The sequence below is a fragment of the Aphidius gifuensis genome, linkage group LG1, assembly GCF_014905175.1.
Source record: "Aphidius gifuensis isolate YNYX2018 linkage group LG1, ASM1490517v1, whole genome shotgun sequence".
NCBI lineage: Eukaryota > Metazoa > Arthropoda > Insecta > Hymenoptera > Braconidae > Aphidius > Aphidius gifuensis.
Window position 1 is genome coordinate 10,806,057 of NC_057788.1, and position 144,179 is coordinate 10,950,235.

Genomic DNA, 144,179 nt, shown 5'->3' on the forward strand with positions numbered 1-144,179 from the left:
TCAGATCGCGCATGCGCGTGTATACTACATGTATAGTATACTAATTTTTTTTTCTTTATTCGTTTTTCATTATTTTTTTTTTTATTTGAGTTTTAAGTGTAATCATAAAAGATTACAGGAAATTTTTGTGATAACCAAAAAAAAAAGTAATCTTGTGAAACCATTAGGAATATTGCATAATTACAGGTAATCTGTAATATGGCGTACACTAAATTTTGGAATGACTTCCCTCTCTCTTAAATATCAATATTGTGTGGTCGTTAGTAATCTTACGTAATCTTCAATAATCTCGTGTAATCTATTGAAATATCCGATGAAAAATATAGTTTAATGGTACATTCATTCCAAAGAAAATTAGAAGCATTTATTCGAAAACAAGTACGAATTAATAGTAAATTTGTCCACTAACGAGCCATCTGCAGAAGTATTTGAAAAATTCAAACGATGATGAATCTGATCTTGACACAGAAAATCCAACAATAATAAGTTACATTAGTGAAAATGTTATTTTAAAATGCATTAATACAAAAACTTCAATTTCAATAATTAATCGCTGGAACCATAATGATGTTGAGGTGAAAAAAAAAAAAATTAACGAAATCGTTATTGGCACCGATACGGAGAAATTTACCGGAAATACGGGGGCATTTACGGGTTTCACACACAATGTAATGCGAGTCCTATACACACACAATGGTGGCTGTACTTACCGTAAATCTTTCCGTAACCTGTATAAATATCCCCGTAAATTCTCCCGTATTCGGTGCCATTAGCGTTACCGAAAAATGAAACACGTTTCTTTTGCATAAATTAATTGAATAATTTACAATTTAGGTTGACGTATTAGATTTAACCACATATAAATTACAAAAACCGTTGTCATTCAACTGATAATCATATTAAAAAAAAGGATTTTCTACGATTTGTTTGTTCAACATGGTAATTATTATAAATAAATACGTTAATAAATTTCGATAAATAATTTCTAAAGAATTAATCTATTTATTTATTTGATTTATTTGATTTGTTGTGCAAATATTTCTTTTTTTTTTTACTAGTTTACAAGTGGACTTATCCTAATTCAGTTGACTCTGAAAATCCAGTATACATGAAAGTCAATACTAATAAATATAATTCTGTTAGTCGAGCTGAATACGATTCACATTTGTTACCTGGTACAGCTTATTGTGGTTACGGCAATAGAATATACATATTTTGCAATTAATGATCATGTTCATGAAGCCTAAAACTTTGAGGTGAAATAAATTTTTCAAGTATTGTCCAACAGTATTTTTTTGTCGATATAAATGTAATTTTTAAATCATTATTTTAAGATTTTGATGATAAATAAAGACATCAATTATTTATGGATCGAACCGAGTGATGGTATGGTGCCCAAAAATTCATTAATCATTGGAAGGTGGTTATACAGCTGATGGGGAAATACTTTATATTGGACGTCATTATGTAGGAAATGACCTTTTGTCTGGAATGGTAAATTGAATTAAAATATATATTTGCTATCAATAAATGAAAAAACTAATAACAACAAATAAATTTATGAAATATTTGCTAACGATTATCATTACAAGTTTAAATTACTTCATTTTATTTTGTTTCATATAGATTCAACCAAGTGCTAAATGTCTCTAAAATTGCAAAGGCTGGAAAAGAATATCGTTTTCCAGAATATGAAGTTTTAGTAATATTAAATTTGAATCAGTAAAAAACTTGCAAAATAATTTGTTAAATTAAATGGATTAAATATATATTAATTTTTTAATTAAATAGGAATAATTCAAGTGTGTAGAAATAAAATGATAATGGTAAATTCTCAATAATATTGTAGTTTGTGCCAAATGGAAAGAGGCAGCTCCATCTGTTTTGAAAGAGTTATCAAAATTACAATATCTCGAACATCGAAGCTTAGATGATACAGTTAATATTGAAGATAATACAATTATTGCTACTGCTAATAATTGTAAAAACCTAAAAAGTTTATGTTCACGCGAGCTCCTCTAATGTGTGTCGTCACAGAGATGACCAGTAACCACTGCGCATCTCTGTTATTCACTGCCCAATCAGCGCACACTAGAGAAACTCTCATGTCGTCACAACAACGCTCGGCTTACACCGTACGTTGCCGTAACTATTCGAGTCTCTCGTTCATCATCGAGGATCTCCGGCCAACTTCGAGTTCAACATCAAGCAAGTCTCCAAGCAGCGTTCTGGAGTCACTTGCGTTTTGGTTATTCTACATTACACACCACATTATTTTTCATCCATTTATACCTGGTGATACACACCAAGTATAATTACTTTTGAGTTATTTTCACGTTGGGCAAAAGGTATACAACCTTTTGCAGAGTATATTTATTGAGTAATATCACCCTTTTGTATATATTTTTCCCTATTAAATAAACGCTATTATTTAACCACAAGTTCATCATTTCCTGTCACATTTATTTCATCCCTTTATACAGTCCACATCCTGGCGCAAACAGTTTACATATCTGTAAGGACAGTGATAATATTACTGAAACAGCTCTCATTGCTTTAACAAAGTTGAAAAATTTAGAAATTCTAAAAGTAGGCTTTCGTAATATTTTTGACAGCTTCATTATCAGGTTAAAAGGATTAAAAGTATTTGATTGTGCTAGTTGTAAGAATCTTACTGATACTGGTATTATTCAATTTATAAAAAATAACCCAGATCTTGAAAATATATTTTATATAGATATATTCTATATTTTATATAGATATATCTATATGCCAACGGTATAAATAATATTACAATTTGCTTGGTTATTGGTGCTGATGAGGCAACTAAAAATCGTACAAATGCCATAATTTTATGCTTACGACTATCTAATCCGTCAATAATTGAAGCTTCTAAGTCAATAATTAAATCTCAATGGTTGGTTGTTACTAGTTGAAGCATAGATTTATCCTTCAAATTAAATTAAATTTATCGTATATCTTTCTCTAATTTATACGCTAAATATTCTTCTACAATGTATTCTTAAAAACATACAAAATACGTATTACCAATGGTCAAAGACATTGTAAAAGAAGATTACTATCATTATTTATTTATTTATTTATTTATTTATTTATTTATATTCCCAACAGATTACTCCATTAACAGGGAACAGAGTTACAAAATTTATAACAATATTTTTACATTATAATATAAGATTTAGAAAATTTAAAATATACATATAAATAGTTTGAGATATATTGTTTAGACGAAGTAAATAAGTAACTAAGACTAGAAGGTGCAGTGATATTAGCGCTATAAAACAATATAAAGCAATAATGACTTAAAAGTCTTTTATATTAATAAGGTAATTATCCTTTAATCCATCAGTAGCCAAAACACATTGGGTTAAAAATGCATTAGATATGCCATTAGACGTATCAATTATCCTACTAAAAAGACAGGTTGAACGACAAACCTTGTTGACAATATCAACCATAATAGATGTTGGTGACATTTTTGATTGTATATATCTATCAGTCTTAATTATGAATGGGGAGAACTTACGTAACTTTTTATTTTTTTCAATATCGATAATAACAACATTACTTAACAAGTAATTGCAATCAATCGTACCCCTTAGTATTTTAATAAAATATGATATAACTGACACACATCTACGTACATGTAATGGTACCAAATTGCGATCACCAAATAATACATCATCAGAAACCCCACGAATTGGATAATCACCAGTACTGAACCATGTTAAATTTTTTAGAAATCGTCTCTGAATTTTATTTATTAATTTAGCTTGCTTTTTATTATTTATGGTCCAGACTGGGGATGCATATTCAATTTTAGGTCTAACATAAGCATTATACAATAATACCAATGTTTCTTCTTTAGTAAATATTTTTGATAATCGCATTATAAAACCAAGAGATGTGACAGCCTCTTTGTATATATTATTAATATGTAAATCATATTTAAGATGCTTATCAAAAATTACTCCTAAGTCACGAATAGAATCAACTTTTTCTAGATTTAATTTATTAATTGTATACGAAGATGATATTGTATTTTTACTCTTATTGAAAGATAAAACTTTGCATTTTTTTTCATTAATTATTAATTTGTTTGTGCTGCACCAACTAACAAATGCATCAATATTACATTGTAGTACACTGCAATCGTTAGCAGACAATATTGGTAAAAATAATTTAACATCATCAGCATACATCAATACCTGACAGCTAAGATAATTCGGTAAATCATTTATAAATATATTAAACAGAAGTGGCCCAAGATTAGAGCCTTGGGGCACTCCAGAAGTAGGTACATATGCAGTAGAAGGCTGTCCATTAACATATACAAAACATTGTCTATCAGTTAGATAAGATTTCAATAGTTTAATAATACATGTAGGTAAACCAATAGACGTTAATTTAGTTAGGAGAATTAACCAATCAAGCTTGTCGAAGGCTTTAGACAAATCAGTATATATTGTATCGACTTGATGTTTGTTAGCCAAATGCATACTAATAAAGTCTGACAAAACTAATAGGTTAGTAGTAGTTGAACGGCCTGGTAAAAAACCATGTTGACAATTAGAAACAAATGGTGCAAAATAAGAATAAATTAAATCATATAAACACATCTCAAATACTTTAGAAAGTGCCGGTAATATTGATATTGGACGATAGTTAGATACAATCGATTTGTCACCACTTTTAAACGTAGGGCATACTCTTGAAGATTTCATATAGCTAGGATATGTACCACTAACAATTGAAGTATTAAAAATAATATATAGAGGATGTAATAGTGCATCAGGGCAGTATTTAATTACCGTTGCAGGTATATTATCCATCCCCATAGTACGCTTATTAGGTAATTTCAAAAGTGCTTTAGAGATACTCATATGGCTAACATTAACAATATGATTATTTAACCACTTAGAGTTGCTTTTAACAATTAACTTCTCAAAGCACTTTTCAAAAGTATCTCTATCAACATTAGAAGTATACGTTTTTTTAAATTCATTAGCAAAAGCGTTGGCAATATCAATTTGATTATTTATTAGTTTGCCATCAATGACTAGGTCAGTAATTGTATACCTACTTGTTTTAATAGACTTTATATAATCCCAAATGTGCTTTGGCTGTTTTTTTATATTATTTTCTAGATTTAAATTAAAAGACTTATAATCAGACTCAATATTTTTTTTAACTAATTCACGAGTTTGCTTAAAATGTAACCTAAGTTCATCAGTGTTGTACAACTTAAGTTTATTTCTAATATTATTTTTTTGTTTAATTAATTTTTTAGTATCATAAGAGTACCATACAGGATATAATTGCTTTTTATTTTTATCACTTAACTTACAATTATTTGATATAGCCAAGTTTAATAAATAATATAATTTTTTGCAGATAATGTTAACATCAATTATGTTGTTAATATGAGGTAAAAATTCGTTGTATAAATTCCAATTAATTAACCTAACCTGATTTTTAAAGTTAGCTATATCTAGTGTTTTAAAATCAAATAAGCAGTCACGAACTGAGCATGTAACAACAGTATTTTTACACTTGAAATCCAGCATAGGAAATGAAATAAGTATCGGTGGATGATATTTATCAATCGGTATAATTGGAGTACATGATTGAGTGGTAGCTGAGTCAAAATTCACAAATACTAAGTCTAGCAGGCGTTGATTACAATTATATATTGAGTTAATTTGTTTAAATTGTAAACTTGCTACAAAATTATTGATCGACGACACATTAATATTGACATCTTGATTACTGTTAATATGATATTGCGGTACATTAAAGTCACCAACTATAACCACATGACCTTTACAATTCAATAAAAATATTTCTAAACAATGTAGAAAATATGCAAACAATTTATGATTATTATTAGTAACTGATGGTGGTGAGTAAACAACAAATATTTTTAATGTTGAATTATTAGTGGTAATTGAGACACCAATAGTATCAATTTCTACAATGTTATTAACATTGTCTGGTAGAAGTATCTGGCTTGATGTAAAACACTTTTTTAAAGCACATAGTGTACCACCACCACGTGACTTATTGGGGTCACTCCTATCAGCACGATATACATCATAAAGATCAGGATCAAAGAAGTGGGCCGATGATGTATTTTTATTTAACCAAGTTTCAACTAGTGTGATGCAATCAAAGTCACTTGTAGATGTTGAAGAGAAAAGTTGTAACTGTTTGCTGTTGTTAATGCTTCGTGCATTTTGAAAATAGATATTAAAAATATCACTGGCTGGATTACATTGTGCTGGTTTTAAAGTTGGAGAAGAGATTATTGTTGACGACTGGATGGACGTTTTGGTACTATTTTGAACCGCCCTTGTATAAATTTTACCACCTTTGTCTTGTCTTGTGATGCATGTAGTTGTTGGACAAGTTCTTTTCTTTGTTGCTGTTGAAGTTTCGTTAGATTATTATTATTAATTATTATTAATTAATTATTATTATATTAATTATTATTAATTATTAATTAATAATTATTAATTATTATTATTATTATTATTATTATTATTATTATTATTATTATTATTATTATTTCATTTGAGGTTTTAAAGCTCAATTATCAAGTAACATTAGTTAATTTAATTTATAATATATTTTTATTAATATAATTACATAAAAATACAAATAAATAATTTAAACAGGTATATTTATTTATTTAAAAAAAAAAAAAAATTAATTAATTTTAATTATTATATTTATAATTTTATTATTCCTTTGCAACGTCAATACACTCATCATTTAAATATATTTTTTTTTTCTAGTAATTATCATTGTTTTTTTTTTTTTTTTTTTTCATTTCTAAAAATAATGAATTTTTTAAAATGTATAAAAATTGATCAAACAAATATCGCAAACAGCTGGGGTAGACTCTGGCTACTCATATCAATTTAGATTTTATAAAGTACAAAACTGTACTTTATGTAGACCTTGTTATCAACTTTATCGATGATAAAGTGGTGGTTAATTTGCGTTGCTATGCATATTTCTTGAGACGCTTTATTTATAATTTTAATAAAAATAATTCGTTTTTTATTGTAATACATAAAAATATAAAATATATTATAAAAACAAGAGCCATCTCATTAATTGCAAGTGTTATATATAGTAATAATAAATAATTTTTAAATTTTTTGTTGCAATAATCATGTTGATAGTTCCATCATAACTAAGTATTTTTGATGAACAATCAAGTGGTGTATCACAACGAGATAAAAAAAGGTAATAATCCTCATCCTGGAATATTGATGATTAAAATATTAATATTAATAAATCTTATCAATAAAAAATACTATCATTTATGTTTAATAAACATTGTATATTTAATTGTCTCTAGAAGACTCAAGTTGAATGTTTTGGTGGAGTTGAAGAATCATCATCAATCATCATCATCTCAGCATCACAAACAGAACGTCATCCAGGCTTGAGACTACAATACCGATTACCATTATCAAAACCATGCTGGTAACGTAGACATCTCGCTGCGATCACGTGATCATGTGATCGTGTTTTTTTTTTTTTTTTCGTGTCAATTCTGATCAATGCCATGGTACCGTTAAGCTTGCCATTTGCCAATGTTAATTTCGGGGTTTCGGGGTTAAGACAAACACATATAAACATGAAGCGTCCGTGAAACTTGAAAAACCGAATTCGAACCGAACGCAAAGAAACGAGCCTTCATGTTTATATGTGTTAGTCTTAATCCCGAAATTAACATTGGCAAGCTCAACTGTAAAAATATTTCTACCATGGTCAATGTATATTTCATTTATCAACTTGATATATTAATTATCAAGGTTATTCAGGATAACAATAGCAAAATTAACATTTAACGGTCAAACATACAAAATTGTCTAATTGAAATTCATCATTAAATTAATACATTTATTTAAAAATAAAAAAAATCAAAGGATCATTTGAGGTAAATCAAAATTCATATAATTTTTAACAATAATTAAGTTCATTCATAAAATAAAAATACGTGTTTCAATTCTTGCATGACATTCAATATTATTTGACATTAAATATAATTTTATTGATGTTAATTTTACTGGTAAATCATAAATCTTTATGTGATGTACATCTTGGAACATGCAGTTTTTGTTTATTTTATTATGGTGGTTGTATACATTCAAATTTATCATTAGTTTTTTAAATATACCTATATTTTTTTAGAATTTACTTAAAATGAGGCCAAAAAAAAGATGTGTTGCGAAAAACCAACAAATCTCTGATGATAGTGACAATAATAAAAAAAAACTTGTCATCAATTCACTGGATCATGACTCGTTAGCAAAAATCATCATGTTGCTGCCAATACCAGAAAGGATAGACATGGAAAGAGGTAAATATTATTATCAAAATAAAGTTTCTTTTTTTTCTTTGAATAAAATATCAATATGTTTCTATTATTAAATTTGATATGTTTTATTCTAGTTTGTACCAAATGGAAAGAGGCATGTCAGCTAGCTTGGTATGACATTAAAAAATACAAATGTGAATCATCAATTGGACGTTGTTATGATAATCGTTTGTTGACACAATCATACGTCAAAGAAATATTATTAAGATGTGGTAAATATCTGAAAGAATTATCTCTCTCAAATGTTTGCAATTCAAAGATGATGCCATTTATTGGTGATCACTGTAAAAATTTAACAACCTTGGAATGTGAATTTGATTATACCTTCTTAAGGTATTATAAAGATCACTTTGTTCAAGCATTTACACAGTTGGATAAATTAAAATGCATTAAAATGTTACTGGAATATACCACCGAAAATAAAACAATAAATCTATTTGAAATAATTAATAGTCTTCCAGAAGAAATTAATGAAATTCACATACCTAATAAACGTTGGTGGGACAGTAATCGAGCAGTTCTTATCGTAAGTTTTTATTGAATACCAACTACTTGTTTATTAACAGTGACAAACATTACTATCAATCAAATATTTGATATTATATAGGTAAATACAAATTATTTCAATAAATTTTTATTATTTTCAGACTTTAAAAAAATTTAAAAATCTTCAAAAAATAACTTTACATAGTCTCTGTTTAGACGAGTTAATTCTTCAAGAAATAGCAGAAGCAACAACATTGGTTCATCTTAACATCCAATTATATTATAATACACACATAGAGTTTCCTCTATTCGATCAACTCGTTAATTTGGAATATATTCAAATAAAAATTAAAGGAAAAAATGACGACAAGAAAGTCTCTACAAAAGTACTCGACACTATTTTTTGTAAATGCAAAAATCTAAAACATCTTGATATTCCAAATGACTTTTATGATCTTGCTAAAATTCCATTGGCAAAATGGAAAAACTTGAAAAATTTAGAATATCTTCGTTTATCTTGTTATGAAATATTACCTGACTTAGCAGATACAATTGTTAAATATTGTAAGAATTTAAAACATTTGTGCATGAACCCTATATGCCCTGATATAAAGTTAAATGTTGTAAAAAAGTTAACAATATTGGAAAATCTTGAAAGTTTAGAGATGTATAAAAAACGCCTCAGTAAGGAAGCAATAATCGCAATTTCAAACAATTGTAAAAAAATTAAACGTTTAGAACTTGATGAATGCACAGTAATATCAACAGGTATTGGTGGTGACGAACTTTTTTCTCCATCTGTTTTCAATGAGTTATCAAAACTACAATATCTTGAACATCTAAGCTTGAATAATGCAGAATATATTGAAGATAATACAATTATTGCTATTGCTAATAATTGTAAAAACCTAAAATATTTAGATATCTGTGGTATCAGGGATGATATTGCTGAAACAGCTCTCGTTGCTTTAACAAAGTTGGAAAATTTAGAAATACTAAGTGTAGACTTTCGTAATATTTCCGACAGTTTCATTATCAGGTTAAAAGGATTAAAAAAATTTTTTTGTGAATATTGTCAGGATCTTACTGATACTGGTATTATTCAATTTATAAAAAATAACCCAGATCTTGAAGAGATCTATGCCATGGAAATGAAAAATATCACAGATGACTTGGTTATTGGTGCTGATCAGGCAACTAAAAATCGTACAAATGGCATAATTTTACGCTTACGAATATCTGAAGCGCAAATAGCGATACAAGCTTATAACTCAATAATTAAATCTCAATGGTTTGTTATTACTGGTTAGAGCAGATTTATCCTTCAAATTAATTTAAAATATCTTTCTTTCTTATTTATACGCTTGATATTCTTCCATAATGTATATTCTTAAAAACACATACAAAATACGTTACCAAGTCAAAGACATTGTAAAAGATTATCATTATTATTATAACTTGTTTTCTATATTACTTTAAATCATAAAAATTTAAATGTCAATGTTAATATTTTTGTCACACAACAGTTTTAGTTTTAGTTTCAACAAAACAAACTTCAATAATAAATATACTTTCTTAAATATTTTTTTGTATGGAACTAATTAATTAATTTCTTTTGTATTTTTTATTTATCCTGAAATTTATAAATAAATATTAAAACAACAACCTCAATAATTATTTAACAAATTATCATTGTTTTTTTATTTGTTGTACAAATGATTTTTCAATAATTGAAGCTTCTAAGGCAATAATTAAATCTCAATGGTTGGTTGTTAGATCAAGATTTTATCCTCAAAATTAATTTAAATTTATCGTATATCTTTCTTTCTTATTTTATATTCTTGTAAAACAAAGTCCAATAATAAATATACTTTCTTGAATAATTTTTAGTATGGAACAATTATTTTTACCCTTAATTGTACGTATATGTCATACAGGTTTATATAACTGTTGAAATGTTCTTTATTTTTTTTCCTATAGAAAGTAGATTCGTTTGAAAAATAACAAACAACAAAAAAAAAAAAAAAAAAAAAACAATTAGTTTCAATTATTAAATTTATAATTTTTATTACTTTGCAACGTCAATACTTATCATTAAATTGATGAATAAATTAATTAATTTAATGACGGCTGATTTTTTTTTTCTCATAATTGTCATTGTTTTTTTTTTTTTTTTTCATTTATAAAAATAAACTTTTTAAAATGTATGAAAATTGACCAAACAAATATTAAACAGCTAGAGATGAATGGCCACTCATATGGCATTCCCACTTTTTATATTTCCAATACCAATTCGGTTTTTGTAAAATAAAAATGATCATCCTTATGTAAGTAGACCTCGTTATAATTCATAATTTTAATAAATATAATTCATTTTTCATTGTAATACATAAAAATATAAAATATATTATACAAAAAAGAGCCATCAAATTAATTACAAGTGTTATGTATAGTAATAATAATTAATTTTCAAATTTTTTGTTGCAGTAATCATTGATAGTTCCATCATAACTAAGTACTCTTGATGAACAATCAACTGGTACATCATAATGTAACAAGAAGAAATGGTAATCCTCATCCTGGAATATTAGTGATTGAAATAATAATATTAATAAATCTTATTAATAAAAAATACTATCAATTATGTTTAATAAACATTGTATATTAAATTGTCTCTAGGAGACTCAAGTTAAATGTTTGGTGGAGTTGAAGAATCATCATCATCTCATCATCACAAACAAAACGTCATCCAGGCTTGAGACTAAAATACCGATTACCATTATCAAAACCATGCTGGTAACGTAGACAATTAGACATCTAACTGCGATCACGTTAATACCGTTAATATGTGATGGTGTTTTTTTTTTTTTTTTTTTTTTCATGTCAAACTTGATTGAACATGATATCACTTGATACACTTGATATCACGGTTATCAAGGATAACAATATCAAAATTAACGGTCAAACATACAAAATTGTCTAATTAAAATTCATCATTGAATTAATACATTTATTTAAAAAAAAAAAAAAAATCAAATAGGATCAATTGAGGTAAATTGAAATTCATAATTATATAAGTACATTTATAAAATAAAAATACGTGTTTCAATTGTCGCATGACATTCAATATTATTCGACATTAAATTTTATTGATGTTAATTTTACTGGTAATTACTGGTAAATCGTCTTTATTTGATCTACATTTTGGAACATGTTTTTGTTTATTTGATTATTCTGGTAATATATTTTTTAGAATTCTATTAAAATGAGACCAAAAAGAAAATGTGTTGCAATAAACCAACAAATCTCTGATGATGGTGACGAGAATAAAAAAAAAGTTGTCATCAATTCACTGGATCATGACTCATTAGCTAAAATCATCATGTTGTTGCCAATACCAGAAAGGGTAGACATAGAAAGAGGTAAATATTATTATCAAAATAAAATTTCTTTTTTTTTTAAACGAAATATCTATTAAATTTTAAATTTGATACTTTTAATCGTAGTTTGTACCAAATGGAAAGAGGCATCACAACTAGCTTGGTATGACATTAAAGAATACAGATGTGAATCATCAATTGGGCGTTGTTATAACTGTTTGCTAACACAATCATACCTTGTGAAAATATTATTAAGATGCGGTAAATATCTAAGCAAATTGTCTCTCTCAGATATTTTCGATTCAAGGATCATGCCATTTGTTGGTGATCACTGTAAAAATTTAACAACCTTGGAATGCAAATTTGATGATAATGCCTTAACTGATAATGCTGATCACTTTGTTCAAGCATTTACACAATTGGATAAATTAAAATGCATTAAAATATTACTGAACTCTACAACAGAAAAAAAAGTAATTAATCTATTTGAAATAATTAATAGTCTTCCAGAAGAAATTAATGAAATTCATATATTTAATGAATGTTGGTCTAATTACGGTAACCAAGCAGTTCTTTTCGTAAGTTAATATTGAATACCAGCTAGTTGTTTATCACCAGTGACAAACAATACTGTCAATCAAATAAACACAAATTATTTTAATAAATTTCTATTTTTTCAGACTTTAAAAAAATTTAAAAATCTTCAAAAACTGACTTCACGTAGCCTCTATTTAGACGAGCTAACTCTTCAAGAAATAGCAGAAGCAACAACACTCGCTCATCTTGATATTGAATTACATGAGAAACACGTAGAGTTTCCTCTTCTTGATAAACTCGTTAATTTGGAGTATATACAAATAGGGATTGAAGGAGAAAATGAAGACAAGAAAGACTGTACAAACGTACTCAACACTATTTTTTGTAAATGCAAAAATCTAAAACATCTTGATATTCCAAAAGACTTTTATGATCTTGCTAAAATTCCTTTGGCAAAATGGAAAAACTTGAAAAATTTAGAATATCTTAGTTTATCTTGTTATGAAGTATTACCTGATTTAGCAGATACAATTGTTAAATATTGCGAGAATTTAAAACACTTGTGCATACAACCTACATACGATATTGTAGAGGCAAATGTTGTAAATAAGTTAACAGAATTGGAAAATCTTGAAATTTTAGATATTAGCTATGTATACCTCAGTGACGAAGCAATAATCGCAATTTCAAACAATTGTAAAAAACTTAAACGTTTAGAACTTAATGGATGCACAGTAATATCAACAGATATTGATGATGACGGACTTTCTTCTCCATTGGTTTTAAATGAGTTATCAAAATTACAATATCTTGAACATCTAAACTTGGATGAAACAGATAATATTGAAGATAATACAATTATTGCTGTTGCTAATAATTGTAAAAACCTAAAAAGTTTAGATATCGGTGATGATGACCATGTTAACAGTAATGATATTAGTGAAACAGCTCTCTTAGCTTTAACAAAGTTGAAAAATTTAGAAATACTAAAAGTAGGCCCTCGTAATATTTCCGACAGCTTCATTATCAGGTTAAAAGGATTAAAAGAGTTTGATTGTTATGATTGTAAGAACCTTACTGATACTGGTATTATTAAATTTATAAAGAATAACCCAGATCTTGAAGAGATCGTTGCGACGGGAATAGATAATATTACAATTGACTTGGTTATTGCTGCTGACCAGGCAACTAAAAATCGTACAAATGGCATAATTTTACGCTTACGAATATCTAGTATGTCAATAATTAAAGCTTCTAAGTCAATAATTAAATCTCAATGGTTGGTTGTTACTCGTTAGAGCATAGATTATCCTTCAAATCAATTTAAATTTATCGTATATTTTTCTCTCTTTTTCATACGCTTAATATTCTTCTATAATGTATTCCTTAAAACACATACAAAATGTGTGACTAAGTCAAAGACATTGTAAAAGATTATTATTATTATTATTATTATTATAACAACTTTTTCTCTATATTACTTCAAACCATAAAAATTCAAATGTCAATGTTAATATTTTTGTAAAACAAAGTTCAATAATAAATATACCTATTTCTTGAATAATTTTTTGTATGGAACAATTATTTTTACCCTCAATAGTACATTATATGTCATAATTACAGATTTATATAACTGTTGAAATGTTTTCCTATAGTAGATTCGGTTGAAGAATAACAAACAGTGATATAATTTTATCAACAGATTTTAAATCTCAATATTATCAAGTAACATTAGTTAATTTAATTTATAAAATATTTTCATTAATATATAATTACATAAAAATACAAATAAATAATTTAAACAGGTATATTTATTTATTTAAAAAAAAAAAAACAATTGATTAGTTTTAATTATTATATTTATATAATTTTTATTACTTTGCAACGTCAATACACTTATCATTGAATTGATTAATAAATTAATTAATTTAATGACAGCTGATTTTTTTTTTTCTAGTAATTGTCATTGTTTTTTTCTTTTCATTTATAAAAATAACAAACTTATTAAAATGTATGAAAATTGATCAAATATCAAACAGCTGGGGCAGACTCTGGCCACTCATATGGCATTCCCACTCTTTATATTTTTTCAATATCTCAATATAAAATAAAAATATTCATCCTTATGTAAGTAGACCTTGTATTGTTAACTTTATCGATGATTAATTTGCGTTGCTATGCCTTTTTTTTTATAGACGCTTATAACTCATAATAATTTTTTTTATTGTAATACATAAAAATATAAAATATATATTATAAAAAAAAATAAAAGCTATCTAATTTAATTACAAGTGTTATTTATTTATTTATTTTTTTTATTTATGTATAGTAATAATAAATAATTTTCAAATTTTTTGTTCCAATAATCATTGGTAGTTCCATCAGAACTATAAGTACTCTTAATTTACAATCAAGTGGTACATCACAACGAGAAAAAAAATGGTAATTCACATCCTGAAATACTAGTGATTGAAATATTAATATAAATAAAATCTTATTGATGAAAAATACTATCAATTGTGTTTATTTAATTGTCTCTAGAAGACTCGAGTTGAATGTTTTGGTGGGGTTGAAGAATCATCATCATCTCATCATCACAAACAAAACGTCATCCAGGCTAAGGACTAAAATACCGATTACCGTTATCAAAACCATGCTGGTAACGTAGACTTCCAGCTGCGATCACGTTAATATGTGATGGTGTTTTTTTTTTTCATATCATTTGCTATATCAACTTGATATTATCACGGTTATCAAGCATAATAGCACAATAGCAAAATTAACATTAAACGGTCAAACATACAATATTGTCTAATTGAAATTCATCATTAAATTAATACATTCATTTAAAAATAGAAAAAATCAAAGGATCAATTGAGGTAAATCAACATTCATAATTTTAACAATAATTATATAAGTACATTGATAAAATAATTAAAAATACGTGTTTCAATTGTCGCATGACATTCAATATTATTTAACATTAAATATAATTTTACTGGTAATTAATGGTAAATCATCAATCTTTATTTGATCTACATTTTGGAACATGTTTTTGTTTATTTTATTATTCTGGTTATACATTAAAATTTATCATTAGTTTTTTAAATATATATTTTTCTAGAATTTACTTAAAATGAGGCCAAAAAGAAGATGTGCTGCAAAAAACCAACAAATCTTTGATGATGGTGACAATAATAAACAAAGGCCAAAAAGAAGATGTGTTGTGAAAGACCAACAAATCTCTGATAATAGTGGCAAGAATAAGAAAAAAGTTGTCATCAATTCACTGAATTATGACTCGTTAGCAAAAATCATCATGTTGTTGCCCATACCAGAAAGAATAGACATGGAAGAAGGTATACAATATTATTATTAGAATAAAGTTTCTTTTTTGTTGATAAAATATCAACGTTTTTATTATTAATTTTTAAATTTGATATTGTTTTATTGTAGTTTGTACCAAATGGAAAGAGGCATGTCAACTAGCCTGGTATGACATTAAAAAATACAAATGTAAATCATCAATTGGACGTTGTTATGATAACCGTTTGTTGACACAATCATACCTCGAAGAAATATTATTAAGATGTGGTAAATATTTAAGAGAATTGTCTCTCTCAGATATTTTCGATTCGAGGATCATGCCGTTTGTTGGTGATCACTGTAGAAATTTAACAATCTTGGAATGTAAATTTAATGATACCTTCTTAATTAAAAATGCTGATCACTTTGTTCAAGCATTTACACAATTGGATAAATTAAAATGCATTAAAATTTTACTGAATTATACGACAAAAAAAATAACAGTAAATCTATTTGAAATAATTAATAGTCTTCCAGAAGAAATTAATGAAATTCATATACTCAATAAATGTTGGTGGGATCAGTGCGGTAAACGAGCAGTTCTTTGCGTAAGTTGTTATTGAATACCAACTAGTCGTTTATCATCATTGACAAACAATACACTATCATAACAAATTATATAAATAAATTTTTATTATTTTCAGACTTTAAAAAAATTTAAAAATCTTCAAAAACTGACTGTACATGGTCTCTGTTTAGACGAGCTGATTCTTCAAGAAATAGCAGAAGCAAAAACACTTGTTCATCTTGATATCCAATTATATAATACACACACAGAGTTTCCTCTATTCGATAAACTCGTTAATTTGGAATATATACAAATAATGGTTGAAAGAAAAGAAGATAAAGATAGTGATAAAATAAAGAAAGTCTCTACACAAGTACTCAACACTATTTTTTGTAAATGCAGAAATCTAAAACATCTTGATATTCCAAATGACTTTTATGATCTTGCTAAAATTCCTTTGGCAAAATGGAAAAACATGAAAAATTCAGAATATCTTCGTTTATCTTGTTATGAAATATTACCTGACTTAGTAGATACAATTGTTAAATATTGCAAGAATTTAAAAGACTTGTGCATGGACCCTATATGCAATCTTATAGAGGCAAATGTTTTTAAAAAGTTAAAAAAATTAGAAAATCTTGAAATTTTACAGATGATTAATAATGCCCTCAGTGAGGAAGCAATAATCGCAATTTCAAACAATTGTAAAAAACTTAAACGTTTGGAACTTGATGAATGCATTGTAGTATCAACAGATATCGATGATAACGAACTTTCTTCTCCATCTGTTTTAAATGAGTTATCAAAATTACAATATCTTGAACATCTAAGCTTGAGTTTTACAGATATTGAAGATAGTACAATTATTGCTATTGCTGATAATTGTAAAAATCTAAAAAGTTTAGATATCAGTGATTGCGATGATATTACTGAAACAGCTCTTGTTGCTTTAACAAAGTTGGAAAATTTAAAAATACTAAAAGTAGCTGGCTATCATAATATTTCAGACAACTTTATTATCAGGTTAAAAGGATTAAAAGAATTGGATTGTGATAGCTGTGGAAATCTTACTGATACTGGTATTATTCAATTTATAAAAAATAACCCAGATCTTGAAAATATATATGCCAACGATATAAATAATATTACAATTGCCTTGGTTATTGGTGCTGATCAGGCAACTAAAAATCGTACAAATGGCATAATTTTACGCTTACGAATATCTAATAAGTCAATAGTTGAAGCTTCTAAATCAATAATTAAATCTCAATGGTTGGTTGTTACTACTTAGAGCATAGATTAATCCTTCAAATTAAATTAAATATATCATATCATTCTCTCTTATTTAATACGCTTAATATTTTCCTATAATGTATTCTTAAAAACACATTCAAAATACGTTACCAAGTCAAAGACATTGTAAAAGAAGATTATTATTATTATAATTTATATTTGTTTTCTATATTACTTTAAATCATAAAAATTTGAATGTCAATGTTAGTATTTTTGTAAAACAACAGTTTTAGTTTTAGTTTTAACAAAAAAAACTTTCTTGAATATTTTTTTTGTATGGAACTAATTAATTAATTCCTTTTGTATTTTTTATTTATCCTGAAAATTATAAATAAATATTAAAACAACAACCTCAATAATTATTTGACAAATTGTCATTGTTTTTTTTTTTTATTTTTATAAAAATAACAAACATTCTAAAATGTATGGAAATTGATCAAACGAATATCAAACAGCTAGGGCAGACTCTGGCTACTCATATGACATTCCCTGCAGTCCTTATATTTTTAATATCAATTCGGTCTTTATATAAAATAAAAATAATCATCCTTATCATCATTATATAGTATAGTAATAATAAATAATTTTCAAATTTTTTGTTTTTGAACAATCAACTGGTACATCACAACAAGAAAAAATGATAATCCTCATCCTGGAATGCTAGTGAGTAAAATATTAATAATAATAAATCTGATTAATAAAAAATACTATCAATTATGTTTACATATTTAATTGTCTTTAGAAGACTCGAGTTGAATGTTTGAAAACTATGCTGGCAACGTAGACATCCAGCTGCGATCACTTTATTTCATGTGAGGGTGTGTTTTTTTTTTTTTTTCATATGATTCATATCAATTCATATCAACTTGATATTATCAAAGATAACAATTGATAACGATATAGCAAAATTAATGGTCAAACGTACACAATTCGTTAATCAAAACTCATCATTAAATTAATACATTTATTTAAAAAACACATACATTACCAAGTCAATGACATATTGTGTATTAAAAAAATTTATTGCATCGCAACAACAACTAAATTAATCATCAACAAAGGATCAATTAAGGTAAATGAAAATTTATAAGTTTAACAATCACGTTATCAATTGTATTTTTGCACGTTGCATGACATTCAATATTATTCGACTTTAAATATAATTTATTCATTGATGTTGATTTTGCTGGTAAATTATCAACTTTTAATTATGATTAGCTATAATATCTTGGAATATACATATTTTTTTATGGTTATTTTTGTTTATTTTATTATTCTGGGTGTAATACATTTAAATGTATCATTAAAATATATTGTTTTAATATATATATTTTTAGAGTTTTAATTATATATTTTATACTTAGAATGAGTTCAAAAGAAATATGTTTTGAGGAACAACAACAAATCCCTGATGATGGTGACAAGAATCAAGAAAAACTTGTCATCAATTCACTGGATTACGACTCATTAGCAAAAATCATCATGTTCTTGCCAATACCAGATAGGATAGACATGGAAAAAGGTGAATATATTATATTATCAAAATAAAGTTTCTTTTTATTGATAAAATATCAAAATTTGTATAATTTATTTTTACATTTGATATACGTTTTATTGTAGTTTGTACCAAATGGAAAGAGGCATGTCAACTTGCCTGGTATGACATTAAAGAATACAAATGTGAATTATCAGTTGGACGTTCTTATGATAACTGTTTGTTGACACAACCATACCTCGAGGAAATATTATTAAGATGTGGTTATTATCTAAAGAAATTGTCACTTTCAAAAGCTTTTACTAGAAGTATCATACCATTTATTGGTGATCAGTGTAAAAATTTAACAAGTCTTAAATGTAAATTAAACATCAATTGGTTGAAGTGTTATGCTGATGATTTTGTTCAAGCATTTACACAGTTGGATAAATTAAAATGCATCAAAATAACAGTGGATCACAACTACTCAAATAAGATAATTAATCTCTCTGCAATAATTAATAGTCTTCCAGAAGAAATTGAAGAAATTCATTTATTTTATAATCCTCTGCGGCAACAAGATATTTCCATGGTAAACTCTTATTGAATATCAACTAGTTGTTTATATGTATCACCAGTGACCAACAATACTATCAATTGAATACCAATTATTTGAATAAATTTCCATTATTTTCAGACTTTCAAAAAATTTAAAAATCTTAAAAAATTAGCATCAGTTGGCTTCCGTTTGAGCAACATAATTTTTCAAGAAATAGCAGAAATAACAACACTTGTTCATCTTAACATTGGACTATATGGTATACCCGATGGGTCTTTTTTATTTAGTAAACTCGTTAATTTAGAGTATATCGACTTAACGATGGGTATTGACTATAATTCATATAGCCTCTCTACAAAAGTACTCAATACTATTTTTTGTACATGCAAAAATCTAAAACATCTTGATATTCCACCTGGTTCTTATGATGTAAGTAAAATTCCTCTTGAAAAATGGATAAACTTTCAAAATTTACAACATCTTGGTATTTGTTGTGACATAATGCCGGACTTAGCAAATACAATTGTTAAATATTGCAAAAATTTAAAACATTTGAGAATAAAAAAATATAATATGATGGATAATGCATTAAAAAAGTTGACAGAGTTGGAAAATCTTGAATGTTTAATATTAGATCATCTGGTTGAGTTTGAGCTTCTTGAGGAATCAATAAACGCAATTTTAAACAATTGTAAAAAACTTAAGCGTTTAGAAATTTCTCATTGTTACATATTATCATCTATTGATGGTAATCCACTGTCTTCTCCAACTGTTCATGTTGAATTATCAAAATTGCAATATCTTGAATATCTAAACTTAAGTCATACAAAAAATCTTAGAGATAGTTCAATTATTGCTCTTGCTAATAATTGTAAGAACCTAAGAAGTTTAAATATCCGAGGTTGCAGAGCGATTGATGAAACAGCTCTTGTTGCTTTAACAAATTTTGAAAATTTACAAAAACTAGATGTAAGTTTTCTTGATATAATTACAGACAGCTTCGTTATTGAATTAAAAGGATTAAAAGAATTGCATTGCGAAGGTTGCCAAAAACTTACTGATGATGGTATTATCCAATTTATAGAAAATAATCCACATCTTGAATTTCTTGATGTCCGCTCTATTCATTATATTACGAATAATATTGTTATTGCTGCAGCTAATCGGGCAAATAAAAATCGTACAAATGGTATTTTTTTACACTTAAAAACAACTACGTGTTGTTTAACAGAGCTCTATTGGAAGAACACTTCTATTAATCATAATATACGAGCTAAATCTTACTGGTATAAGGTATTGCATCGATCTAATTAAATTTATTTATACCGTTTTCTAATTTATTGTTTAAAAAAATACAAAATACGTACGTACATATGTAAATTTTTTGTAAAACAAAGTTCAATAATAAATATACTTTCTTAAATAATTTTTTGTATGGAACAATTATTTTTACCCTTAATTGTACATATATGTCATTACAGGTTTATATAACTGTTGAAATGTTTTTTATTTTTTTTCCTATAGTAAGTAGATTCGTTTGAAAAATAACAAACAGTGATATGATTTTATCAACAGGTTTTAAAGCTCAATTATCAAGTAACATTAGTTAAATTAATTTTTAATATATTTTTATTAATATAATCACATAAAAATACAAATAAATAATTTAAACAGGTATATTTATTTATTTAAAAAAAAAAAAATTAATTAATTTTAATTATCATATTTATAATTTTTATTACTTGCGGCAACGTCAATACACTTAAATTAATTAATTTAATGACAGCTGATTTTTTTTTTCTAGTAATTGTCATCGTTTTTTTTTTTTTTCATTTATAAAAATAGCAAACTTTTCAAAATGTATGAATAGCTGGAGCAGACTCTAGCCACTCTCATATGTGGCATTCCCACTCTTTATTTTTTCAATATCAATTTAGATTTTATAAAATACAAAACTATTGTCCTTATGTAGACCTTGTTATCAACTTTATCGATGATAAAGTGGTGGTTAATTTGTATTGCTACACATATTTTTTTAAAACACTTAATTCATAATTTTATTGAATATAATTCGTTTTTTATTGTAATACATAAAAATATAAAATATATTATAAAAAAAAAAAGAGCCATCTAATTAATTACAAGTGTTATGTATATATACATATATAGTAATAATAAATAATTTTCAAATTTTTTGTTGCAATAATCATGTTGATAGTTCCATCATAACTAAGTACTCTCGATGTACAATCAAGTGGTACATCACCACATGTCTTGCAAGAAAAAATGGTAATCCTCATCCTGGAATACTAGTGATTAAAATATTAATATAAATAAATCTGATTAATTAAAAATACTATACAATTATGTTTACATATTGAATTGTCTTTAGAAGACTCGAGTTAAATGTTTTGGTGGAGTTAAAGAATCATCAATCATCATCATCATTAATCATCTCATCCAGACTTAAGACTAAAATACCGATTATGTACCGTCATCAAAACCATGCTGGTAACGTAGACATTTAGCTGCAATCACGTTAATACGTATTAGGATGTGATGGTGTTTTTTATTTGTTCATATTAATTCATATACATACATATGTATCAACTTGAAATATTAATTATCAAGGTTATCAAGGATAACAAAAGCAAAACATACAAGATTGTCTGATTGAATTCATCATTAAATTTATACATTTATTTAAAAATAAAAAAAAACAAAGGATCAATTGAGGTAAATCAACATTCATAATTTTAACAATAATTATAAGTACATTTATAAAATAAAAATACGTGTTTCAATTGTTGCTTGACATTCAATATAATTTGACATTTAATATAATTTTATTGATGTTAACTTTACTGGTAATTACTGGTAAATCATAAATCTTTATTTGATCTACATTTTGGAACATGCAGTTTTTGTTTATTTTATTATCCTGGTTGTATACATTTAAATTTATCATTATAGTTTTTCAAATATATATTTTCTTAGAATTTACTTAAAATGAGGCCAAAAAGAAGATGTGTTGTGAAAGACCAACAAATCTCTGATGATAGTGATAAGAATAAAAATAAAGTTGTCATCAATTCACTGGATTATGACTCGTTAGCAAAAATCATCATGCTGTTGCCAATACCAGAAAGGATAGACATGGAAGAAGGTTAATATATTATTATCAAAATAAAGTTCCTTTTCTGTTAATAAAATATCAATGTTTGTATTATTAATTTTTAAATTTGATATTGTTTTATTTTAGTTTGTGCCAAATGGAAAGAGGCATGTCAACTAGCTTGGTATGACATTAAAAAATACAAATGTGAATCATCAATAGGACGTAGTTATGATAACCGTTTGTTGACACAATCATACCTTGAAAAAATATTATTAAGATGTGGTAAATATTTAAGAGAATTGTCTCTCTCAGATATTTTCGATTCGAGGATCATGCCATTTGTTGGTGATCACTGTAGAAATTTAACAATCTTGGAATGTAAATTTGATGATGATATCTTAATTGATAATGCTGATCACTTTGTTCAAGCATTTACACAATTGGATAAATTAAAATGCATTAAAATGTTACTGAACTATACGACTAAAAATAAAACAATAAATCTATTTGAAATAATTAATAGTCTTCCAGAAGAAATTAATGAAATTCATATATTTAATGAATGTTGGTGGAAGTACAGTAACCAAGCAGTTCTTTTCGTAAGTTGTTATTGAATACCAACTAGTTGTTTATCAACAGTGACAAACAATACTATCAATCGAATAAATACAAATCATTTTCGTAATTTTCTATTATTTTCAGACTTTAAAGAAATTTAAAAGTCTTCAAAAACTGACTTTGATTGGCTACAGGGGAGACGAACTTATTTTTCAAGAAATAGCAGAAGCAACAACACTTGTTCATCTTAAAATTCAATTCTATGATACACCCACAGAGTTTCCTCTATTCGATAAGCTCGTTAATTTGGAATATATTCAAATAGAGATTGATGGATATAATAAAGATAAGAAAGACTTTACAAAAGTACTCAGCCCTATTTTTTGTAAATGCAAAAATCTAAAACATCTTGATATTCCAAATGATTTTTATGATCTTGCTGAAATTCCATTGGCAAAATGGAAAAACTTCAATTTCAAACAATTGTAAAAAACTTAAACATTTACAACTTCGTGGTTGCACTATATTATCAACAGGTATTGATAGTGACGAACTTTCTTCTCCATCTATTTTCAATGAGTTATCAAAATTGCAATATCTTGAACATCTGAATTTGCGTCTTGTAGAAAAACTTGAAGATAGTAAAATTATTGCTATTGCTAATAATTGTAAAAACCTAAAAAGTTTAGATATCAGTGAATTCAATGATACTACTGAAACAGCTCTCGTTGCTTTAACAAAGTTGGAAAATTTAGAAATACTAAAAGTGGGCTCTCGTGATATTTCCGACAACTTCATTATCAGGTTAAAAGGATTGAAAGAATTTGATTGTTATAATTGTGGAAATCTTACTGATACTGGTATCATTGAACTTATAAAAAATAACCCAGATCTTGAAGAGATCAATGCCGGTAATATAAACAATATTACAATTGCCTTGGTTATTGGTGCTGATCAGGCAACTAAAAATCGTACAAATGGTATTATTTTACACATACGAATATCTAATAAGTCAATAATTGAAGCTTCTAAGTCAATAATTAAATCTCAATGGTTGGTTGTTACTGGTTGGAGCATAGATTAATCCTTCAAATTAATTTAAATTTATCATATATCATTCTCTCTTATTTATACGTTTGATATTCTTCCATAATGTATTCTTAAAAACACATGCAAAATACGTTACCAAGTCAAAGACATTGTAAAAGAAGATTATTATTATTATTATTACTTGTTTTCTATATTACTTTAAATCATAAAAATTTAAATGTCAATGTTAATATTCTTGTCACACAACAGTTTTAGTTTTAGTTTTAACAAAACAAAGTTCAATAATAAATATACTTTCTTAAATATTTTTTTGTATGGAACTAATTAATTAATTTCTTTTGTATTTTTTATTTATCCTAAAATTTATAAATAAATATTAAAACAACAACCTCAATAATGATTTGATAAATTGTCATTGTTTTTTCTTTTTTTTTATTTATAAAAATAACAAACATTCTAAAATTTATGGAAATTGATCAAACGAATATCAAACAGCTGGGGCAGACTCTGGCCACTCATATGGCATTCCCAGTCTTTATATTTTCAATATCAATTTGGTCTTTATAAAATAAAAATAATCATCCATCATTATGTAAGTAGACCTTAGTATTATTACCAAAGCCAAGTATTATTTCTTTTTTAAATTATCGTATATGTTCTATTCTAGCAAAGTCTTGTTTTTCGTTTTTTTTATTTTAACACAAAATATGAGAGAATGGATTTATTATAACTTATTATCGATGATAAAATTAGCGGTTAATTCGCGTTGCTATGCATATTTTTTGAGACGATTAATTCATAATTTTAATGAATATAATTCGTTTTTCATTGTAATCCATAAAAATATAAAATATATTATAAAAAAAAGAGTCATATAATCAATTACAAGTGTTATGTATATATAGTAATAATATTCAATAATTTTCAAATGTTTTGTTTTTGAACAATCAACTAGTACATCACAACAAGAAAAAATTCTCATCCTGGAATACTAGTGATTAAAATCTTAATATTAATAAATTTGATTAATAAAAAATACTATCAATTATATAATTATTTAATAAACATATGTTTATTAAATTGCCTTTAGAAGACTCGAGTTGAATGTTTGAAAACTGTTGAAAACTATGCTGGTAACGTAGACATCTAGCTTCGATTACGTTATTTCATGTGAGGGTGTGTTTTTTTTTTTTCATATCAACTTGATATTATCAAAGATAACAATTGATAACAATATAGCAAAATTAATGGTCAAATGTACAAAATTACACTTAATTATTTATCTTATTTTAAATTAATGTTCACAATTTTTAAAGCCTTTTTTAATGATGATATAAAATCAGAAAAATTATTTATTAATTTTCTCCTCTTTTAATTCTCTAAAACACTATATACACTATTTTTTTTTCTATTTAATTATTCATTTTTTAATTAGAAAATATTCTTGCACGTAAAAAAAAAATACATATATTTTTAAAACAAGTAATAAATATCAGAGAAAAGAACAAGTCGACCACTCGCTTCAACAATACGCGAATGACTTACGAAATACTAAGTATAAACCGCGCGATTTTTTTTTTTTTTTTATTATTTCTATCAATAGAATACCGTATACACATATTCGAGATATTAGTAGAAAAAATATTGCTCCAGATGATATGGCCCATTGATATTCTTGCAAGTTACATAATAATAATTGAAACAATGTGACATTATTTCTCTTTATATTTTAAAACAGAAAATATGTTTGTGAGACTGCACATATATAATACAAAAAGATATCTATACAAATATTATCATATAAAACCTCTTAGAGATGATATGACTTTATAAGAAAATCTTAAATTATAATAATTATACATTTTTTTAACTGTTTATTATAATTTATACATAAAATAAATTATTGTTTGATAACTTTTGCTTTAATTAAGAATAAATATATAGGAAAAAATTACTAAACAACTCTTCAATAACAGAATAATTGTTTAAATAAATAAAATGTCATATAAAATGGATTAAAATGACATTTTTTTACATAAAACATTTATTTAAAATAAGAATGTTGTCTGTAACTAGAAAGTACTCTGTTGGTTGTTGGCACTTTTTTCACGTTCCACACAGGAAACAATGTTGCAAGCCTATAAATCAAGTAACAAATATGTCTAAAATAAAAAAAAATGTATTCATTAGATCGAAAAATTTAATAACATTAACTACATTGAAAATGTAGTTTTTAAAAAATTATCAAATTAATATAAAAAAAAAATTGAATGAAATATATAAAAGATAAGATTCTATAAATTCTTTATTCATCCAACAGCTAATTACTAAATTACAAAGTCTAAATTATAATATGTAAATTAGTTTTCATAAAATAATAACATCTTAATAATAATATCCTTACATACTAAAAAAATAATTTTTTTTGTAATTTTAAAATTGATGTTTATATATCCTTGAAGCTTATAGACCAATACACAATTTTTTTAAATGAATTCAATAGAACTAGGCGCAAATATTGCGATTCATATTGTGTTATACCAGGTGTATATAAAAGACCCACCTGCAATGATATTTTTCTATTTTTTGCTAATTCTGCTGCTTTTTTTATAAACTCAGAACTAACAGCTGTTTCTACAAAGTAAAACGTTTCCATCTCTGGTGAATTTTCAAAAATTTTCGTGATTGAAACATCCGTAATTTTATTGCTGTATGGTAAATGTAAACATTTTAAATTTTTAAATAATTTAATTGAAGAATCGGAGACGTGACTAGGGCCACGAAGATTAAGATATGCTAAATTACTAATCTTTGAAATAGCTACTACGCCAGCATCGGTTACCCGTTCACATAATGTCGTAATCGCACTTAAACTCTCCAGGCAATTGGCTATAGTATATAAACAATCATCTGTAGCTTGGTAATCCTTTAAATCCAGCATCGTAACACTTTTATACCGTAATGTGTCGAGAATATTGTCGTGAAGCCACTGACTATCGTGACTGATGACTAATATTCCAAACTTTTTCAGATGCATGGATGAATCAGTATCAATCATTATACCAGCAGTTTCAATTGATTTCAAGGCCTTTAGTTCAGGAATAACCTGCGAAAAAAAATTATCCATAAGTATATGTCAAGAATAAAAAAAATATTGTTCATTTTTTTGTAATAAATATAAAGTTTAACGTACATGAACGAATGATTTTGGAATTCTCAAGCTTTTAAAAAATTGTTCTTTGTTCCAATTTGACAAAGTCAGTTCAGTTAATGTACCAGCAACGCATCTCAATGAATCAATTAATGTATCAGATATATAACCATCATTATCAACATGTTGAAATATAATTTTTAATACTTTCAATTTAGATAGACGTGAAAATGCATTAAGTGGGAGTTCTCCATTCTTGAATCTCAAACGAAGTTTTACGAGATTTGGACAATGTTTATTAATAACTGACACTATGTTACAATGACTATAAGCTGACAAATCTAATTCTGTTAAATAACGACCACACTTTTCAAGCAGCGATCTCAAAAACTGTTCTTGTCCATAAATTTCTGGATATTTTTTTAAATAACTTGGACCCTCATTGTATTCCCAATGGGTTAGTTCAAGTTTTTTTACATTATACCAAGAATATTCAAGAGCTTGTTTCCATTTCTTGCAAACTAAAAAAAAAAAATAAATTCAGTCATTACAAAATAATTTTTAAAAAATCAAATAATTAATATCTTATGATTATAATACCTGAAGCAATTTTTGGTCTTTCACATGCTGGTAGATACGTGAATATTTCAGCCAGGCAATCATCATTAACAAAGCCAATCGCAGTCGTATTTTTGGCGTCATTATTATAATACTGATAGTATATCTAAAAAAAATAATTAATGTTTATTATTTAATATTCAATCTACAAGCATGATGAAAAACAAAGTATTTTGTACAAACCTTATTATCTTTTTTGTTGAAGGCACGTATTGAAATGTCACTTGTATTCTTAGATTTTTTTACACACATTTTTTTCCATTTCTTGCAAACTAAAAAAAAAAAATTCATTGCCATTGCAAAACATTTTTTAAAAAATCAAACAATTAATATGTTATAATTATCATACCTGAAGCAATTTTTAGTTTTTCACATGCTGGTAGATACGTAGATATTTCAGCCAGGCAATAATAATTACCAAAGTCCATGGTCGTATTTTTGGCATTATCATTATGAAGCTGATAGTATGCCTAAAAAGAATAATCAATGTTTATTATTTAATATTGAATCTACAAGCATGGTTAAAAACAAAGCATTTTGTACAAACCTTAGTATCCTTTTCGTTGAAAGCATGTATTGAAATGTAACTTGTATCCTTAGATTTTTTCACACATCCTTTTTTCCACTTACGGATTATTTTACATTTATGGGATCTTGTAGGACTCATATTGATAAAATTAATATGTAGTATCTACTATTTAATTTATTCAAGTTTTGATTCAATATTTTTTTATTTCTATATATTATATTAAAAAACTTCAAGATTTTTTAATCTCGATGTTTTTTATTGAACATAACCTCCGTCACCATGTTTTGATTATGTTATACCTATTATATTTAAAAAGATCAAAAGATTTTTAAGCACTGTTTTTCACTGCACATAACCAAGTTAATATTAATCTGTTATTAAAATTAATATTTATTTAGTATTCTTTTATTTCTATATATTATATTATCGAAAGATTTTTAAGCTCTGTTTTTTACAAAACATAAACAAAGATCTGTCAAATTTCAAAAGACTATCCTAGACTTGCCTAGACTGTGTTCGAAGTTGTTCGAATGGCTAGCATGGCTATAGCATGAAGACTATATATAGCACTATAGAGTGCTATAGAGACCTCTAGTGTATTAAAAAAGACAAAAATTTATTGCATCAACAACTAACTATAAATTAATCATCAACAAAGGATCAATTCACGTAAATGAAAATTTATAAGTTTAACAATTGCATTTATAAAACAATCACGTTCATCAATTGTATTTTAACACGTTGCATGACATTCAATATTATTCGACTAAATATAATTTAATTGATGTTGATTTTGATGTTAAATCGTCAACTTTTAATTGATCTACATCTTGGAATATATATATTTTTTTATGGTTATTTTTGTATATTTTATTATTCTGGGTGTAATACATTTAAATTTATCATTATAATATATTGTTTTAATATACATTTTTAGAGTTTACTTAAAATGAGTTCAAAAAAAATATGTGTTGAGGAAGAACAACAAATCTCTGATGATGGTGACAAGAATCAAGAAAAAGTTGTCATCAATTCACTGGATTATGACTCCTTAGCACAAATCATGTTGCCAATACCAGAAAGGATAGACATGGAAAAAGGTGAATTATTATCAAAATAAAGTTTCTTTTTTGTTAATAAAATTTTTTGAAAATTGATATACGTTTTATTCTAGTTTGTACCAAATGGAAAGAGGCATCCCAACTAGCTTGGTATGACATTAAAAAATACAAGTGCAAATCATCAATTGGACGTTGTTATGATAATCGTTTGCTAACACAATCATACCTTGAAAAAATATTATTAAGATGTGGTAAATATCTAGAAAAATTGTATCTCTCAGATATTTTCGATTCAAGGATCATGCCATTTGTTGGTGATCATTGTAAAAATTTAACAACTTTGGAATGTAACTTTAATGATAATTTCGTAATTGATAATACTGATCACTTTGTCCAAGCATTTACACAATTGGATAAATTAAAATGCATTAAATTGTTACTGAAGTATACGACAAAAAAAAAAGTAATCAATTTATTTGAAATAATAAATAGTCTTCCAGAAGAAATTAATGGAATTCATATACTTTTTAAATATTGGTGGCCGTATGATAAACGAACAGCTGTTCTTTTTGTAAGTTGTTATTGAATACCAACTATAGTTGTTTATTACTAGTGACAAGCAATACTATCAATCAAATAAATACAAATTATATAAATAATTTTCTATTATTTTCAGACTTTAAAAAATTTCAAAAATCTTTAAAAACTGACTTTAATTGGCCACTACGTAAGCGAGCTGATTCTTCAAGAAATAGCAGAAGCAATAACACTTGTTCATCTTAATATCCAATTATATAATACACACATAGAGTTTCCTCTTTTTGATAAACTCGTTAATTTGGAATATATTCAAATTGAGATTGAAAGAGAAAATAACGATAAGAAAGTCTCTACACAAGTACTCAACACTATTTTTTGTAAATGCAAAAATCTAAAATATCTTGATATTCCAAATGACTTTTATGATCTTGCTGAAATTCCTTTGGCAAAATGGAAAAACTTTAAAAATTTAGAATATCTACGTTTATCTTGTTATGAAGTATTACCTGACTTGGCAGATACAATCGTTAAATATTGCAAGAACTTAAAACACTTGTGCATGGACCCTTTATGCAGTTTTATAGAGGCAAATGTTTTTAAAAAGTTAAAAAAATTAGAAAACCTTGAAATTTTACAGTTGAATTAGTCAGTGAAGAAGCAATAATCGCAATTTCAAACAATTGTAAAAAACTTAAAAGTTCAGAACTTGATGAATGCACTGTAGTATCATCTATTGATGGTGACAAACTTTTATCTCCATCGGTTTTAAATGAGTTATCAAAATTACAATATCTTGAACATCTAAGCTTAAGTTTTACAGATATTATTGAAGATAGTAAAGAGTTTAGATATCAGTGATTTTGATGATATTACTGAAACAGCTCTTGTTGCTTTAACAAAGTTGGAAAATTTAGAAATACTAAAAATAGGCTATCATAATATTTTAGACAACTTTATTGCTGTTATTGCTGCTGATCAGGCAACTAAAAATCGTACAAATGGCATAATTTTACGCTTACGAATATCTAATAAGTCAATAATTGAAGCTTCTAAGTCAATAATTAAATCTCAATGGTTGGTTGTTATTAGTTAGAGCTTAGATTAATCCTTCAAATTAATTTAAATTTATCATATATCATTCTCTCTTATCTATACGTTTAATATTCTTCCATAATATATCCTCAAAACACACATTTAAAATACGTTGCCAAGTCAAAGACATTGTAAAAGAAGATTATTACTATTATTATTATTATCACTTGTTTTCTATATTACTTTAAATCATAAAAATTTAAATGTCAATGTTAATATTTTTGTCATACAACAGTTTTAGTTTTAGTTTTAACAAAACAAAGTTCAATAATAAATATACTTTCTTAAATATTTTTTTGTATGGAACTAATTAATTAATTCCTTTTGTATTTTTTATTTACCCTAAAAATTATAAATAAATATTAAAACAACAACTTCAATAATTATCTGACCAATATTATACAAAAAAAAGCCATCTAATTAATTACAAGTGTCATGTATATAGTAATAATAAATAATTTTCAAATTTTTTGTTTTTGAACAATCAAGTGGTACATCACAACGAGAAAAAATGATAATCCTCATCCTGGAATGCGAGTGAGTAAAATATTAATATTAGTAAATCTGATAAATAAGAAATACTATCAATTACGTTTACATATTTAATTGTCTCTAGAAGACTCGAGTTGAATGTTTGAAAACTATGCTGGTAACGTAGACATCTCGCTGCGATCACGTTATTTCATGTGAGGGTGTGTTTTTTTTTTCATATGATTCATATCAATTCATATCAACTTGATCAAATAATAATGTAATGTAAATAATGTAGATATCTGAGTTTTTTTTTTTTTAAGGTCCGTAGTCATTTTTATTTTTTGACTAATTTTGTCTTGTTTTGCCAAGTTCAAAATAATGGACTTAGTTTTTTTTTGTAAAATTTAAGTCCATTATTTTGTACTTGGCAAAACTAGACAAAATCAATCAAAAAATTAAAAATGACTATACGGACCTTAAAAAAAAAAAAACTCAGATATCTACATTATTTAGCTTAGCTAAATTTTTTACTTAGCTGGATTTTTTACTTAGCTGCAATTGTAGCCACACAATCAATATCTGCATTATTTTACTTTCTCGAAAAAAAAATAATAACAAAGAAAAAACTTGGAAAAAAAAAAATGAGAAAAAAAGCTAAGTCCCTTCTTTTGAACTTGGCAAAACTAGACGAAATAAAAGGGAAACGGTAAATTCAGATTTACCAGATGTGATCAGACACGCATCCAAATGTATATAAACGGTCGGAAAACAATGGCCCAGGTGGTAACCATGGGATGCTACGAATCTAGGTCCAAATAAAACGATTCAAAAAAAAAAAAGTTACTTCGAACGGTCATGACGGCGCATAATCCGCAATAAGCCGTCGCGGGGAGCACCAAGGGGTGCTCGGGCCTGAGTTCGGTATTAGCCGATTATAATCATACGAGTAATCAGTAGTCGTTATTATTCTAATCCATTTTAATTTATCCAACTGTGTTAATGCTGGAACCAAGGGACCAGGATCAAATTCTAACAAATTGAAGTTAAATTCACATTCAAGACTTGTTAAATTTTTACAGTGATCACTAACAAATAGCATCCCGAGCTAAAAAATCTCAGTCTTAAAAATGTCGAAGTCTTAAAACAGTCTTTATTAGTCCAACTAGGAAGACTTCGGAAGACTTCCAATTTAAGACCTCAGGCTTACGAAGTCTTCCATTTAAAGACTTCGTAAGCCTGAGGTCTTTCAGAGGAAGTCTTCCATTTCAAGACCGTAGGCTTCCGAAGTCTTCCATTTTTTTATTTTTTTTTTATTTTGAGCCGTAAAAAAAGCAAAAAATAAAAACCTACGAAGGAACGATCATAGGTCTCTGGTGTGAAAGTCGGATAGGCTGACTACTCAGCCATTTGTTCAATTGATATTTATGGAGATTATTTACCTTATAAACTTTTGACTTCTAATTTTTGTTATTTGAATCAATTTTATATTATAAATATCTGAATAAATATTTAAAGTAAAATTTAATTTAGATCTATTAAAATTAGAAGAACTTGATTTTTTTTTCTTAAAAAAAATATATCAATTTTAAAAAATTATGTAATAAAATGAATTAGGTGATAAGAGCAATATGTTAATACGAATTATTCTTTTAAATAAATACCACATCTCAATATAATATTTCCTCGAGGTATGATTGTGTCAATAAACGGTTATCATAAGAACATCGAATTGCTGATTCACATTTGTATTTTTTAATGTCATACCAAGCTAGTTGACATGCCTCTTTCCATTTCGTACAAACTAAAACAAAATATATCAGATTTAATTATTAATAATAGAAACATTTATATTTTATAAACAAAAAAGAAACTTTTTTTTGATGATAATATTTACTTTTTTCCATGTCTATCCTTTCTGGTATTGACATCAGCATGATGATTTTTGCTAATGAGTCGTAATCCAGTGAATGAATGACAGCTTTTTTTTTATCCTCGTCACCATCATCAAAGATTAATTGTTGGTCTTTTTCAATATATATCCTCCTTGCACTCATTCTAAGAGAATACTGGAAACGCTGTCGTTAACGTCTTCGAGAACCTATTAAGTCCTTTAAATACAGAAAAATATGTTGTTGAGTCCTGCTCTTTTTTTTTCATTAACAAAAATCCAAATTTTTATTCGAAAACAATTTAAAGGTTAAAAACACGTGGGTCACAGTGTATATTTTTTTTTTACATGAGAACTTTCTTTTAACTACTTTCAAAGTAATGTCAAATTAATGAATTTAGTTGTTATAAACACTGATGTTCTTGATTTTATGCTCTTTATAATGTATCACTATTTATTGTTGTTATTATTATATTTCATATATGGTTAGAGTGAACAACGTTTTTTTTTGTTGAAACGCCAAACGTTGACATTACCAACTGAAAAATTATATTAAGGTTCAAAATGCCCCTAAACACCTGAATGTTTTAATCAATCAATCAATCAAATATCAAATTACATCAAATAACTTACTGATTACATTGTTTGTTGGATCTTCTTTTATTTATTTTTTCATTTCAAATTAAAATACTCAATAATCAATAAAATATGAAAAAAATATATATTATTTTTGAAATATAATATTTGCTTTTTATTTTCAACAGGTGTTTTTTTTTTTCAATAGGTTTTTGGCAGATTCAATTAAACTCGACGATCTTTTAGAGTATTTGGACTTTGGAGTTAAAGGTATAAAAAACGTAAAAAAGCAATGGCATATAAATGTGATCTTGAAACAAGTGATATCAAGATAAAAATAAATGCATATACATTTTGGTAATAAAAAAAAAGTTATTTATTCATTGATTTTGCATATTAAAATTTGATAAAAATAATATAATGTTTTTAATTTATTACGGTGAAGGGAATTAGTTTTTTGCATTAGTCAGAGCCATATCTGATGTCTGATAAAAAACAAGTTGGTTATTTAGTTAGAAAATTTTTTCAAAGATATTCAGCTTCAAAAATGAATGTTTTAGTTTCATATGTTGATGTACCTGGTAAACAATGGGTTAATGATAATTATTGTGATAAAATATAATCATCATTATTTTGTGTTCAATTATTTAAGTGTACAAATTAATTTGGGCTGATGAAAGAAGTGTTTTTAAAGCAATAAGAAGAGAAAAGAAATGGTAAATAGTTGATAATTTAATTAACACCATGTTATAAGATGACGATGTCTTAAAACCTGGTCAAATAAATGATGTTGAAATTTAATATATATGGAACAATTTAGCTTATCGTGCTATCAATCCAAAATCACCATTGCCACCTGTTAAAAATTATCTACTTGCACCAATTAAAGCAACAACTTATATATTGACAATGAAAAAATTGATTCATGTGTAGAGAAGGTCATAAAATTATTTCTAATTTCAAAAGAAAGAAAAGATACAAAAGGTTTAGAAAATAATAATGCAATTGCAGCTATGTAATGATTTTTTATTTTTATTATTTTACACAACTACTGATGTGAATGTTGAAAATGTTTATTATTTGTTTATATAGGGATTTGAAAGAGGTACATAAGATGCACTCGTTCAGAATAAAAATATTTCAGTTTCAACAGACAAAGATTCAACAAAGTTACTCCTGAAGTTGATTTAGACGATCATGAAAAATTATTAATTTTTATTTAATAAATTAATTAAGAAATAAATATCTTATCATGTATTTTTTTTTCAGTTTAATGACTGACATGCTTTGTTTTTGGAGATTTAACTGGATTCAATTCAATCTTATTCTATTAATTTTTTTGTTTTAAATTAAGATACTTAATAGTTAATCAAATAAATGAAAATATTTTTTATTTTTTAAGTATAATATTTGTTTTTTATTTTTGAAAAGTCTTTAGAAACATTTGTGTTTGTATGAATATTTGTTTAGGTGCGAAGAAAATTAATCTATTTATTTTTGTGAATTATTATTTACGAAAAAATTCATTGCCAGTAAGATGATTATCATATTCGAGAATTTATTGAAGCAGTTTGTGAATGTCAGCAATAAATTGCATGTTAATCAAAAAACAAAAAAAAATACAAATAATTTTTTGAATTTGTAAAGACATAAGTACGATTAAAGGTAAAAATAATTGTTTCATACATAAAGATGTTTGAGAAATTATATATATTTTTGAACTTTGTTTTACAATAATATTAACATTATCATTAAATTTTTATAATTTCAAGTAACAAGTATAATGATAATAATGTTCTTTTACAATATCTTCAGAATGTCTTTGATTTAGTAACGTATTTTGTATGTGTATTTGAGAATAAATTATGGAAGAATATTACGCGTACATTAAAAAGAAAGACATACGATAAATTCAATTATATCTATTCGATAACTAACCATTGAGATTTAATTATTGACCTAGAGTCTTGTCTTATTGCCGGATTAAATATTTTTATATGTAAAATGATACCATTTGTACGATTTTTAGTTGCTCGATCAGCAGCGATAACCGATTCAATTGTAATGTTATCTACATCCCAGACACTAATCTCTTCAAGGTCTGGGTTATTTTTTATAAGTTGAATGATACCAGTATCAGTAAGTTTTTCGCAACCAATACAACACAATTCTTTTAATCCTTTTAATTTGATAATAAAGCTGTCTGAAATATCGAGTACACTTACGTCTAGTTTTTGTAAACTTTCCAATTTGGTTAGAGCAAAGAGAGCTTTTTCAGTAATAGCAATGCAACCACTGATTACTAAACTTTTCAGGTTTGTACAATTATTAGCAATAGCAATAATTGTACTATCTTCGAGATTTTTTGCCGCACGCAAATCTAGATGTTCAAGATGTTGTAATTCTGATAACTCATCAAGAACAGATGGAGAAAGAAGTGAGTCCCCAGGAATAGAAGGTACTATAACGCAACCAGGAATTTCTAAACGTTTAAGTTTTTTACAGTTGTTTGAAATCGCGATTATTGATTCCTCACTGAGCTCAATGGAATAAAGCAATACTAAACTTTCGAGATTTTCTAACTTTGTTAACTTTTTCAAAGCAGTTTCATTCGTAACTTGGTGATAAGAGTTTGTTATACACAAGTGTTTCAAATTTTTGCAATATTTAACAATTGCATTTGCTAACTCAGGTGTTATATTACAAGAGATATTAAGATATTCTAAGTTTTGAAAGTTTATCCAATTTTCGAGAGAAATTTCAGCTACATCATAGTCACCAGATTGAATGTCAAGATGTTTTAAATTTCTGCATGTACAAATAATAATATTGAGTTCTTTTGTAGAACGAATCATTGGTAGGTCGATATATTCCAAATTAACTAGTTTATTAAATAGAGGAAACTCTTCAGGTAAATTATATAGTTCAATATTTAGATGAACAAGTGTAGTTTTGTCTGCTATTTCTTGAAAAATTATGTTGTCTAATGAAAAGCCATGTACGGTCAATTTTTGAAGATTTTTAAATTTTTTAAGAGTCTGAAAATAATAAACATTTATTTTATTAATAGAATTGTTTGTCACAAGTGATAAGCAACTATAGTTGGTATTCAATAAAAACTTACCAAAAAAACTGTTCTTTTTCGGCGATCCAAAGATTTTAAAAAAAGATGAATTTCATTAATTTCTTTTGGAAGACTATTTATTATTCCAAATAGATCAAATTTCAAATCATTGTCAGAAACCTTTTTCACTATTATTTTAATGCATTTCAGTTTATCCAACAGTGTAAATGCTTGAACAAAGTGAACAGCATTTTTGGTTAATGAATTGCTATCAAATACACATTCAAAACTTGTTAAATTTTTACAGTGATCACCAACAAATGGCAAAATACTTAAATTGCAAACATCTGAGAGAAACAATTCTTTTAAATACATACCACATCTCAATAATATTTTCTCGAGGTATGATTGTGTCAGCAAACGGTTATCATAAGAACGTCCAATTGATGGTTCACATTTGTATTTTTTGATGTCATACCAAGCTAGTTGACATGCTTCTTTCCATTTGGTACAAACTAGAATCAAACGTATCAAATTAAAAATTTAATATATATACATTAATATTTCATTAACAACAAAGAAACTTTATTTCGATAATAATAAATACCTTTTTCCATGTCTATTCTTTCTGGTATTGACAGCAGCATAAAGATTTTTGCTAATGAGTCGCAATCCAGTAAATTGCTGACAATTTTTTTTTTATCCTTGTCACCATTATCAGACGTTTGTCGGTCTTTCTCAACACATATTTTTTTTTCACTCATTTTAAGTAGATACTCTCAAAATATATATTAAAATCAAAAAATAATGATGAACTTGAATCTGTTACAACCAGAATAAAATAAACAAAAATAACCAAAAAAAATAGATTAATTAATTTTTGTTAAACACAATTCAAAGATTAAAAACACGTGGGTAAAAGTTTTTTCGTTTTTTCTGAAATGATCTTTTTGTCAACAAAACTTTTAGCTGAAAACGACTCTTCGCAGCTTTCTAAAAATTCAAAATTGAATTTATAAATGTCGATAATTAAAAAATCTACTTGCTAACAAAATGATAGCCGGTAATTTTTCAGCTATATTGCGTGAATGTAGCGGTGTCTTCTCACTCTTCTGTTATAGGTTATAGAACTGCTTCTTGCTGCTTCTTGCTCCAGTGTTGCGGGAGTTATTGCAGGTCCAACAGTCCGATTCACAGGGTATTACAATTTAGGGCTTTTTTCCTCCACTGGCGGCGCTTGTGAAGCTTTTGTAATTTGTATGTGAAATCCAAAATTGGGCTTATTTTATCCGGACGAATTATACGCCGTATGATATGGCTCTTTTTTTTGGCGTCGTATTATACGTTTTATCCGCAGACCGATAAAAAAGAAATTGGTAAAAATGTAAAAATAAAATATGTAATTTATTTATGAAATCCTATATATAAAAAAGAACAAGGTACTAATAGCTAACTTCATGTGACACCGCTTTATTCGTGATTCTATTGGCTGACGCTGTCGACACATTTATTTTCATTCGCTCACATACACATACACGTTATACGTTCGATACATTCAATAAATCGATATATTTAAAATAGTGGCTAAGTTAATTTAATATGCAATTCAATGATTATAAATACTATTGAGTAAACTGTAAAGAAAATAATAGACAAATATCTTGCCTCATTGTCACAGAGGCAATAATGTCAAAAATATTTAATTTATTTATGAAATATTCTCAATAAAAGTGCCATTGGAGCATATTATTAAAACATTAACCAGATGCAACAATTAAATCAATGTCAAGTGTCATTGTTATTGTGTTGTTGTATTAAGAAGCTAAGATAATGTCAACAGCAGCATATTACACATGCCACACACAACCAGATAGGTTATAATTTGTCGAAAAACATTAAATGTAATGTAATGACATAGTAATATCTATAAGTTAAGAATAGATTGCAATATCTTAATTAATTAATATTAATTAAACTATTAACTCCCAAAGAAAATTAACTTCACTCCAATATTCTACAAAAAAACTCCAATAGAATAAATATAGGTAACAACTTATTCTAATTCCATCAAACTTAGGCTAATTAGATGGGATCATATTTACACACATACATTGAGTAAAATCGAGCCAAAATAATGGTCAAATTGCATTGACTAATTCGATAATCGCATTGAATAACACCATCAGCACCGATAATACAATTTGGAACAAAAAAAGCTTGGCATTCACATAATAGTTTTTTTTAAAAAACGATTAATAGAAAGTCAAGGGTTGAGTGCCCGAAGAGCGCGATCTACACGTCATTTTCTGATTTTCCTTTAACATCACATGTTAATCAACATTACAATAATTGAAATTATCTATTGAAATAGAACTTTATAGATATTAATGATTTAAGTGAAAGATAACAAAACTGTCACTCATTAAGAATTGATATTAATGAAATTGATATAAAATATTTGCACTGAATACCGGAATATCCATTATATTTCTTTTTGTTTATTTATTTTTATATATATGTACAGATAAATGAAAAAGGCCATTGATACAATAACGGACTGAAAGTATATACATACATATCTAATTATTATATTAAAAAACATACGACAAAACGTAACTATATGTATTCCCAAACATAAGACATCGACATTCAGGTTAAATAAAAGCGACCACGGGCTCGTAAAAAAAAAATGTCCCAGGAAAAGCAGTAGCTAAGGAAAAGATGTAGTTAAGAAATTAATGTAGCTTGAAACATAGTCTTTCTGGCCACATTAATTCCTTAGCTATAGTATACATTTTTCTCTTAGCTACTGTTTGTCCTTGAGATTTTTATTTATTTGATAAAGAAAATACATGTTATTTTATTTTTGAAAAATAAAAATGTCCAAAAAAAAGCAGTAGCTAAGAAATTAATGTTGCTTACCACATGAATTTCTTAGCTACTGCTTGTTCTTGGTATTTCCATTCATTTAATAAATAAATTACATATATTTTATTAAATAAATCAAATAAATACATTTTCATTGTTTAAATTTTTTTTTTGTGTTTATTTTTTTAAAATTTATTTTTTAGCGTGCGTGGTTGAATGCGCAGTCAACAAAAAGGGGGTGCTTTCGTTCAGTGGTTTATTTTTTTTCACTTCGATGCGCATGATCATACACAAGCGCATATTATGCAAACGTGAAGAGAGAACAGTAGCGTCGCATGTCATTCTTAAAAAATAAGAAATCAAAACAATTAAAACGTAACTAATCCAGCCCTTAGTGTACTACGCTGTTGCAAACTAGCTTCCTGAATTGAAAGAAAAAAAAAACCACTGAAAAAAAAGATCCGAAAAAATGAGAGTATCTGAACGGACCCCAAGTGCTTTCTTCCGATAGTTTATTTTTTTTTCAATTTATTTCTGAGCATGCGTAGTTGAATGTGCAGTCATCAAAAAGTTAGTTTGCAAATAATTCTTCAAACATATGATTTAAAACATAGCTGATCCAGCCCCTCATCTACTACGCTATTGCAAACTGACTTTCAGCTGACTGCGCATTAAACTACGCATGCGCAAAAATAAATAGGAAGAAAAATAAACACCCAAAAGAAAGTACCTAGTCAATTTGCAACAGCGTAGTACATGAGGGGCTGGATTAGTTATGTTTTTAATTCCTACTTTTTTTGAATCACGTTTTGTCGCCGTTGTCTTCTCCTCAAGTTTGCATGACATGCGCAATAAAGTGAAAAAAAACGCCCGAAAGAAAGCACCTAGCACCTAATTCTCTATATAAACTGTATATATAAGATGCTATGCAATTATAGATAAAATTTGATGTCTACTTAAATGAAATCAAGCCTTTTAGCCATGTCTTATTATCTATCTACCGCCAACGACCACATCGGCCTGAATGCACCGGTTCTCGTCCGATCACCGAAGTTAAGCAGGGCTGAGCGTGGTTAGTACTTGGATGGGTGACCGCTTGGGAACACCACGTGCCGTTGGCATTCTTTTTGCAATTTTGAAAATATCATATGAAATGATTCGATGTTTAGGTGTGTGACATACGACATACACGATCAATCGGATATAAACAAACTTTTTTGCCGTACAGACGAACTACCCTATAAGCTTCGAATAACAAAAATAATGAAATTTCTATTCCGAGAAACACTTCAACCCTTTTTTGCAAGTTGTGACCAGCCTTTTTGGAAAGAAACATGAATTCGATATTATTCAATCAGTTTATTATTTATTTGTTTTTTTTTTATCAATATTTTCTTTAATGACAAAAATGTCAGTACAGAGTGGGATATTGCATTGGAATATTTTAGAGACATGACTAGAGTGAGACCTGGTACAAATGATTGAGACTGACACTCGACGAGCTTGTTAACAACGTCCGCGAGATTCATCTTTCTCTATATCTTCATGCAAATTGCCACAATTTATAATAAATAAAACAATAAAAAATAATAAAATTAGTCAATCAATGTATAATATAGAGTAGGTGATGTAAAAATCTATAAAAGATCCAGAAAAACATGTGTGTGAATCCTTCGGAGTTATTCAGCTGTAAATAATGTCAAAAAAATTTCAAAAAAAATGCCAACGGCACGTGGTGTTCCCAAGCGGTCACCCATCCAAGTACTAACCACGCTCAGCCCTGCTTAACTTCGGTGATCGGACGAGAACCGGTGCATTCAGGCCGATATGGTCGTTGGCGATAGCTTCATAAGAAGACATGGCTAAGAGACATTAAAACATAGTCTGTTATTAAATAAAATGTCACAATAATATCTAGTAGAACAAAATATAAACTGTCATCAATTCATGAATAAAATTTGATTTTAAAATCCTCATAGTATACTACTTATAATAAGTCTCAAAAAGTCAAATTGTAAATGATTGTGAGCTCAAATTTCAACGAACAAATATAATTGTGGAGCAAATAAAAAAAAAATAAAATATGAAAACTCTTTCTCAAGGTTTTTAAAGCTTTGACGAATATCCTTTTTTTTTTAAATGACTGATTTATAGTACTTAGAAGTTTTCTACACTTTATACAAAATTATTTTCTTTACGGTAATAATTATTAGCTTTTTTTGAAAATAATATTACGTGTTTTTATAATGACAGCCGAGAATCGTATTTACCAATATGATATATTGGAATGCAAAAAATAAAAAAATACACTTACCCTTTTGTCCTAAAAAATTCGTAATAAATTTTTATAAACCTTTCAGATTAATGGACGATAAAAAGCTTCAACTTTTGTGTGAATATTGTTGCTATAAATATTGAAATTTATTTTTCATTTAGTTTTTACTTTTCGAAAGCAAATCACAGCTACATAGAAAGTGTATTATTCAATATGTAATTTTTATATATATGATAATATTTATATAATGATAATAATAATAATAATAATGACAATAATAATATATAATAAAAAATCAAAATAATAATAGACATTGATAATTAATTATAATATAATAGATAAAATTATGTGTAATTTTTTTTTTTTTTTTCTTTTTTGCTTTATCAATGCATTAAATTTCGATATTGTCTTCCCTATTTTTTTTCAGTTTTGTCTCCTTGTATGCTATACTCTTTTTACTCTTCAACATCTCAGCTAATTTTATCTTAATTTTAAAATTGATTCACCCTATAATCAAGTTACAGATTTTGTTTTTTATTGTTTTTTTTTTTTTTTAAGGGGTAAAAATTTTTTATCAATTATTAAAATTATATTCTCTTATTAACTTTTCATTATTACATTACATTAACAACCCAAATGAAATTCTTTTTTTTATTATTCAATGCTTTTTTAGCAATTGTTAGTTAACTTAAACTTTTTCTGTACGCCTAAATTTTTTAAATAAATATATTATAACACTATATGTTTTTATTATTTTTTTTTTTTTTTCATCACAACTCTTAAATTTTACATTTCTTTTATTGTTTTTTATTTTTTTTATTATTATTTATTATTTATTTATATTTATTATTAAACATTTTTCATATTATTTATGTCTTATTTAGCACACAAAATTTTTTTTACAAATATTTTATCTTATTAAAATTCTAGTATATTTCATAATCTTTTTAAGAATAATTGAGTTTACATGCGGTATGGCACTCATGTGGCTTATTAAGCCTTAGCCACCTGGCAATCACCGTTGTACTTGTGTATGCGACAACTCTTTATTTAGAAAAAAAATAAAATAGTAGTAATCACGACAGTAATAAAATAATTGACAAAAATCTAGATAATTTTCTGCACAAAAGTCATATACGAAACAAACATATTATCTATTGATTTTGTTTATCTTTTTGTAAATTTGTTTTTTTTCTTCTGTTCTTTTTACACTGCCACTAGCCGACATTAATAATTTTTGGTTTTATTATAAACCAAAAAACATTGGAAATATATATGTAATATATATGCAAAAAATGTTGTACTCTATGTTGGCTAAAATTTATTGAAATTCATTTTGTGGAATAACATCAATTTACTCGTTCAACAGCTTTATTTGCACTGCATAAGCTAAAACACAATTAGGCTTTCACAGAAGAAATTCATTTGTCATGATAAATAATTTAGAATTACTGTTAAAAAAAAAACGACTTTTTTTCATGATGAAAATCAAGAATCTATATAATTCTATAAAGTTTATGAATAATCTAATTATTTTTCTTCTAAGGCACTAATGTTAAGTCCACTTTAAATGAAATTATTTTCAGTTTTTAATACATTTTATTTTTTCACGGTTTTATAAGTAATTGTATTTTTTAAATATTTATTTTTTTCTGTTAATTTTTGAGTTATTATTGACTCAGTTCGTAAAACTATGCTCAGTCATTTTAACTCTTGCTCTATTTATTTTAATTTAGAGAAAAATGTAAAAAAAAAAAAATGTAGAACTTAAAAAGCACCTACCAACAGTTTTCATTGACAGTATATATAATCAGTTCTCTATGTTAATATTATTATTCAAGTTCTATCTATTTCAATGCTGACAAGTGTAAAGTCAAACATCCAACATTAATCATGATTATTATTTTTTATTTTTTTTAAACACAAAGGTTTGCCGAAAAACTAAATGAACGACATAGTTTATATTGGCTATATTTGGACATCCATTAGTTTGAGCATTTAACCTGCGTAAATTAAACTGAATTACAATATCAAAATCTAGTATTTTTAATCTTTCATTCAGTTTTGTTGATACATATTTACATATACATTATATGATTACTAAATTTTATATATATATATTTAATTTTTACGGTTTTAAACAATTGCAATAATTCATTTGATTTTGGTCTTTTAATGTATTAAATATACTTGACAGTATATTATTTTTTATAGTGCAAGGACTAGTCATAATGAAATGCCAATAAGTGAATATTATTATTTTTTTTTTTCGAGTACTCAATCGCTTATATATTTATCAGCTAGATAGCATTACTGCATAAGAATCATCATTTATCATATTTTAGACTTATTTCTCACATACATTATGATTTTCAGCCGACAGTCTTTTGCATTTGTGTTTTTAAATACTATACAATTCTACTCTTCGTCATTTGCTATCTCCTCTCTCTCTTACTCTCAAGAATCATGACAAAAGGATATTCGAAATTCTAGAAGTATTTATGACTTCGACTATTCACATTTAAAATAATTTTCTTTTCATACTAATTGTTTGTCTTTATGTTGATGGCGTTATAAGCTATATGAGCATGAATAATTTTAACTATTAAATTGTATAATAATTTTATTTAATAAATAAAAATACTATTTTTAATTTTGTCAAAATTTTAAAATAATAACAACAAAAACGATTTATTTAACCATCCATATGACGATACTTGTGAGCAGACATTTGAGCTAATCCAAGCACAGCATATTGACATTGAAGACAGTGATAATGTGTTTGTTTGCCTGAATGTTGACATTGTACAGCACCACATGGTTGACTTGGTGTAAATTTTTGAAAACCTGCTGCAGCAATACTGTCAAGTTTAGCATGTTGTCGTCTATGAGCAACAACTTTATTTGTATCAGTGCAAACAAAATCACATTTGAGACAATGAAAATGAGATGCTTTATTTTGCATTGAACCTAGAGATGACGTGTAAGCACATTGTCCACGTCCACATGGTACATTAGCACGATATTGCTGAAAATCACCACCCATAAGAGTATCAAGCCTTTCATGACGAGCTGTATGCTGAACAAAACGTGTTTTATCACAAAATGAATAGCCACAATCTTGTCGCATACAATGAAAATGAGTTTGATGCTCTCTGTAACCACAAAGTGGATAACGACAATCTTCATTGAAACGAAATCTTACATAGCCTTCAGGAACTGGTTCATCTTTTAGCATTCGCATTGAATGATGAAGTCTTTGTTTTTTAGCTTCTGGAGAATTGCAATCAGGTGGTGATAAAGATCGTTTATTGAGATTTAAATTAGCAGCAAGTGAAGCTAATGGATTTTCATCTCTACCAGGTGGTAAATAATTTGCTGATGAAAGACCAGGTGCAAACATTAAACCTGGACCACCACCATACATTCCAGCATGCTGCAAAAAAGGTGGAAGTGCTTGATTCATTAGTGCTATTTGTTGATTCATTGCAGCCATTACTGCTGGATTTGGAAAATGAAAACCATGACTCAAATCTAATTCAAAACTTGGTGGTACAGATTGAGAAACACTTGATGGAGTTTGAGAATGAATTAACTGAATATTTTCATTTGTATCTGAGTTTCGATGATTATTTTCTTCTCGATTTTGGTCGGATGGTTCTTTTTTTACATTATTTGTGCCATGCAAGTCAAATGAAGGACTCACAAGCTTCATATTTTTAACAGATTGTTGTTGTTGTTGTTGTTGCTGCTTTTGCTGTTGTTGCTGCTGTTGTTGTTGTTGTTGGTGTTGGTGATGCTGTAAATGTTGATGCTGTTGTTGTTGCTGTTGATTTATTTGACCTAAAGTTTGGTGCATCTGTTGCTGCATATTTTGGAAGCTCTGAATGTTTTGTGCCAACTGAGCATTTTGATTGATATAGTCGTGTTTTTGCTGAGGAAATTGGCCAATATAATCATGCTGCAATTGATTAGAAGCTTGGCTAGTTGCTTCGTGTTGTTGAGTTAGTATAACACCTGTTGAATGTTTTGCAACATGTGTGACAAGACGATCTACCTCAGAAAATGCCTGATTACAAGCATTACAATGATAATGATTTTTTCGTTTAAGTTTACAAAACGGACGGCTGCAACTTTGTTCAGGACCATAAAGAATATGTGATGATGTTGAACTTGTTGATGGAATAACTGCAGTATCTGTAATGAATGAATATATTCTTAATATTGATGATAATTTATAATTTTAAGGGTTAAAAATTGCATAATTTGAAATTCAATTCTAAATTTTTATTCAATTTTTTTTTTCGAAACAGGAAGAATTTAAACTGGTCGGTGGCACGAACCTTGGTGCACGGAAGCTCGCATGGATAGCATGGCGCCCGGAAGTGCCGGTTCGTTCGGTGGTCCACTGACCGGATAATAGGTGCCTGCTGCCCTCACCACTAGCAACAATCAACCAAACAACCAACACTTCAAATATAACCCACTATAAACTCAACCACCATTTCATTTCAAAATGCTTATTATTTTCGTTTTTTTCCACAAAATATAATGAAAAAAAAAAAACGAAAATATTAAAAAAATATAATAATTTATTTTCTATAATTAAAATCAATATCAATATCAATACAATAAACTATACTATGTCTACTACTAGCAAAAAAAAAAAAATATGTAAAATGTAAAAACAGCAATATAGTTTTGATAATAATATTTGTATATAAGTTATTGAGTGCGAGTGCGTGCAAGTGTCATGCAGTCAAGTGTTTTAGAGTTTTTTTTTTTGTGACGCATGCACGAATAAACAAACTTAAATTAAAAGCAGAGCGGTGGAAATATTAATTTTCCAAATTAAAGTGTTAATGAACTGTTGGTACATACAATTAATGTGAACACAAGATTGATCAAGATAAAGTTTCACTCATATTTTTTATTATACGCGTCAATTTATTTATAATAATTAATAAAAAAGTATGTACCAATATTTCATTGAAACACTTTTTGCTAATTAATCCACTCTGCCTGTTTGAATTGTCTATTATTGTGTGTTGGAAGTTCGATCCTTATGCATTCGTGATAAAAAAGTATATTGTGTAACAAGTTTTTCATGAATAAATGATTCCTAAACAAGTGTATACAACAAGCAGAAAAAATAATAAGTCATTAGTAAATGATATTTATTTAATACAAGTACGGGAGCTCAAATTAATGTATATTGAATATTAGAAGTACGATGTCACACGTGTTTTTCAAGCGGCTTTTGATGAGCTTGTAATCGTAAATTACGTGAACGCAACTCAGTTGAATAAATTTAAAAAAAATCTTTTGTTATCTAGCACGTGTAATTTAAAATTGAGTAGCTATAATTTAATTGAAAAATGTCAAAAGTTGCATTCACGAAATTTGAAAATGAAGATAAATATAAAATGAACCACTGTCCCATGATTCTTCGATGGTTGCATCGTACTGCTAAGAAATATATTTGGTGCTTATTGAAAAGCAAGTTTCTCAAGCAAAATTAAAGTAAATTATAAAATAAATAACATCGAAGAAAAAGAAATTCATTATCTCTTGTTAAACCCGAGAAAGTTCTTGATAAGAAATCATCCACCGCTTCATTGTTGCACAATATACTCTTTCAGCACCTGAGTTTAAAAAATTTTATCTACCACAAAAACGAAAATTCTATATGTATATATATGAATAAAATTAGGATGCATTAGCTTCGTGCTCACCTAGCAGATCAACTCACCCATCGTTTTATTAACATCAGGACTAACCAACTCTTCTTTGACGTTGATAAGAGATTGACTATCATCTCGATTATTATCAGGTTTTTCAATGAGTTCAGCTGGATTTTTAACCTGTATTCTGGGCTTTGATTCCTGTTTAACTTGATCCTCACGTTTAATAACAGCTGTTGAGTCGGTCTCACTTGAATTGAAATGTTGTTTTTCATGAAGTACAATTGTTGAATAACGAACAAATGAGTAACCACAGTTGGGCCGTGTACAATGGTAATGGCGATGAACACGATTGCTGTGACATCCAGGTAATCGACAATCCACCATCTTATCGAAAAAAGCAAAACCAGGCGGGATGTCCACGTTATCATGAAAGTCCTTGCTGTGCATCAACAGTTGATCGGCTCTATCTGTGGAGAAGTGACAGCGTGGTTGGGAACAGTGATGATGTCGCGTTGGCCTAACGATGCAAGCCGGATCAGGACAGGTATCAGGGTTATAAGTGGAAAAACCATCAGGTTCGTCAGTACTGTTTGTTGGTGAAAGACTTCTATCTCGCTCATCGGACATTGGATGGGGTGGAGTTAAGCTAGGAGTTGGTTTAGGCAGCTTAAAGCTTGTAAATATTGCCTGAGGTGAGTCTTGTGTATGATTTGTTGAATGATCACTTGACCAAATTTCAATGACTCTATTTTTTGGTGGTCTACCACGTTTTCGCCTAAACATTGCATCAATATTTGTCAAGTGTGTTAATGTTACGTCAGACGATAATACTTGAGTTGTAGAATTTAAATTTAGCTGCCTACTGTATTCATGAATTTTATAATGTTGTAATCTTCGAAATGGTTTATCAGTTGCTAAAATAACTTCTTTACAATTTTCCCAATTACAATGATAATGTTTTTCTTTATCAAAATAAGGACAAGAATCTTCACAGGTACTTTCTTCAAAATATGCATCAGTAACTCTTTCTTGTGCTTCATGTTCAGCTAAATGTTCACGTACTTCACGTGGATCTCTTAACGCTGCACCACATCCATCAAGTGTACAATGATGATGCTCTTGTCCATGATTACAAGGACAGTCTGCTGATGCTGTTGATAAGTATACTAATTCCGCAGAAGTTAATTGCTGTGGTGATTGTGGTGATTCTTGATCATTTGCCATGGTAGTTGAGCTACCACTTGCTAATGGTTCACTTGTTGTTGAGGCAGTCAAATCCATTGCTAAATCACTAGCACTTTGAAATGAATCTTCAAGTGAATAGAATGAAGGAGATCCTGCTTCTTCATTAAAACTATCACCATTCATGCTTAATGATAAACTTTGACTGCCCATTTCTTCTGGACTCCATCCAGGTGGTCTAACACCACCAACTTGTTTATATTTTCTGTAAGCCATTTCTGAATCATGTCTTTCATGCTTACGTTTATGTGAAAATAATTGTCCAGATGAGTGAAGTACATAGCTACAATGAGGTCGTATACAATGTATATGATTACAAACACGTGAAAAACGACACTGATCAAATGGACACACTTCATTTTTCATAAATTTTTTAAAACCATCACGTGATAATTGTTCATCTTTAATATGATATGATTTGTGTTTATCCATGTCAGCTTTATTTTTAAATGTATATCTACAATTCATTCTTCGACAATGAAAATGAGTTGTTCGTTGATCAGCAAATGGACAATGGGCTGTTGCACAACTTTCTGTTGCTCTAAATCTTTGGAAACCTTCTTGAATAATTGCTGAATCTTTTCTATGATAATTAGCATGCATTTGTACATCTGATGTTGATATGTAAGTTTTATCACAATTGTCATGAATACAATGATAATGAGTTTGTTTTTTATTGTGTGGACATATACGCATTGGATGACGTTCAGCACAATCATCAGTTGGTGAATATCTCATAAAACCATGTTGTAACGATTCATCACGTTTTTTATGCCATTTAAAATGTCTAATCATTTCTTCTTTTTTTACAAATACACGTCCACTACAATCTAAACAATGAAAATGTTCTCTACAGCCCATTTCTTTACAATTAAGACTCCCACATTCTTGACTCGATGAAAATCGCCTGACGTATCTCGAATAATCAATAGTAGATTGTGATATTGTTGTTTTTCCACCAACTAAATTTTCTGCTCCTGGTGACATGGATTGTCTTAGTAAAACTGCAACAAAGAAGAAAAAAAAAAACAATAAGTTTCAAGAAGTACAATACATTAAATATTTAAATTGATTTATTTGGTAGAAAAAGTTTTATGTTTGCTTGATCAACTGTCGACAGTGCTCTAATATTTATTGTGGTTAAGTAAGCTTTCTACTTGTTGAAAGATGGTTGTATAAATTCCTATTTATCGACAGTAGCTAACTGCCTCTACAGTGCAACGTTTTGAATTTGATTAGCATCATATGTTAATCAAAATTGGTAGAAGTGAATTATAAATATTATTATTATTAATAGAAGCATTGTCTTTGTGAAATGTGTATTCAACATTACGGTTTAACGCAAAGTCAAACTGTAATAATATTTATTGATAATAATTATTGTAATAATATGATCAAATGATCAAATTTGATCCGAAATTGCCATAAAATATCAGTGGTGGCGCAACATATATTAAACATAGGTTTGCTATATAAATATTATAATTTTAGTATTAGAAAAAATTATCTCTTCATTATCAAGTAGAAGGGAGATCTTTGAACGATCACGGCAAACATGTAATGTACTTGGATACAGCAATATAATTTTTAGTGTCTATTTTTTATTGATGACCAAAAATAGAAATCTTTCTTCGTGTTAAACCATGTGAACGTAAATTAATTATTACGAGGTCAATATTCAAATGAAAAAGTATTTTCTCGTATTAATTTTTTTTAATTATTGTAGTTTTTTAAAAACATTATCTAGATTTTTTATAAATCTATAATAATTAAAGATTAAAAATATAGTAAAATTATATATAAATATTAAGATAATTTGTCAAAAATTTCTAAGATATTTCTAATTGAAAAAAATAGCCAGAACTAAGAATATTGAATAATTTTTAATCGAGCTTTTATCATTTGAATCCTTGACAGAAAAAAAAAGCTTTTAAACTTTTTTTAAAATAATTTATTTAAATTTTTTTTGAAAATAAATATTATTTTGTCTGTTATCAATTGATAAGAAACATAAATAAAAATTTTACACATAAAAATTCCACGTTGCAGTACTTTGTTCCCTTTTTTTCTATATAAAATTTTTCACCCCTTTTTTTTTATTCTATACCCACACTTCTTATAGATTTTATTTTTAAAGTTTTGATTGGGCGATGACGCGTTAGTTTTAAAAAAAAAAAAAAATTGGTTTATGAAAGTGCACCCCATATGTAACATTGGCCTCAGAAAGAATACAACCCCCAACTATTTTAAAAAATAAACAGAATCGAACCCTTTTGCTAATTCAACTAAAAAACGAGGGGACCAAATGTAAAAGGACCGTATACGTATAAAGTGTGGAACATTGAGAAAGGGTAAAGAGATTTTCTCTAGCTCTCTTTAGTTTTTCGTTTCATTTTATTGTTCGTATAATTTTTATTATTACTAGATCTATTGAAACTTTTGAGTTTTAAGTTCCCCGAATTTTTTTTTAAAACATTTACACGATTTGTTGGACTGCTGTCAAAACAGAGAAATTCGATCGTGCTGCATGATTTGAAAATACATAGAAAAATTCATGGATTACAGTAATAATTTTTCATATTATTAAAATATAAAAAATATAAAAATTCAAAATGATATATCATTATATATTTGTATCAATATATTTTATCTCTAATTTTATATCTAACTTTGGTAAAGTATTATTCATAAAACAGCATGCTGTATATTTCAAAAGAACTTGATAGTATTTTTTTTGTTCATTCAACTCTTTTTATTTATTTTTCTTTTTTTATTCTATATACTGGATATAGTTGGAGGCTTTTATAATAGATCAATAAAATTTAAAAGTAGCCTAAACAATTCATACTGCTCAAATAATCTCCAACAACTCAGTCGGCATTAAATTTCACTTATATAAATGATAATTTTTTTACTTATTATTATTGTTATCAATTTTTTTTTTTTTTTCATTATTTTGTTGATGGCTTCTAGTCTACTGAATTAGTTCTAGGGGGCATTGAAAAATTTTCGTCCACGAATAGCTTGAAAATTCGAAACGTTTCTATTATTGGTTAATCATGTGATCAAAATACACTTAACATAATGTCAAGCCAAGTGTCGATTTTTAGACTTTTTTATTCATTTTTTTTCATCTTTGTTTTTCATCGTTTATTTAGCGATACTACCTTCAAGTATAAAAGCTGAATGCATTGAATTTTAGCACTGACCTCCGTCACTGCATACTTGAATTTATCCTCTCTCGTTCACATTGTTTTTAGATAGTCACATCATTGCTAAGACGAACAATCGAACATCTATTTTTTACCACAGAAAAACATTGGCAGTCTAATGATTTCGAAATGCACAACTATATGACAATTGCAATTCTTTTATATAGTTTATCTTAAACGGATACAACTCTCGCAACGAATCAATTAAATTTAGAATATTTTTTAAATTTCTATGATTCCAAATGATTTGGCATCGTTTAGAGATGCCACAATTTAATTTAACAACGCAATAAAAAATACAAAAAAAAAATAGAATGTTGATTTAAAAAAAGTCCAGAAATGGAATAGATTTTAGAGTCTCTAATTTTTTTATACAGGCAGGAGGGAACAATTTTTTTTGCATCTAATAGTTTAATATATTTCTAACACTGAATTCCTTTTTTTTTATCTAAAATTGTCGAAACGATCGTTTCGAGGTTTTTATAAAAATTGCTTAATAATTTTCTTAACTACGTTGATGAAATAAAACACCCAGCGATCATTTCTCAAGACTTAGAATTGTTATTACACGATAATTTTTGTTGCTTTGTATTTAACATTAATTTTCTTCATTTATTCATTTATTTATTATGCAAATTTTAAATACTTTGGATACACCATTGTCTGATAATTATTATTCAAAAAAATATCAAATATATTTGTAAACTTTTTAAACATGTCATTGAAATGATATTAAAAAATATTTTTTAAATAATTTTACATGTATTTGATCTTGAAAAGAAAAATGTTCATAAGACTTTTTCAATAAATAATACATTTTTATTTATTTTTTTAAAATTGGAAAATAATATTTTGACGATTTTATTTCCAAGACAATTTTAAATTTTTATTGAAGTCTTTTTCTTGTATTTAAATGATATAAACAAAAGCGTTTATCAATCAGAGTAATTGCAAGAAAAAAAAAAAACAAATCGTCGTCAATAGGCTGATTAATTATAGAATAAAATGGTGAATACTATAAATAATCTTATTTGTATGGTGTAACTATACATGTTTTTAGATCTCCGTTATTTCTGTGAATGTTTATTTAAGAAGTGCCACAAAGTGCTACGGTTGAGTTATCTTGGCTAGCGTCACCAAGAAAATGCATCCATCCATGCCATGAATATGAATGTGTGTTAGTTTCAAAACAGCCGGTTATAAGGTTAATCGGTCATATAAAAACTGGGGTGTATTGACTGGGTTAGTATTGGCATATATAAACATTTGCTGTTAAATTCCATAGTCGTAATAATAAATAATAATAAAAAATTGAAAAAAAAATATATATATCCATTTATTTATTTAATATGAATGTTAATAAAAAAAAAAAAAAAACCCACCGATTTACAAAAAAAAAAAAAGCCAAATCAATTATTCAAATTAAATTTTGAAGTTAATAAAAAAAAAATACATAATTTTTTTTTAAATGCTAAATTTATAAAAATAATTTAATTTTTTTTTTCTTTTTGTATATGTTAATTTTATTTACATAAACAAGTACATGATACAAATTTCACAATTTATCTTGCCACAGATTCTTTTTCTAAATTTTGATCAACAGATATTTGGCAATGTCAAGTAACTAAGATAAATTCAATTGCCAGAATTCGATTAGTATATTGAGAAAAAAATAAATTGAAAAAAAATATTATCTCTACAGGATACAGATCAATAATATACCAATTTTAAAAACAATTTATATTATTGCAAATTGTATTTTAAAAAATGAGTAATATTTTTTCGATTTTTCTATTTTTAACATAATAAGAATGTGAAACTTATTCAACTGAATTGTGAATGATGCTCAATATGTAGTTTACTTTAATCAATATTTATATAGATGAAAAAAAAAAAAAAAAATTAACTACAGTGCAGCTGGAGAAGGGCTCGAATCAGCAAAAGTTGATTCATTCTGCGAGTAAATTTTTGTCAAGTCGGTATTCTGATGGAGCGAAAAATTAGAACTGCATTCCACAAGAGTAGGTTGTGAGTCTCTCCCTCTCTTGTATCAGAGGGTAAGAGGCACGTTAAAAAAAATAATAAAATAATAAAATAAGAGAAGCAACAAGCTTAATGCGTTGAAGCGAGTGGCCGTTGGCCCCGCGCCGATTTCTAAATGGCTGAAATTAATAAAAAGTTGAAGAACGATAAATTAGACCGGCGGCGGCACCGTGATGCGAGAAAAAGGAGTCCATTTCTTTACTCCTTCAATTCATTCGTTTTTAAAATTAAAACAAGCTAAGTCCTTATGCAGAGTGCAGTAGGCGATAATAAGTTTTAAATATACAACCTTCAAATTCTCTATACGTATTTATAAATTTTTATATTTTGACAGTCATCAAGACAAAAATACTATTCAAATCGATTTGTTAATAAAAAAAAAAAAAAAAAAGACTAGTCTAGATAATAAAAATCAATATACCAAAGTATATTTTGAAATTGATATATAAATTAATTTGAAAAATAAAAATAAAATAATTAATTTTAAATTGAAATTTTGTGTTATAAAGAAAAATAATTTTTACATTTGAGTTTGAGAATCAATATTTAATTTGAAATTAAATTTCCAATATTTTATTAAAAATATTGAATTGTCAAAAAAGATAAATTTCAATTGATCTTAAAAAATCTTGAAATAAATAAAGACGTTAGTTTTTTTTTTTATCGAAGTATATTTATAAATTTGAATATAAAATATTTTTTTATTTTATTTTCTATAAATATACATATAATCAACGAAGCAGAAAGGCATCACAATATTGTCGGAAGAGTAAGAGGCAAACTGAGACAAGAAACGAGTGCGAGATGCGTTGTTCATGATAAGGTAAAGGCTTTTTAAAAGTTCTGATCGTTCTGATGCTCCTCCCAGAAAAAACTACATTTCCGAGTTTCATTCATTCTTATATGTTAAACAATTAACGCCTCTTTTTGTGAAAAAAAAAATAAATAAATATCCCACGTATATAAATTCAGTCCAAAATCAGTAAACAAGAAACGAAAAAATTGATGTGATTTTATGAGGATTAACCAAACAACGAGTCACATTTATTGGCTCGTGTGAACACGCTTAATTTTTTTCATTAGCATTATATTCTTGACATTTTTATATTTAAAAAATTTAGAGTAAAACATGAATTAAAGTGTAAGTATTAAAAATTTTTTACTTGTCAATTTTATACATTTTACTCAAATTTAAATTCAGAATATATATTGGCTGTACTTTGCAAAGTCCATTGAAGTTCAATGGACTTTGCATCAAATAAATATTTCCACTTCATCATACTGACAATAATGTTGAATTAGTTAAAGTAAATCACTTTGATTGAGATAATTTTTATCCAATAAACTTGAAGCTTTTCATCTATTAAAAATATGTAATTATATTTATTAACATAACAGCTCTTATTTATTTTTTAATCAACTCCTAAAATGACAAGAATTTCGGCTGGAATTCAGACATTTCTTACCGATGGAACGGAATTCGGCAATTGCCCTTCACATTCAATAATATATATGAAAGAAAAAAAAATAATATCAATTAAATGACGGATATTTTAAAGATCAAAAAATAAAATTTATTTGATTTATTTTAATTTTATATTTGTTTATTGTTTTTGTTAATGAATGAAAATAATAAAAAGAAAAAAAAAAAGTTTTTATTTAGTGGTAACTATAAGATTATTGTATATAAAAATTATGTTTGTTAGATTATGCATATGTGAAAGAGAATAATACGTTTAAGCCCAAAGCGACCAAGCAAGCAACTATACTAATTGGCCACTTTGTTCATTTATTCGATTTATTTAAATTATGGGACAATTGACAGTAGGCATTCTATTTTTTAAATCTCCCCGTTCAACCGCAGATGATTGGATGAGATTGGCGTGAGACACCAGCCCCACAGATTCCCCAGTTGTGGGCTTAATCAACTTTGATTGCTGGCCTCCAACTATCACTGTCTCACTCAAACTTTAAACATACATTTATGTATATATGTATAAAAGAAATTATTAATATATATTAATAATTTCAACTAGCTTTACTTCTTGATTTATCACAAAAGAAAGATTTTTTATTGTATCAAACAATGTACGCCAATTTTAAATATATATGTATAATTTTAATACTTCCTTATTAGTAACAACCAATATGATAAATTGAACTTCTTAGAAATTCATCTAATAACAGTTTAGGAAAGAATATATATTCAATAAATATATAAGACACTAAAAATTATATTGCAAAGATAATTAAAATGAAAAAAAAAAAGTTATGATTAATTTTTTTCATGATTCCCATAATCATGTTGGTAGGCGGATATTTCAATAAAGGGGAGAATTTGTTGGCTTTAAATATTCGTCACTAAAATATTTTTTTAATTTTTAGAAAATAATAATAATTGTAAATATTATTTTTGCAAACTTACCAGATACCTTTGGATCCGTTGTTTCCATTTTGACAGACGAAAGATTGACTATTGACGGAGTTAACTGAAATCAAATTTAAACAAAAATAATAATTTATTTTTAAATTGATATAGAAAAATAATTTATTATTTATATATACTGCGTGTGATGGAATGAAAAAAAAAACTAAAAATAATTGTCATTGTTAATTCATTGAGTGTCAAAGATTTCCGGTTTTCATAAAAGCGTAAAAGTTTTAAGGTAATAATATTATTTAGCAAAAAAAAAAAAATACTACTGTAATGTTGTATACTGTCACGGTTTGTCGTTGAACGGATCAGTGACCTTGCTTTTAAGCGTACAATGACATTCTTGATGGCATCGAATATTTAAACGAACTTCCGGTTAATCGACAAGCCCTCACGTTTTCTTTCTTTCTCTGCTTCTCTACATTATTATTTTTTTTTTTTTTATTTCTTTTGATATCTTCGATAAAAAAAACCGACTGCTAAGTGACCCCATGACTCGCACATAAAAACATTTATTTTAAGACATTGAAATAATTGAAATTTCATTTTCAAACTAATTGACATGGCAAGTTAATGATCCCGTTCAAAGTTTTATAAAAAAAAATATATATTTTTTTCTTTTTTTCCTCTGTATTATCCACAAATATTAATATCATTTTTACAGTTAAATAACCATGACGGATATATATAATTTGAAAAAAGAAAAAAAAAAAAAATACGCAGCCTTAGAAAACACAATGAAATTATTCGTGAATCCTCTACGATTTCAGAAGCCTTACATACAATTCTTTAGATACAATATACTTGACGTCAAAATTTATGTAAAAGGTCAAATTGTAACATTACATACGTACTTACAACTTATAGATCTCTATTAAATATATTTTTATGAAAAAAAAAATATTATTTCAAGACATATTCAAAGAAAGAAAGAAAGTAAATGAAGACTATGTTATTTTAATTTTTAAGAACTTTTTTTTTTTTTATCTTTCTTTGTTGACATATGGATGCGATTAAAGATTCATAGATTCTGAGTGCATTCATAATTTGCATATACATATATATATATAGCATAGAGTTTGTATTGAATAAGGGTGGGTGGGTGGGTAAATATAGAAGAGAGAGAGGAAAGGAGGGCCCAATGCAATAAGTTGACGTTATGACTAAGGTGGGGGCGCCATGAACGCCATGGGGCCCGCAAGCAAAGTCTGCAAGAAAAGTTGGGGGGCGCGGACTCTTGGCGTCCTAACGTTAGGGTATATGAGAAAACAATAGAGCTGATTTGCAAACAATAGAATAACGTTAAGAGTCGAGTATTATACCCGTTGCTCGTTACTTTTTTTTTTATATATATTTATATATATTTTTTTTCACTGTGTGTGCTGTAATGCTGGAGTACGTATACTGACTGCCACAAGAGCATATGCTCATTAATATTCAAAGGCGAAAAGTAATGTAAACGACATAACAAAAATCGGAAGAATAATTTCAATTCTTTTCACTGGAATAACAACCAACAAAAAAATAATATTTAAAAAAAATTTAATAATAAAGAGGGAGGGAAATATCCCCCTCTTGAGACTTACAAGTTCCATTGGTCTTTATGTATATACTTTTGCATATTTGTCATTTTTTTTTTTTTTTCATATATTTTTATATTTTTGTAGTTCGTTGAGCCCGAGCTAATATTTATTCATACACAATATAGTATGTCGAGTTGCAAGAATATATTTACAAGAGTTTGAGAAAAATATATAATTTTTTTTATAATAATTTACTTTGTTGTTGAAATAAATGAAAATATTATTTTCAATTGTAATATAGTGCTGCTTTTGATATAGTTTAATTGATGAAAAATATAAATTTTTATTTATAAATTATTTCAAGGTAAACATATGACCAATGAAAAATTTTTTTTTCAGTGTGGGGACGAGTCCTGTTACCCGAGTTCGTTAAGATTAACTACTATCCGATGAAAATCTAATTCGCTATGAACGATTAACAAAGAAACAATGGTTTAACAAATGGAAAAAAAAAAAAATCTATACAGGCGTGTCTAATTTATGATTAGGTATATATAACTTTGATAATTCGTTTCTCGTCAAACTTGCTATTTTTATTTTATTTACAAAGTTAAATTTTTTATTTATTTATTTTATTTATTAATTTTTTTTTTTCGCCTTCTTTAACATTTTATACTAATCGAGTTATAATAATTTTTTTCCATTTCAAACTGCGATGCGAATTTATTGTAATTGAAAAAAAAATTTAATTCATGCACTATGTATACAAACTTTTAAAATATAAAAATAAATTAATGTCAAGTGCGATAAATACATGCAAAATAAATTTTTTATTTGATAAAATGATTGTAAAGTTTTTTAAAAAAATTATATAATAAAGTTAAAAATCAAATATAAATTAGAATTTTTTTTTGTCGTCATTTCGAGAATAAGGTTATTTCACTTTCAAAAATAATTAATTGAATGTAAAATCTCAAAGCACAATGACAGTTTAAAATTCTAGTGAAAAATAATTTTTGATTTCGAAATATATATATTAAAAAGAGAACAAATTCATAGTAATTTCAATTATTTTTGTGAAAGCATTTAATATATATAAATGAATAATATAGGTCAGTGCATTATCATGTGTTAAAGTTGCCAAGTTTAATATTAATTATTTTAAATTTGAGAAAGTTGAAAAAAAATTTAAATGATAATTATTTAATATAGACTGTAACATTATAAAGTGAGAACAATAGTTTAAAGAAATAAATTATTTTTAACCTTTAAACTTGAAAATAAAAAATAAATAATTTTTTTTTTACCTTTGATTCTTCAGACTCTTCTCTATTGGTATCTTGAGAAAATAAAACATTTCCCATATGAGCTTGTAGATTTTGCTGTAATAACTGTGCCAATTGTGGATTTTGTAAAAGTGTTGCTGGATTTTGTTGGAGTAATTGAGCGAGGGCGGGATTTTGTACAAGTATTTGACTTAGTGGTGACTGGTTAAGGGACTGGAGGGAATGAGGAAGACTTGGTAAAATAACATTTGTGATTTGACTTGACTGGGATAAATTACCCGAAGGATTCTGTTGCCTCCATGGACTTTGGGGTGTATGAGGCGGCGTTGGGGGACTACCTGGGGCCATTGATGATGTGTCCTTTTCTTCCTTCAACTTGACTTTTCCTGCAACAAAAAATTTGTTTATTAATATTGTTTTTTTTTTTTTTTTTTTTTTTTTGATGAAAATAATTTGGAAAATTTGATGACAAAAGAAGGTAGAAAAAAATATTTAAAAAGAAAACTTTAATTAAAGCTAGAAATAAAATTTCGTCGTTCAAGAAAAAAAAAAACATTTGTAAGGCCTTATTTTATTGTAAGTTTCATTAAAATTTATTGAGTGCATGTCACGGGCTTTAAATAACAAAAATTATTTTTCAAATTAATATTTCCCATGTCCATCCATTATACCATAAAAAAAAAATGATTGATTTGAATTTAGTTTTTTTTTTTTTTTTAATTAATTAAAATATTCCTAAATGAAAAAAAGAAAACTAATCTCAATTTAAGAAAATTTTTTAATTTAAATTTGACCAGAATAAAAGAAATAAAAATTTCACGTTGCTTTCAATCTCATTGAGAAAGTAATCATTCAATCAATCGTTACGGTATATAAACATTTTTTTTTTTTGTGGATAAAAAAAAAAAAAAGCTTAAGAAATCGACACTTATATCATGTTTTTCACTTTGAGAAGATACTCCGATCTGTAAACGGGTCACACGGTTATAAAGAAGTATTATTATCATCTCAATTACTATAAGCAATTGATCGTACATTTTTGATGGGGTTGGATTTCAAATTTGCAAAGAAATCGGTTAACCCCGGTATGACTAACTCAATTTTTCTTGGGGATTAAATCGAGCATGTACATTTTTTTTTTATTTTGGAGAAATATATATATCGAAAAATAAAAAAAAAAAATGAATGCTATTCTCCTTATAGGTACACACGCCAGATTCTCAGGTATATTATTTGTTCTACGGCAGTATTTTACCTGCTTGGATATATGGTTCATGGAGCTTTGGCATTAGGGTGACGAAAAACAAGCAGGAATAAAAACTTCCTTATAAAAAAAATTTAGAAAAAAAAAAAATTATGAGAAGTGGAATAGAGGGCACAAGTATATATATAGGATAAGAGCATTTTTTTTTTTCTTTCTTTTTTTCACTGATGAGGGGTTAAAATAGGGTAAGAGTGAGTTAATAGTCGGTAAAACGGTAATTCACCCTTTGACCCTGGTTTTTTTGTGCCGTTTCTTCAAGTTTTTTTTTCTCTTTACTTATAAATATAAAAAATGGGATATGAAAAAAAAAAAAAAATAAATAAAAGGTTCATCCAATCCTGGGTCTTGGTTATTTATATATATTTCTTCATTTATGAAATTATTTACTTGCACGGAGAAAAATTTTCACTGAATATTACTATGGTGCCACATTACCATAGAACCATATTATGATTATTAAAAAATTTACTGTCATTTAAAAAAATTGTAGAAAAATTAAAATGTACCATAGCGATTTTGTCATGAATAGAAAAATTACAACGCATAAGTACAGAAACCAAATAAATAAAATAATCAGTCAAAAGTAATTGCATAGCATATTTTTCTGCTTTGTTTATTTCTACTGTTGATGGACAAGATTAAAATGATCCTCTGAATTTACAATGTACCATAGTAATTTTAATAACTGGATGTATACTAACAAATACAATATTTAAAATTACAATGGGCCATAGCAAAATTGATGAAGGTCTCATGTGATTTTTGTCGACTGCGCATGACTTGCTTACAAATTGTTAATGTAAAACAAATAATATTTCTATATGTTGTAATAACTCGTAGGATTTGATGATAAAATTAGGCTTGAAATGACAATATACGAGCGTTTATAAACATAATAAATGCGTTATCGCAAAATTACTATGGTACATCAAAGGTCGTACAATAAGTGGCTTTTCAATGAATTGCTATGGCCTGTATTTAATATGATGCTCTAATGGTTCCATTACTGTAACATTGCTATGGTATTATATTATTTTACTTGTGCTTTAAAGAACATTAGAAAAAAAAAAATTCTAATGATATAGACTCAGAGATGAAATATAATAAAAAAAATATTGAAAATAAAGTAAGGGTGAAAATGAGACTCAGTTTGATGACATGCAATTGTTATGCGTAACTGTAGTTTGTGCAGATAGATGAGATGATGTAACGGTTTAACACAGTGCATTCGGGAATTTTCAAAAGGTGGAATACATGAATTTATCATTCTCATAGTAACAAAAAGGGTTAACGACCATATTTTTTTGACAAATTTTTGCATTTGATGAGGGTTTTTTTATTTATTCAAAGTTCAATTTTACAATTTTTGAAGATTAAAAAGATAAGGGACTTTGTGTTAAATATTATCTACTCAAAAAAGCTCATTGAATTAAGACGAATAATTGTTCAAATAAATGTAAATTACAGAGCTTATTTTTTAATGGAAAATCCCTGTTTTTGGTCGACTCGGTTTTGAGGTTTAATTGTTTTTATTTACCAATAAATTATTGGAATTTTTTGGTGTAAGATATAAAAATGTAATAAAATTTTTTAACAAAAATTCAAGCATAGAGTAAATTTTTTGTGGCCAAAATAAGATTCCAAATTTATAATTTATTCATTGTTATAATAATTACGAAGAATAGAATGTTCTTGTAAATTTTTGAGTAAATATTTTTTTTATAATTTTGTATTACACTAAAAGAGATTGATCAATCCATCTTTGATCACTGTATGATAATAACTTTTTAAAATTTGAATGAAAATATTATTTAAAAAAAATTTCAAGTATCTTTTGATCTTTTATTATATTATTTTATTTTTATCTCCAATTCTTTTTTTTTTTTTCTATTAATTTTATAACGTCAAAATTAGTTTTTTGACGTCACTCAATATGTGCTTCCGTTGGAAATTTCCAAACTGAAACCACAAAACTATCAAACTTTTTTTGGTAGAAAAAAATTTGTAATTCAGATTTTGGACTAGTTAATAACAAAAAAAAATTAATAATAATAAATTATAATCATATATAGGAAGATAAAATTCATATAGATTATTCATCTGTAACACTTGTGTCAATTATATTAAAAATAAAAGTATAGTGTCAAGTCCACTTAAAATATTTATTATTCAATTTAGTTTCTATTTATTTAAGCAGTTAAATATATTAACTCGAAGTAATATTTTATTTTACCAGGTTTATATCTTGATGTTTAGTTAATAATCCCGTAATACAATAACAATTTCTATTATCAGAACATTTATATGAATAAAGTGTCGTTAAAAAAAAAATAGTGTCAAAGGCGTTTGGTCGAATTTTTTTTTGATTATCAGTATGATGTTACTACATGTGAGAACAATGAAAATTCATAAATTTATAATATATTTATAAAATTTTAAAACATGTACTTGATGTTAAAATTATCTACTTGGTTTTTGTGCTGCAATTTTTTATTAAATCTATAGAACTTTAAAATTCAAATGACATTATTTCTTTGTTAATTAAAAGGATAACATTAACTATTATATTAATTATTTTCATGTCACTTAGCTTAACTAAAAAATGCTAAATTAACATCCCAGAGTGTAACAGCTTTAAAAATTTATAGACTTTTCAATTTAATTTCTTCTTTATTATAAAAAACACATTTAGTTTCGATCATGTATGTCGAGAAACAAAAAAAATATCTATCCATATAAAAATATATTTAAAATAAACATACAATGTTAAAATGTTAAAATTGGATTCAGTGTTTTAAGGCAGTCAAAAGATGATCTTAAAGACCCTATGGAAAAACTCCTATATATAGCACAGAGATTTTAATCAGTTTGTTAAAAATTCCCACAGTACTTATAATGACTAATTTAAAAATAGGAATTCCTAACAAAAGGTCATTTACAAAAAATTAAAAAAAATAAAAAAAAAATTAATATAAGATTTTAAAAGTATGTGCAAACAGAAGATAGAGACCCACCCACACTCATACAAATTGTCTACCATAATTTTAAAATATATGTATATATGTATAGACCTAAGAATGCCTACTGATGGATTGGTCATCCGTGATTAATTTGACAAGCTGACTTTCTGGTTTTGGGGAGAGGATAGTGGTATAACTTATAATAAAAAAAATACTGACAAGTCTGAATACTTGGGTTTCTATCTTCTCTCTTATACTTATTAAATATTTATCTCTTTTCTTTTTACCTAATTTGCTCTATATAGCAAATTTCATATACAAATATATTTTTTATTATGTATAATTAAACCTCAACGACATATTCATTATGCTCTCAATAAAATTTATGCAATATTGCATTATTAGACATTTTATTGACATCACTTCTTAACTTTTTCTCCATTCGTTCATCTTTAAAACTGAATATAATTATTGAGAAACATAAAAAAAATAAAACACATAATAAAAATTAATTTATTTTTATTTATATTATTTTTATAGTGTAAAAAATTAATCAATATTTTTTTACTTATTGCTCCATTACGTATAGTTTATTATCGAATAAATATTTGATGAAAAAAATTGCTATATGGAATAAAAAATAAATTAGACAGCATTAGTGAAACAAAAAAAAAAAAACAGGCAGATTCGATTGATGGAATTCGAGGTCTTGTTTCAGGTAAATTATATAAATTTCGAAAACACGTAATTATAAAATTGATGGTCACTTTTTTTTTTTTTTGTCTTTTGGTGAAGTCAATATAATACAAATGTTATAACGATTTGTATATTTCTATCTAATATATATTATAGAGATTGACAGATTGATGGCCTTCCTCATAAATCAATAAAAATGGAAATCACAAAATTATTACGTATTCATCTTCTCATCGATGCCAAGCATACACATCTCGCTAATGATGAAAAAAAAAAAAAATTATTTAAAAACACGCAAATAATAGCCAATAGCTGACTGAAAGAAAAAAGTTAAAAAGTTTAAAACCTTTGTTAAATAATATTTGTGAGGTCTGTATATACTAATTATAAGAATACTGGAAATACTCAACGAATTATCTCCATTTTAGTAACTTTTCTAACCGAGTGATATATATACGTTACAAACTTGTGCACATCAGTGTTATTCAGGTTTAAAAGGATCCCATTGAATTCTAAATTTAAATGGATGTCCAAGTGTCAGCAAGCTGACGAGAAAAATAAACAAGATGCCCCAGAATAAAAAATAAAATAAAAAAATTCGGATGAGGAGAATGAAAAGAATAAAAAAAATAAAAAAACAACATGAAGAGAAGAGAGATAGATGGATAGATAGATAGATTTTTTTTTATTTTTTATTGTTTAGTTTTAAATGAAAAAAAAAAAACCACAAAAGATGGTGCGAGATTGACATGTGATTTTTTACAAAAGAGTATATAACTTACGATCGCCACAAACTATTTGAAATTACTGAAAAAAAATTACAAACCTACACTTGCATGAGCTCCAGTAATTTGTAAAATAATTATGGATACTTTGATGAATTAAATATCTGCTTGTATTTAAAAAAAATAATCTTATTTGATAAATTTTATTTAAATCAATTAGAAAATAAATTAATGATTATTTGAATGATAAAAATTTTTACTTTTTCAAATCATCCTAAATTATATACGGCCCTGAATCATTTGTATTGGTTAATACTTAAAGTGCTCATAATTTATTACTTAAATTTATTATATATATATTTTTTTTTAACTTCAAGTATCGCTTTCTGAGTCAACGTGGCAAAAACCACGACTTACATCAACCAACGAATCATAGAATGTTAATGAAAATTATACAATTGGTTAATATAGTTCAATTTTTTTTATAAAAAAATTTAAAATACTGTTAAATTTATAATATAATAATTGGAACATTATTTACACATAACAAAAGAGTCAGTAAATTTGCAAAAAAAGCCAAACAAGTATTGTCATTGATTAAAGTCGAACAAATGAGATTTTTTTTCTTTCAAAGTTTATTATTTTTCAATTGGTGAATAATAAAATTGTGAAATTCATAATGATTATTATAGATCATGGGATCGGAAGCTAAATTATAGATAGAAACCCATAATTATAGGACGAATGGTCACGATGGCCCGAAAACTACTGTGCTTCTTAAAAATTACTAGCTTATATTTATCATCTCGTAAACTGTACGTCAAATCATCCTCAAATTTCAACACTACGTATAATCATTTTATAAACTTAAATGTTTTATGAAAATTAGTTGAACGTTTTAATATCGTTAAAGCTTTTTTGAAATTTATTTTAAATTATATATTATTGACTGTTTTTTTTTTTATCAATCTAAATTTTTTTTTGATGATTTTTTAAAAATGTTTGTATATTTGAATAGTTGTGCTTTTTTGTGTCATTTATTAACCTTTGTAAAATATAAACAAACTAAGAATTCAATAGAGAAAAACGTATCATAATTTAAAATATTTATTTTGCTAATTTTAGAAAAATTATCATAAGTTTACCTTAAAATTTGTTGCGAATAAAAGTAATTTAAAAATACACACTGAGATAATTGTATAATTGTTGACACGTAATTTCTTATACAGGTGAGTTGAAGAAAATAATTAAAAAATATATTCAGCTTATAGTGTGAAGCCAGTGAAAAAGCAATCAACAGGTTGCCAATATCAGAAGCACTGTGTATACGCAGGCTGATTTCATTTCAGAGAATTGAATGCATCAACAGGTGTCTGTGACGCTGTTTGATCAAATTCAGGACCAAAAAAAAAAAAAAAATAATAATAATAAAATTCCCCTCTTTTTCTTCCCACACCTTATTTTATGTTTAACGAGTGACAGGTACAATTCACACAGCAGCTCCACATTTAAACGACAACATTTAATTTGCTTGGAGTAGTTTAAAATTAAAAAAAAAACTTTGAATACGATAGCAAATAATTTTAATCAAGTTATTTAAATATTATTTGATTATTCTAGACCATTATAAATTTATTAAAGCGACAAAATATTAAATAGTTTCAAGCAATTTGGATAAGAAAGTTTAAATTAAAAATATATAGATGAAAAAGTAATAAATTAAAAAATTAAAAAAATTAAACTTACCTTGCTGATGTGGCTGGTTTTGATTTTGTTGACTTGATTGACTTCGATGACTGTGTGATTGACTATGATTATTTTGATTAATATTAATTTGTTGACCAGTTTGAGGATTTAAAAATGTACCTGGTAATTGTAAACTAGCTGATTTGGCTAATTCACTACCAGTAAATCCATACATTGCTAAAAGTTCTTGCCATGTTGGTTGTGTATATTCTGCCATATTTTCAAAAGGTTTACGTTCCATAATTTCAGTCTCTGGTTCAACTTCTTGAATTCTATCGTCATCATCATCATCATCATTATCATCATCATTATCATCATCATCATCATCATCATTACCATTATTATTAACATTATTATTAACATTATTATTATCATTATCATCATCGTCATCATCATCATCATCATCGTCATCAAATCTCATATTATCCAGTTGACTGGCATCTATGATACTTTCACTTTTTTCCGATGATTCTGATTCTGGTCTTCCTGCCTAAATTTTAATTTTTAGTTATTATTAATAATATAATTAACAGTTATGTTATAATATAAAAATATTAGATTTATTATTTTTTTTTTTTCAATTTTTTTTAAGTTGTTAATTGAGTTAACCTTTTGATCACGTTATACTTAATTTTTTGTGTTTATTATTTTTTTTTTTTAAGTGTACACATGCTCTTGTTGGCAAATTAGCAACATACCAAGTTGTTAATTTTTAAAAAATTTACAATAACTACTTTAATTATGTAAGAAAAACAAGATAAAAATTATGAAAATAAATACTAATAATTTACAGTTAAATTTAGACAAATTTAAAAACTACACATGCCCGCATGTGATTAGCTTTCATTAAATATTATTCTTTTAATATTTATAAATTATATTTATTAGAAATATTTTAGTTTATTAGAAAAAATAAAAAAATATATTTCATCCACTTGGAAGCCAACGAAAAAAGTGTCTTTATCATGCACAAGTGATACGTAATAAATAAAATATATAAATAATTAAATTTTTATTTACTTCAACACCTGGTGAGTAGAGGGTTTGAGACCTCAACTGCTCAAGAATGAACTTGTGTCTGAGAGAATCGACGCTACCTTCATCGCCATCTGATGATGGGGGTCTTGGAGCAACTGAAAGGTCCATTGGACTAGCTTCATTATTATTAAGTCTTTGTTTGGATGTTTCATCATTTGGCGGAATGATCATCGTCTTTCTCTCAAACTCAAGAACATCATTTGAGTTTGTTGTGTCATCAATAGTCTCAGAATCATCATCACGTGTTTCTCTGCCTGATTCTTCATCTGATACCTCAGCCATTCTGCTACTAATTGGCTTAAAATTTTTACGTTTATTTCTTGGTTTTTGCATACTAGACAATTGATGGTGCATTTGATCTGTCTGAGCTTCAAGTTGTGAATCACCACTGTCTTGATCAGTTGTTGATGTGCCCCGACGGGAAGTTGCGTAGTTATACACCGAGTCGGAGAGCATATCCGCTAATGAAAAAAAAAAAAAAAAAAAAATTAAGTAAATATAATTATGTATTTATATTGGATTATGTCACCACATCAAAGGATTAATTTTACAATATTTATTCACATCAAAAGTAAATAAAATGTATCTCCAAATTTTTTTTTTTTACCCTTATTTCTTTTTTCTTTTATGTTGTTTAAATAATGAAAATATAATTAAAGATGAAAATTCCCGAGCATCAAAAGATATAGTTTTTTATCGACTTGTGCTTTTTCACTTTTAATTATATTTTATTATGGTTAATTATATATAAGTAAAAAGACGTATGTCCAACGGTTGTATTTTTGTTCATTTTTTTTTTTTTTTTTTTTGCTGGAGATACGTTTATTTAGCTTTAACAAACTAAACAGTTGATTTTTCACAATAAATCACTTTTAATTCTTAAGAACAATAATCTTTTGAAAGAAGAAAAAATTGCTTTAATATTTTTTTGTGCTTTGTAACAAACAATATAGAGTATTGAACTTTTTGAAATTAATAAAACTTACTGGGGCCATACGGGCTGGTTACTGCTGACATCTCGGTGATGACAATGACATTGGTTTGTTCCTTTTTCTCAACGCATTCTATAAAAAAAAAAAAAAACAATAATAAATAAATAAATATACATATAAATTGAATTTCTGGGCCATAAAATGGCAATAATATTATTCAAAACATGATATCCATCAATATACTCAATTCGTAACTGAATAATAAAATATAAAATATGAAAAAAATATATATACGTTGTCCAAGAGCTATATAGTTTGATGAAATTGTAATCAACATAAGTTTATATATATACGTAATCAATTTCATATATGTGGGTGTATGTGGCTGGTTGTTTAGATGGACTTGAGATTGAAACAGGTGTTATTTTTGATAGTAAGTGAATAACAAAATATGAGATGCAAAAATAAAAAAAATATTAAAAAAAAAAAAACAATTTAAATTTTAACGAGAAATTTATAAGGTGTTCCATAAAAACTTTTCAATAGCATCACGAATTTATTGAAGTGGTATAAATAAAAATTAAAAAAATAGTCGGCAAAGAAATTATATAAAGTTACTGGCTAACAGAAACAGTGAAATATGAAGCAAACGATACGATCGTAGTGTTTGACAGTTTCTTAGTTACTGGAATATTATTTTTTGTGGCTTTTAAAAATTCAATTATATATTTCTTCGTGAGTGGGCTGAAATTAAACTCAGTATATATATTTTATATTTTCGAACACAAGTAATTTTCAAATCTAACTTTAAACGTATTTATAAATAATAATAAAAAAAATATTATATTAAAAAAATAAAAAAAAATGCGTAATCGAGTTTTTATAATTTTTTTTATTTTGCAATAAAAATGAACATAAAATGTCTGATGGAACGACACAGAAGGGATAATTAACATCTGTTACAGTCCCTACACATTGTAGCCGCCCCATTTCTACCCCCACTATTGTTACTTGGGCGGACCTTGAATATATTATCGTTCTAGTTGCAGATGCATATAGCACTACGATGTGTGATAAACACAATTGAAATAAATCCATCTATATATATTTTTTAATTTGAATATTTTAAATTCTACTCTGAATATCGATCTGTTCAATTTTTTTTTATTTTCTTTCAATTGTGTAGAAAAAAAATTTTTGTTAAGAATAAAATTATCATGATATATTTGGGTTCAATTTTTGGCATCAGCTTTTATTCATAATTTAAAAAAAATTCTGCAATTTAGAATATTTTTAAAGAAAATAAAAATACTTGTAAAATGAAATTTTTTAAAGATTTTTTCATTGAATTTTTTTTTTTTTCACACTGTAATATTTATTATCAGTTTTTTTTTTTTTTTTTTTTTAAATTTGTGTATATGAAATATTAATTTAAACAAAAATTAAAATAAAGCTTGACAAATATTTTGATTAGATGTTGCATGAACATCTGAAAGTCGTAATTTTTTAAATTTTTTTATTTCTTCATGTTGCTTAAACTACCCAAGCTGTCTTCTGACGGAAAATTCAAAAGATAAAATAACAAAATGAAAAAAGAAAAAAAAATGAATTTCTAAGCTTGAAATGAAATGAAAGATTGAAGAGTTTCTTTTGGTCTGTTGTGTGTAGGATTGGTTGATGAGACTTGAGCATATATGTATACAGACTCTCAAGATTCCAATGGCCACATATGAAACGAAAACAAAATAAATGATGAAAAATAAAAGAAGCCCTTTATAATGACGTTAACTCGACATACGTTCGTCAAACACTCGAATAAATATAATGTTGCCAGAGTCTCACCCTTCTCGTCGTCTTCTCCTTATACTTATCCATCCATGGTTTCTTCCTCTATAGGTCATTACGATTGTAATATATATAAAAAAAAAAAATAATAATAATACATACGCATGTGTATTTTATACTAGTTGTTTGGTAATAAAACAACGTAAATAATTTTTCGTTCGTCTCTGGCTTTTCGAGCAGTCTGGACTGATAGCAGTCTGATGAAGATTATTCAAATTCTACTTAAAAATATATATATTATTTATTGAAACTTGAAGCTGGCATCATTCGATATTATACATATAAATTCTTTCCTATATTTGCTATAGACGTTATATTTATTTTCTGAGAATTTGTATTCTATTTTGAGATGCCTCAAGTGTTACAAAGAATATTAATTTCAATTACGAATATTTTTATTTCATTGATCATGGCCATTTTATGATGACTTTTGTTTCGAGTAAAAAGAAAAAAATAAAAATTTAATAAAAAATTAAATCCAATGGTAGATGGATACGGAGTTATGAATTTTTGTGCCATAAGAGATATGATGTGAAATACGAGAACTTTGGATTAAAGAGAAATAAAAAAAAATAAAAAACATCGAATCCCAAGAAATTTAAAAAACGTGATATATATTAATAATTTTAAAGCAGTATAAATTCAAGTATAAAACAAAATTGAATATAATACTGATAAATATATATTCATTTATGTAGAAATGTATTATTTATTTTATTTTTTTATTTTTTGTCGGTTAATCAATTTGGGAGAGAAAAGGTAAATGTGCGATATAATAATAAAAAAGAATTATTTGAACTAGCACAAGGCGTTAAAAATAGAGCAAGCAAACGACTTACTAATCTGGTTAGGTCTACTTAGCGTGACACTGACTGTTAAGACCTAAATATACGGTTACGACGATAGACCAAAGTAAAGGATATGAAATAATAAAAAAAATAATATGAAAAGCCGAAGTCAAAAGAAGATAAAAAAATTTTTAAAAATATATAAAAGTTGTGAGATTTTAAAAGAGTTTAGTTTCAAAAAACTTGCTAAAATGTATTAACTATATAGTGAGAAAACGACGCCTCATTTGTCGATCAAGTTTTGTATATAACTTCTTGCCAACAAAATTTTTTTATTAAATAAAATAACTTTTAGAAATTTTAATTATTATTTTACACAAGTCATAAAAGAAAATCATTATTTCTATATGAATGAGATATACTGATTCTGATGAAACGATATACATAAGTTTTGAAATATACTTAATAATTATAGATACAAAAAATTCAAAAAAAAAATATTCAATCAATCATTTACAATAATATTTGAAGTATTATAAAATATCATAAAGCTAGTTTTTTTTTTTACGTTGAAGCTTGTAGAACGTGATTTGAAATATATTTTTCAAATAGACAAGAGTTTTCAAATAAACAAGATAAATTGCTTAAACTATTTGAACTTCGAACTTTTCTTGATTGTAAATGAATAAATTACGTTGTTCAAATTAAAATAGAATTATAAAATACTTTCAAAATTGAAAAATTAAACGGGGGGTTGTTTACGAGGATTTTTAGTGAGTAAGTTGGAAATTGATTCTAATAATTATGATTGAAAAACTGTAAATTTATATCAAGTTTGAACGTTAATTGAATTTATTTATTTTTTGAAAAAAGTGATAGTGATTTTTAAATAACATTTCAATTAATAAGAAGAAATTTTTAATTGCAATTGTTGATTTATTTTTAATTAACTAGACAATTATTTTTCTAATGAAAAACGTTATGTCTTACCCCAAAATTTTTGGCACAAGCGTCGCTAAAAAACTACCCAAGCCATGATGTTGTCAATATAATTATACATTCTTCATAATTTAATTTAAATAAAAATTAAACATATAATTAAACAAAATTCAATTTGACCTTTATACCTCAACCTTTTTTTTTTTATATGACAATAGTCATACTGTGATTTATAAAATAAAAAAAAAATGTAATATTGTAATTCAAAAAAATTGAAATCTGAAACAAAGAGATGTTATCTTTCAGCCTGCAAAGCCCAAACAATAGACGTAAAAAAAAAAAGAGAAAAAAAAAAATTACTCAATTCAAAAGAATAAAGATCAAAAGCAATAAATAAAAAAAATAATTTAAATCGTCCCTCAAATAGTTTTCAGTTTGTGTTTGGCATAAAACCAAATTTTGAAAATCCGTTATTTAAATAAGGCAATTTGAAGGGTTTCATATTGGGAAGCATCGTGTGGTGCAGTCGAGAATAGGTCCCGGCAGCCCCATAACGAAAATAATATAAAAAAAAATATTCAAAAAAATAAATATAAATAAATAAAAAAGTAAAAAAAAATATATAATAATAAATAAAGAAAACTTTTCTAAGGGGGCTGAATAATTTCATAAACCTAATAGTAAAAAAAAAAAAAAAAAGGGTAGGTACGTATAGGGGCATCTATTATGCGCATATGCAAATATGATCGAGGGATATTAAGGGGTGGTAAGAAGAGGGAGGAAAGAGTGGGGGAGAGGGGGGATTAAAAAATAATAAAATAAAAAAAAAACGATATATAGAATATGAAATGAACAGAAGATTGCAAATGCCCGGCAACGAGTGGCAAAAAAGAAGGGAGAGACAGGGGACGAAGTCGAAGGATGATGAGGAGAGCCCCTTTTGCAGCCTGCGGGGCATTAAAACTTCTAAGATTTATAGTGGTTTGCATGTTATAGTGGCCGGTCTGGTCCTATCCGGTCTTTTCTCGTATTTTATCCTTCCATATCCTTCCAAACTCAGCCTCTCATTTTTTTTTTTTTTTTTTTTTTTTCACAACAGTTGAATTAAAATGAAAATAAAAAATAAAAATATATACATCAGGTATAATTCAAAATGTTTATCGGCAAAGGATATATATACCTTATTCTTATTATTTTTGTTGATGAAAAATAATATTCTGTCTGAATGCACAATAATAAAAATTAAAAAAAAAATAAGACAATTAGTCATGTTGGCCTCAAGTAGCAATTAGCTATTTATCGAAAATGTTACGATTATATATGATTAGTGTAATGTAAATTAAACGAAAAACTAAATGCTAAATATTAACATGTCAAATATCATAATTGACAAAAGTATTATTATTTTTCATATAGTTTTTGTAATAATAATAATATGTATATTATCAAGGTTATTTCAATAGAAAATAATTGCATTATTTTCAGTGTTATCAATATTATTATTATTTAATTTTTTAGCAGAGGGGAGAAAATCCAGTTTTAATTGCTGAACACAACAGAAAGAAGTATCTCCATGGGCGTTCTTTTGACCGGTTTTCTATACGAAGGGAATCGTGACTGGTTCATAAAGCAAACCCTTGACTGGTGTTGGCTGTTAGACTTTTGATACATCATAACCATCAGTGAATTTTCAATTGAAAATTTTTCTATATAAACAAATTTGAAGTCATATGAAGTTTGTATGTATTTTAAAAAATTTTTTTGATAAAAAAATTGAAGGTGTGAACGCAACTGTTGATGCACCTTGATCCCTTTGGAGATTGTAAAAATGAAAAATAAATAAATATAAATAAAAAGGTACTACAAATCAGGTTAAAGAAGAAAAAGAAGAAGACCTGGAGAATGATGAATTGTCTCTATTAAAATATTTCTTCAACGAAAAAGTGCAGAATGGTCAATCCACAGGATCCCTTACTATTTATAAGATAGACTTTAAATTTATATTTACATATTTTCAATTTGGATGAAGAACGTTTTTTTATTTTTAATTTATCTATACATATTAGAGAGAAATATTTTATTAAAAATAACACTGTATATTGCATTTATTAAAATAGATTAACTTGAAATATTTTATCCTTATATTAAATCAAAATTATCAAGTCTTTTATATATATTATCTCGTTGTAAGTGCAAGCACTGAACTGAAATACACGCATGCGTTATAAATGAAAACTTGATCCATCTGTTCTGGTCTGTATCGTATATTTATAAATACAGTGGAAAAAAAAAAAAAATATAAATAAACAAAGTTATTATATTATTTTTGAAACACTGAATATATAAGTATCAATTTATTATTCATTTTCTATTTGAAATAAAAGAAAAAAATATTTAGTAACTCACTAATGAAACATGTCATATATTGACGCAATATTGTTCACAACAACGCATTATAGATCCTTGATTTTTATATATAAAAATTAATATCACGTTTAAAATGAGGTCGATTTGGATAAAAAAATAGTAAGAATAAATTATTAAAGTAAATTTTTTTAAGCCATGTTTTTTTTTTTTTTTAGATTATCATTTTGTAAGTTGTAAAAAAAAAAAGTTTATAAAAAATTATGCCATGACTTCGTGACCATTAGAAAATAATTTTTTTTTTTTAATTTTTTTTTATTTATTGACTGCTAAATTTTCCGTAAGCAAATATGCATGTTTCATTAATACAAATATTTTTTTTTTTTTGAATAAATATAATGTCTGTCAAATATTTTTTCCCACTTTCTTTGTGTCAACTCAACACATGAGCCCAGAGTCAAATACAATATCCAATCTATGTTAAATTTGACCTTTTTTTTCTGGTAATTTTCAGCATAAAAAAACAGTAAAATGATACAAATATATAAATTAAAAAACACAGAAGAATTTTGAAAAACAAAGGAAACCAAAAAACTTTTAGAGGGCACTTTCTCTCTCATGCGATTAAAAATATGGTATTACATATATACATACATTTATACAGTGTGTGGGATTCAGAAGAGTTGAAGAGAAGCACGCAGGGCAGGGGGTCGTTGGTAGGCAAAAGGTAAAACGTGAATGATAAATGAACTGCTCTTAACCGCGAGCTCTCATATCGGTGCTGCTATTAACATATTGCGGATAAAGTAACGAATTCAAAAGGAACCCAATATAAAAGCCAAAAGAATTCTATCAAAGATCTTATCCTTATGTGTAAGGAGAAAGAGGGGAAATAAGAAAAGGGAGGAAAAGAGAGGGCAGTGGCACCTACCACTGTAAAACTTTATAAGAATATGGTCGCTGCTGCTCTCACTCAACAAAAATATTTCATTAATCATCTTGTTCATTTTTTCTCTCATGTTTTTTGTCGTCTCGTAGTTCGTTTATTAACTTGCACTTTTCATATATTTTTTCATAACTTGACTTTGTAACCACACCCTCATTTGCAAATATCATCATCAATAGCTTAATTTATTTTTTTTTTTTTATAAATTTTTTTTCAGTTTTTTCCATTGTCACTATTAATGAGTTTTCAATCGATTTCTTTTTGTCATCATATATGCATATATGGAGCTTGATACGAGATTGGAATACGATCGTATATGACACTTTGTAATATTTTTAAAATAAATGATCGATGATCACCATATTTGATTAAAGTATTTGCACAGAATTATGATTTTTTATTTTTTGTTTATACGGGGTTAGTACGTGGTGTTTGATTTGAATTTACAATACATTTACACAGTAGAGTTGTCATGGTTGCTTACCATCACTCTTTACAGATATATCGTATATTGGAACGTGCCCGTGGTGAGTAATTGTGATTACATATTACGTACATCCTCATCCGTTTTGTCTGTATTCTGGATTTCGCGCCTTTTTTGATAGCCACACGTTTATTTATTTTTTTTTTTTTTTCATTTATTTTTAGCTATTGTTTTTATAATTTTCATTTTACTGTGGTAATTTCTCTATACTTACTGTGTTTTCTGTCCACGTTTTAAATCCAACTTTGGTTATGCGTATGTATAAACGATTTATCGAGAATGGCAGGTAATACGTGTTCATCAAATGTGGCATTACACATTCCATTTTTGTATGCAACTTGAAGGAAAATATAAAACGTGTGTTCATGCGTTGAGAATGAATGACCGGAAATTAGGACACAAAGATAGGTATGGACAAAAAATGAATGTAAATTGTGGTAATCAATACATGTTTTGTTATTTTTATTTTTTTTCAGCTTATATGTTGAAAGATTGTTGAATAAATGACAAGTACGATGTAAGATTAACACGTCAAATGAAGATGTCAATATTTTTATTGCAAGCTTTCTAATGTTTTATGGTTTCACAAGTATATATTGAATGATCTAGAGTGATTGACTCAGACACAATATCAATTTTCTGTAGCCAAGGAAAAATTAAGTATATATATCTAAATTATTGAAAGTTGATAACTCAAATAATTTATTACTCTACATAAATTTTCTGATGTCAATATGTTGAGTAAATCTGTCTTGTTTCAAAAACATTAAAAACAATTTAAAAAAAGAGTCTACATTTAATTTTTATGTTAATTTAAAACTTGTGCTAAATTAAAAAAATTTAACACAAATTGTTTGTCAATATTATATGAAATGTCAAAGATAAATAATCAAATTTAAATTCTAAAAAAAATATTTGTTTATTCAGTTATGGAAACAAATTCTTGCCATTGCATATTTATAAATATATTAATTCTTGTATAAGTAAAAAAAAATATATTAAAAATATTCCATATAAAAGATGACAAAAGAATGGTATTTCGTTATTTAATAAAAGAGTTATCTTGTCTTTAAGATAATAAATATATAAATAGTACACTCGATCAAAATATAGTTCAATTGTTTTCCTTATAAATGTTGATAATGGTAATATCAAGACTTAAGAAACAATAAGCTAAGAGGTTTAACCAAAGTACATATATATATACAGCAGAATTGCTTTGAAGGAGAATCGTATCGTGATTGGAAGAGCCCACCATGATGCTGGAATTCCAGTTTTGTGTGTAAAACCAAACAACAAGATATTCTTCATGACAATCCCAAAGAACGCTTCAATATGTTCACCAATTGACAGAGAACGCTCTATAGAATATTTATATATAAATAAAAAAGTTTTTTTGTTTTTTTAGATGGACTTGACGATCTCAATCACAAAACATTTTCGTACTGATGTCCACATTGGCGTTTGTTCAGTGTGGTAAAATAGCGGTTGACATATACAGAGCACGAGAATCGATTCTCCTTGCCTTATTGAGACAAGCATCAGGGCCCAAAACGATTGGGACCCTTATAGGCCTAAAGACTTGAGAATTGAGCAACTTTTTCAATACATGCGATTTTAATTTTTTTGTTTTTTTTTTCTTTTATAAAACACACTGAAACAATTCATGAAAAACACCAAAGACAATTTACAATAAAACCTCAACAATTTTTGGGACCTTAAATCTCTGAATTTTAAATTTTCAATAGTGGAACTTTAAAAACCAATGAAAGAGTATTTTTTATTTGATGCTACTGTTTGCTACTGTTTTGTATAAAATCGCATTAATTGATCTATCTTGTATTGAAACTTGCTGTCATCGTTTTAACACCTTTTGGAAATTTTAATGTCAATTTTGTTGTGAAATCGGTTGATAAACAAATAAAGTTTTATGATACAATTTAAAATTTAATGTAAAATATTTTAAAAAGTGTATAATTGTAAAATTTTTGGTGTCACTCAACTCCCAGAAATTAGTTTAACACTTTCGAGGTGTGATAAAACAAGAATTTAACTCAAAACTACATTTTACACAATTTTAATGTTAGAATTCATTTTTTAAATTTGGATTATTAAATCAACATTTTTATTTTCATATTTAATTTTGAGTTGATATAAAATCAATGTCTTCGGAAGAATTCGAATATATTTCAACGAATTATGGAGTTCATTTGACAGATAATCTGGGTGAAGAATGTTTTTGTATAATTGCATGAGGTTAAAATTAAATTAACATAAAAATTAATGATGGACAGTGTTGTGTTAAATTTTACATATTTTTTTATTTATAAAAAACACATAGAAGGACGTAAATAAGTGTCAGATTGTATAATGATTCAAGTCCATAAAGTAATTACAAAATTCAAATGTTTATTATTTATAAAAATAAATGTTGATTATTATCATTGGAATTTTTTGAATTTATTTTTTTTTTTTAAATAATTCTCGTGTTCTTATTACGTTTTGTATTTATAATACCAATTAAAATTGTATGTTTCAATTTCAACAAAACGAAAAGATAAATTTTTCCAAAAAATACTCCAACAAATTGTTTTGCTTTTAAAATTTATTTTATATTTTTAATATATTATTGAAAAAACTACTAAACGGTCATGATACCGAGGAAAAAAAAGACAAGGTATAATAGTTAAATGGGTCTTTTTTTTTTTGCTCTTTATATTATTGGTTACAGTTAAGATCCCAATAATATAAATTGTGTTAAAAAGAAGATCAAACAACAAAACTGGAAGTTAAAAAAGTATATATATTCGAAGCTTTAAGCTAACCGTGAAATCAGCTTATACATCAAAAAAAATTTTCAACATTTCTTATGTTATTATTTTTTTTAACTTTAAAAAATAAAATAAAATAAAAAAAAATCATTGTTAAGTATTGCTTGAACATCGAACCTGAGACAATTGTATGTTTTAATTATTTAGCAATTTCAAATGAGCATCCAATAACGCTTTCCGAGTTTTTTATTATATATTTTGTGTTTTTTTTTTTTCAACATTTCGTGGGAACGAAAAAATAAAGTAAAAAATTGAAACCTCCATCGAATGACGAAAATAAAATAGACTGGTAGATAATCAACGTTCAGTTGACATTGTGTCACATAACGTTAATGTTTATGTATAAGTTATTGAACCCGAGGGATTTATTTGTCAGCAAATTTACAAAGAAAAGACATAAAATATTGAGAGATAATATGTATTTATATATACACACTACTAACTTGCTCCTGATCACTTGTCAAATAGCTAATATTTTTTCAATATTTTGAATATTTTTATATACAACAATAAATTTAGATCTTAATGCAACAAACTTTTCTAATAACCGTATTGAATCTTTAAAAGAATATTGATAACTAATTAAAAAATTAAAAATGAATTTCATTTATCAAAATAAAGTATTAATTAAAATTTTTCAATTTATTATCAAAGTAAATAATAAAAGTAATCAATAATTAATTTACATTATAAATTTAATAGCTCTGTGTTTATTTAAAAAATGAGTAAAGCCAGTAAGATCAATTAAAATCATTAAATGTCAACGTCGTCCCTTAATAGAAAGATTGCAATTAAAAAAGAAAAAAAAACATTTAAAAATAAGTAACTAAATACCCGACAAAAGATGTACACTTAATTTTTTTTTTAAAATAAAAATTTAGTTTAAATGAATCACCAATAAAAAAGTACGTTATTTATAACTAAAGCAGAATACTTTTAACTGATTGATTTTTGTAACGTTTATTTAGTCAAGATGTTTTTTTTATGACAAAACAATAACATTTTTTGATGGTTGTATCCCGTCAACTGTTTATTTAATATAATTTTGTCAGAATTTAAATGCAGAATTATATTCTATATAAATGTGACGGGACTGATGGCTCAACAAATCGAACACCTGACTGTTCTAAGATAGCCAATGTCGAACCCTTAAATTTTGCACGAACAAGTTGAACTGATACTTTTCATCGTTGGCTGAGTGGTTAACTGGAACCATGATTTTAAATTCTGTATCTAGTGAAGTGATGATAAATATGTCACTATTGCTAACATACAAATAAAATACTGTAGGGACAGACTACCTAGCTTGTCTCTAGTATTATGTGCTACCAAATCTGATACAACGCCAACGCGCACTTTCACGCCTCGTGTGTGTGTGCCTTCAGAATACAGAAAGCGCACACTTATTTATTTTTTTTTTATTCTTCTACCTTTACCTGATCCATCACTGGTACCAGTATTGTAAGCTATATATGCAAGAATTATTTCTTCACAAGTAAACTAGAAGATAATGATCCTCGTGTTAGCCTGGCTCAATGAATTTGATTTCTCCTATACTATAGCCTCCTATTTTCACACTTAACTTGCTTTTTTTTTTTTTATTATATCTTTTATTTTGAAACTCGTCTGTGGCCCTGGTTGTTATACAAGTCTTTGGAAGTACAATAAAAATAATAATTGAATAGCCTTCAACATATTCACACTTTCATTAAAACCATCATCTATTCAATATATTATATATCTATTCAGGTATACATGAAAATTTATTAATATTTTTTTTTTTTTAAATACATACTCTACAGTAAAACAAAAAATTAAGCCATATAAATTATTTATTTATAATTTTAATAAAAAAATAATAAAAGATTAAAAAAATTAAAAAAATAATAATAAATGGAATTTTAAAACAATGGAATAACATGTTTTTTTTTTTAAGAACTATAAAGTCATAATATTTGAACGAATCAAACATATTATTATGCTTAAATTCACTTATTATTCAAATTATTATTAATAATTTATTACCATTATTATTAAGTTCCATGACATCAATAATTATTGCTTAATAATTACCAAATTTTTTTTTTTAATGAATTGAAAAAGCATAACAATTTATTATTCATTTAAATTTATTTATAAAATAATAGTGGTAATCAGAAAAATTATAATTTAAAAAATATGTGTTGTGGGGTTTTGATATTAATATTATTTAGAGTAAAAATCTCAGTGTATGTTGAGATACTCAATATGAGAATCGCTAATAATTAAAATGGGTAATTATTTTGAATTTTAATATAACCGGTCGTTATAAATGTATGATATATATCGGTATATAACAACCGGTATGAGAAAAATCATGCAACGCCTTAGAGTGATATTATATATATAAAATATATGATACACAATAGTGCTCATTCTTTAGCACATGTGGTGGAGTAACCGTCCAATAAGCTCAAGTTTATTAGTCCCAATAGTGCTGAGAAATAATCATTTTTTTATCACAAAGATAAATTATATACTCGCCTGACGAAAAATATACAAATTTTGATTTTTTTATATTGGCAATTTGTTAAAATTACGAGGAGTATTCTGTAAAATTTTCAAGTCAATGGACCATCGAGTTAAAATTTTGATAATAATCTTGAAAAAAAAATTGAAATGAATTTGCCTATCAAAACACTCTTCATAGATAAAATGATAAAAGTTCTCAGAAACATAGACAAGTTATTGTTTATATTTTTTATTATCAAATTAATAATTATATTTATTAAAATTATAAAAAAAAATAACGAGATTCCAATGCTTTTTCTCCATCCATGTGAAACTAAATTTTGTGTGTGAAAAAAAAGCAAAAAACTTAAAAATTCGCTCGTTCCCCTGCTCTTAGCAAAGACCATACTTCAAAGTATTAATTTTTTTCACCACGACAATCCGTGTCGTTCATTTTTAAATTTATTTATAAAAACGTCTAAATGTTTCTTTCCAATATTAACATGTGGTTCCCCCGTAATCCTCATAATTCTTCAGGTATTTAATAATATTATTTTAATTAAAAAAAAAAAACAAGAATGCAATTATTATTAACATGCCAAAAAAAAAAAAAAAAAAGCCAGATAATTCTGAACTAAATTTGGTTATTCAAATACTTTGTAAGTAAACCATATGGAGTTTAGCTGAATCTAAATATACACTACAGCCGTTATTAAAATTTTGAAATTTTAAATACTGAATATTTATTTTGTAAATACATTTAACAAAAAATATATAATATATTATCAAATATTAGATCACTATAGATTACAATAAACCCTTCTTATTTTTTATAATACATTGTAATAAAATGACTGGCATGGCACAAAGAGAAAGAAGAAGAAGAAGGGTTGTCTATCTTTGGAATTTTTATACACATCAGTATAGGGTTGTTACCACATACAGATGTGTGTTGAGGCATTAGAGACTTATATACAGAAAATAAAAGCCGATGAAAAAGCAACGTCACCAATTTTAATTATGAAGACGAAGGCCAAAATTTAAATTGATATAATGGATTTACAAAAAAAATAATAAAATAGAAGTATAATAATAATAGTTTTTTTTTTTTTTACATTAATTTATATGAAAAAACAGATGGAATTTTGAATATAAAGGTGATATTATTCAAGTGTCATTGAGGTCAATATGGCGTTGAGAATTTCTCCATCGTCTTGTACTTTACTCTTTGGAATTCACATCTCGTACATCATGATCATAATAGACAATCGCCTGTACATATTATCGATTATCATCAGAGTAATATGTGTTGTATATGTAGTGACAAACCACCCACTTGTCAACGACAAAATGTTGGTTAATTTATTTATATTTCCTCATTGGCAGTGAGGGTACATAACATCACACACAAAACATCACTAAATATTTATGAAGTATCCATTAATGTTTTGGCATTTAAAAAAATATATATTACAGTACAAATTTTTTTCAAATAATATGTATACTGCATTTTTAAATCTTCAAAGAATTTATAATCATTTAAATATTATTTAATTTAATGTTAATTTTTTAAATATATAAATAAACCACAAAATAAATAATTATTTTTTATAATGTACGTGTATATTTTGAGATAAACAATTGCATTTTAAAATATGTTGATTGTCAATAACAAGTAAGAGTGTTAATAAAAAAATAAAAAATTCATGAAAATTTTTTTTTTTTTTGTTTTTGAAGTGTCTGTTGTTTGGTACCCATGTAGAATTCTGTCTTTATATATTTTGCAGATTATTTTTATTCGCTGCGCCGAAGGACAAAAATAAGAAATGAGAAAAAGATAACAAAAAAAAAAAAAATATATATATATATATACTTTTTAAAATAAAATAAAAAAGCGTGAATGAAAAAAAAAAAAAAAAAAAAAAGAGTATATAGAAAATCATGTATGGTCCGTCATATACATTTATAAAAAAGGGTTTCGTTGGTAATTCTACGTATTCTCGCATCTAACGCATGTGTATGGGAATGAGAGAGAAATAAAAACTGTCGGCCTTTTTTTCTTTGTTATTTTGCCTCTTTTTTATTTATTTTTTCATATTTTTTATTTCGTTATTTTTTTTACTTTTATTTCTTATTTTATTCCCTTTATCCCTTACATTTATATATCTGTTGTCTCTATTGAACCAACTAAACTGATGGGGATCCCCCAATGTTTCTTTCACTGGTTTATGGGATTTTTTCCAGACAGACTCTCGTCGTATACATCAGCTGGATGAATTTATTTTTTTTTATTATTTTACATCTCTTTCTGTTACACCCACATGTATGCATTATGTATATTACCTTAAGGTGAATGTCTACAATTTTTTGAATATAAACATTATCGATATTAGCAGACCTTCTATGGTGACAATGATGATTTTTAATTTACGCATGAAAATACCAGTTGAGTGTATGAAATTGATCAATCATTTCATTATTTTGAACGTTGAAAAAAATGATTTTATTTTTTTTATGTAACTTATGGATAAACAACCTGCAAACAACTATTTAATTTTTTTTTTATATGAAAAGATGTTTTTTTTATGATTTAATTATTACTTTTTTTTTCTGTCCATTAATTAGTGTTTTAATTTTAATAGAATGCTTTTTTTTTATTTTTAACTAATAACATATTTTGAGGTTTATCGTATTCCAAAATTAATACTCATAAAAAAATCTATGAAGAAAAATTTTAATTTTTTTTCAACACACAAACACAAGTAGATAGAGAAAAAGCGTTGAAATCTCTTATTTTTTATAGTATTTTGATAGTAAAATTTAAGGAATAAAGTGTCTATTTTATTCTAAAATTTTTGTTAATAATAAAAATCAGCACGAATCGCGTTGCATTTTGTGTTTTGGTCGGCGCTTCTTCTCATTTTGTTATTTTTTTTGTATCCTCATAAGAGCCCGTGTTTAATTTTTTTTTTTAAATAATTATCATAATTTTAACGAGATGGTCCATCAACTTGAAAATTTTACAGAATATTCTCTGTAATTTATATACTAACTATCGATATCAAAAAATCAAAATTTATATATCGTCTTTGATGAGACTGTTTATCCTTAAACTAAACAATTAACCTTTTTTTTTCTTCAAAAATGTAAATATTATTATAATTTTTTTAAGTGAAAATATAGCACAAATTTATTTAGATATACATAAAGTCCTGTTACAAGATGAGAAATTATTTCTGAAAATTTTTAAACTACCCTGTATTGGAAAGTATAGAAACAAGAAAGAGCGATGAAAAATTACGCCAAGACAGTAATTATCTGTCCGTGCAGCGAGTAAAGTCGGATGAAACTATTTCTTTGGTTTAAAATACGACAGCGTATTAGATAGATTGTTATTTGATATGTTCTTGACGTTAATTTCCTCTTGTTGATACGCCAGGTTGAATTTATGAGCCTTGAAAGTGCCTCGGGTAATGGAGGGTGTTTTTGTTTTATATTTTTTTTTTTGATTCGATGTCTCTGAGTATATGGAAATTATCAATGTAATTTTCATATTTTTAACAAATAATTTAATAAACAATTATCAAAATTTTAATTGTGAAATAAAATCTGGAAACAAATATTTCGCTGTAGTAAAAAAAAAAAGCTCCAAAATAAAATTAAACTTTTTTTAAATTAAGTAAAGTATTTTATTTTTTGTCATGTTTTAATTATTTCAAGTAATAAGTAAAAAAAAACCGACTGATTATAAAAATAAATGAAATGAATTTTGTCGAAAATTTAACCATACAACTTATAAATAAAGTTACTATGCCAGAAAAAATTTTTTGTATATTAATAAATAATTTTAAACGCATGTCATGAACTCATTTCTTTTTAGAAAAAAACACTTCAAAACTAAAATTGTAATTTTTTTATATAAAATTAAAATACATAGCCGTATGACAAATAAAAATACATTAAAAAGTGAAATTATTAAAATAATTTTGCTTATAATTTAAGTACTGTGTGCTTGGACGGTATATTTTTTCAAACCGAAGGTTATCAAATCAAGCATTTTCTGTTGAAAGTAATAAAGTTCATCGAGTTTTATTGGATCAAAATATCGCTATAAATGTAAGTGTGCAGTTTGTAAATTAAAAAAGAACAAAAAAATAAAAAAAGCAATTTAAAGAAAACAAAGAAAAAAAAAAAAAAAACAAACGGATACAAGAACAAAAAGTAAAACCCTCTCCAACAAACACGCATAAATAAAAGAATTTTTTTTTTTTTTTAGCGAGGTGTCACGAAGAAAAATGAAATATACCTCGATAAAATTTGAATTTTGCCTTAAATTAAGAGCTTAGTAAGATTTTGAATTTCGAAGCCTTTTTTTTTTTTTTTATTTAATAAATTCTTCTTAGTCTGAGGCACTAATCAAATTTCATCAAAACATATTTTATTTTTTTTATAAAAGCAAAAAAAAATGAGCTATTCGCAAAACTTCAAAATTGATGAAATCGCTATGCGTATTATTCGTGGTGTTTGAAAAAAAAAATAAATTATATATTTAGAGTATATATATATCGAGGGGCTATCCATTGGTGTAGTCATGGTGTCATTCTGAGTGTAGTTATGGTGTATAGTAGCTACTACTGCTAGCATGTAGTCAAGGTGTAGTCGCGTTTAGCTATGTAGTATTTGTACTTTTTTCACTACAACTTTTGTGAAAATATCTTTCCAAATTTTTTCGCGATTACTTTGAATTTCTCCGTGATTACTCCGATTTTTTCCCATGTTGAACCATGCGAAGAAATGACGAGAGAATTTTTTTCTTTGGCGATGAATAGCCCCGCGGAGTATATTTAGACTTTGACGTTGCTTTTCACTATTTTTTCTTTTTGCAAATTACATGTAAATAGTGAGTCGTTGTTATATCGTTAATCTTTAAAAAATTGACTTGTTCAAATATAAAAAAAAACTTGAGGTGTGTATAAAATTATCAGTTATCGAAATTTGAATTTTGCATGATGGTCGATTGATTTGGCGGGTCGCGCATATATCGCCATAAACATTTTTTGCGGTAAAAAAAAAAAGAGAGAGAAAGAGAGAGGAAGAGTAAAAAAGACAAGAGGAGTATGTACTCTTTCCATATATCTTGTGTGTTTCTTCTTTATTTGGTAGAGGTTAAACTGGCAGTAAATCTCACGGACAAACAATCATAATTTTCAAAGAGCCAACGAAAAACAAGAGTCTTTAAAAAGAGCCGATGCCAAGAGCCGCCGCATGAAATGCGACCACCTATATATGCCCTGCAATTGTTTCAGGATACATTCATATATATATATATATATATATTTTTTTTTTTTTTGATTTTTTTTAATGATGTTTGGCAATGAAGCCACATGAAGGCTATAACCCACGATTCATATTGTACATGGACCATTCTATATTTCTCGTTCCATTAATGTTTACTATATATATAACGATATTCGAAATAAAAATCAACTAAAGCCGGCTTGATTTCAACAAAAGTATATGCAGAATTATGGTAAATCATGTTGATGCTAATTCTGAAATCTGTTATATATTCAATTCATTTTAAATACATAAATTTCTTATTTTTTTTTTTCGATTAAAATTATGTTTTTAAGAACTTTTTTTCTACTTGTAATACATTATTATTACAAGTAATAATTTTTATTAAATTTATTAGAATTTAAATCTACTTAAATATCGTTCTTGTCTTAAATATTTTTCTAAAATTTTATAATATTTTTTTAACGTAACGTTTTTTTTTTAAATTTTATATCAGAAAAAAAGCGTTTTATTAAAATGAAATTTCACTGTCAAGTTAAATGATGTAAATTAAATAACACAATATAAATTTAATAATAATAATTTTTTTTTGTTTTTAAATTGAAACAATTACACACACATATTAACACTTTAGTGACAAAAAAAAAACAAATTAAATAAAAATTTAATCTTGATGAAATAAAGAAATATAAAAATAAAAAAAATTTAAAGACAAGAACGTGACACCTAATCAACACGGAAATAATTATTACCTAGTATCCAACAACAAGAATCCCCGTATGCTCGAGTTTCACATTGCAGGTTTCTTAAAAAGCACCATCATCAGTTGAGAGGCACATGAAGCGTTGATGATGTGATCTCTGATTGATGCTTGAATCCAACGTGTTTGTCACGTAATAAACCGTTTCTTCACAAAAAATATCAAATTTTCGTCTATCTAAACGCAATAATTAATTTGATTTTTAAACAAATTTATTTGTCATCAAATTAATCAATAATATGTTTATATAAAAATTGATAATAGAGATAATTTATTTCACTATAAATATTAAACCCACAATATTACACTAAAAATTATTCCAAAATTGTTTGTCGATATTTACGATTGCAAGCACCAGGGTATTGTTATCCAAAAAGTTGCACAAAACAATTTTTTAATTTTTAAATTTAAAACACATAAAAAATATCCTTATTTTGATAAATAATCACTTGATAATTAATGCTGTCTTGATAATTAACTTTTATATTTATAATAATAATCACTTTGATATCACATGACCTTGTTGATTTTAAGATTTAATTGAAAAAAAAAAAACAAAAATTAGGTAAAATGCCAATAAATTTAATGATGAAAAATTTGATCAAGTGTCATATAATTATTAATCACTTTTGTTATATATTATAAAAAATTTAAAATAATAAAATATTAAATATTTTATTGATATCAATATTGATAAACACAGTTTTTATTTAAAAATCACGCACAAAATAACACAAAAATTGCAAGGCTTAAAGCCTCGAGCGGACGAGCGATAAAAGCCGAATTGTTCTGGCCGCGAAATTCGTGCGTGATCGAGGGTGACGATTCCACGGGGGCCACACTGCCATGCGCGTAGGTTTCCCCCCTTGTAAGAAGTGGGGGAGGCGTTGCTTTGTGTATTTGTAGTAGTAGTAATAATAACGCCCGCCGCACTCGAAGTTTCTTCAGCAAAGAGGGCGGTTGAATATTTCAAACAATCGTGTGGGAGAATTAAAAATTTTTAAATTATATTATTTCACAATTATTATTAAAAGTATAATTAATTTATCTAAATTCACTTGTTGTTTTTTTTTTTTTTAATTTTTTTTTCTTTTTGATTAATAAAAAATACAAAAATTTATCATATTAACTTTTCTTTTTTTTTTGCATTTTAAAATATTGTTATCTAGTCGATCTCTTGTTTTTTAATTTTTTTTTTTTTTTCTGTTGGGGGTGTTTAAGGGAGAGAAAAAAAAAAAGAGAGAGAGGTAGCTTATTTCGGTCAAGATAAAAAATGTTCGACACACATGACTCGACCGGCGCGAGACGACTGAAACCCTCAGTTGAATGTTGATCAGCGGGCTGCCCCCCTACAAAAATTTTCCCCACTCTTAGAATTTTAAAAGTTTTTTTTCTTTTTTATTTTTTTATCTTTTTTCTCTACATCAGTTACCAGCGCGACTTTAAGCATCTACGGATGCTGTATATGCAGTGTATATATGTGCTCAACCCCTCCTTCTTTGAACCCCTCTTGCGGGTGACAATTTCTCCGCCCTTTATATCATTACACATTATAAATGTATCAAAATTTTCATTTTATATATAAAATATTATTTAAACATACATACATAAAAATCTTATTTAAATTAAATTAATTTTCAGATGCACTCAACTTCAGCCAACACCTTTTTTACCTGTCAAAATTTTCAATAACAAAGTCTTTGAGCATGTCTTGGTTGAAGTTTACCATTCAAATTTTTCCATCAAGTTCTAGGCATTGCAGTTATAATTCATAATTTTGTGAACTTGTAACCAACTTGTAAAAATTTTTTACTGGACTAATTAGAAGCGTTTTAATTTTTAAAAATTTGTAAACCTATTAACAAAATTTGTAAACAACAAATTAAGGGTTGAAAAAGGGTTACAGCAACTTTCTTTAAAAAATCAGTTAGAAGTTTGGAATATTTTTCGGGATAGCTTTTTTATAAAAAAGTATTGAAAAACGTTTATAAAAAATTTTTAAAAAATTATAATTATTCCTCTAAAAAAGCACGATTGTTTGAGTGTATTTTTTTTAATTGAAATTTATTTGTTTGAAATTTACCAAAATTATACAAAACCACTGTGTTGATGAATAAAGTTTTATTGTATATGCAATGATCATATTACATTCGGAATGTTTTATAAATATTTTTTCGATCACGCATCATACAATCTGTATGCGGTAACTCAATATAGCCTGAGACAATCGGTAAGTATCACCTGCTCATGTGTATCATCAAATTATTGGGATGCCATTGATTTCGTATAATCGATTTTTCCTCACACGAGTAAAAAAAATATACAACACTTATTTATTGACTGAAAATAATATTACATATGTGCAAAATACAATCACAAATATAATATATGCATTTTAATTTATGAGTTATATGCAAAAGTGAGTCATGTGAATGAAATCAACCACTATATAGTTGGACTGTGATTTTAACTACTACAATAAAGCTTTTTTTTTTTTGGTATAGTCACCCTAACATTAGCTGTCGACATTGTACATGTATATATGACTGGTAAAAATAAAAAAAAAAAGCCATACAGTGTTAGTTGAAATGCTGACAAGAAAATTGTGACGTCATATATAATGATTGTTGTTTAATCAACAGTTCTAGTACGTCATAAAAAAAATATTGTATATATACTTTTGGAGCGTTTCCGCAAGAGATATATATATATATATGAGTACCACAACGTTATAACTTGAAAAAATAAAAATTAAATGAAAATAAAAACGTAAAAGATTCACAGACGGAAGCATGCTGACGAAAAGGGTGATGAGTTTTTTTTTTTTTTTTTTTCAAGTATTCATAGATGTTCAAGCTAAAACCAAGATGACACCTCTGAAAATCTCTTGTCTTCCAAAAATACATAAACCACACTTTTACTAAACTAACTTTTTACTTGACTCCTTTTCTTTACTTTCTTAAAACTTGATGTTAATTTTAATTTTTTTTTTGTTTTCATTATATTTTTATATTTATTTCTTGACTCTACTCTTTTTATTTCTCTTGCGCTATAATCATCAGAAGCCTGGAAGACACACTAGAGTGCATCAACGTGCCATATGCCCATATGGCTTATGGCGGAGATAAAAAAAAAAAATTAATATTTCAAATGTATAATGGGAGGTATATTTTTAAAACATGCACAAGATATATATATTTTTATCTTGTCTTATATATTCTGCATGATGTTTTTTTTAATAGAACAAAGATGTAAATATATGTATGTAAAATCTATATGTAATTACGCGTCAATTTATTCTATTGGAAGAGCCATATGTATAAATTTGAAAAAAAAGTTTTTTAATATATTTATAATATATCTATTGAACAATCTTTAATATTAATATTTAAAGTTCAGAATGAATTATCTATTGGTATATATATTACGTGGGTTAATTGTTAGAAAATTTTATATTCTCTCCTCTCTCCCTCTTTGCATACACTATTAAATTTTTGTCGCATGTATAAAATTTAACACGCAAGTTCAATGTTAAAAACAGTCTACAATTTCGTTTCTTGTTTCAATTTAAAACTGAGCTTTTGTATTAAATTGAAACAAAGAAAAATAGGCATTAAAATTTTGTAGTAAGATTTCAATTACAATTTTTTTATTTTGTTAACTTTGAAAGATAATATTAACTCGTTGTTTTTTATCTATTACGAAAGTTTTTAATAGTCCTATGAAAGCCCCTTCTGCCCTTTCACTTGAAATGTTTTACGAAAAGCCCTTTTTTTGGAAAATTATTATGTGAAGAGAACGTCATGTTATATGAAAAACAGATGTTAATAAAATTATCAGGTTTTATTGTCTTCTAAATGTGGACAGACATTGAGAAAAAAAGATCAAAGTAAAATCTGTTTTTAAAAAAAAACTACTGACCTGGTTTTTTAAAAATTAAAAAAATAAAATTAGATCCTTTTTTTTTTTATAATAATTCAAATTTATAAAAATTCTAAAGAATGTAATCTTGCTTGACGAAAATGCTGACGTAGGACTTTTATTTATTCCCCTTCAAACTACCCGTAAATAAGCGCAGCCGTAAAAAAACTTAGATACTTTCTCTGTCTCTTTTTTTCTCTTCCTTTGTTGTCTCACTTGCTCTAATATCATCTTGCTAATTATCATTGTAAGACATTGTAGACAACATTCCACTCTCAGTGTAAAACTTGCACCATCTTTAATCGAGTCTTTTGTTAATCTGAACAATAATAAATAATTATTTATTTATCTTTTTATATATCTATCTATTTATCTTGTATCAAGAGTAACATAAAGTAATTTCATATATTTTTAGTATAATAAATTATTTTAGAAAAAAATAACAAAACTTGATGACGAAAATTAAAATTTTCAATAGTTCGGTTGAATGGGTATAATTTTCAGTTGGTATAGATGTTTTTGTTTCACTTTTTTTTTAATAGAATATTTATTTATTTATTTCGACTATATAAATAGTTTATTTATTTATAACTCATATATGTCTGTTGCATGTTGACAGTTAATTATGGTGAAAATTAGCGTTGAGAAGGATTACCGGTCTTTTTCCCGAATGACTTTTTTCCCGAATTTTAAAATCCCGAATCTTTTTTCCCGAATACCTTTTCCCGAATAATTACTCCCGAAAGACGATTTTCCCGATAGACTTTTTCCCGCATACTTTTTTCCCGAATATTAAAATTTCTAGTATTTTTTAAAATTTTTTATTTTGTTTATTTTTTGATTTGTTTTTGTTCGAGCTAGCTTCATACTGTTAATTCATTTGACAGATAAATAAAATCATTTGGCATATTGATTATTGCAAAATTTTTATTTGTATTTAAATTTGTATTAAAATTTTTAGTATTTTTTAAAATAGAAAATTAAATCGGGAATATAAGTAAAATGCACAAAACAACAATGTCAGATAGCATAATAGATTTCGTCTATTTATTGCAAAAAAATCATCCTGATTTATATTCAGCCCTGACAAAGTTGCAAAAAGAACAAGCTAATACAGAAATCATTGTAGCAGAATTGAGTCTTGGGCGAAAGGTCAAGGCAGAGCCCAAAAAAAAATGGATCGAATTTCAATATCGTATCACGTCAATTACACTGAGATATGCTGATTACGATGAAATGGAATTTTTAAAAGCATTGGCGCACAACATTGTTTTATAAAAATTCAATAAAAAAAATATTTTTTTAAAAATTCATTCGGGAAGAATAACGTTCGGGAAAAAAAATTCGGGATTTTAAAATTCGGGAAAAAATTCGTTCGGAAAACGGCCATTCGGGAAAAAAGATTTGGGAAAATGGATGGGAACCGTTGAGAAGTGTGAGGAAGGATTTGTATATCGTATATTTATTTGTGTGAGTAAGCAGGCCAACCTTGTAAGCGTAAATGTAATTTGCTCAAAGAAATTTTACATATATAATATTTATATTTGTGACAGTGTAAAGATTGTAGCCATAAAAAATGTTTTCTTTAAATACCAATAACTTTGTATTGTGAGTTTCAGAAATATTAAAATAAAAAAACGAAGAATTTAGGATAAAATTATAATCAAGCTTGAAGTTAGTCCGTGCAATTTGATTAATGATCAGATAAATAGTTTCCGATTTATTGACAATTTCAAAAAAAGACAGATTTAAATCAGATTATTTATTTTTACGTCAATTAAGGCTTCAATAATTATTCGAAAAAAAATAAAAATATACAATTTCGGAATAAAATAATAAGTACAAAACGAGCCTTGTAAAATTGACGTAAAATTTTTTGACTATTGAAGCTAAAAGTATACGTATATATAACATGTTCGATAGTTAAGCCATTTTTCGAATGAGCATTCAAAATATGCTTCAAGAAACCCTTGACTGACACCTTAACCATAGGATTTCATGGTTTGAATATTAAAATGACAAAATAAAGACCAGAGCCGTTAAACTTTATAGTCTGGTATTGTATCACTAAACAAGCCGAATTAATTACCACCAGTGAGGCACGATCTCGTGACTTTCTGATTACAACGATGGGCCATTCAGACTTTCAATGATTAGATAGATTTTTTTGCATCCATGAATTACGTTAGTTCATATTTCATTATTTCGAAAATCTGTTTTATTTAACGGTGCTTTCTAGTACGTAGATTACTATTTTTCACCATTTTATCAAATTATTTTAAAATAAATATATTATTTATTTACATAGAATCAAAATACAATTTATAAATAATCAAAAAAGTTATTTCAAGTAATAAATGAATAAATAAAAACCTGGAAAAATTAATAGTTAAAAAAAATTTGAAAAAATGTAATAATTGATTGAATAATAAGCCTTAATGGAATATTTAATTTCAACGCTCAACCATTGAAATGAGCAAAACAGGTTGACCATAAAAAACATTGCTCGCACAAGGCTCATTTTTATAGTTAAAGCGTATAAAAATGTGATGACTGATGAAAAAAATGGCTTGATTGTTGTCGCATGGCTTAGGGTGAAGGCAAAAGTAGCTTGTAAGGCTCAGAATGCGATTTTAATACTCAAACCGATACTTAATATTTTATCCCGGGAAATTATCAGTATTGAAAAGACGTTTTTTTTTGCAAAACCATGGTTCTAATATGAAGTGTTTATGTTAATTAATTTATGAGCCAAAAAGTTTTTTTTTTTCGTAGAAAATTATAAATCTTTTGGGATCCACCTATACGTAAAATTCAAGAATGATTTTGAGCTTAGATAGTGATAAGCAGATTTCAACAGAGAGGGGATACATGATAAGTGACTTCTTGTGTAAGTACCCCCTCAAGCTTCTAGCCTCTGGAAAAGACCCCAAAAGTTAAAAAAAAAAAAATTATTATTATTATCATTAGTAATTACCGTTAACTGTTGTTAAAAATTAGGATACTCCAGTAAACAGTTTTCGAAATTTGCCAATCCAAAAATAATTTACTACTTTCTGAATTTTCATATTTTTACGTAACTGTAAAATCTGAACTTGAGCTTAGTCAATAATAAATATACACTAAAGCCCTTAAAAATAAAATAAAATAAAAAAAGATTATAATGAAAGACGTAAAAATCAAATATCTGACGACTACCTGAAAACCAAGTACTGTTTTTTTTTTTTTTTTCTATTTAGCAAACCATTTGAGGGAATCCGTTAAAAGATATCCCGTTTAATTCTTACATCATAGTTTTTTCACACGAAATTACAAGGAATAAATATAGAAACCCTTTTTTCCAACAAAAAAAAAAAACAGAAAGAAATAAATAAATAGGTAAATGAAAAACGCTGGAAGCTGGATGACCCGAAGCCTTGTCTATACCTACCTAAACCTTGTGCATTGGGGTCCTGGGAAGAACCTTTTATGCATCTTTTATACCTGCAAAAAGGTGTTTTTTTTTCCAAATACCTATTGTCCTATATAGATTTTTACCTTGGCATATGTTTGAAATACTTAAAATGTGAATTTGTCCAAGGTTAAAAACCTTTAAAAAAAACTTGAAATATGATGATTTTCATTCTTGCAAAATTGAAAAAAAAATTTACGTGTAACTGATCTAAGATTACAGGATTATGACAAAAAGTTAAAGTTATATAAAATGAAATTGAAATTCTAATTTTTAATGCAAATCGATTTTTCTTTTAATGACTGCATCTTGACTTGAATTAATAAATGTAATTAAAATTTATTGAATTGGAAAATCCATTTGATTTGTTTAAATTCATTTAGGTTTATAATATTTGATTTTTTAAAAAATCGGCATATTGCAATCGAATGAATTTGGAAAAATTAAAAACTATTATTATAAATTTATTTCAGATATTCGATACTTTATTTTCGAATAATTTCAAAATATATATGTGTATGTATATAATAAAACAACCCAACATTTTGACCTATTTTTATTGATGGTGGTAAAGGAGAATCCCATAGACACGACCTTTCAACCCTTTCCAACCTAACGGAATGATGAAAAAGGTAAAAATCTTTTTCCCACATTCCGTATAACTGTTTAAATTACTTATATAAAAACCGGAAGACACACACCCCATGTGTATCCTGTATTTTAGTATATCTATACATATATAAAAAATAATATATATAACATGTACAAGCCCCAAAAAAAAAAAATTATTTTTTAACTCAAACTTCAGGAATAATTTAGCAAAAAATAATTTCAATTAAAATAATTTTCTTGATGTCTTGCAGGCTGATGAATTTACTAAATCAATTGGAATCAGTGAAATGACATTTGAAAAATATTATTGATACATTTTTTCTATTTTCAGCAACAGGCTACATTTGTCATTGAAAACAATATTTATTGAAAAATAGAATCTCAAGTTCAATTATAATAATAAATAAAATTAATAAAAAAACAAAATACAATTGATATGGTTTTCAAAATCGAAATAATTATTTCGAACAAACAAGAATATTTTATTTTTGTTTGAAATGGTATCTTTAAACCCGTAACTTATTAATCGAAATAAAAATGCTAATTTAATTGAAATAGAGTTCAGCTACAAATAATTTGTCTCCTTCAGTCAATAAAGTGAAAATTATTATTTTTTTTTCTAAAACTAAAAGTGATAGAAAAATTTAAATACAAAAAGATAATTTTATTAAATTAAATTAATTAATATAATCAATAAAAGAGTAACTACTGTTACGTTATATTAAATTATTTTGTATTTAATGACTTGATGATGACTACTCTGATGATTCTAGAACTTTTCAAGTTTAATTTTTTTTCAAATGAGATTATTACAAGTTTCCGCTGATTGGATTTGATTGGTTATCGTTTACAGAACGTAACCAGTCTTCAACTGAACCTTATATATATACCAATAAATAAAATGTGAAATGTGTAAAAATTGTTGAACGCACCCCTTCCTCACAAGGAAGAAGGTAAAAATAACACGATGAAAAAAATTGCAGAAGTGAGGGGAGTACTCCCGTGTCCACACGCATGGAATGTGGTCCGCCGAGTGCGCAAACACTCCCACACATAACCCCACAATTCTTCAAGTTTTACCAATATAGTGCACGTGCGCACGTTACTTTTGATGTATGCGTGTATGTACATATTACAAACATTTATACTGTGCAGCATTAGAGGTTGATAACTCGCATATAATATTATTATAACATTTGAATAAAAATTCATCAATAAAATTTCACCTATGTTACATGTGGGTGGATATTTTGCAAATTTCATTTGTCTTTTTAAATATGCGTATTTTTTAATTTTTGTTTATAATATTCTTATTAATTATATTTCATTTAATATTCACTTTATATTCCTACAGTATATTTAATACCATATAGATGTACTTGTAGTCTAAAGAATAAATACGCTTCTGGCGTCAATATGTGCACACATGAAATGAAATAATAATTCATGTCATTACAATACATGTATTGTAATTACATGAATTATTATTTTATTTCATGTTGCGCATCCGTTCCGCCTGTCAGACTTTCAGTCTTTTCCACTTTTATATACTTTATCTCTATCTCTTTTTATTATTTCGAGATTTACAATATGTATATCAAGAGTGTAGGTGGAATACGATTATTGGGAATATAATACATCGACCCTGGGCAATTGTTGCATTTTTTAAATATATATATATAAGTGCAGAATAAATTTATTTGTATTTAAAAAATCATGCTTTTAAAAACAAAAGAAAATTATAATTAAATTTTTATTTTATTCATATATTAATATTTTATTACAATGGAAATATTTTATCAGAGACATGTTGAATAAAGTCTCAATGAGCAATTATCGAAATATTTTTTTTTTTTTTTTTTCGAAAGGATGTATTGGTTTTTAAATTCAAGAGTATAATGAAATATTAATAACGTTTATACCCTATCAATATTAAATCAAATACTAAGTATTAAAAAAAGAACGACGAAAAAATAAATGAATAAAAATTTTAATCATTTTTGAAATTAAAAAAATCATAATTATATTTTTAATAAATTGATAAACTAGATTAAATATTAAAAACAATCACATAACATTGTTAAAAAAAGTGAAAAAAATATATTTAAATAAAAATAATGGCTTTATTTATTTTTATGAAATTCCAAAGGCTAAAGTGCAGACTCGCGGGATCGGTATGCCATGTATTATGTGTCCCGATGGAAACGGGATATGCCTCGTTCTCTCACATTCACATTTTTGAACAATCAATATATATACACATATACACAATCATACATATCTCACGTACATGTATATAAGATCAAGAAGGATAAGGATCCAAGTTGAAAGAAAATATATATATATATATATTTGCACGGAAGAAAAAGATATAGCAAAAAAAAAAAAACGAACAAAAAATACACAAAAAAACGATACGAAATCGAGCGATATTCTCGGACTTGTTTCGATTTGCACGAATGTCTCGAACGTATTATTGATATTGGTGCATAAATGTTGATGTGTAGTTATGCATATATATATATTTGTATGAGTATAGATATTTCTAGTACTTACGCGACGAGTTCGTTATACGATTTACCTGAATTAACCGTAACGAGCGTCAAATTGATTCCCACGACCGTGAATGTATATATGTATATATCGAAACGAGTGTTATCGGAGACTCGTCAATTGCACTTGGAAATTTACTGTGGTAAGCAAATATTAATCTGATTCCAACTTCAACAACTCATTTAAAATTGTAACAATAAATGGAAAAAAAAAATCAAAATAAAAAAAAAAACCTCATGTATATAAAATGAAATTTAAAAGAAAATAAAAATTAACTATTCTGAAAAAAATATCAAATATCAACGGTCTTTGTTTTTATATTCGTTTTTATGGTTTTTCAATATTCTCATGTGTATATATTTAAATATATACCGTGTTGAGAGTCGTTATAATCACAGTAGGGTGCAGTATGAGAAAACTGTGTATTCACCATATTGTAATATGTATAAATAAAATATTGGTTTTTTGAAAAAAAAAAAAACATTTAAATTCATTTTATTAAATAGTTTTTGAAAGTGTTTAATTTTCACTTTGTCATTTATTTTTATGAAAATTTTGCTGTTATTAATTTGCAAAAGAAAACAAGTCTTTAATTTATAAAAAATATATATGAAAACAATTTTTTATTTTATTTAATTTCAAGAATATTCATCTTAATTTATTATCAAGTCAATCAAAATTCTTATTAAATCAATAATATTTTTTAAATAACTTGATTAAATTTATTTAATTTAAAAAATATTAATTTTTTGGTGAAGAAAAGTCGGAAAATTACTCAGTCAAATGATCCAATTCAAGAAATTTTTTTTTACCAAAGATAAATGTCATTTTAAATTTTTTTTCAAAAGAGGAATGATCAGTAATAAATATGATAAATGTTTTTGCTTTGTACGACAATAAATATAAATTAATGCATAAAAAAATAATAATAATCATATGTTCAATTTATCAATATAATTTTTTTTCAGTTTTTAATATAAATAAAAAGTTCAAGCCATCTAAATGAATTATTTTCTGGGAAAAGATACTTGATATTTTTTTTTTCTATTGTGACTATAAATGCGTAAGCAAGAATCACGTTAAATTACACTTGATATTTTAGTCACGTAAATTTTACGACTCAATCTTGTAATTCCATTGAATGGAAATTTTTAATTTTTTTTGTCATTTTATTAACACATTTTTTTTATTGATCTATACGTCGTTTCAGTTGGTATTTAGCAATGTATACATGCATGTTATCAGACAGCATATTAAAACCCTTCTCAAATTCTTTAACATTTTTAAATTCTTAGAATCGATGAGCATTCATTCACTTAACTCAAATGAATTGAAAGTTTATGAAATTAAAGTGTTTGTTTAATCAGATTTTAAACATTTCAGACGAAATATGATTCCTCGAATTTCAATATATATTTAAGAAAAACAAAAAACCGTTTCTTTTTTTTTTTTTGGTGAATTTAGCGTTTGTCGTTTTGATATAAACAACTTACAATAATCTAGAATAAACAAAGTCAAATTTGACACTTGAAACCATAACTCAAGTGTTGAAAAGAAAAAATAATAAAAAAAAAAAGAAATAAAATCGAATATAAAACTCGTAGATTTAAAAAAAAAATAAAAAATACTGTTGCAAGAGATTCGTCAATATAATTATATAAGTCATGTATTTTTAAAAGTATTATTAAGTAATTAATTTAGAAAAAAAAATTTTCTTTGTTAATTATTTAAAAAAAAAACAAGTGAATAAATTTTCCAAAAATTTTCCTGGTCTTGTAAGGTATAACATTGTCAATCTTCAAAAGATTTACAAACAATCAAAATTTTTTAACGCGGGTATAGTGGCCACCCGGGTGTTTTTGTCGACAAGCTCGCACGTGTGCCATCTCACATGACATCATTCAAGTCACGCGACGATACCATTTACAAAATATAATTCACTGTATTATTCTCAATCTGTGGGTATGTATTGTACACACACACACACACATATGAAAAATAAAGATGGATGAAAAAAATGTTGCACCGATGCATCGGCTTGTTTTGTTTTTTTATATTTATTTAAATCCAAAAATCTGCTTCAATGAATTTAAGTATATATTAATCAGGTGTTATCTTGGGAACATATATTCACGCAGGCGATGTCACCATGCACCTCATTCGGCTACGGGACCATGTATAAATTACATAAGACGATTTATGACGTTTTTCGACTACCCCCTTTCCCCCTTTCTTACTGATAAGAGCTTGTAAAATTTTTCTGCCCTCTGGAAGAAAGTTTCCCTTCTCCAAATTTAACACAAGTTTTGTCTCAATAATGATTCAATGCAATGATAAGAATTATAGTTTTATAAAATATATATATTTCATTTAATTTAATGTTTAAATATTGCTGTATATTTTATTGATAGTATACAGGTATTTTAAGTATTTTGTTTGTTGATAATACTTTGCAGTTATATACACTTCGAAATAAAATTACAAATAAATTTATCTTTGGTAATTATATGGAAATAATTTGACAACTCAATTTTATTTAATTTTTTTTTTCTGGTTTGATTGTACTTTGATGATTCTCTCAAATTATGTCGTAACTTTATTTGTGCACGGTATTTATGTGTGACAATTTACGCATCACAATGTCAACTGTATATGCCACAAACTTTTTGTGGATTTTTTTTTTCCTTTTTTTTATATTGATAATAAAGTTGGCAGTTGCATTCAGTTGATATTTATATAAATATATTGTATTCCCAACATAAATTAGCTCATAATTTTGAAATAATATAAAAAAAAATATATAGGGTGCCAGATAGTCTTTCATCGCCACCAAAAATTTAGAAAAAAAAATATAGGGGAAAAAATAAAAAATTATATGAAAAAAAAAAAAAATCACACCTGACTCAATTGAGAAGAATAAAGAAACTATAGAAAATGAAAAGAAAAAAAAAGTTAGTTTCATGGATTTTTGGTTTATGGTGTAAAGTGAGAAGAAGGGGCTGGTTGTTGTCCAGGGATGAAGAGGATATTGCCGAGTACCCCACTGTGAAATTGAGCCGTTAGTAAACTCTGAAAATTTTTGACCACTGACCTTTATTATATGTATACCCGAATGGCCATAAAAACACACTGTGTTTTCCCTGAAAATTCAAGTGACCATAAATACAAGAAGACCTTTCAGCACACACGAAAAAAAACAACAGTAATAAATATACAAAAGATATTTTCAATAAAAATATTTTGACAGTTAAATTATATATTTTTTTATAAAAAGTTTTATAAAATTTTGAGATAATCAATTATTTAAACAAACCACCCCAAAATTGATCCTCTATTATAAAAAGAACAGTGGTCATCGATAGAAGTGCGATAGATAGAATATGAGATTTTTTAAAACGATTATACTTTTTTTTTGCATGGTAACGAGTTAACAAATAAACAATCGAATGAAAAGTTTAAAAGTTTAATCTTAGATTTAATTAAACTATTAAACTATTGATGTAGAAACATATATATTAAAATAATAGTTTACTGTCTGTATAATGTGAATAAAGAAAAGTAGTTATCGTGTTAGTAAATTTGAAAAATAAAATTAATAAATTGTTAAATGGAATATTTTTTTATTTATATTTATTATTATTTTTTTAAAGAGCCAACAATAATCATTGAATCGTTGTGTTGATATTTGACTATGTTGATTATTTTTTAACACGTTTTAAGGGAATAACTAAAAACAAGATTCATTAAAAGTTATCAAAATATAAATTGTTAATATTATTAAATTAATATAAAAATGTAGTATTGTCATTCAAATTTTTTTTTGAACAAAAAAATATTTGGCTTTTAGGGCAAATACCTCCCAGTATAGAACAAGAAAGTGTTGTTCTTCACTTGTTCTTTGTTGGGAAGTATTTGCTCCAGATGATTTGCCAAATCATGCAGTTTTCTCTCCAATTTCGCCTCTCACAGTATAGGGCCGAGAAGTATCAGTACTTGAACTTAGGACCACAAGCACTACAGGCATGGAGCTTGTCCTCTAAACCACTAGGCCACTTGACAGCATATCACAAAATTATCATTCTTATATAAATACAATTTTCTTTGTTTTTTTTTTTCATAATGAATATATTGAAAAATACTTACTGTAAACAAGTATTTATATATTACTATGTTTGTATCATTTTTATAATAATATATTTGAATTTTAAAAAAATATTTAATTTTTTCAATACTAGTACATGTGATACTTAATTTCAAGATAATTTGAGGTGGATGTTTATGTTGAGTATATTTTTTTTCATATATATCATATATCGTTATTAAACTATCTATCTTTACATTAAATTCATTTATTTATTTAAATTTATTTATAAACTGAGATAATTTAATTTTATAATTTTTATAATAACAAGCTACATAAATTTGTGTCAAAGGGTACACATGTTTCTATAACCTTTCATCTAAATTTAAAATCTAAATTTTTAACATCAATCTAAGTATCTTTTTATTTTCACATTACTCTCAAACTGTAACGACAAATTGCAATTTGAAAAGTTCATATAAATTCAAATAAATTTTATCGGGCTATTGACTTTATAATCTTCAAAATAAGAAATGCCTAACTTTATGTCTTAAAAGTCATGTTTTATAAAAAAAATTTATCAAAAGAATGACACTTATGCCTCTTTGTCATCACAACGAAGGTATATTAAATAAAAATAAAAAACTGAACTTTAAAAAAGATACATCAAAATTAAGGATTTACAAATACTTATTTAAAGTTTTAAAAATATTGTCAAAAATATAATTCATAATTTCACATGAATATTATTTGTTATTTATTGTGTCAGTCGAATAAATCATATAAATAAATATATAATATTTCATCTAGAAATTCACCAAAATAAAGTTCAATTAACGACTTAATTTTAAAATAAATGTAGGAGTAAATATATTAACCAAAAAAATTATATAGTTTAACTCAGCTTGGCAAAAAGCAGCATTTAGTAGACGTGAAAAAATAAAAATATATAAAAAACATAATGTGGCCACAAAGTTAGAGATAAATTTTCGTTGTTGGAGTAATAAATTTGTTCTCTCCTATCAGTTGCACAGTATCGGGCTTTATCTCATCTGATGCAAATATATTGGTGGTAAGAAAAATAAAAAATAAAAAATTAAGAAACAGAAGAAAGAGAAATAAGAAAAAAACACACTTTGGATTTCTTTGCATATGCTATATACGATTGTCAGGAGCTTTTTGTAAACGACTCTCTGAGGTCTTGAATCTGGCAGCCCATATATGCAAAATAAAAAAATCCAATTTTTTTGTTTATCCCAGGTAGGAGTTCTCGGGCTTGAACAACTGTGCCAGGCTTGTGCGAGGGTCGTGTATCGAGCCTGGGGAGCACAGGCTTTAATTTGCCCATTGTTTCTCCGGCCTTACACGAGCCTCGTTAACAAGGCTTGACACAAGACTGTTGTCTTTAACCGGACACAGGCCTCAATAATTCAAGCCGGTGTAAGCCTGTGTTTTTGTTTTCCCGGCCTCACACGAGCCTCGTTAACACAGGCTTGACACAAGACTGTTCCTGTTGTCTTTAACCGGCCTCATACAGGCCTCAATAATTTGTCAAGCCTGTGTTTTGTTTTCCTGGCCTCACACGAGCCTCGTTAACACAGGCTTGACAAAACTGTCCCTTGTTTTAACCGGCCTCACACACCTCAATAATTGCCGGTGTAGCCTGTGTTTTTGTTTTTGTCACACGAGTCGTTAACACAGGCTTTACACAAGATGTATTGTCTTTAACCGGCCTCATACAGGCCTCGATAATTCACCAGTGTAATGTTTTTCGGCCTCAACGACTTGTGTCAATTTTAAAGCTCACATGGACTTGACTTGTGCATATATTCAATTAAAAAAAAAATTAATTAGATCTATAAATTGTAATAGACATTTTAAATAAAAATTATTAGGTTTTGACTATCGTGCCAGGCTTTTACAAGGACTGTGTATTGACTCGAATAAATTCATTATATAAAAAATTTGACTAACTCTTTCTGAATCCCCGTGGTCGACTTGATAGAGAATTGGAGTTCCACGTGAGAGACCTAGGATCGATCCCCCGTTACGCCGTTTATTTTCGTTCATATAATCATCGTTAATTCAAATTGTATCGCGTAAAAAATAATAATGTCAAATTAATAAATTAATAATAATTGTTTATTTATATTTTTTTATAATTTTTTTTGCAAGCCGGTGTCAAGCCTGGGAACACAAGACTGTGTTGGGAACACAAGACTGTGTCGAGCCTGGGAATTTTTGTCGCTTTCCGATACACTAGTCCGACACCAGCAAATACATCGTGAACATTCCAGACTTGACACAGGCTTGTGTCTCAGGCCCGACACAGGCCCGAGAGCCGGGTATTCAGGCTTGTCCCAGGCTTGTGCCCGTCGTCACTTCCTACCTGGGATATTCTTTAGTGACAGTAGAATAAATAATTTGTTTGAAAAAAAAACTAAATATTTCTCTCATTTATTAATAATTTAAATATTTTTTTTTCCCTAAATTTTCACAATATAAATTCGTTTATAAAATATGTATTGTATTTTATACCCTTGATAATTCCTTTATTAATATTTTCACACACAACTCAACAAAATAAAAAAAAAAAAAAAATATTGAATTACCAATTTACTAGACTATCGTCAAACAAAAAAAATTTTTAATGTCGATATATAACGATAAAATAATAATTAGAAATAGTAAAAAATATTAACTGATGCAAACGTGAAATCGACGAAAAATTGGCGAACACATTTGATGGAGGTGATCATAAAATTTGAGGCGTAAATCATTGAGTTTTATGGTGGTGCACGTTCACGAACCTTTTGCTGATGAATTCCTTATCCGCCTGAACGCAGTTTTTTCGTTTTATGATTTTTTTTTCTTTTTTTTGCATTGTCTGTTGATTTTTTTTTTCTTTATATATTTTACTGGTTATTTTAAACCTTATTTTTTAAACATTAACTGATTGTTTTTAAAATGAATTATTATTCTCATTTACACAAATAGATTTTGAACAACAAAAATGTCATTATAAAATTTTTTTAATATATATGTATATATAGGTGGGGCAGCACATCAAGTGCTTATTCAATATTCAAAATTAAATTAAATTTTTCATTCAAAAGAAAAAAAAAATATATATATGCTTTTTCAAGGGTTTAAATTTCATTATATTATATTTTTTTAGATGCTTCTTAAATAAAATTGTGCTTTGAAAAAAAAATTACCTTTTATTGTATATATTCTCTCGAAAAATAAAAATGTAGAGTTCTTTTGTTTTTATGGGGTTTTTGTAGACCTCAAGAGGTTTTTTGTAAATTTTAGTACAGAGTCATTTTTAGTATGAAGATTTGTTATATCGTTTTTTCTTTTTTTTTTGTATGAAAAAGAAAGAACAAAAAAAAATGAAACGTATATATATATAATAAATTGGCACTAAATAAGTATTACAAATAGTCGATATAGAAAATATAGGTATGTAATTCAGCTCGCGTATTACAGTCGCACGCGCTTACATTGCCGACAATCCCCACTTTTGAATTTATATACAGTTTGTTTTCCGGTATAGGGCCGCATCGTTTTATGAAGCGATAAATGTCGTTTTTTTTTTTTCATTCATTTGTATTTTTTTTTTATTTTTATATATGTGAGAAGTGACTTCGAAATGCCGTAGTCTCTTCCGATTGCTACAAATGTTTGTGAATTATTTGTCATTCTGAGGGCACGATCTGTTTGGCAAACACGTTTATAATATCCGGTTAACTACGTGAATTCATAATATTCACAATCATAAGTACTAAAATCATATGGTTTGTATGCTCTTCCGCAAGTTCAGGTATATTTTATTTTCTTTTATAATTAATTTCATTTTGATCTGCATCATTTGAACAAAAATAAAATACTTAAAAATTTAAAATATTAATAATTTTTTTCTATATATGAGATTTGATCGATGGCTATCAGCAAATTGGTCTACTATTGAGAAAAAATATAAAGATTATTTATAAATATTTAAAATAATATATTGAGGAAAAAAAATTACAGTCATAGTTTGGGACAAGTTGTCACTAGCAGTGTCAAATGCAAAGGTTTTTCCGGTAACGCCCAAACGACGTACTGATTATTCAAATATTTAAATCAAGGGCAAAACTTATACCTAAAAAGTAACGAGCTTTTGTCTTCTGGTTGCAACAGTTACGTATCATTGAATTATTCTAATTTTCTTTGGCAAAACACAACGTTTAACTTGGCAGTATTAAAATCTAATCTTTTTTTTTTATCAGTGTGTCCTTGAGTTAGCTCACCGGATTTGACATTCATCAGAAGAGGGTAAAAAACGAAATAGCAACGCCCACATTTATTTTTTTCCACCCTCAATTGCACCTACCCCTTGTAGCAAATTATCACGAATGTATTCTGGTTGGTTATTTTATCGCGCATACTCACTTTCAAAATTTCCCTATTCGTCCATAAATTTTTGCAAAAGGGTGTGGTTAATTTTTTTTTGTTTCCGTTTTTTTTTCTCCATTATTATATAAATTTTTTCTATCAATTTTGTAAATTAGTTATTTTTTCAAATGAAAAAAAACATCTAACCAATTATTTTGATTACCAGTTGTTGTTCTCAATTGATACTTCATATGTTCACAAGCTTGCTCTAGTATGTCATGTTAATTCAACACTTTCCAGTTGTGTTGACCCGAAAATTTACCGCAATTTTAATGTTAAAATAAATATTTTACTGAACGGAATTTTAAATGAACATTTTATACTCTTGCTTTAAAATGTGTCAAAAATATTAATTACATTTTCTTTCGATTAATTAACTCTACGTTTATTGAATTTTACATTTTTGTGACCAACAATGCACTTTTTCTCTATTAATATATATTTTTTAAAAAACATTTAACGACTTTTCAAAACCTAAATACATTTTTAAAATAAATGACTTTCCTTCTCCCTTAAAAAAAAAAATTCTTTTATTTGAAATCATTATTATTATTTTATTTTCTATCTCAAGTACAACGATACATATAATTTTTCAATTTTTCTTGGTTCACGATTAGTTTATAGAAGAATTCAATTAACTGCACATATACCATTGTAAAATATCGAGAATAAATGTATATAAAAATTGGACAAAGAAATGTGAAGTGCACACGACTATTCTATATGTATATGTATTTATGAGAACATGTGCCCATGTCCAAGTACTCGAACTGGTTCTTAGAAAGAATCAGAGGATAATTAATTGTTCTCACGGACCAGCAATAACGAACCACTGTATGTATTTTATACATATATACACTCAGAGTCTGAATCTCCTTTGTATATCAGAAATAATTTAATACGCTATATATATTTTTATTTTTTATTTTTCATTTATTTTAAACTGTAAGTTTATGAATTAAAAGCTTTTTTGTTCTGTTTATGAGACTGAACTATTTTTAAAAGTCAACAAAACGATTAATCATTTTTTGTCATTTTAAATCTTTTTTTTATTTATTTTATGTATCATTTTTTGTATATATGATACACAAAAAAAAAAAATTAAAAATTAAAGCGACAAATATTCTATATAACTGTCATAGCTGTGTATATTTTTATTTTATATTTGGTAATATGGTACGTACCACTTTATGTTGAAAAAAAAAAAAAAATATCTGATGAGAATAACAAACATAATAATTATATTGTACATATATAAATGACACTTCCTGATTTGTACTATCGAGGCGCCTTGATAATTTTTTTTTCCTTTCAAATCACTTGATCAGAATTTATGGAAAAAAAATGTATATCTAGAGCTTCTGGATGGCTGAACTGACATTACTAAGAGGCATTGACGAGGTATATCTTTATAAAATATCATAAGATTCCCAATTGACTGGATTGGACGAATTCCGCATCAATGTACTCGTAAATCAGGCGATTTAATATTACAAATAAATTTCATGGGATTTTAATTAATTGATTTTTACCAAGAGGTTTATTTCAATAGTCAAGTAACTTAATATTACAAATGATTACATGCATATTAAATAAAATTATTTATTATTAATAAATGTAAAGGTATTATATTAAATTGAATTTATTAATTTATTAATAAAATAAGGATTAAATTTTTATTGTATTTTTTTTTTTGCATAGTTATAAATAAAAGTAATACAGTAATTTAAATAATTAAAATAAAATATTTTGATAGATATCATCAAGATAATATAATAAATAAAAAAAAATATATTTTTAATTTTTTAGATTTTAAATGAAAGTGATCAAATTAATTAATCATATATAGTGTCTGGCTTTTCAATCTTAAATATTTCACACTTGGCAACATAATAAAAATACATAAATGTATACAATATATTTCAATTAAAAAAAATAAATAAAATGAAACAGAGAAATCGAGAAGTTTTAGTGAATAAAATATTGCGCTTTATATATTTATGATTTAGCCCACTGGCATTGCCAGTAAAACTGTATCAAATGATTTAGCCCCATTGTCAATCCACGCGTGAAATAGAAAATTCACTGCATATTTTTGCTTTATATAAATATTTATAAACATTTATATGTATATACCAGGATCATACTGGCAATTTAATAACAAAATATATAAAATCAACTAGCATGCATTCTCGTAAAAGTTCAATGTTTTGTGTTCATGAAGTTTACTTAATACACACAAACACACACATGCATATTTTATTATGATATACGATTGTCGATTATTTGTAAACCATTTAGAGTTTTTTATCATAAACAATTTACTTGGTGTGCAAATACTTATACACATTGAGGTGGCTGTACAATGCATATGTATATTTATTTCATTGGCCTATTTCTTTATCCGTACGTCTATCAGCTATAAAATTGCTCACTGAAGTAGACAGTGTATTTTATATACGAGTACATATTTATATATTTATATCCCCATACCTATTATGACGCTATGTTTTCCGTGTTTTAATTCTTGGATAAACTCTAATATAATATTCTGCAATATAACAAGTCTTGTTTTTTTCAATCTACGCGCCCACTATAATGTTTCTACTTTGTTATATTTGTGTATACATGTATGAGATATATCTAGATACGAGAAAAACCTGATATGCCACTGCAATAATCTGTAGATTTCAAGTATACATACAAAATCTGCAAAAACTTGATAGAAATTTATATGAAATTTTTCTATTTTTAGTTTATATGGAAAAATCATAATTTTTCTGTATAAAATTTTTTTTATGGATTGGAAAAATTCCTACTGTAATTAAATGATTAGTCATTGCAGTTTGATCATTGATCAAATGATCAGTTTATAAAGTAATTTGCAAATTCATGAAGTAAAATTGAATGAACATTTTTCTTCTATTAATCTTCTAATTTTCATTTGAAAAATGTTTTTGAGATACTTTTTATGATAGATGTTTTTATCATGTTATATTTTATTTTACAGAGGTGGGATGTAATAAAATATACTTTATCATGAAGTCAAGATTGTTTATTTAAATGAATAATCATGGTGAATTCAGGATAAAGTCAATCGTGACTTCATGATAAAGCATATTTTTTTACACCTCAATTTTTTTTTGCTACTTTCGAAGCATCTTCACAGATATACTTTTCAAAAATATATCCGTCATATACCATTGTAAGTAAGTATACTTATGTATATCTACACACACTAGAGACTACTCACACTATATACGCGGTAATTACATTTTTATTGCTTAAGCAATCACCAACTTTTTTGATGCATCAATTGAGATGTAAATTAAAGATCTTGATGAGCCCTAGAGCCTTCGATAAATATAAAAATTTTAGGTTTTTTATTTAGTCTAAAAATGACGAAAGAATACTTGAACTTCTTTAAACATTCCAGAGAATCAAGTACATAACTTATAATTTAAATAATTCAACGTTGTTAATATTTTTTGGAATCAAATTCGTTTATTTATTTAAAAAAAAATAAAAACACAAATACGGAGTACAGCGGAGTAAATCGGAGATACACGGTGAAAATTGAAAGCAACAGAAAGAAAAATAACGGAGAAGTATCGAAGAAAAGCGGAGAAAAGTTTTGGCCAGGGGATGCAAAGATTTTCTCTAGGGTTGTAATTTTTTGAAAATATCTTTTGAAATTTTTATATTCAATTTTTCTAATAATACGTGGTCATATTCATTTACTAAAACTACAATACTACTGGCATTTTGACACACCACTTTCTGCTGACTGGTGTATCTATTTCAAGTGCTTCGATTTGATTATAGTATCTTCGGTCATTATTATAACAGAAAAATTCTCTGTTCTTTTTAGTTTTCTTGTTCCTCTTAATTTACTCGCATGAATCAACTGCTATAATTTGAATATACTTTAAATTTACTTTATATATTTGACGAAAATATATAAATTAAATTTATTCTATATCCAAATTTTATATATATTTTATGAAATTTCAAATAAAAAAAGAGAAAGAAAAAATAAAGAAATATATCATTCACAATGCAATTATATATTTTAATTTTCAATTATAATATGAGATAAATTTTTTTTTTCCAATAAAAGTTTTTTTTAGTCTATTCAGTTTCAAGAAAAAATTTATCATATATTAAAACTCTACTAGATACACTGCAAGAGAACCTCTATTAATTCTTCAAGCCCTATATCTATTAATAATTTAAAATTCAAATATTTCATAGCATATTGTGATAATGATATCAATTTTCCTAATTTTTCCTTTTTTTTTCCATATACATCCCTTTATAAATTTATATAAACAGACTGTTTTAATATTTTTTTAAACGTTGAACGCTGTAATTAAAAAGAAATTTCTTATCAATTTTTTTTTTTTTTTTATTATATTATGTTTGACAAAAATTCGTTCTTTTTTGTATGATAAAATGTTTTATGTCAAAGCAATTTTCAATCCATCATTGATGGCATGTGGAGCTCATTATTTATCAGTGTAAATTGAAATAAAATAATTTTTTTGTCGCATCAAAATATTCAATTTATAGATAATAATAATAAATAATATTCATTTTAATTGTATATACCATATACCTATACTATATTTTATACCAGTTTTATATCAGTTATCAATTTTGTCCTGGATAAAATTTTCTATTTCTACTTTAAATATTTACTTTTCATTTATTTTATTATGATTCATTATTATGACAAAAAAAAATTTAATTTTAATGGTAATGTTTGTATATGACAATATTAATGTGTCATTAACTTTTTCATTATTCTGTGTTTGTAAAAAAATAAAAAATTCATAAATAAGGATAAGTATTTATTCAGTTTAGAAAATTATAAGTCATAAAAGTCATAAAATTTTCGCCTCAACTTGGTTAAAATTATAATTTAAAAAAACAAAAATAATCAACATGAAAATTGGGCAATTTATTATACAATTACAAAATTGTTAAACAATTAACATATCAGATATAAATACGGAAAAATTGTTTTATCAAATCTAAAAAAGCTTTGTTTTTATACTTTTTAAATTTTCGAAATTAATAAACAATTGCTAGTCTTATTAAATCATTATCAGAATGTTTTTAAAAATTTTATATGTACTTTTTTTCACAAATTTTTCATTCAACATATAATGTCATTTGAAGAAAAATTATTATGCATGTCAATCGTTATTTCTGTAAAATTTATTATACACGATAAAATTGTTGTTTTTTTTTTTTTCATTATGAAAATATTCAATGAAACATGTCAAAAAGTTTCTCAATATATAAATTTTTTACTCACAATATATTTATACTGACACGAAAAAAATGAAAATTCTTTAATTGATAATGAGGTAAAATTAAATTTTTATATACATGTATATCATTACGTGACATCTTATGCTAAAGAACATTATGACATAAGGCATTATTAGCAGCTATAGAAAACAGTCAAGCCAGAGCTTTCACTAGTAAGTGTTTTATGTCGACTATATAGTTGCGGCGTGAATGTATGAGTACAAACAAACAGGTCCAAGAACTTAGTAGACAACACAATAAGACGATTAGTGATACTTTGTACGCGCTTTCGAAACCTGAGTTAGACATTATATCCTTTCATCTGTCTCGATCTCCCTACGTCTTATTATTATTAATAATGTTGTTATTGTTGTGTTATATTATATTAACCTCGAAGTTGACAGCTTACCTTTTTTTTATTTAATTTAATTAAATAGTTTAATACTTTTTTTGCATGTAAAAATAAATGAGTATTATTCGTTTAATAATTATATCACTTTCTTTTCTATCCGTTATATTTATACTACTTGCTTTATCTCAGTTTTTTTTTTTTTTCTAATATTCTTTTAATCTGCAACTTTCTCGCTTTTAAAATAACAAAAATTTTATAGAAAAAAATCCGATTATTTCTTTTATTTAATTATTTTCAGTAAGTAATTGTTGATTTTTTATTTTTTAATTTGTACATTAATTTTTAAAATTTATTTGACAAACAAGTTTGCATTTTAATCAGCTTGTTGCAGAAAAAAAAAACAGTCAAAAAAGTCGTAGACTTATTTGTATGATAAAATTCTAAAATTTATATTTAAAATCAACATCATGAATAATCCCATATTTATGGACTATTTTTATTCTATAATTGTTGATTTTTTGCAGATTAATTTTAAACATTTATCGCATAAATAAATCTGCATTACCTATATGTGATCATCCAAAGTCTTTTTTCATTAAAAAAAACATCTTGGTAATATAAATGAATGCTTTAATGGATGTTTATATTACAAAACTGTTTACATCTCAAACAAGGCATCTCATATTAAATTGATAAAACCCTTTAAAAAAAAAAATTTATTTTGTAATTAAAAAATAGCAATTAATTTAAATTATAGCTGTAATAATATTTTATTTATTATTATTCTTATTAAACACCACTTTTTACATAAAGCTTAGCTTCAATCACAGGTGATGCGTGCGCACGTGCCCTTGATGCAAATAAATTTGAATGTAAAAAAAATATCTACAAATAAAATTTAACATAAGCATGAGAAAAATATTATTTTCACCTTATTTTTAGTGTCACAAATAATTGTTAATTTCCCACCGTTATTAATTATTAATGCTTGTATTAATTATCTTGTTATAATTCCCAATGAAAATTTTTACTAGAATTATTAGTTGATATATGTAGACAGCTGTCCCTAGAGGCAAAACAGAAGTATCATTATTTATTACACAAGAAATATATACCTTGCTTCCTAGTTTTGCATCAATAATTTTAATTTCAATTTCTAAACTCCAATTTTTTAGTTTAATATATTTTTTATTTTACAAAACAAACAGGAATTATAATCTATCAATATAAAGAATCTTTTTTGCAAACAAGTTTATTTTTCAGTGCACATATATGTATATGTATTTTTAAAAATTTTTCACAACAGTAAAAATAAAATTTTTCAATTAAATATTCACGACAATCTAAAGTATATCGATATAAAATTTAGCATATGAACAAAACTCTAAAAAAAAAAAATATTATACTCGTTCGCTTTTTTTGCTTTGAATCTATATACAAACAAGTTGAATATGTTGATCAATAAATCATAGAAGAATCATCCCTTAAATATTATATATATGTACAAATGAATATGTATTATGTGACCCCCTCTCCTTGTCTGCCCCTTGTCCCGTTGCATAAAAAAAAACCCCCCTTATAAAGTCAAAAAAGTGAGCATCTTTTGAAGCCCTATATATGTTTGAAAAAAAAAAAAAAAAAGAGATAAACATACACGCGTGTCAGTGTCCCACGTGAACATGCAAATATCTTTCCACAATAAAACCACCAACCCCTTATCTATTTGTTGTAAAGCAAGTTTTGTTCTCGGTTCTGTCTCGCGTCTTCTCACTCTTCAAAAGTGTGCATATGTATAGTCATCATATACACATATATATAAATGAAACTGTGCGGCCACAATAACGAGCTCAGATGAGTATAACAAAGAGAGCAAATGGTAAAAAAATATTCAACGAATCATTTGCATATCTAAATAATCGAACTCGCATGTGTGTCCTATCGTTTGGAACGACGAAGGTGGTGAAGGTATATATATAAAAGGGTGCCGATTGTGAGGGTGAGAAGAGAAGAGGAGAGAAAACTTAAGGGATAAAAAAAAAAAGAATAAAGCGGGTGTGTGTTGGAATCTTTTATACATATTTGCATTGCAAATAATCTTTCTTGGACCAACTAGTCCAAGTTGCAACAGAAGCAACAGCAATCGGGTTCCTTGAACCAGATACGATGGCTTGTTTCTCCAGCCAGTACCATGAATCTAGATCTATCTGCAGTTTGCTTTTAATTCCAACTCAACGAGAACGTCATTGATTGTCGATTGAAAAATATATAAATAATAATAAAATATATAAAAAGAATCAAACAACACTCCAGTTTATTCACCCCTTTTTTTTACCTTTATCATATATTATTCTTTGGATATTTTGATTTGCATGCTCATTTTTCTTCCTTTCTAAATCATTACTCTCCCTTATGTTCCATATACATATTTTTGCTTTTTACATTTTTCGATCGTTTTTTTTTTGCAGCCAGTATTTGCAGCCCCAAACTCAGGTCAAAATTTATATAATATATACAAAATAATCAATAGCCAGCTGGCAATGAAAATGCAGCTTGACATTACGACACCAATCTCTTGACGATTTATCGGTTAATTTGCATATTCGTGTAATCGCTAAAGTATCAAATAACTTAAAAAAGGTTTCACTTGTATTGACATCAGATGACTTACGAATAAACCTTTTCAAATAGACAATCAAATATATATATCGACGAGACAATTTATATACAACTGGCTGACTGACTGACTGACTGACTGACTCGACCCAAGTTGACAATAATATATACAGCACGCGCTCGTATTCATGCGTTATTCGATTATGTTACAGATACATACTCCAGGTATTCTCAGAAATATTTCAAACTACATATATATATTTTATATTATCTTATGTTTTAAACAACATACACTCTGTTCCCTATTTACAACATCTGGAATACAAACGCATGCAAGTAACGCATTCACACTCTCGTTTATGTACAAAAGTAATTTACATTACTTGGATCAAATATTATATATACTCTACAGTTGTGTTAGTAGCCTCGACACACGCAACATGTTGTTGAAGCTCATGGCATATATGCATGTGACTTAATTGATTAACTTCACTGGAATATTTTTTCTAGTGGACGAATTATAAATTTACCAATTTATTACAATTATTGATTAAATATCTTTTTTAAATATGGAAACATTTATGAGCGGTAAAAATCCATATTTTTTAAATATTTTTTGATTGTTTTTTGACGAAGAAAAATAGGTGAATTTTTATCCACAATTTCTTCAAAATTAATCCAGTTTTTCCTGATTATAAAAACGAGAAATAAAGCCTTGCCTTGACTCATTTAATTAATTCTCGCATTTATAACAATGAATAATAATTTATCATTAATTAATTAATTTATGTTGTTTACCCATTGCTGAGTGACAATTTTTGTATTTTTTTTTTTGTGACGTGGCTTAACCCAAGTGAAAAAAATATATTTATTGGAAATATAAAATAAATTTAATTTATATTTAAAATATATGTGAATTAAATTTGATTAATGTTTTAAAAAATATAAATTAAATTTAATTTACATGTAATTTATATTTAATTCATATGTAATCTATATCTATACAAAAAGTAAATTTATTTCATATTTTTGAAAAATATAAATTAAATTTGAAGTACATCCAAATTTTTTTTTTGCAATGTCGAAAAAAAAAAAATTTTAAGTAAATTTATTTTATGTTTTGAAAAAATATAAAATACATTTACTTTTTGTATAGATATAGATTACATATGAATTAAATGTAAATTACATGTAAATTAAATTTAATTTATATTTTTTAAAACATTAATTAAATTTAATTCACATATATTTTAAATATAAATTAAATTTGTTTTATATTTCCAATAAATATATTTTTTTCACTTGGGAATAGCTAGATTAAAATCAATAAATTCAATAAATGTAAAAAAATGTGCATTTATAAATAATTGTTATCATTGATAACTTATCAAAAATATTTATTAATATTTAAAAAATATGTAGTATACGTTCACCTCGAATTAAAAAATTAATTTTTTACAGCCAGATTTAATTATTTCGAAAATTGTTTGTTAAATATCTGGACATGTTGTAGATATTATTCAAATAATATTAATAAATATTAATTAAAAATGAAATACATATAAAGAAATTATGAGAAGAATTTTTTTTTTTAATTTTTTTTAAATAAATAATTGTATTAATCCATAAATAACTACTTATAATTATCCTATTATAAAAAGAAGAAAAGTAACGGCGGTCATTTCTTCTGTGATTGGTTGTTTTGTTTCCCTAGATTGATATTATTTTTTTCTCTCTCTCTCTTTATTTTAATTAATAAAATAAATTTATTATTCTGTTTCTTCGTCTGTTTTTTCTAAATTTTTTTTTTTTTTATTAATTTTATAATATTGTGGTTGGCAACAATTGCTGTGGGGTCAAGTATTCTATCTCTGTTTTTTTAATAATATAAAATAAACTTATTATCCTGTTTTTTTCGTCTTTTTTTTAGGTGCGTAAACTAACCATGCATAAGTTCTAGAAAAATTTCCTAGGATACTTATTAGAAGTGTCTTAATTTGCACTATTTTGTACCGTAAATGTTTTAATTTGTATCTCAAAATTAAAGGGTGGTGAGAGGGTTAAAAATCTACTTTTTTTTCGGTGAATTAGGGGGGGGGGGGAAATTACTACAAACGCATAATAATTTGTACCTAAAAAATGACAAAAAAAAAACTATTTGATCCAAAATGTTAATTGACAATTTATTTATTTATTCAATTCATACATGCCCTACATGCAATTCATATACAATTGCATATCTGCTTTAATAATCAACATATTTTGATGTTTTTTTTCCAAAGTAAAGAGTAAGTTGTGCTTTAATTTGTACCATTAAATTTAAAATAAAAAAAAAATTATTTAAAAATATTTATTTTTGGAAGCAGTATAGAAACATTTTGGAGTAAATATTTGTTGTTATTTTTGACGTCCAAATTTCGGGCTTGGTGGTACAAATTAGTACGAATTATTTTGTGTTTGTATTAATTTTTTTTCCCCCTAAGCCATCTAAAAAAAAAGTAGATTTTTAACCCTTCCTCCACTATTTAATTTTGAGATAAAAATTAAAACAATTACAGTACAAAATAGTACCAATTGAGACGCTTATAATGAGTATCCTAGAAAATTTTTCTAGGACTTATGCAGGCTAGGTTCACGCACTCTTGTCTTTTTTCTTTTTTTTTTTTTTAAACTTTAAGAGGCAGAGAGTCATGTTAACTAGTATTATAAAAAAAAACAGTTGTCATTGATAATTATGAGAGAGATAGATAGAATTTGTAAGAGTGTGTTAAATTATCATTTAAAAAAAAAAAAATAATAAAAATAGGTATCAGGAATTCGAGGCAAATAGAATCCGGCGCAGATCAGGTGCTTTAGATCACTTGGTCTATGCTAGATTATATTTGCCCAAAATGCCAGAAGACTCACTCATGTATTGTAAATATTGATATTATTGAGAACATTGAATCATAGTATACGATTTTAAAAATAAATGGAAGAAATTTGAGTTTTGAACTCGAGACCACAAGCACTGTAGGCAGGGCTCTTTCCGACTTAACCATATCAAGCTCACTCGATGAACTATGAGGAAAAAAATTATACTTAATTATTATTGATTTGAAAAAAAATTCAACTTTAATTTTAGTTATTTAATATGCCATTGCATTTATCCTCTCTAAATAAAAATAAATAAAATACAACAAAACGTATTGTGTTGATCTCGTATGAAAAAAGCAAGAAAAGTCTGAGAAAATGTTTAAAAATAATTTTTAGTTTAAAAATTAATTTCATCGATAGAAAATTTGTTGATTGTATAAATTATAATAAATAATAAATATTTCAATAGGATATAAATAAATGAAATATTTTTATTTTTATAATTTTTCATTTTGAAAAGATCACCTGTTATAACTTTCAGATTAAAAAATATCTGTTCAATCATTTTTCAAATAAATTTATTCTTCTTTTAAAAATCTTATTCAGTCATGATTTCTTGACAGATCATTCTATGCCTGTATGCATTCAAAAGAAACACCATGATACCCGCCGATTGCTATCAATACTACACGATCAAGCATTTGTATTTTAATAATAATCATATTATACCAATACACATATAAGTATATATAAAATCAAGAATGTGACTTGCCTATATTATGTGCTACAGTTATATACAGAGTGTATAAAAATAAAAAACATATTTTAATTTAATCAAAAATATACAGGCTTAATTGAAAATTATTTGTTACGAAAGTTGCTTTGTATATAAAAGGGTTTACATTAAGATATTTTACAAAGGCGAATATCAATTGAATTTACTCAAATTTTTATAATAAAAAAAAATATTTGTTTATCGATAGTGTTTTTTAATTTAATAAATACCTTAAGGTAAAAAAATAGAATTCTATCTATTTTCTATTTTCATTCTTTTCGTCCAAAAAAAAAATCAAAATATATAGATACATTTAAAAGATTTTTATTATTTTTAAACTGATTTATTTACTTTCAATTAATATTACATTTTTTGACATTTATATAATTTATTATCAGAAATAACCTTGATAATTAAACAATACAAAATAAGGATTCAAATGGAATTTTCTATTTTAAAGTTGGGTCGTTGACATATCCTGTAAAAAGAATAACACGTTGAGTTGCCAAAAGAAAAAGAAACGGGCGGTTTACTTGCATTTGAAGAGGGAATGAAAGCATTCTTCTTTCAACTTCAATTCCTGTAAAAAATTTATCAAATTTATCAAACTTATCAAATTTATTAAATTAACTATTACAAACAAAAAAAGTAATACCAGTCAGCGAAGCAGCTTCAGTGCCATCTTCATTTATTTCGATAATTGCTTGTTGTATAACTTTACTGATAGAAATTTTATTTTGTTTAGTGATTGCACTAAAATTGGCATTTGATGTAAATGCATCTTTGATTCCCATCTTTACCAAAAATGATTTATTTATAAATTATAATAAAAGAATAAAGTAAAAATTAACTGAGTTGAAAAAAAATAATAGATATACATACTTCTTGCAAGTGGTCATTGAGTAATAATTTTTTTTTAATTATAAATTTTGGTAAAGTTAAATCAATTTCTGATGTAGTAGTTGGATATAAAGACTCAAATGTTACAGTATTCAATTTATTTTGAATATTGGTCAATGTTTGATTCTCAATGGGTAAAATAATAATCATATCCATTGGATCACAGCCATCTGCTACCTATATATTTAACAATTACAATAAAATTCTAGTATTGTTTTCTAGTATTATTTTAGATGACAATTTATAATTTTACCTGATAAGGAAGACGAACAATTTGAGCATCAAGTTTTCTATGAGTTTTATAATATATCCCACCAGTTACTTGCATTGTTGGAACGTCTTTTTGAGTATTGTTATCAACATAGAACGTTTTGTTGGCTGTTTGAGCTCTATCAAATCTATTTTTCCATGCTCCTTTAAAGTATAATGCGTTGAGGAGAAAAATATAGGTATTCTCACCAATGTCACCTGCAAAAAAAAAAAAACAATGTATCACATGATAATTATAATTTCTAGTTCAAATATTTCTTCAGATTTTTTTTCTTTAACTTTTTACGTAATTGAAACTTTCAAAAAATCTACAGAAAAATTTTTTCACCACAAACCATTTTTGAAAGAAAAAAAACATATAAAAACCGTAAACTCACCAGGTTGAAGAAAATTTTTGATTTTATTATTTGTTTGTTTTTTAACCCAATGATTCATAACTTTTGATGAATTAGTAGCATTTTCAAAATTCAAGGATTCAAATATTTCTTTTGCATTTTTTTTATTTAAAATGTCAACAGTATTATCTTTAAATTTTTTACGTATTGTATAGTTTTCATTGATGTATATTTTATTTGCCATTTTCAAAATGTTTTTATCCCACTTCTATAAATATATAAAAAAAAAAATTTGTTATCTATTGTATTTTTTTTCTTTTACTTTTAAATAATAATTCTCACCGATGTGAAATCAAGACTGCCATGTTTAAAGGTATCTGCTGGTTTAATATGTAAAGCTTTTTCAAATTGACGTTTTGTTTCATCCAATGATCCAGTGGAAAGAATCATTAACAACTGCGAAACACTGAATGGTGAAGAAATAAAATTACCAGTTTGGGTTTTCAGTAAAATCTAAAAAATTCCACAATGAGTATTTAATATCTTGGTGGTTATAAAAATTGGATTTAATTAATAGGCAATTTATTTTTGACAACTATAATGTAAATGCTTACTTTGAAAAGATCAAGAGACATTGCATTTGCTGATTTTTCAAATTTCTTCAATTTTGCAGCATTGGTTAAGCCATTGAAAACACCAAAACATAATGCTATAATAACAACTTATAAAATCACAAAATAAAAAATTATAAATATATAACTGCCATTTAAAATTTATTTATTTAATATATAAGTATATTTATACTCACATGTTTTCATTTTTAGATGAGAGTAGATAACAAGTTTGTTGTTTAAAAATTAATAACTCGATGCTTAATTAAGACATGTTATAAAGCTGACTAAATAATATTGAGTTTTTTTAAAAAAACTTACAGCTATTTATACGTTTAAAGTGTTAAGAATTTTTTGTCATTTCCTGATTTTTAATATATATATCCGTGTTGTGATAACAAACACGAAATTCTTTAGATTACAGTGCCATAAAAATTGACAATAAAAAATAAAAAGTAATAATCTAAAAAATGCAGAAATAAATGTTTCTGTCGTATTTTATGACTTTAAATATTCAAACAATATATTTGAAAAAATATATACATATTATATAAGTAAAACAAAGATAGAATAATTCAGTAATTTATCTATTTTTACCAGCATTTGATGACAATTGTTTATATGACTATAAAAACATTAAACATTTAATATTAATATTTGCAAAACTTGTATAAATATTAACCTTGGAAAAAAAACGATGTAAAGATTATCGCTTGAAAGTTTGAAACATTCAAAGCATATTTAAAAAAAACAATAGACATATATTTTTCAGACAAACATATATATAATAATTAAATGGTTAAGGTTGAATGCAAATAGAATTTCCCACTATACGATTTTTGATTTTTTGAGTTCATATTAAAGCCAGAATAATTATCTATCTTGTTGATTTTTTTCGGAATTTTCGTGGGTTGTTTTTTTTAGATAATTGATGTCAAAGTTGACAACTTTAACACGTAGGTATAGGGACTGAACACATATTTTCTCCCCTAGCTCAAAAAGTTTCTATATGATTTTCCTCAATTTACTATCAGCTTGTAATTTATTATAATACGGATTTTTTAAGCCCTCAACGATCAATTTCGTCTGTTAATTTTAAAAGATATTCAATTATCAGAATTAAAATTTTCTATCATTAGCGGTCGTTCTCTCTCTTTTATTCGTCGTGCTGTCTCATGTTTCTTGGCTATGGTAGTATGTGTGTGTCTATCCAGGTAGACTGCATACACACATACTACCAAGAACCTGCCAGTATAGTGAATATATTTTGGACAGAGGGGCACTGAAAATATTTTTTATAACCATATGTAGATGCGCACCCTCTCAGGCCCAAACTTCGTCCACCGATGCGGCTTACTTTCAACCTTAAGGAGGTTATGCAGAAATTACTCTTTTTTTTTTTAAGTATAATGAGAATGTTTTAAAATTTTGTACACAAGTAGATCTTTTTATTCTGAATACAACGGTATAATTATTTTCTTATGTTGATCGGTTAAATTTTTTGTAATTAATTATTGAAAATAATATTTAACATTGGCTCTTATGGAGATTTCAACCATTTTTTTCGGATAGAAAAGATGATGAAAAAGTCTTGAAAAAAATCATACATATACTAGAAACCGAGTTTTATTAATTGCGCGAAAAATTTTCATATGTTGATCGGTCAATTAATGAGAAATTAATTATAAACTTTACAAAAATTAGATGTGGCAACGTATGGCATGTTCAAACACACACACATACCCGCAATCCCATATATTGTATACGGGGCGCAGGCGCTTTTCACTTTATTTTTTTACAGTGTAGCCCGATTTCAGTTTTGTCTGTGACGTCAGAAGCGCCCCGCAACACCCGCAATGAATTTGTGCATAACCTCCTTAAGATCGACATTCAGCATTGGACATAGTTGAGATGAAATAAAATTATGATTGATTATAAAAAAATTATTATATTATACAATGCATACTTTTTTAAAAAAATTTGAAATTATCCGAGAAACGAAAATATCTTTTTTTCAATATATAATGTCAAAAAAATCATTAATTATCGAATCAAAAACTTGAATTTTTGTAAACAAAGTTACTGTTTTTTTCTCATTCCAATAAACAAAATATTGTAATATAAAAAGTATAAATAAAAAAAGTTAGGCATTATACTCATCAGTAGTTCGTAAATTTAATTTTGAAATAATCGCAATAATCTATCCATCCAATCAAATGCCACCGACTGAAATTGATATCTTAAAAATTGACAGAAATATTGACCATCTATTGCAAAATTTCATTTTCGAAGTCTTGGAACCGATTGGCATTGGGATCTGTCAAAATCACATTTAAGGTTGAATGTAAGTCCCATAGACGGACGACTTTTTTGTGCTAAAAGGGCACGCTCCGACCCATGCTTTCATAAAATAAATAAGTGCCCTTTATGCCCAAAATCTGTGTCCGTTACTATCGCATCTGTGATAGCATGTGTGTACCTGGCCTATACCAACACACAAAAACGACTGCAGCAATAAAGTGAAGTAAATTTCGAAGTTAATTCATCATTCGCGATTGAATATCTTCTGAAAACAACGGTCGAAATTAATGAATTTTTTTTTTTAATTTTCGTTATTAAAAAAACTACACATCTGAATCAAATTTAGTAATTTCGGGTAGAGGGGTTAGTAGATACAGATCAAAACGTGGGTTTTTCCGTTTACGGCCGTGTTAAATCGGTCACCTTTATTTTACGGTCGAAAAATCTGAAAAAATTCTACCAAAAAGAGAATTATTCTAGCTAGCGATTGAAAAAGAAATTAGCAAAATTGAGTTGAGGGAACTCTTTTTTACATTCAACCTTAAGACAGATTTGACGCACAGTGTTGGCAGCCCTGCTCAGTTTGCCTCACTCACACAGATAAACATATGTTTACAATAATATTTCGTGGTGTAAAGTGGCTAAACGACGTGACCTATTTAAGCAATATGACATTATTTTTGGAAAAAAAAAAAAATTACACTAATTAATAATTGCACAAAACCTATCAGAGTATTGAAAAATTTAACTGATGAACAGACAAAACTGAATTCGGGCTACACTGTAAAAAATAAGGTGTAAAGCGCATGCGCTTCGTATACAATATCTGAGACTGCGAGTGTGTGTGTGTTTGAACATGCTATACGTTTCCAAATATGATTTTTGTAAAGTTTATAATTAATTACTCAATAATTGACGCGTTTATTCAGAATAAAAATATCTAACTGTGTATAAAATTTCAGAACATTCTCATTATATTTCAAAATAAAAAAGCGTTAGTTGCATAACCTCCTTAAAACAAAGAAAATATTGAGAGGGCGCTGCAAGTTTGACTGTCGCCAACACTTCAATAATAATAATATTGAAAAAAAACAACCAATGACAATAGTCGAAAGTTCCATCTCCACCTTGCATTGTGTAGTTCAGTCAGTGCAGTATAGTGCAGCTAGCCGGTATCATATCTTATCAAATCAACTGTCATTGGACTTGGTTGGACATTTGCAAGTTTATATTTTATTCATTTTTATTTTATAAAATTGTTATAATAATTGTTGATTATCTACCAATAATCAATTGAGTTAATTCAGTATTATTTAAATTGTAAGTATGAATAATTATTTTATTGAATATCATTTTAAGCAAGTAGCTGTTCATTGTTCATTGTTCGCCATGCGGTCATTACCACGTGGCCGATTTTATAATTTTTTTTTTTTACTCCAATATTAATATTTTTCAAATTTATTTTTCAGAAATTATATTTTGATTTAAAAATAAAAGAAACATGGACTACGAAAATCCAAGAATACGCCAAAAAATTGCATCATTTGGTACTGATTATCTTGATGAATATCAACTCAAAGAGGACCTCAATTTTAATCGTTTGTCTTTGGAAGTTATTGAATCATTTAAATTTCTACCATTAGCGGCGAAGATGACAATTGATGAAGGTAAAAATTGATAATTCAATAAATATTGAAAAAGAGGGTCAAATGATTACACATTTAGCTAGGGAAAAAAACGTGGTCATTTTGGGGTTATGCCATTAACTTTTTTCTTTAAGGCTTGTGTCCACTGGAAAAGTTATCGATCAAAATTGCAAAATCTATTTAGAGTGAAACCGGCAGAAGAGAGTCATGAAAAACCTTATGCACATGCGCGAATTTTGATGTACACAAAGGCAAATTATATATCGGTGTAAACAAATTCATCGTACACACAGATATACAAGTTGCCTTTGTGTGCTCCAATATTCGCGCATGTGCATGAAGTTTCTCATGATCCTTTCTTCTGCTGATTTCACTTTATTAGTGAGTAGAAACAACTTAGTTCTTTAGTGATAATCAGAAAAATACTAGTTGTTTTTGGTTAAAATTGAACTTGGTCGAATAACTTTACTAGGGAACATTTTACCTAAATGGAAAAATTAATTTCCATAAAAGCTGTCAATTATTATCTAGTGAATAATAATGTATATATTTATTCTCTAGTTTTTCACCGTTGGCAATGTGAAAACGAACCGAACAAAACAAAAAGAATTGATATTGCGAAATGGATAAATCAAACGGAAAAAATACTAACAAGCAATAATATCCCGGAAAAATTATGGAATAATTCCGATTTAATAAGTCATTTAACAATAACAGAGTATACATGTGATTCATCTGTCATTAAACACATCAACAATAATTGTATCAATGTTGTTTATTTAAATTTCAAATTGAATTTAAATAAATTTGAAGAAGAACACTTGACAGATGGTCTTAAAAAGTTAAACAAATTAAAAATAATTAAAAATAGAGCAATTATCGATGGTTCGTCACCGGAAAACGCCATTAATATGTATCATCATCTTTTACGTACTATAAATCCAGAAATAAATGAGATACATCTTCAAAATAATACTTCGAGTGAAATGATGATTCTACTCGCTGAAGATTTTTCATTGGTATGTTTATTACTTATCTATGAAAAAAAAAATATATATATATTATCATTTGTTAATAATATATATTATATTTATGATTACAGATTATAAAAGAATTTAAGGACTTGTCTCATTTGACACTTCGTTATTTCGAATTGGAAAAAATAGCAATAATGGAAATATGTAAAATGGAAAAGTTGATTTACTTGGATCTACATGGTTGTAAGTTAGATGATCAAATGCCAATACTTAATTTGATCAATTTGGAACATCTTAATTTATCATCGATCAAATATATTGATGAAAATCTAATAAGAGAATTACCAAGATTAAATAGACTTAAACATTTTGATGTTAATAATTCAAGTCTTAGCATTGGCATTTATGATAAAATATCAAATATCAAAACACTTGATTATTTGGACGTAAAACATTGTTCAAATGTTGATGATGAATTTATAACAAAAATCATTGATAATTGTAAACAGTTGAAGCATCTTGATGTTGCTTGTTGTTCATTAATATCATCAAGCGCACTGAGAAGAATTGGAAAATTGAACAATTTAGAAGCTTTGAATCTTGATAACGTTTCAAATGTTGATAAAAATGTTATTATTAATTTAACTGATGATGCTCAAAAATTGAAGCTACTTGATATATCTTATGGAGAAAATTTAACTATTTATGATATTGATCTTATTGGTAAATTAAAATGTTTAGAAAGTTTACGTATTAATCATGTTCCGAGTGTTGATGATACACTGATATCAAGTATTGTATTAAATTGCAAAAATTTAATACATCTAGATTTGAGTTATTCATCAAATTTGAGTGAACGTGCATATTATGATATTGCACAACTGAAACATCTTGAAAGATTAGTTGTTGTCAATAGTTTAGATGCACAAAATGCGGTACCAGTCAAAATGATGAAATTAAAATATTTTAATTGTGCTAAATCATACAGAGTTTATGATGAACATGTTGAAAAATTTATCAATAATTGTCCAAATTTAGAAGAGCTAATTGTTTGTCAAAATCCAATTTCATCACGAATATTTGAAACAGCTGCAGCAATAACAAATCAACGGAAAAAAAATATTCCATTGACAATATATACAAGTATTAATCTTGTAGAGTTTTTTGAAGAAACAAATTGTCAAATGAATTTACTAAAATTATCAACAGAATGTGCATTTAAGGAGCATCAATTTTCATATGAACTTGAAAATTAATTATATTATTTATTTTAATATTTTTTATATTTGCAATTTTATCAATTTTATTTACTAATAATTACTCTATCCGAGTATATTCGTACGCAAATATATTGCATATATTTTTAAGTTAAAATAGCTTTGAAGTTTATAAATTTTACTTATTAATTATTATTAATGACAAATACAACAGATATTCATTAAAAAAAAAAATAATATACATACGATCTACAACCTTTGTTTAATTAAAACTTAAGTTTAACAATTTAAAAAAAAATGAATAAAACAATTGAAATACAAATTTTGTAAAGTTATATATCATTTAGAAATATAAAATAAATTTAATTTTATATTTAAAATATATGTGAATTAAATTTGATTAATGTTTTAAAAATATAAATTAAAAATTTAAAATGTAATTATATTTAATTCATATGTAATCTATATCTATATTAAAAGTAAATTTATTTCTCATATTTTTGAAAATATAAATTAAATTTGAAGTATATAATGCAACAAATTTTAAGTAAATTTAATGTTTTGATATAAAAATACATTTCTATTTTTGTATTATAGATTAATTATGAATTAAATGTAAATTAAATAATTAAATGTAAATTAAATTTAATTTATATTTAAAACAATTAAATTTAATACATTTTAAATATAAATTAAATTTGTATTATATTTAAAATAAATGAATCAGTTATCACTTATTTTTATGTCATCAAGAGATTTAGAGAACCAACTAAATTAAAACCTATGTTGAACATTTTTTAAAAATATTTTCAAACCAGTTACTCGTGGTGATAAGAATACCGCTAAAGTGGCTGGTCTAGGTCAATAGACCGTCTCGAAAAAAAAAAAACAAAAAAAAAAGCCCTCCAAACAGTAGAATAAAAATCTGATAATACTATACTTGAATAACTATCATCATGATGATAAAAACTTTCCTCAATATTAATTTAAAATTTAATTTCTTTCATCGATAAATATTAGCTGATAACATCAAAACAAATCATTTTAATTTTTGTATTCAAAAGTAACTTATTTTTTCCATTCTTATAAACAAAATATGCAAAATAAAAAGTATAAATAAAAAAAAAATTAAGCGGTTATTTCAAAATCAAATTTACGAACTATTGTAAGAATATCCCTTAATTTTTTATCGTTCAATAATATCGTTTAATTTATTTATAATAAAAACGTTCAACAATTCCACCACGTGAACCAATTTTTTAGCTAAACGATTCTACCCAGGTAGGAATTCTCGGGCTTGATGACCGTGTCAGGCTTGTGCAAGGGCTGCATCAAGCCTTGGTAGCCAAGGCTTGTCTCAGGCCTGGGCCCGTTGATTTTACCCGGCTTTACACGAGCCTTGGTAACTCAGTCTTGTGTCAAGCCTGTATTTTTTGTTTTTACCCGGTCTCACACGAGCTTCAGTAGCACAGGCTTGATACAAGCTTGTCCCCGTTGATAATTTAATTTAGTCATTTTTACAATTTGTGAATTTGATTTTCATTAATTTCATTGGCTTGTAAATCCGCTTCTTTTGTTTATAATATGAACAGTTATGACAATTTTTTTTTTAGACAAATTCAATACGTAGGTGACGCGGAGCGTCTTACCTACGTAAAAACAAATTAACAATACCAAAAAATATATACTGAATAAAGAAAATATAATCAGTGAGAGCTCTGTCGTCACAGCTGCTCGTAATTTTTTTTTCTGTGTACAGTATTCAAGTTGTGGTCGGTTGGACCACTTTCTCAAATAAGACCATATGGTTTTCAAATTACCAAATTATTAGTTCATTAGAAAAAACTACAACCTAATGGATTTTTTTTTTTTCAAATACAGATTGAAGATTCTATACTGCAGCGTGTTAAAAAGGGTTTAGCTTTTTTTTAAACCACAAAAAAATATGTTTAAATAAAAACCTTAAATTTCGAAGTAATTTTTCTTTTATTATTTTTCATCAGGATGTTGTATAAAATCTATACATACAGTGGTTTGATAAGAAATGTTTTATGCAATGTCTATTATTAAATTTAAATTTGATTGTAAAAATTTGAACTCGTTGATACAACGTGTAAATTTATTTCACCCACACACCACATGCCTGGCTTATCTTTTGTCGTGTGCGATATACAAAATATATAATTCTTGAAAGCTGAAATGAACAAGACAGTTCTTTGCCTCCTGGAAATGGCTCATACATATGGTATATATAGGTGACACTCCTTAAAACATGAAATAACTCAAGCAGAACAAAATGTTAAGAAAAATAACTGATCCAATTGAGAATCTTTGTTGTTCGTAAAGCGCATCAATGTTATGCCCGACTCATTTCCCAGTAAAACACAATATAGTTTCTCAATTTAAAAGAAAAAAAAAAACAATTATATTACACCTCATTAAATCAACTAATTACACTGGAATCTTAAAAATAAAAAAAAAAACTTTTTAAAAATATATACATTGTAAATTTAGCTCGTAAAATTTGTTCATTATTCAAAAAGTTTTGATTTTTTTAAATAATTAAAAAATTTACAATATACAAAAAAAAGAAGGAACTTTTTTTTTTCATATAATTACTATATTAACCAAAAATACTATTTTAATTACTCACATGACTCGTAAAGTGAGACGGTGTTTAGTGACGAGACACGTTATGAGACACGAGTTATGCTTGACTGCATTAGCGTTTCCTTTCTCTCTTATGTTTACACGTGGTGGCTTCACTCTCGATTTATAAAATGAAAATATATGTATTTATATTGCATTAAGGATGAACGACACAAATCTTCGTAGTCAAAAATTAATACTTTTAAAGTCATGGTCTTTGTAAACAAGCTGAATAGTAAAGCAGCTAAGCTTTTTTTTTTTACATACACAAAAATTTAGAAAATAATTTTGTCCCACACAGATAAAAAAAAAGCCACTAAATATCTTTCAATATATTTTTTTCAATAATTTTATCAATATCATTAACTTGATAATTTGATGTATGAATCAAATATTCGTAGTATCTGTAAAAATCATAGCTGACGTCATTAAAGACTAATTACTTATTAAAATGATTATTATTATATTTCATCTAAATTTTTACTGTATGTACAATTTTTAAGTCTCAAATGTAACTTTATCAGAAATTACTGTATTACATTTTCCAGATACATGAATATTTAGAAAAAAGTTCCTAACTTCTAAAGTTTATTGTTTTTATATCATGAATTTAAATAAAATATGCATTATAAATGGTTTATTTTTTAAAATTAATCACATTAATTCATTCTGATGTTTAAATAATAATTTTATTTAATACTTGATTAAAATTACTATGTATGAAATTTAGTGATCCTACGCAATAATTTTAGACTACATAAAATTTTTTCAATAATTTTATCAATATCATTAACTTGATAATTTGATGTATGAAATAAGTTAGCATATTTTTTTTTTTTTTGGACTTTCAAGAGTCTTTTTCTGGGCCCTTCTTCTGAATTTTTTTGTATCTTTATAAAAGACCGTGTTAAATTTTTTTTATACTAATCATAATTCTAACTAGATGATCCATCGACTTCAAATAATTGATGCTAACTATCAAACTTTTAAATCGCATTAGTATTAAGGCTTAAAAAATTTTTTCTATTTAAAAAAAAAAAGATAAGATGACTGTAAAAAAAACTAAATGTGAAGATGTGTATACATACCGTAATTTTTTTTTTTTTTAAATTTATTTGTTAATTTTTCTGAACATCACAATCATTCAACGATGACTCGACAATTAATTTTTCGATTGGAATTTATTCTAAAATCAACAAAAAGTATTAGAATGTTGTGTATATAAGAATAAATTTTTTTTTATCCTTATATGAATATAAAAAAAATAATAAAAAAAAAATCAGTGGCAACAGCTGAACAGACTTTACACAATTTTGTTGTCGTCATATCGTTTTACAGGAAAAAAAAAATATACAATAATTAATTACAATAATATAAGTATAAAAGTGGAAAATATAGATCATTGATGAAATGGGGAAAAAAATATAAAAGTCACAATATACATAAAGAATATATCTAAGAAGCATCAAAAGTTAAAAGCAAGTGGTGTACATCTGACCCCGAATTCGCAACAGTTTTTATACATTTTAAAATAGATAAAAGAAAGGTGAAGAAAGGTATAGAAAACCTGTAAGGGGAAGAGGTCCTGGTGTGTCAACGTTAAGTTAAATAGGGGATCGATGTATAGAAAATTCGAATTTTCATGCTCTATCCCTTATGCGACTTCAGTGATATTTATTTCTGAGCTTAGGTTAAAACGCTAAATATATCCTTAATATCCTTTTCAATATTTTTTATCTGTATAAGGGGTGTTGCCACATACTTTTATGTGGACTATGTGGTTACGACATTCTAGTTTACCCCAATTTCACATTTATAAATACGAAAAAAAACCCAAAATTTAGTGACATCAATAATACAGGGGTGTCCATTGACCCGACTACACGCCTTGACAAAAAAAATATATATATAAAAAATATAATATTTGTATAAAGATGAATAAAAAAAAAAAAAAATTTGTTAAGTGCGGTAAATGTATACTCAGTGTTTTTTTGGAGTATCATATATATTTTCTTATCATCATTCATCATCATATGAATTTTTTTAATATTTTTTTTTTCTTTTTCATTATCTTAATATTTTTTTTTTTTTTTTCATGCTGATAGTTCTTCAATATTTTAAAATTAATTAAATGTCTGTACAAACTTTGGATAAAAACAAAATGAATACAAAAAAATATATCTACAAATTTATTTTAAAAGAACAAAGCTAAAAAATAAAAATAATTAAAATCAAACAACAGATTTTCCAGAGAATATACTTTTTTTTAAATAGAAAAATTAAAAGTAAAAATTTTTTCTTCATTAAACACAAAAAGTAGCTTGAAATTATAATTTTTGAATATTAAAAATTGATGAAAGATAATTTAAATATTTTAATAAAAAAAAATAACAATTGAACAATAACTCAAGAAAAAAAAATGTTTTTGCAATTTCACAATCAATTTAATAATCTATATTTAAATAATTTGTATACAATATTCAAATTTCAGTGTAAATAAAAAAATTATATGAAGAAAAAAAAAAATAATAAAATTAAGAAATATATATTCAGTTATGTGCGTGTACAATCGTCAATGGTTGATCTTGTACACGTTTACTCATATATTTATTTTTTTTATAATTTTTTTTTCTTTTTACAAAAAGGCACAGACTCACTAGAAACTTATTATATATTATGATTCGTCATTTCGGAATGACAACGAGATGCCGCAAGAGAGACAGCTATTGCCACGCCTTCAAACCGTGGAATTTAACATATTTAGAACACACAGCAATGACGAATGTTTTTTCATCAAAACTGATTTCATGTAACAAACTAGCTTATACCTTTTTTAGATTTCATCAATCTAAAATTACAACTTTTGAATTATCTTTTAAAAAACTTAAATAAATCCCTCAATCATTTTTTTCTTATATATTTATTTTTTTTTATTTTTTATTCTTTATTTCTTTTTTTTTTTTTTTCCTCTTCGAACAATTTATAAAGTTGATGAATTCACTCTGGGTATATATATACAGGTGATGAACTCAAATTTTAGAAAAGCCTCAATGACTATACACCGCTTGATTTTAACGTACAATCACGACCAACCCAAACAAGAATATAAATATATATTAATAAATTTAAAGCATTCAAATAAACCTATTGAAATTCTATTGCATGGTGATCTATTGATACTCATTTTATTTTAGAAAATACGTATAATATAAATGTGAATATTAATTTTGATGATTTACATGGATTATTAATTATATTTGAAAATAAAAATCACAGGTATTGGAAATAAAACAATGTTTTTATTATTAAGTTGGCTGATTTTTTGTTCATAATTGATTAAAACTTTATCGAAAATTATATATAACAGTTGAATGAAACGACATTCAAATGTACATTTGAAAATTTATAATTTTAAAAATCTACTGTATATTTATATGTGTAAAAAAAACCTTCTATCGAAGAATTAAATTTGTTGAAACCCAAAAATTAAGACTCATTTTTTTTTCCAGTGTTTAAGATGATTTATTTATTTATTTTTTGGTTTATAAAATTAACATAGGTTTTAGGAAAAACTGATTCAATTTAGAATTTTATTTACATATATTGGAAAAATTATATTCCAGCGTGACTGGATAAAAATTATCTTAATTGAAAAAGTGGTTTTTAAGTTTAAGGGAATTTTTTCCTTTTTCTCGAATATATTCTTATTAATTTCTGCAGTCGAAAATGTTTAATTTTATTTTTATAAAAATAAATTGCCTTTCGAACAATAGAGTGGCTATGTATACTTGATTAGTTTGATAGGTTTTGAATTTTTTGTTCCCATGCAAGCTACATAAATTATAGTGTTACATCTGGAAATTAATACATTTTTTACTTAGAATATTAATTATTACAATTTCTTACCGTTTTTTTATTGAATAGAAGTATTTTGTTTAATAAAAAGTTGTTTTGAAGTGATTGACATACTTTATACTGTCACTCTGGGTCAACAATTACTTTTTTTTAAAAAAACAAAATGACATAAATTATAGTGTCACATAATGTGCTCCAAACTTTTTTCTCTAACTTTTTATTTTTAACATTTTAATTGTGTTAATTTAACAAATGAGCCTAGTGTTAAATTAATACACCATTATCAACATTATAGATTTATGTTAAATTCAACATGTTTATTCCAACAATACATAAGGAAAATTTAGTCAGTGATGTAAAAATTTAATAGAGACTTTTACATTTTTATCTAACTACACATGTGTTGATTATTTGAGTCGACAAAACAGGGAAATATATATATTTTAATTTTATAATAACAAATTCATTATTTTAGTATTACTATAGTGTCAAAGTAAAAAAAAAAAAAGTTTTAACTTTTAAATATAATTTCGTAGTTTTTGAACAGTTTTTTAGTTGTGAGATGTCTATAAAATAAGTTATTATTATATTTAAGACCACATGGGTATATACATATAGCGTCAAATTTACATTCATCTCGATGACAGTCAAAATAAACATATCTGTCAGTTCTTACGTAATTTGTGTGCCTATGTATGCCATAAATATTTTTCAAAAAAAAATCTTCATGTTCTGACGACATATAGAAAACTTAATAAATACACAAATAATGACCTTGAATATTTTTTTACATCCGGAACGTTTTCAGGCATTTACGTATTTTTTTTTTTTTTTCGATATTTAGGAAATTACAAACAAAAAAAAAAAAAAGAAAACCAACCTTTCTTCTGAAAAAAAAAACTTTTCTTTTGTAACTGTGCATTTCATTTGTTTTTCTTTTTTTTTTTCAAAAAAAACTGTCTTTTCTAAAAAAAATAAATAAAATTATTTTTGATGCGTATCTTTTTTTTACTTTAGGACGTTTTGTCCTTCAAAAAGTGAAATCGCATGGGGATGTTTTTACTTACTCTCTATTACTTTCACTGCATAATCATTGTTTGAAAAACAACCCCAATAGTTTTCAGGTCAAATTATTTCCTTGAATCATAAAAACCATATACAAAAGAAAAAAAAAGATAATACAAAAAAATAAAAAGACAACTTTTTTACTGAAATATACTGACCACCGTTGGTTTTGGTTGAAAAGTATTTTAAAATTGCTCAAGAAATAATAATAAATTAACTGAGAATAAATTTAAAAATTAAATAATAGAAACTTTTCAATTATCTACAAATAAATTGTTTTTTTTTTTTTTTAAATTTTGATCATTATTAATTAAAATTTTGTTATCTTGAATTGTAAAATTATATAAATTAACTCTAGTCGTTTTTTAATTCGATAATTAAAAATCAACTAAATTAAAATGAAATTCGAATTTTAAAAATGAAAATAAAACGAGAGTAAAAGTTTCGATCATGCAAGTATTTTTAATTGTATAATAAATAAATTATTTATACAAGATATAAATATTTAAAATTCAAATATTTTTATTCATTGTACTGTTGATGATGATGATGATGACGATGACGATGATGATGATAATGATTTCTTTAATAAAGAAATGAAGACGATGAAGAAAAAGAAGAGTAAAAAAAGCAAATAAGATAAACAAAAAAAGAAAGAAATAATTGAATGGTCGATAATATAGGTAAAAAATAAAAAAATAAAAAAATGTGAGAGATCAAATAATGCTTGGAAGGCCAAGGCAAGATTGGCAAAGAAGAAGTAAAACGAAGGCTGGTTGCATTCCTATTGCTGTTGAAGAAAGCGAAACATGAAAGAGAGCTGACTATAAGAAGGAGATCCATAAGAATCCGATGTTGTTTGGGGAAAAAAAATAAAAGTTCAAGTGGACACGACAAAAGAGGATCACGCGGATGATTGCAACATTAATAAACAAATGAAGCTTGAGGCGGGTGGATTTACTGACCAATGAAAATACGTGGGCGTTAACATGAGGCGGAGCATTTATCAGCCAACCTCAAGCACTCTGAGTTAAATTCTATTCACGATCGTCTACAGCTTTGTTTCACTCTTCAACTCGTTCAAATTATCAAAACACAGTGAATCTTTCTTTCTTTGACTCATTGTATTTGAAATTCTCACTGTTGGATGAAACAAACTCCCACTCTATCATCAACATAATCCCTTCCAATTTTCAATATACCCATCAAAGAGGGAGTTTGTTCAATGAAAGTAGGAAAAACATAGGTAAACCAGGGTACACCTTACAAACTCATCTTAAGAACTGCATTAATAATTAATATATATAAGAATCCAATATGTTGGTTTTTTTTTTCTTTGTTTTTTAGTTCAATTTATATGTATATGACATTTTTATTTTTGGATAAAAGTTTTAACTATATACTTCAATTTCAGTATATGTTTATATAGATGAAATTATACCTTATTTTTGCCTAGCCACTAGATATTATTTTAGGTGGAGAAACGTTGAAGAAAATTTCCACCATTTCTCCAACGATGGATCATTTTCGGAAAAAAGTGGAAAAAGACGGAGAAAGGTGGAGAAATACTTCTACCAGCGAATAAGTATAAAGATGTTGATAATTTATTTAAAAAAAATTCATTTAACGTGTTGTTAATTTGGATCTAGGTAAATTCAGTATTGTAGCACCCCATGGCTACCCCATGGCTACCCCAGGCCATTGTTTCCCGACCGTTTATATACATTCAAATGTGTACCTGGTCACTGGATTTGGAACTGAATTTAAAGCATTTACCGTTTTCCGTTAAGGACATAATTTCTGTGATGGTCCTTTACTTGAACTAAAATAACTTATGTTTTGAACTACTATAATAATCCCAGGTAGAAACAGTTGTCAATTTGAGGTCATTTTTTGACATCAGACATCAAATTGACAACTTTTTCTATCTGTGTTGTTTTTATATTTATTTCTACCTGAAATAACAATGATATGAACTTTATCGTATATGATATGAAGCCCGATGAGATGTACCAAATGTATTTGGTGGATTTCCCATTGCACGAATCACATAATTTATTTAAATTGAAGATATTTAATTTATATTTTAAATTATATTAAAAATCCAAGTCCAGTTGAAGGTTTTAAAGAATTAATTATAATTCTATTATAAAGACTATATTGCAATACAGTGGCATGCCAAGAAATTTATTCATAACATTGACAACGGTGGAAAAAAGTAATACAAAGAGTATATCAAAGTGACTGAAAAAGAAATATTTATTTCATTGACAACCAAGTGAATGCCCGGAAAAACGATGGCAGCTATATTCTTCTTGTATAAGAGATAAAAAAGATCCAAAAATTATTAAGAAAAAAAAAATAATAACAATTGAAAAATGTTTATTTTTATTTTTTCAAAATTAATATAATTATATTTTATAAAAATGAAAAAATCTATTGTGACACTCTTCTTTTCTCTGATTATTATAATTTGTTTTTATTTTTATATATTTTAAAAATAGTCAATTGGTAATTCCATTGTTTTCACGGACTATTAAGTTTTTCAGTAATGGTTAGTTTCCGGTTAACAGAGCATTCTAATATAGTTAAAGTATGTCTTTATAACATAAAATAATGGACATATAGCAATCAAAAAAAGGTAAATGAGAAAGTATATATATAAGAAAAACAACTCAAATACAGGAAAGGGTGTGCCTTTATATATACATATTTTTTTTTAACCACCTAATCTGGTCTTTAAGATGTTGAGGCAAGGAAACAATGTCTATATAATATAATACGCACCCTTTATTTAAAATTTTTTTTTTCCATTTTATATTATCTTTTATTATGTATAGTGACATATTTAATGCCCTGATGCTTGTAGACTTCCGTTTCTACTGTACTAATAACTGCTAATAACTCATACAACCTATCACTATAGATTAATTTAATACAATTATATTTATTGAGAATAATTCATCTCATGAATGAATAATACATTTTTAAATTAAAAAAAATTTGTTTTAATGAAAAATTAAGATTCCCCTTTTTCTAATCTTTTTATTAAATGGGTCAAGAAATAATTAGTTCAGTTTTATATAGACATCTCACAACTAAGAAACTGTTCAAAAACTATACGGAATTATATTTAAAAGTTAACATTTTTTTTTTTTACTTTGACACTATAGTATTACTAAAATAATGAATTTGTTATTATAAAATTAAAATATATATATTTCCCTGTTTTGTCGACTCAAATAATCAACACATGTGTAGTTAGATAAAAATGTAAAAGTCTCTATTAAATTTTTACATCACTGACTAAATTTTCCTTATGTATTGTTGGAATAAACATGTTGAATTTAGCATAAATCTAATGTTGATAATGGTGTATTAATTTAACACTAGGCTCATTTGTTAAATTAACACAATTAAAATATTAAAAATAAAAAGTTAGAGAAAAAAGTTTGGAGCACATTATGTGACACTATAATTTATGTCATTTTGTTTTTTTTAAAAAAAAGTAATTGTTGACCCAGAGTGGCAGTATAAAGTATGTCAATTACTTCAAAACAACTTTTTATTAAACAAAATACTTCTATTCAATAAAAAGATGGTAAGAAATTGTAATAATTGATATTCTAAGTAAAAAATGTATTAATTTTCAGATGTAACACCTGATGAGAACACCACAAAAATGTCAAAAGTACTTGTGCCAGTGTTGCCGCAGCCGAATTTGTGAATGTACCTCAAAAAATAAAAAACGTACCTCCTGGCGAAAAAAATGTACTTTTTTAAAAATAACATAAGAGTGGTCGATATGAAATTTTATCAAAGCAAAAACAATAAAAACAGCAATCAATTTTTTTTTAACATTTTTGGAGAAATTCTAATATTTTTTTAAAAATATACACTAACAATTGTAATACTTGAGTATTGAATTATTTTCGAAAGAATAAGTGATTATATTTCTTGTGCTAAAAATAGAAAAAAAAATAAAAAACATATACCGTAGCATTATTTAACCGTAGCATTAATTAAGACTCTTATACACTGTTTCTATACATTTTACCGGTGTAATTTTCACGGGTTTAAACTTTAAATACCTCTGTTTAGTGTGTTTACATTGAGCGCGCGCGTGCGCATATTATACAATTTGTTTAGCTCAAGAAAAAACAAAAACGTACCTCCAAAAAAAAAGGCGTACTTTTGTACTGGCGTTTCAAAAACGTACCTCAAAAAGTACAACTGTACCTCCTGTGGCAACACTGACTTGTGCTGTGCTTTGTTAAATAAAATATTGATGAAATCAAAGCCAGAAAGTTTTCATTTATAATACACCATGATCATTGATCAAATATCTAATAAAAAATATGATAAAAAATATCTGATAAAAAAAAATTATTTAAATACTTCAATAATGATTTTTAAAAAGATCAAATGACTTTAAAAATAATCATTTATCACGATTAAATTATTTAGATTATTGTAAAATTTTTAACTTCAAAAACTCGAACCTGAACACTGTGTATATAAATTATACCAAAGTATATAAAAATATCCATTTAACACTAATTGAAAATGAACATAATTTCAATTTAACAGGTGACAGATAAATGCTAGCTTAAAAAACCAAAAAAAAATCTTCCAAATGAGGCAAAATAAAAAAATCCAATAATATAACAACAAAATACATAATCAGAGAATTAAGGCAGTACATTCACACAAAATAAAACAAGAAAAAAAAAGTTAATGAAAAAGAATTAAAATAAAAAATAAATGAGAATACGAATTATCTAAAGAAAAAGAAATAATAAAAAAAAAGGATTAAGAACCCAAGATGAAATATACATATATATGTGTAGAAGATGCATGTCTTAGGTCTCTAGTCTTAGTTGTCGTTGAGGGTTGTTGTCGTTGTTGTTGTATTTTAACTTGATGCTAGCAAAGAAAAAACTTAACATCTAGAACCTCAACGAGTCTCTATACAAATACTTATGCAGTACAAGAACACTAAGCATAAGAGGCAAACGATGCAACATCGCGTTGTCTGATCATCCTTGCCTTAATGAAGCTTGGTTTATCTAAAGTCTTTCGATTCCCAGTATAACCCATACCCCCAAGTACATTTGGCTCGTGGTGGTCGTATATATAGTATTGGTGATGCCAAGAACACCTTCACGGTGGTGCTAACCACCAACTCTGATCGTACATTCATTCTCAAAAGTTAAAAAAGAACTCAGGTGTTTCTTCTTCTGATATCGAATCTCTCTCACAATCTTTTTCTTACCATCATTCTACTACTCTATAAATAAATATATATAAACATGCACATATATTATTATAGACGCATCTTTTTTTTTTTTTTTTTTCTTGTTTTTTAAATATATATATTGAAAATTTTATATTTTTTAATTTTTTTTTCAATAATACACCTGCTGACGAGTGGTTAAAATGAACAAAATTAAAAAAAAATTTCTCACAATTATAAATAAGTATATAGACCAAATTTTTAAACAAAATTTTTTTTTTTTTTAATCTATATTTTGAGATGTTCATATTGTTTTAAATAACAAATTTGGAGCAATGTGATTTTAGAGTTGAATAAAAAAATGTTACACGAAACAGTTGTACTAAAGTATGAATAACAGTGCTCTCTTTTTGAGGGAAATTTTAATTTAAAATAATATATTTCGTTTATATTTCATATTGATATTTTTCAAGAGATATATTTTAGGTTTTAGTAATGTCATCTGTCCATTGCCAATTCCAAAAATTAGGTAAAGAATTGACGAGATGACTTTCATGAGTTTATAAAATTTTAAATAATTTTTTTGTTCAATCATTTCAAATCGATTAGTTTGCTTGATACATTTCAAAGAAAAATAGTAAATAAAATAGGATACGTAAAGAGTACTTGTATATATATAGATAAGATGAAGCTTTGTCGTTTTGTTTTTCTTCTCGAGGTAGATTTCGATAGTGTCTGTACGCGACTGAGGCCACCCAAAGTTGTGGAAGAAACGCGCGCGAATGCTCTCCACGAAAGATTCATAAGTATGTTTATATGTATATCCTGTATATAAAATTGTATTTGTATTTGTTGGTGTGTATATGTAACGATAGTATATGTATATTTATAAAAGTAAGGTGGGAGGAAAGAAGGGACAGAGGAAGAGATGCGACATATGAAGAGAATCCACGATGTTAATTTTAACTTAATTAAGGCTTAATTGAGAGAAAACATTATACGTGGTGGCCATGACATTGCCCCCGTAGTGGTTTTGTATATATAGTGGTGAATAGAAAAGGTCTGTTAATTTTTTATCCTGTTTTATTTGTCGAGTATTCTTTTTGTCATGCACATCTGCAACGCAAATACCGATTTGAAATTTCAAAAAATCACGATTAAACACACACTGAAGCCACCCGGGATAGTCTGATCGAATGAAGATCGTGGTCAATTAGAAGCTGAAACCTTGAGTGTATATCATTCGATCGATTCAGGACTATACTGAAGGATCAGCATTTGGACGATTGCCCGGTGGCCCTTCTTTAAGAATTGCCATTTTTATTTAATCATGTCATTTTGCCAACATTATGCAAAATAATAAATATACATACCTATATATTTTTATCTACATCTTGATATATCATATATATTTTTTCATTATTATATTATGTTGATAAAAATAACTTTTAGAAATTTAAAAAATCATAAATAAATTAATTTAAAATGTATACAAGTCAGAGTTCAAATTGACAAATATTTTATTAAAAAAGAATCAATTTTTTTCTTTTGTATTAATTTATATACATAGTGATTTATTAGAATTGAATAATTTTTCATTTAAAAAGTAATATAGTATTAGATTTAATTATATTAATCACTCAATTCATATATGTATATGACATATTCATTTTTTGATAAGGGTTCTAACTGTTAATGAATCACTTCAACTTCAATATATGAAGTTATACACCTTATTTTTGCCTAGCCACTAGATATTATTTCAGTTGGAGAAAGGTTGAAGAAATATTTCCACCATTTCTCTCACAATGGGTCATTTTCGGAAAAAGTAAAAAAAGGCGGAGAAAGGTGGAGAAATATTTCCACCAGGGAATAAGTATACATATATTAATAATTTATTTAAGAAAAGATTTTTTTAACGTGTCTAGTTAAGGTTGCTTCCGAGTCGCATTACCGAACCAATATTTATGCCACGAAGGGCCCGTATATTGATAACGCTATTTTTTATTCTCGTGTCCTGAAATTTTTGTGGCGCCACTGATGAAAAAACCAAGTTCTTTAGTAGTATGTGTGTGTGCGGCAACACACTAGCAAACAAAGTTTACGTAGTACGCCAAAACCATCCCGAGTAGAAACTTGTTCAGGATAGCCTGAACACTGATCCAGGCCTGATCAGGATATCGTAAGGCTATCCCTATTCAAGTAACTCTATCACATCCTGATCAAGCCTGGATCAGGCACCTACATCTTTTCCTTAATAGGGATAGCCTGATTCAGTCCGGATCAGGACTTGATCAAGATAAAAGTATTAAATTTATTTAATTTTTAAATAATTTCATCTTGATCAAGTCCTGACTGATCAGGCTACCCTCTATTATTAAAAGATAGATCAGGAACAAGCCTTTCTGTATTTTATCTAATAGAAAATTGATCCATTCTGGATCAAATCTTGATCAAGAAAAAATTATTGAATTTATTTTTTTTTCAAATAATTTTTTCTTGATCAAGATTTGATCCAGAATGGATCAGGCTACTCTATTAAGGATAGAGTAAGGCTAGCTGGATCCAAAATGGATAAAGAAAAAAGTATCAAATTTGCGTCTTTGAATTTTACAAATTGCCTGATCAGGATAGCATCAGGCTATCTGTATTTTATTCCATATAGTAGCCTGATCCATTCTGGATCAAATCTTGATCAAGAAAAATTATTGAATTTTTTTTTTCAAATAATTTTTCTTGATCAAGATTTGATCCAGAATGGATCAGGCTACCTATTAAGGATAGAGGCTAGCTGGATCCAAAATGGATAAAGAAAAAAGTATCAAATTTGCGTCTTTGAATTTTACAAATTGCCTGATCAGGATAGCATCAGGCTATCTGTATTTTATCCTTAATAGAGTAGCCTGATCCATTCTGGATCCAAACCTTACGAAAAAGCGTTACATCCTGATCAGGTTCGGATCCAGTATCTGGATCCAGATTGGATTTGAAATCAGGCAAGCCTGATCAGGGCTTGATCCGAACCTGACCTGAATTTCTACTCGGGATGCTTGTGTTCATGTCAGTGTGCCGCGCATCTAGCAAAGTTTTAATATTTTAAAGTTATTTATTTTTTAAAATCCACGTCAGAAAAAATTCAAAATTTTTTATCGTATGTATCTTTGTAATCACTAAAATTTTGTAGTAAATGGAAGGTTTTTTAATAGACAACGAATAAGCTAAAAATCAAAATGTAAAGTTCCCCCCTATCCTCATGTATAAAAGTTATCAACTTTGAGACTAATTATCTCAAAAGATCCACGTCAGAAAAAATTGAAAAAAATTTACCAGATAGATAATTATTTCATTTACAAAATAAGCCAAAAAAAAAAAAAAATTCAATAGAAATTCAATCTCTGGGAAGCAACCTTAAGTGTGAATTGTTTTTTTATAAACTTATCAGTTATCACCATGGTCATTCTTTATATTTAAATATTTTCAAATTTTTATATTGTTTATATATTCATTTCTGCCTGGGACTAGTGCCAATTTCAACATTCCCGAAAAAAAATTACAACAATTATGATGTAAATTTAATCATATATTTATTAGACCTGAAATCTTGTTTAAGGCGGTATGTCAAAATATTTAAAAAAAAATCCCTCTCATAGATTTTGATCAAAATAGGCCCATTTTTTTAATAAAATAAAGATCTATTTTAACAAATTTAGAACTATTTCAACTGGGCTTG

The 144,179-nt window shown here is 26.3% G+C and overlaps 3 protein-coding genes and 2 non-coding genes across 6 annotated transcripts; 1 reads left to right on the top strand and 4 right to left on the bottom strand.

The window, feature by feature from the left end:
• Positions 1 to 28,964: 28,964 nt before the first annotated feature.
• On the bottom strand, positions 28,965 to 37,529 carry LOC122850156 (protein AMN1 homolog). Its single transcript, XM_044149264.1, has 2 exons — positions 36,686 to 37,529; positions 28,965 to 28,984 (listed from the first exon to the last, which is right to left on the bottom strand). Exons 1-2 carry the CDS (start codon positions 37,527 to 37,529, stop codon positions 28,965 to 28,967), a joined length of 864 nt encoding a protein of 287 aa, XP_044005199.1.
• A 4,079-nt stretch (positions 37,530 to 41,608) lies between these two features.
• Positions 41,609 to 41,727, top strand: LOC122847960. Its single transcript, XR_006373417.1, has one exon. It is a non-coding gene; the product is annotated as a 5S ribosomal RNA (ribosomal RNA).
• Positions 41,728 to 42,326: 599 nt separating this feature from the next.
• LOC122847980 lies at positions 42,327 to 42,445 on the bottom strand. The gene has a single exon (XR_006373434.1). It is a non-coding gene; the product is annotated as a 5S ribosomal RNA (ribosomal RNA).
• Positions 42,446 to 43,403: 958 nt separating this feature from the next.
• LOC122848033 lies at positions 43,404 to 89,484 on the bottom strand. Of its 2 annotated transcripts, XM_044145811.1 has the most exons (9): positions 88,407 to 89,484; positions 69,724 to 69,801; positions 68,720 to 69,198; positions 67,700 to 68,189; positions 60,330 to 60,694; positions 57,491 to 57,554; positions 48,634 to 50,814; positions 47,225 to 47,323; positions 43,404 to 47,078 (listed from the first exon to the last, which is right to left on the bottom strand). In XM_044145811.1, exons 2-9 carry the CDS (start codon positions 69,752 to 69,754, stop codon positions 45,577 to 45,579), a joined length of 5,211 nt encoding a protein of 1,736 aa, XP_044001746.1. In that variant the 5' UTR covers positions 69,755 to 69,801; positions 88,407 to 89,484; the 3' UTR covers positions 43,404 to 45,576. The 2 variants fall into 2 exon arrangements, with proteins under 2 accessions (XP_044001746.1, XP_044001752.1); XM_044145817.1 differs by lacking the exon at positions 47,225 to 47,323.
• A 30,352-nt stretch (positions 89,485 to 119,836) lies between these two features.
• Positions 119,837 to 120,992, bottom strand: LOC122850236 (serine protease inhibitor-like). The gene is made up of 5 exons (XM_044149391.1): positions 120,935 to 120,992; positions 120,541 to 120,755; positions 120,270 to 120,464; positions 120,043 to 120,181; positions 119,837 to 119,967 (listed from the first exon to the last, which is right to left on the bottom strand). Exons 1-5 carry the CDS (start codon positions 120,990 to 120,992, stop codon positions 119,837 to 119,839), a joined length of 738 nt encoding a protein of 245 aa, XP_044005326.1.
• Positions 120,993 to 144,179: the final 23,187 nt, after the last annotated feature.

Bases quoted from the DNA above. Each gene is read 5' to 3' on its own strand.
- LOC122850156 (XM_044149264.1), bottom strand. From the start codon at position 37,529: ATGATTCGTTCTACAAAAGAACTCAATATTATTATTTGTACATGCAGA. The intron at 28,985-36,685 runs GTATCATTTTAC...TATTCTTTTTAG, and splicing joins AACTAAAAATCGTACAAATG to GCATACTATCAGCTTCATAA.
- LOC122848033 (XM_044145811.1), bottom strand. From the start codon at position 69,754: ATGTCAGCAGTAACCAGCCCGTATGGCCCCA. The intron at 69,199-69,723 runs GTAAGTTTTATT...TTTTTTCATTAG, and splicing joins AACCAGCCCGTATGGCCCCA to CGGATATGCTCTCCGACTCG. The intron at 47,324-48,633 runs GTGAGTTGATCT...GATTGTTGCTAG, and splicing joins TGATGTTAATAAAACGATGG to TGGTGAGGGCAGCAGGCACC.
- LOC122850236 (XM_044149391.1), bottom strand. From the start codon at position 120,992: ATGAATCATTGGGTTAAAAAACAAACAAATAATAAAATCAAAAATTTT. The intron at 120,465-120,540 runs GTAAAATTATAA...TTAAATATATAG, and splicing joins TTGTTCGTCTTCCTTATCAG to GTAGCAGATGGCTGTGATCC. The intron at 119,968-120,042 runs GTATTACTTTTT...AATTTTTTACAG, and splicing joins TGAAGCTGCTTCGCTGACTG to GAATTGAAGTTGAAAGAAGA.